The sequence below is a fragment of the Chelonia mydas genome, chromosome 16, assembly GCF_015237465.2.
Source record: "Chelonia mydas isolate rCheMyd1 chromosome 16, rCheMyd1.pri.v2, whole genome shotgun sequence".
NCBI classification, from domain to species: domain Eukaryota; kingdom Metazoa; phylum Chordata; order Testudines; family Cheloniidae; genus Chelonia; species Chelonia mydas.
Window position 1 is genome coordinate 9,963,883 of NC_057857.1, and position 144,179 is coordinate 10,108,061.

Here is a 144,179-nt window from a genome sequence, read left to right on the forward strand (position 1 = left end):
ATAACTCCAGTATCACGGCTCCCTCCCTTGCAATCCAGTTCTGGAGTCTTTTCTGACCTGGAGGGGGATTTTACAAAAGAGTCTTAGGGCCAGATTTTCAAAGTCACGTAGTGCAAAGATGCAGATAGGCACTGGGTGGGCTTTTCCAAAGCACCCAAGCAGGTCGGGCACCACACTCCTATTGAAATCTGGCACCCAATCTTCTAGGGCAGTGGCTTTCAGCCTGTGGTCTGCGGACCCCTGGGGGTCCGCAGACTGTGTCTAAGTGATCCACAAAAGATTATCATTACCATAGAATGGTGGTTTTCAACCTGTGGTCCATGGGTCTATGTCTAAGATTTCCAAAGGGGTCCACACCTACATTTGGAATTTTTTAGGAATCCGCAAATGAAAAAAGGTTAAAAACCTCTATGCTCGGGCACCTTTGTCAATCCCTTCAGGTGCCTGTCTGCACTGTGTAGAGTGCCTAAATACCTCTGTAAATCAGGCCCTACGTGATTTAAGACCGTAAATCTTGTGGCATGTCAATGCGTCACCTACATCACCTGAACTCTTGAAAATTCCTCCCCTTATTGTCAGGTCACTTGTTCCTAACACTCTGGTTAATTTCCCCCTTTGCTCAGTTTCGTCCCATCACTTCTTGTTATTCCCCGTTGAACCACCCTGAACAATTCTGCCCCCTTCCTTAATGTTGACGCCCTCCAACTATTTGCAGGCTGTTATTAAATCACCTCTTTACTCATCCTTTATCGGAGCAGTACATAATTAGTTCCTTTAATCTTTCCTCTTAGGTCAATCCTTCTAAACCCTTAATCATCTTTATCTCCGTTCGCTGGATCCCCTCCAATTTGCTGAGGTTTTTTTTTTTTTTTAAAGCAAGCAGGAATAGAGTGTAGTCTACAGTTCATTCCAGGACTGCCCAACGTTGGCTGGGGCTTTGGCTAACGCAGACCACAATGCCACTGCTACTCAGTATGGAAGTGCTGGAGCCAGAGAGAAGCTCAGAGATTCCACTGCTGTGTGGTGAGACATCAGCAGAGAATCTGGCCCTCAGTCTGTGTCCAGCCAGCTTTGGATTCACTGCGGTGCTGTCCTACTTGTTTACACTCTATGGGAATGCTGAAGACTCCCCACAGCTGTACGCAGCATTCCAAATGCATTTGCATCGTGGCTGTACCCTGCCCAGCTCTCTGACGTGAAAGCATTTGCATACAGAGCCCAGAATAGCAGGAGCTTTCTATTGTGTTTGCGTTGCTTATAACACTGGATATTGCTGCATTTCTCCACTGCTCCCCTCCAAGGATTTGAAAAACTTTTTCAAGCATTGTTGCATTCATCTTCGTAATAGCCTTATCAGATTGGGTAACTATCACCGCCTCCCTTTTACAGATGGGAAAATGGAGGCATGGTGATATCAACCGAATTGCCTAGGAGCATGCAGTTGTTCAGTGGTAAAAGTGGGACTAGAACCCAGGAGTCCTGGCTCCCCTTGCCTGTGTTCTGAAGGTCACGCTCCCTCACTGGCTGAAGTTGCATCAGGATACAGGAGAGCACAGGCCCCGTAACGCTCCCTAATGTCTAATGTGAGAGTGGGTCTGGAACTTTTTCGAAAGGAAGGTGTCTCAGGGTTGGGGTCTGCTGTCCAGGGGTGGTGAGAATACTGGACGAGCTGTGTGTGTCTGGTGAGCGCATGCGCACTATTAAAGAGAGCAGGGACCTGTTGGAGGAGTGGCTTCGTATGAATCCAACGGCAAACCTATTCCAGGGGCTGACCAGTAGGAGGTGCTCCTCATCTGCAGCGAGCAGGTGCTGTTTCCTTCCTCCCATCTAAAATTCTGGCTCTGAATATAGCTCAGTAATGAGCTGAAGCTGGATCCTAACTCCCAGCCAGACTTTGGGGAAGGTCCGATCCAGGGCTCTAGTCTTGACATGCTCCATAGATGCCCTCCCTGACCCTTGTGTCCTGTATGACCTATAAATGGCTGCTGGTGATGAGTGTCTCTTCATGCCTCTCTCCTGTATTTTATGCATGACAGACACCTTAAAGGCCTGTGTCGTAGACACAGGGAAACAGGTCCGTGTGGAAAGACGCTACTCTGGATTCTCTGGTGGGCAAATGCGCTTTGTCTCCTTGAGCCCCGCACACTGCAGCAGCCCAGACCTGAGCTAGGGCTATCCACGAATTGGTGACCATCAGCATCACCTTTTTATGGATGGGGAAACTGAGGCACAGAGACCATAAGGTGACCGTTTTCAAGAGTGGCCACTGGGCAGGGGCGTCTCATTTTTGGAGATCCCAGCTGGAGACACTTTAATTCTTGCTGGTGTGGGCAGCCATGATGAAGGGCAGCTGTCTCAGCACCGAGTTCTGAACAAAGCGCTTTCCTCCCGTGGCACCAGAACTGCAGGACTTCAGTGTATTTCACTCAACAGTTTAACAGCAACAGCAGAGGGGAGCATTCAGGATACCCTGCTAGTGCTGGAGTGAACCAGCCCTCTGCTCTGGAGCCAGCGGGGTCCCTGTGGCTACTCCCTTGGCAGTAAGACAACAGGGGACACGATCCTAGGTGCCTTTCAGCTGGAGATCGAAGTAGAAGGTTGTTATTGTTGATGGCTCTGCAGGATGAAAACCTTTGGGATCTGGTCCATAAAAGGGCTTTCTCTCTTTAGGAAATGGTCTGGGGAGTGAACTGTTGGGAGGGAGGGCTGGATAGGAAGGAATTTAGAAAACCAGCCATTGACTCGGTAAACACTGATCACTCCTGGCAGGTGGTCCCAAGGAGCAGGCCAGGTAGCAGCCGGGGGGTTTCCAGCTGGACGTATTGCTCTTATGTTTTGTGAGTAGGCTGTTGTAGGGGGCTTTGATGTCTTCTTTTAGGTGGTGCTACAGTGGGCTCTTTTTGTCCTGGGAAATTCCCGCTCTGGGAAGCACACTAAACTCTCTGCTAGGCACATAAAACGGGCCTCTTCCTATCTGATTTCTTGTCTATCAGCAAAGGCAAAAAAAACCCCAAACAAACCCCTCCTAACTATCAATCAAACCTCAGTCTGTGGACTGGCTTGATTGCGAAATAAAATAAAGAGCCAGAGCTGGGAGAAGGAATTTTTCGGCATGAACCTGGCTGGTTGGCACTCCTAGAAACAATGAATACCTTTGCCCAGTCCATCACAACACAAAGACCCAAATGAATGCAACTAACAATATTGCTGCTGGCAAGACACTCCTTCTTCTCAAGGTTGCTCTATGTGAAGGGGATTGTTCCAGCTCTCAGGAGAAGGGAATCCTGCCAAGAGTACCTGTGTCTCAACTTTGATTGTTCTCAGTACAGCAGCTTGGATTTGAGTCTCTGTTCCCTGCAGAGATGATGAAATCCACACATTGATCCATTTCTTTTCAAGTCATATGATTTTTTCCCCCCTTCTCCAGCAGCTCCAGTAAATGGTGTGAATTAGCCAGCTGACCACTCCTGGAAATGCTACAAAGAGGACCAGCACTGGGAAATTTGAATAAATCAGCCAGAGATCCTGTGGTGGAAATAACTCAAGTAAACGGGAGAGGAATGTAAAATTGGGACAATTCTTTTGCTTCTTTCCTTCCTTACACAATAAATGGCTAGAGCTGGGCCTGAACCAACACCCTGGAGCTAAACGCTCCTGCACTTTGGGAAAGTTCAGAGGACAATTTGGTGGCTCCGTAGTAGGATATGCCTGTAGGAAACCCAAAAAGAAACTGCAGCCAAAGATAGATCATCACGGGAAAACACAACATGAACCAGTTGGTTGCTGTTTGCGAATAAAAGAGAGGAAAATACCAGTGGCAAATGTAAGCATCCGAACAAGACTCCTCTAGAAGGGAATGGTGCCTAGATGGGGTAAGGAAATAGTGCTCAACAGATGGCCACATCTCTACAATAGACCAAACTAAAAGGCACTTAGGTACTATTGGAGAGTGCAGTGTAAATGCCTAGACAAAGAGAGAGAGATCTGAAGAAGAGGCAGCTCAAAAGCTTGACTCTTTCACCAACAGAAATTGGTCAAATAAAAGACATTAGCTCACCCACCCTGTCTCTCTCCTGGGACCAACACAGCTGCAAATGGCCAGCTAGCTAGATCTGTACCACCCGGCACCTCCAAATTTTGGGAACTCCAGATTTTATCTTTAATCCTAATCCAACTGCTATAAAAGAAGTCCTTGGTAAATAGATCCGTCTTTAATTATCACTGAGCAGTCGGGTGTGTGTGACCTTTGCATGGCATGTCGTGTGTGTGCTCTTGTTCATATTTGGCTGTGTGTAGGTATGTGTATGCCAGAGTATATGCAATTCTGTGTTGGCGTGTGCACTGGTTGTGCTATGTAAGTATACATCCTGCTGGTGTGATTGTGCGTACATTTCTGCTTATGATGTATGAGTATCAGAGGGACTGAGAGAGTGCATAGAGGTGTGGGATTATTTCGGTGTCTATACAGGTAGGTGAGCATGGGCTGGGGTAGTGTTTTGTGTCTGCGTGCGTGTGAGAGAAACCAGGGCCCAGAGCCCAGTGGAGCCATGCTGAGTCACACCTGCTGAGACGCTCGTCCTTTGTGTTTACAAGTGCCCACGCAATTCCATTTGGGATCAGTGGCGTGGAAGGATGCTTGTATGTGTAGCTAACCCTGGAGGTTACGAGGCTGCTGGTGAGGAAGCTCTCCAATCTGAGAGGGACTTCAAAGGCTTGATCAGTGAAGCAGAGGACACCTTGAGCATAAGAAAAAGCTGGCTAGAAGCCACCTGATTTTAGACGGGAGCACGAAAAATACACAAGGTGATTGTCTTGCTACCATTATTCCTTACCAACTGGATGCTTCTGTCCCTGTAGCCACAAGAATTGTTTCAAGTACAGATGAGCCCAAACTGGGAAACTTTTATCTACCCCTCTCCCTTGAACTTCAGTGGCTTGGATAAAATGGAGCCTGAGTCAGAACCTCCCCTGGAAAATCCAAACCAGTCCCATCTCCAGTTACAGCATGGGGGACTGGATTTGGTTGCTGAGGTTGCCCTCTCTCATGGAGAACCCAAGGAGATATGGGTAGGGAAATCAGGCTGGCCAGGTAAGGCACCTCCTCCAGTCCCCCCTAGAATCATAGAATATCAGGGTTGGAAGGGACCTCATGAGGTCATCTAGTCCAACCCCCTGCTCAAAGCAGGACCAATCCCCAATTTTTGGCCCAGATCCCTAAATCCCTAAATGGCCCCCTCAAGGATTGAACTCACAACTCTGGGTTTAGCAGGCCAATGCTCAAACCACTGAGCTATCCCTCCCCCCTATGAGCAGACAGGCAAGTCTTTGGTAAGAGCGGTGGGACCAGAGGGTGGAAGATGGGATGACAGTTCGCTGCCTCTCCAGTGCTCAACTTGTCTCTGACACTTGGGTCTCTCCTTCTCCAACCCAGGAGCTGAGGAGCACAGAACAGCAGGAGGATCATACCCATATGAGATCCCGCCCCCCAAACAGAGTGGGGTAGCATGATTAATTGGTGCAAGTGGTGTCCGGTTCCAGGCTATGCCCCATCCCTTCTCTCCCATTACTGGAGCAATGAGCATGGCGTTTGCTGCACCCTTGAAGAGGCTTTTATTAGGAGCCAGGTGCATTTTTCCTTCTGCTTAGAATTGCCTCTACCACTTCCAGCTCCCTCGCTGTTTCCAGATGGGCCTATTATACTCTGGGAGTGGAGGCATCTGGAAGCATTGCCACAAATGCCACTTGAGCAGCATGGGGTGGGATTGCCAATCCGTCTCCAGAGCTCCTGACCCCTGTGCAACCTTCTTACTCATGAGAGGTGCTATGGTCCCCTGGGGGTACAGGACCAGGGATCTGCACTGAAGTAGCTTTAATATTGTAAGTTGTGCACCCTGTGGCTCATAAATCCATCCAAATAAGCAAATACAAACACTTATGGTGGTCTAGTGCGGTGGTTTTCAGCCAGGGGTCCGGGGTCCCCTGGTGGGTTGGGAGCAGATTTCAGGGGGTCCTCCAAGCAGGGCCAGTGTTGCTGGGGCCCAGGGCAGAAAGCCAAAGCCCCACCACATGGGGCTGAAGCCTGGGACCCTGAGCCCTGCCACCAGGAGCTGAAGCCAAAGCCTGAGCAACTGCACGTCATGGTGGGCGCTGTGGCATGGGGCCCCAGGCAATCGCCCTGCTTGCTGCTCCCTAACGCCGGCCCTGGCTTTTATATGCAAAAAACCGTGCAGGGCCGGGGAGCTTTTACAGCATGTTGAAGGGCCTCAGAAAGAAAAAGATTGAGAACCCCTGGTCTAGTGGCTAGCACCCTAGAGTGGGACTCAGAGGCACAGGAATGGAAAATGACTTGTCCAAGGGCACACAGCAGGTCAGTGGCAGAGCCGGCGCTAGAATTAACAGCTCCTGTTAACCCTGCTGACCACCGGCCATCTCCTCTGTTTAGATTGCAACCTCTTTTGGGGCAGGGGCTGTCTCTGGCTACATGTGCACATGAAGTGCCTAACAAAATGGGGGCCTGATCTCAGTCAGGACTCTGACCAGAATAATAATAATTCTGAGCAGAAAACAGCTTGTGGCAGGAGAAGAACTATAACACTACCCCTGAGTCTTGGGCTTGTCTTTACATGCAGCCCTGGGGAGGAGAAGACGCTAGACTGGATTTCTATGGACCCTGACTACAGTCCTTGGAAGGAGAAGAAATTGAAATGGAATTTTGCACCCACCTGGAGAGGCCTCTGGATACAACCCTAGATTTTAAAGCCAGCAGGTGATTATTTTTATAGTAAATCTATATTACTGCCTAGTGGAGATGATCGCAAAACTAGTCCAACATATTGTCTGCTAAATGCAGTGACAGCTGGCTGCACCTTCCCTGCCAACAATGAAACAATTGCAGTGGTCCCCATTGTTGTCACTTGCACATGTGGGATGAAATCCTGGCCCTGTTGACCTCAATTGCAAAACTCCCAGGGAAGTATGGGCTTCACCCATAATATAGTGTCACCAATGTTCTTTAGAAACGCAGCAGGGATTTCAGAAGCAGATGCCTTTCTCTGCGGCAGTTTCTTCGGAAGCACCCAAACTATGCTGTTGTGTTTCTCTGGCAATGCTCTTCCACAGAGATCTTTCCTCACAGGATGCAGGACATTTTTCCATATGTGAGTCGCACCATAACGTGTTGCTGAGGGATTGCAACATGGAGGTGGTAGGAAATCCAATGAGGAATTCTTCCAGAGTAAGAACCAGTAGCAACCCTAGCCTCCAGAGAAAAGAAATGCTCATCCTTCACGTCTCTGCCAGCCAAAAGGGCTGTGTTTTAAGTCTTACACAGGATGGGCCCTGTTATTGCTGTCAGACATGTCTGGGGATAGACTCTTTGCCTTATAGGAGTACTGGTTAAGGTGCCTTTCTAACTGAAGTGTGCAGCAAGATGGTCTGCCCCCTTAAGGACACCATGCATGTGAAGTCATGCTGGCGGGGACAGGCCAGAGTGATCTTCAGAATGACATCCCCCGTCCAATACCAGACCAAACCATGTGTGATTCTGTGTCAGTACAGGATGGGGGACAAACCCTAGAGAAGCCGCACTGTGTGGCTTAAAACCGGATGAATGGCCTGCCTAGAGAGGGGAATAGAGTGAGAGGCTCTGGGCCCCTGCAGCCTGTGTTGGTCAGGGAAATTGCTTTGTTTTGTGTTAATTTGCAAGTTTTTGTTCAAATCAATAAACTGTGACCTGAAGGAAAGGACCAAGAAGAGATCTGGGCTGGGGAAAGAGGCCAGTAGCTGTAAGGCATGTAAACATTTGCAATGAAAGGGGAAACTACTCAAAATGAGAGGGTTTTCACTTCTTATTTTGTTCCAGGCTGAAACATGGATTTATTTCTCTTACAAAATTGCCAGGTTTGGTACTTTATTTTTTTAAGTGAGCCCATTTTCCAGTGGAAAAAAGAGCTCATTTCTGAGCAAAACTTGGCCAGAAATTAATTCAGAGTGTACAATTTTTGTATGTTTTCACTGTGGAAAGATAGCCATTAATTTTGACCCAAAAAGTACATCTCGAGAGCACAGAACAGGCTGATGGGAACTGACAGAACTTCTGCAGGTGAAAGCATTGATGTGAAGCTTTTTTTTTTTTTTTTTTTTTTTTTTTTGGAGGTATAACTGCCAGATTCACCCTTCTCTATTTCCATAATGCGCCCCCAGCCCTCCTGGACCTACTCACTTGATATGTAATACTGGGAGCTGGCTAATTGAGCAGCATAATCCTTGCACTTCCATGCCACCAAGCTGACCCTAATCCAGGCTGGTAGTGACCAGTCAAGGGCTTGATCAGGAAGAATGCTGAGCATTCTAGCACTAATCCAGCAAAGCACTTGAGCACATGAGCCGTCCCATTGAACACCAGCATGTGCTTAAGTGCTTTGCTGGATCAGGGTCAAGGTGCTCAGCACCTTGCAGGAGCAAGCCCTAAGAAGGCTTCAGGTCTAGTACCGTCGTTGAGGAGATAGAGCTGAGAAATGGTGTATGACTCTCAAAAATTGGGCTGGGAGTTTTGCCATTGACTTCAGTAGAACCACAATGTTATCCCTCCCCCAGTGCCTTCTGAGGGCTTGTCTTCTGAGGGGAAGATCTACCGCTATAGTTAAACCACTATAGTTATACCTGTATAACTTCCAGGGCAGACACTCGAATTCTGGAATCAGAGTGCCTTTTTCCAGCAGTTGCACTGCTTCCCATGTGACATAAACTAAACAAAAATAAAGAAACAAACCAACCAAAAAAAGCCCACTCTGCTCAGAACCAGAGTGCCCATAACCCACATGCTTTATACTGCAGCATTTCACTTTGTTCAGCCCAAAGAAAGGGAGAGAAGCTGTGGGAAGGAGACATGGCTTTTAGTTAGAATATCCTGTGTCTGTGCAGAGTAATGCAACTCAGTCAGGAGGCCCAGAAACATCTAGAAATAGGGTGGGGCAGTTACTAAACAAGCTCATTGGCTGTTTCTGAAGCTGTATAGACAGCTGTCTGTCAGGTCACAGCCAATCACCTTCAGGGAGCTGAGCCAATCAGAGTGTAAGTGGGTGGGGGTAAGAGTTATAAATATAGGGCTTAGACAGCCTTGGGATGCTGACAGATTGAAGTAGGACCAGGAGTAGTGTGTTTTGGGAGGGCTGGATCCCACTTTGGATACAGGTGAGTGCTATTCCAGCTTTACTTACTAAGGAAGCTATCTGTTAGGATAATGTTTCATCCACTGTGGTTTTATGGACCTAGAGGGAGAGATAGGAGAGAAGCAGCTGTCACTCCTAGAGGCTATACAGTCTGGGCAACTTACATGTAGCTATCAATGAACTGCTTAAAACTAGGTTTCTATCTCTGCTAAAGAGAATGGGACTAGTGCTGCATGAGGTGAGGGTTTGTAAATGCTTGTCTGACTTAGCTGGGTTCATAGGGGGAAGATAGTTCCCTAGAGAATAAGAGTCTTATAGAGATCCATGCAATGGATATTTGATATGCTGAGCCCAGCACCTGTAGCACGTTGGAGACCAGCTAAGAATTTCTGCTTCACCAGCGATGAAGGCCTGGTTAACTGTTACCCCAAGCTGGAAGGCTGCTAGCTGCAGAGATTCCCCAGACTGTTTGTTTACTACCAGGGTTCTGAAGTCTTTGGAAAAGAGATGAGATGCTGCAATTCTTCTCACCCTCTGAAGAGTCCAGGTGACATACTCTAGGTATTATGGCCATGCTACAAAACCTGAGAAATCATGTCTGAGAGATCAGAGGGGAATGTGTTTAGGTGTGCTACTGTATAGAAGTGTATTTGTTACACTGAAACCTTCTATCAGAATATATGTAGCAGCAACAAAGTGGAAAAGTCTAGATATGCCTCACCAGTAGGTTCTAACAGCTTTTGTGTAAAAGATATTCATAGTATTCAGAATACTGTGTACAATTGTTTTCTGTAAATGTTTGTTCAAGAAGGAGTTCTATGATAGTCTCTCTTTGATGTTGACTGGGAAGTTTTAACACATACTTATCAAGGTTTTACGTAAAGTTACTCTGAGATTTACCTGTGTAGTAATTGTCTGAAAAGTCAGAACTCTGGTCTGGGCTTTAGCAAAGCGTTAAGTTGATGTGCAGGGAGTGTAATAGTACTAAATAATATTGCCTCGGCATCCACACAGGGAATTATACCAGTATAAAAATAGCCATTTGAATTCTCACCTTCTCTTACACCAGTTTAACTTCTTATGTAGACAAGCCCTTAGTAAGGGGTGCACCTTCCAATCAGAAGTCCTGGCTACCTGGTGGCCATTCAGCAAGCTGTTTCAAATAAATGTGGAGGTTTTTATCCAGTTCCTAGTGGCCAGAAGTCCTTGTTACCAAAGTCACCAGCACCCCCTGGTTGAGTAGCGTTTGATTAGAGGGGTCAAGGTCTCACTGGGCCAAGGGACTCTGAGGAGGCTTCTTCTAGCTCGGGGTTGAGGTATCATAGTATAGACAATACAGTAACAGAAGGGATTTTTTCTCTCTTTAGTAAATCCACCCTCTCAAGAGGCAGCAACTAGGTTGACAGACAAATTCCTCTAGCGACCTAGTGGGGTCTATGCTGGGGCTTAGGCCAGCTGAATGAACTCTTGCAGGGGTGTGCCTTTTTCAGACTCCTGAGTGATGTAGCCTGGTTGACCAACTTGTAGGTGTAGACCAGACCTCAGGCACTTGGGCATGGGCAATGTTACAAAGCTTCCACTCTGTGGTTACTGCTCTGATAAACAGAACGTCTGTATTTTGTGCTGTCGATCTAAGACCTTTCTCCTGCATTAGAAATGTACCTTGAATGAATATAAAAAAACAGCAGAAGCTCTTCAGCCAGGGTTGGTTTTGTGTTGTGGCCTGCACAGTAATGAGCAGTTTGTCAGTGTTTAGCAAACTTATTTATTATTATGGGCGCTGATCAGGGATTTTCTGTTGAAATGATTTCTATAAGATCAAAATTATCCATGGGGGAAATTTGATTTTTGCTGAAATTTTTCTATCACAAACATCTAAAAAAATATTTTTTGTTATGGGTCAGGTGGACCTCAATTGAAACACATCTTGGTTTGAGGAATTGAGTAAAACTGTTTTGTTTAGGATCAACTGACTGCATTTCTCTATGGCCAGTGCTCCTGATTGGACTACATCCCCCATAATGCACTGCAGTCACCTTTCCAGTTGGACTATCATGGAGTAGGGAGTCACAGGACCAAGATGCACCATGGGAAAGGTAGACCTGCCCATTGAGGAGAATGGGGGCAAGAGGCACCCTAATTATGCTCCCATGAGGCACTATGGCAGCTCAAGAGTACATGGAATTAACATTGAACTGAAACAAAATGTTTCAATATTGTTCATAAATCAATATTTTCTGGAATTCTCCATTCTGAGAAAAAAATTATTTCAACTTTTCATCCCACTTTGGGACCAAAACAAATCAGAGAATTGTAGGACTAGAAAGGACCTCAGTAGGTCAGTTAGTCCAGTCCTCTGCCCTCAAGACAGGCCTAAGTATTATCTAGACCAACCCTGACCGGTGTTTGTCTAACCTGCTCTTAAAAACCTCAAATGACAGAGATTCAGCAAATTTCCCTAGGCAATTTGTTCCAGTGCTTAACTACTCTGACAGTTAGAAAGTTTTTCCTAATGTCCAACATAAACCTCCCTTGCTGCAATTTAAGCCCATTGCTTCTTTTCTTAGCCTCAGAGGTTAACAAAGATAATTTTTCTCCTTCCTCCTTTTAACAACCTTGTAACCATTTCTCCCTCCTCCTTGAAAACTGGTATGTCTCCTCTCAGTCTCCTCTTCTCCAGACTGAAAAAACTGGGTTTGTTTAATCTTCCCTCATAGGTCCTGCTTTCTAGACCTTTAATAATTTTTGTTGCTCTTCTCTGGACTCTCTCCAATTTGTCCACATCTTTCCTGAAATATGACACCCAGAACTGGACACAATATTCCAGCTGAGGCAGTGTCAGTGTTGAGACATTGGCCTTTCATGCAGGATAGAAATTCCAGTTATCAACCATCTCTGTTTCTGTTACTTTATGAACTAGTGAATCTTTCATTCATTTGAAAACATCCAAAAGCACTGACCCTGTAAACTCTTGCTTACATGGGTGATCATCAGTACACGTATCATGACTGATGTGAGTCATCCCATTTATTCAGGTGGAATTATACATCTAAACAAGGACTCCTCACATGAATAAGAGTTTTCAGGACCCGCCCTGAAAGTTTGTGTGTACGTGTACACACACAAGCTCTGAGTCATGTTTCACAGAGGCTTTAAAAGCAAAACTTTCTTAAGAGAAAGTTAAAAATATAACAGTCCTCAAAGAGCCGTCTGTAAAAACAATCACTGAGTCCCCTAACTCCCTGCTCCTTTCAGTGAAGGAGCAGCAGAAGACCCCAGGACCTATCAGATCTCCCAGAGCAAAACCAAAAATAGTATAACAACAACAATAATAATAGCTGCATAGTGAAAAGCTCAAAGTCTGGCAGATCTGATAAGCAAGAGTTATTTCCCCCTTCCGGGCATTGATGTGCAAATAGTGTCTTAGATTTACAGGCTGTGCTGAGTTGCGCTGTTTTCACCCAGAATCTCTCGCAATCATAATAAGAAAAGCTGAAGGGAACTCTGTAGGGAGCATAGCATTTACACATCCCATTGTGTAGCTGCCCTGTATTAGAAAATTACATTTGAGACGCGCTTTCAAGCCACTAGTCCCTTTCAAAACAGGACTTTGAAAGCCTGGGCTCCCCTGACTCTTTGGACTGAAGTGAGAGATTTCAGTGCCTTTGAGAAAATGGTTTATAAAATATATTTAAAAAGAGAGAAAATAAAAGGATAAAGACTATTCTATCATCTTTTTTCCTCCCTTTCTTTATTTACTAAAAGAACCTCCAGGGCTAATGGCATTTTTTGTGGTCGCTGGGAGCAGAGAGAGATTGAGGTCTGAAATATGAAAGGTTTCAGAGTAGCAGCCATGTTAGTCTGTATCCGCAAAAAGAACAGGAGTACTTGTGGCACCTTAGAGACTAACCAATTTATTAGAGCATAAGCAGCCGTGGGCTACAGCCCACTTCATCGGATGCATAGAATGGAACATATAGTAAGAAGAAATATATATACATACAGATAAGTTGGAAGTTGCCATACAAACTGTGAGAGGTCAGTTAGTTAAGATGAGCTATAATCAGCAGGAGAAAAAAAACTTTTGTAGTGATAAGCAAGCTGGCCCATTTAGACAGGTGACAAGAAGGCGTGAGGATACTTAACATGGGGAAATAGAAGCAATATCTGTAATGACCCAGCCACTCCCAGTCTCTGTTCAAACCCAAGTTAATGGTATCTAGTTTGCATCTTAATTCAAGCTCAGCAGTTTCTCCTTGGAGTCTGTTTTTGAAGCTTTTCTGTTGCAAAATTGCCACCCTTAAATCTTTTACTGAGTGGCCAGAGAGGCTGAAGTGTTCTCCTACCAGTTTTTGAATGTTATGATTCCTGATGTCAGATTTGTGTCCATTTATTCTTTTGCGTAGAGACTGTCTGGTTTGGCCAATGTACATGGCAGAGGGGCATTGCTGGCACATGATGGTATATATCACACTGGTAGATGTGCAGGTGAACGAGCCCCTGATGGCGTGGCTAATGTGATTAGGTCCTATGATGGTGTTACTTGAATACATATTTGGACTGAGTTGGCATCGGGCTTTGTTGCAAAAATAGGTTCCTGGGTTAGTGTTTTTGTTGTGTGGTGTGTGGTTGCTGGAAAGTATTTGCTTCAGGTTGTGGGGCTGTCTGTAAGCAAGGACTGATCTGTCTCCCAAGGTCTGTGAGAGTAAGGGATCGTCCTTCAGGATAGGTTGTAGGTCCTTGATGCATTGGAGAGGTTTTAGTTGGGGGCTGAAGGTGATGGCTAGTGGCATTCTGTTTTCTTTGTTGTGCCTGTCCTGTAGTAGGTGACTTCTGGCTCTGTCAATCTGTTTCTTCACTTCAGCAGGTAGGTATTGTAGTTGTAAGAATGCTTGATAGAGATCTTGTAGGTGTTTGTCTCTGTCTGAGGGATTGGAGCAAATGCAGTTCTATCTTAGAGCTTGGCTGTAGACAATGGATCATGTGGTATGTCCTGGAAGGAAGCTGGAGGCATGTAGGTAGGAATAGCAGTCAGTAGGTTTCCGGTATAGGGTGGTGGTTATGTGACCATCGCTTATTAGCACAGTAGTGTCCAGGAAATGGACCGCTTGTGTGGACTGGTCTAGGCTGAGGTTGATTGTAGGATGGAAATTGTTGAAATCATGGTGAAATTCCTCAAGGGCTTCTTTTCCATGGGTCCAGATGATGAAGATGTCATCAATGTAGCGCAAGTAGAGTAGGGGCGTTAGGGGACGAGAGCTAAGGAAGCGTTGTTCTAAGTCAGCCATAAAAATGTTGGCATACTGTGGGGCCATGAAGGTTCCCATAGCAGTGCCACTGACTTGAAGGTATACATTGCAAATATAGTTGTGGGTGAGGTCAAAGTCACAAAGTTCAGCCACCAGGTTTGCCGTGACATTATCGGGGATAGTGTTCCTGACGGCTTGTAGTCCATCTTTGTGTGGAATGTTGGTGTAGAGGGCTTCTACATCCACAGTGGCCAGGATGGTGTTTTCTGGAAGATCACCGATGGATTGTAGTTTCCTCAGGAAGTCAGTGGTGTCTCGAAGATAACTAGGAGTGCTGGTAGCGTAGGGCCTGAGGAGAGAGTCCACATAGCCAGACAATCCTGCTGTCAGGGTGCCAATGCCTGACATGATGGGGCATCATGTGCCAGCAATGCCCCTCTGCCATGTACTGCCAAACCGGACAGTCTCTACGCAAAAGAATAAATGGACACAATTCTGACATCAGGAATCATAACATTCAAAAACCGGTAGGAGAACACTTCAGCCTCTCTGGCCACTCAGTAAAAGATTTAAGGGTGGCAATTTTGCAACAGAAAAGCTTCAAAAACAGACTCCAAGGAGAAACTGCTGAGCTTGAATTAATATGCAAACTAGATACCATTAACTTGGGTTTGAATAGAGACTGGAGTGGCTGGGTCATTACACATATAGAATCTATTTCCCTAAAGTTAAGTATCCTCACGCCTTCTTGTCAACTGTCTAAATGGGCCATCTTGCTTATCACTACAAAAGTTTCTCCTGCTGATTATAGCTCATCTTAACTAATTGGCCTCTCACAGTTTGTATGGCAACTTCCAACTTATCTGTATGTATATATATTTCTTCTTACTATATGTTCCATTCTATGCATCCGATGAAGTGGGCTGTAGCCTGTGGCTGCTTATGCTCTAATAAATTTGTCAGTCTCTAAGGTGCCACAAGTACTCCTGTTTTTGAAATATGAAAGGTTTCTCTTGTTTTTTATCAAGTTTGGATCACTCTAGTTAACTCTCCGTTTGAGTTCGAAGCAGAAGAGGAGACAGACCAATAAAATCAAGGTTCCATTAGAGATGGGTGGGAAACATTTTTTCCATCCAGGTAAACTCTTTGAGATTCTGAATTTTCTTCATCCTGAATTTGGCTAAAAAGTCCATCTCAAACTTTCACCAATTGACAATCCACAACAATACCAACAACAACAAAAACCCACCCCAGTTTGAGTCAAATGAAACATTTTGTTTCAATAATTTTGAAACATTTCTTCTTTTAAAAATATAATTTCTTTACTTTTTGAAACTGAGTTGGTTTGAACCCAAAATGGAGTTTTTAAATTAGAAAATGTTAACATGGGTTGTTTAGACAATTTCAAACCATTTTCCCATAAACAGTTTCAGTTTTGACAATTGGCTTTTTCCAGCCAAAAAAGTGTTTAAAAAACCAAAACCAACAATAACAAAAAACCCCAACCAGCTCTTTTCCATATCTCTTCCGAAATGCCAGGAAGGGTTGTGGGGAGTACATGGATAAGAGATTCAGAGGAGCAGGTCTTGGGAGGGAGTTGGGGTTGGGATGGGAACAGTAGTTTGGTGTCTTCAGTCCTGTTTGAGACTCATAAGCAAAAGTTTTGGCTATAGGTAGAACTAAAAAACTATGGACCTGCTCCAAAGCCCTTTGAAGTGACTGGGACTCTTTCTGGTGATTTCAGTGGACTTTGGATCAGGCCTGATCTTAATATCTCCTTTGAAAGGGACAAAGTTAAAATCTCAACTGAGGAGTTAAAACTCAAGAGCTAGGGTTGCCAGCTTTCTAATGGCACAAAACTGAACACCCCTGCCCCACCCCCTTCTCTGACACCCTGCCCCCACTTGCTCCATTTCCTGCCCCCCCCGTTGCTCGCTCTCTCCCACCCTCACTCACTCTCACCAGGCTGGGGCAGTGTGTTGGAGTGGGTGGGGGGGGGAGGGCTCTGGCTGGGGGTGTGGGCTCTGGGGTGGGGCCAGGGATGAGGGGTTTGGGGTGTGTGAGAGGGCTCTGGGGTGAGGGCTCTGGGTGGGGCCAGAAATGAGAGGTGGAGAGGGCAGGGGCAGGGGATTGGGGTGGGAGGTGAAGGCTCTGACTGAGGGTGTAGGCTCTGGGGTGGGCTCAGGGATGAGGGGTTTGGGGTGTAGGAGGGGGCTCAGGGATGGGGCAGGGTGTTCAGGTGTTGGAGGGGGGGGGTGCTGGATCCCAGGGGTGCTTTCTGCAGCTCTCAGGAAGTGGCCACCAGGTCCCTGCAGCCTCTAGGTGCGTGGGCAGCCAGGGAGGCTCCACGCGCTGCCCTCGTGCCCGCAGGCACCATCCCCACAGCTCCCATTGGTCACAGTTCCCAGCCAGAAGGCACTCAGGGTTGGGGCAGTGTGTGGAGCCTCTCCGGCCCTCATGCACCTAGGGGCCGCAGGGACCTGGTGGCCACTTCCTGGGAGCTGCGGTAAGCACTGCTGGGACCCAGCTCCCCCACAACAACCCAAGGGTGCCTAGGGGCCTCAGGACCTGGCAGCTGCTTCTGGGAGCCGTGCGGAGCCAGGGCAGGCAGGGAGCCTGCCTTAGCCCCAGACCCCCATGGTGCTGCCAACCACACTTTTAACAGCCTGAACGGCAGTGTTGACCGGCGCCACCAGGATTCCTTTTTGACCAGGCATCAGGTTGAAAACCGGACATCTGGCAAACCTACCAAGAGCAGTGGCTTTGAGGCCTTCTGTAGTTCTTGAGTTTGTTTTAATAAATTCCTAGAGCTTAGGAGCTATTGAGTTTGCACCCTGGCATTGGAGTTATCACCGAACCAGACTTTTTGATGAAATTTCTCTCAGCTCCAAGTCATGCCAGAAGTTTTCTGGGAACAGCCTTTCCTGTGGTGTTTGGTGCTCCCACTTAAAATACAGAAGTCCAGCAGCAGCATAATGTAAGCAGTTAACAAGGAAGTCAACCAAACTTTTTCCACCCTCAAAATGGCTCTGGGCGTTGGGTTTGGTTTGAGTTTCTGGTGAAGTTCTGTGTGTTCAGTGGCTTTTGCGTAATAGGAGTTGGTTTGTCAGCAGATCAAAGAGGTGCCCATCCCTGGAGAAAAGAAGGAAGAGTCTGTTAGGTCATGGTGCCTCCAAGACAAGTCACTTCACTTTGATGCCCTTTGCCATATGGGAAATTGGGCAATGATGTCTCTACCACAGGTAAGATCCTAGTATGTGCAGCTTTACGGTACCCTTGTGTAACACCAACAGAGCCTAGTTATCAGCGGGTGGGATCGAACCTGGGACCTCTGAAACTCAATGCATGAGCCTCTACTGCATGAGCTAAAAGCCACGTGGCTACTAGTTAAAGCTGTAGCAGACTTATTAATCTCTAAATGGTCTCGGTGCCAGTACATGGGACAGAACCCCACAGCCAGGAGGTGTGTGGGTTGCACATGGAGAGGCAGATAATAGGGAAATAAATATTATCCCCAGTTTCCTTATGGAGAAAGCGAGGCAGAGAGTGACTTGCCTAGAAGCCACTAAGAGGATTAGGTATGTGATGGGGAGAGGACTCAAGGTCAGAAGAACCAGGATTAAAATACTAACTCGTTAGGGCTCCCAGCTCCCCTCTGCAGCAAGCCAAGAACACTATCCCTGTTTTTTACAAGAGATCATGTGCCTGGCCCATGGTCAGAAAACCAAAGAAATATCCATGAAGTTGTCCATTCAGTCCTGTTGGTGGCAAAGGTGGGAGGAGAATGTCCTCTAGATGATGCCGGAATCTTAGGCTAGGTGTCCTCTCGATGAAGCAATATGTGCACTGGCCGGCAGCTTTCCACACGGTTCATCAGAAGCCTGCACTCCACTTCCTGACTGACGTTTTGTTCACTCCTTTCCAAACAGCTACTCTTTTGGGATGGAATTTCTTTAGTGTGATGGATTTTTTTTCATAAACTCAGGACTCTGCAAACTTGATGCCAAAGAGTCTTTTCATGGTGAATATTTCATCCAGATTGTCTTCAGGGGCTCTCATCCACACCAGGGGGCTAGGACGTCCCCTCAGATAGCACCTGAAAGGTATACTTACGTGAGGAAATGTGGGTACATTATTCTCTAGGTGCAGTGGGATGCGTTATGGATCCAGGTCAGGCAGCCCTAACTGGGTTGCGTGGTGGAAGGACAACCATCAAGGAGGAGCCTCTAGAGAGAGGGGAACAGGCTAGATTCAATGGGGAATTAGTCCTCAGTTGCAGACAACTAAATACTGAGAGAATCAGTGTGGGGAGCAGAAAGGAGATTGATCTAGAGGACATCAGCCCTTTGTCAGACCCTCCTCAACAGTGGGCCAGAGGCCTTAAGGAGCAGAATGGGAAGGTCCTCTAGGAAACTACTCCTCGGTCACACCCCAGCCCTGAGGTGGTACAGAAAGGACTGGTTTCACCGACCCTGGGGACAGCAGGTTGAGTGAGCAGGGCGGGCTGGTTCTAGGGGGATTAGCCCTGATAGGCCAGCACCAGAGAAGAGATCCTGGCTCTTTCCCTCCAAGTCTAAGTGTAAAGTTTAACCATTAATTTCCTTATCAGAACTTTTGTGCTAAGAACCCTTATCTGGATTTTACAGGCAGGCTCTGGCACTGGGCCAAGCATAGAGGAAAGCATTTCATTCTTCTCCACTTGCTAAATGAAGGCAATGTTATAAGCCAACAATATTATTCTCATTAATGGGAAGGGAATGTTAATGATGGGAACGTATGTGCTCAGCTTTCAAATGAGACACGCCGTCTATCCCTGCTTCTGACCCGGCGTGGCTTAGCAGGGCTAAATTGCTTTTAAAAACCGATCGGAATGAACCTTAATTGAGGCATTAAAAACACACTCATTTGATCTTACTGGGACCCACAATTCTCTCATTACCAATGTCCTGCTTCTGATTACCCAGGCATGCAGACGGAAAGGGACCACAGATAAACGCACTGCCAGAGGGCTGCTGGGATTTTTCTTCCTCTCTCGCTTTCAAACATAATTGAAAGTTTTAACCGTATTTATTTATCTGTTTGATAGATTTGAAAGTGTAGGCGCTTTGATCGCTGCATTCATTTCCCTGCACTTTAATGTGGACCTGAATCGAATCCTCCTCTTTCAAAGCTGTTTGTTAGTTTCAGTGGAAACCCATGCCCCGCCTCCCGTTCTGGTGGAAATATAGAGTCTTTGACCGAGTGGCCAGTCTCAGATACTGAGCTGGTCCCCAGTGGAGGTGCACCGTGGAGTAGAATCCTAATACCTAGCTCTTTTCATCTGTTGATCTCAAAGCACCTTACAAAGGAGGTCACTGTCATCACCCCCATTTTACAGAAGGGGAAACTGAGGCAAGGTGACCTGATCAAGGGCACCCAGAAGGCTAGTGGCAGAACTGGGAAGTGACTCCAGGTCTGCCAAGTTGCAGTCCACTAACCCACATAGCTTCTTCTGGGAGAGGCATTCTTCTCTTGCCCTTAAACATGGGCTCTCCATGTCTGGGTAGGCCACATCGATGGGACATCAGAGGAGACACTTCTGCTAATGCTACCTGGCCCTTTACCTGCTCATCCATAAATACAGGCAGGCACCTTACAGCCTCACTAAATCCACCGTGTCTTTTTAACTGCACAGGGAATGTTTTCCGGGGAGTCTAGTTGCTTGTCTGCCTTGTCACTGAGATGCGGAGATAAGTGGATGAAAAGCGGGGCTTGGGGCATGCCGAGGAGACTTTTCTGCTGTACAAGCTGTCACCTCGTGCTGTCAGGTCAAGCCTGGTGGGGAGAGCTGTGATAAGGCAGCTGTTTGCCGAGTATCAATAACTCCTGTAGTGCCAAGTCTTTGTGCCCTGGGGGGGATGCAGAGAGCGGACGAAAGGCTTCTCATTGATGAAAATGGCTCCTCTTCCCCCCGCCTTGACTATCTTTTTATCCCTTTATCTTCACCTGGATTTGATAGATTAGTGCGCGTCTCTGCAAGATAAATGCACTCTCACATCTTCAGGAGAGGCAGCCTCTGAAAGCCAGCGCTCAGTACCTCCCTTTGGCTCCTGACAAGGCCGGAGCATGAGACGACCTTCAGTCAGCTCTGTCTCCAAGGTGGTGGCTGAGACGCAAGGCTGGCAGAGTTATTAGCGGTGCTCCCACTAATGCGGTTTGACGCGTCCACTGCCCAGGGCATGCGTTTAATGGTGCTCCCTGGCAGGGCAAACTCCCGGGAATCAGACTAGACTGTTTTCTCGGGCACAGAGAGAGAAAGTGTTAACGAGAGCTGGCCAAATTTTTGGCTTACATCACTTCACTGAAGGCAATAAAGCTACCCCCAGCTGAGAAGTTGGCCTAGGGTGAGTTCTGAAATGGAGGAGAGGGAAAGAGAAAACAGGAACTAGTGAGAGAGGCTCTGAAGGAGAGGGAGCAGGGAGAGTGAGAGGCAATAAGGTGAAGAGAGGAAAGTGTGTGGGGGAAAAACCTATCCATGATGATTTTCTCTTCAAGGCCTGCCACTATGTGCTGAGTTTAGAGAGCCCCAGGAGCCTGGATGTGCCACTGAGCTGGGTTCCCTATTGCCTCTCATATGAACAATCTAACCCTTTTCCACTCCAATTTCTTCCTGAAGGCAGCATGTTGAGCCACATTCTCTATCTTCCCGCCCAGCACAGATTTCTCAGCTTCAGTTGCTTCTGTCTCCCTGGCTCATGACCAACGCCAGGGACCTCTTGCCAGTGCTCTGCTTGAGGTGATTCTTGGTCTAACATTAGAAAAAACCCTTTGGGTATACAGCTGTCTTGAGAAGACTGTGGCTCGGTGGACCAACCTCTGAACTAGGATTCATAAAATCTAGGTTCTATTGCAGCTCTGCTGTTGACCTCCAGCAAATCACTTCTTTAGACTGTAAACTCTTCAGGGCAGGGGTTATCTTGTAGGGCTTGTCTACACACAAATTGTACACTCTTAACCTCACTGCCTTTGTTCAGTGCTTTTGCGCAATGGGACACTGGCTTTAGTTTGTATATCTAGGTGGTACAATCATATAAATTTTAATAGGAGGGCTTTCCTTTCAGCATCTCACCCGCCCTTGCTTCTGGTCCCAACTTGAACCTGAACATGCTGGGGCTGCCACAAACAATGAAAGAGTTATTTGAACTTTTTGGCTACTCCAGAAATGTTCCCTAGGAATCTGGTTTGGGTCTCTTCTCTGGATAAGCTGTTTGGGTTTTGATAGTCTTGGTTTCCAGTAAAATTTCTGATTGGAGCTGGGTCATTAATGGAGAAGAAAATTTGTCAAATAGGGTGAAATTTATGCAATAATTTATTTGCTGAATAGTGTTTGACCCACCCGATATCCAGTCATTGAGAGATTCAAGGGGGGCCCCAAAACTGGCATGGCTCTACAGAAGCTGTGCTCACTTATACTAATGAAGAATCAAGCCCTCTGAGTTGAAAGCACTTGGGTTGAGCTGACTATCTTTAGACAATGATATTTATTTAGAAAGAAATGTATTGGGGTGAGGGAACCCCACTTAGGGGAGCTACCTCCCACTAAATTCTTCCCCAATTCGGAGGCAAGCAGAACATTTGAGATGACCTTGAGGGGTAGAGTTTACATCCCTGATCTCCACTCCAAGGTGTAGGGGTCTTTGGTTTGGTTCAGGCCCAAATCCTGGATCCAAGAAATTATCAATAGAAAAGAACAGTTGGGTCATCTTGTCCATGCTGCATGTGTGCAGAATTGTTCCCTAGTGTGGGCTAGATATCCAGCTGGTAGAAATTGGTGTAGTGAAGTTGAAATCAATGGATTTAGATTCATGTAACCAGCTGTGGACCTGACTTGGAGTGGTTTGTTCAGTCCAGTTCTAAAGGTCCCAAATTATGAGGCTTCCACTACTTTCCTTGCGTGACTATTCCATAGCCTAAGTGGACCTCACGGTTCAGAATTTTCCAAACATGCCTAAGGGATGTGAACATCCAATTTCCATTCAAATTAATGGGAATCAGGTGTCCCTTAGCAATTAGGTGGCTTTGAAAATTCCACCCTCATATCATATTCCTGGGATAGGCTCTCATCTAATGTCTCCTCTAGCAGGCGGGCGTATTAGTTCAGAGTTCTGAGCTGCTGCTATGTATGAGGATGCAGGAGGAGGATGGGAGGGGTGGGAATGGGACAATTACCTGGGGCTCAGGAGAGGTGGAGGCTTCTGTACACAGAGCTTAAGTGATGGCTCTGGGGTGTGAGAAAATGTAATTCTGTTGGAGCAGTTTGTAGACATTTTGCAGCTCGTCCTTGTGAATTAGGGGCCCAGTGAAGTCATTAAACCCTAATCAAAAGCAGCTAATCAGGAATCGGTGGGAGATCTTCCAATTAATCAGGGCTGGTGCTCCATGAAGCTGAAGTGCTGGAGGCTGGGAGAATAAAATTAATGAAATTAACGGGAGCGCGGTGCTTTGTGGAAACCCTCTTTGAAAGCATTGTGCAGGGCTCGCTTGCCTCTGCCACAGATTGCTCAGTGCCTAGCAATCCTTCAGGGCTGGGATGTGGCTCTAGAAACAGTCTGGAGCTCTGGCCAAAGCCGGGGGAACATGGCGGGGCTATTCTGGCACATGCTGCTGCTTGTGAAATGATGGGGAGGGGTGTTCAAGGCATCTAAGCCAGTTCTGGCTTTGCTTTTATCCACAGCCAGCCATACCAGGAGGTCAGGACTGTATTACACTGATAGACTGGCCTAGATATGTCATAATGGCAACACTATGCTCTTCTATAGCGTCTTTCATGGGAGGAGGAGCTCTACGCACTTTACAGACCCAGTCAATAGCATTGCCCTTTTTACAAGTGGGAAAACTGAGGCACAGGGAAGTGCCACGACTTGCTCAAAGTCAAATAGGATTTGTCCTCCCTGGGAATGTAACTTGGATTCAATGGTGAGTTTCCTCCTCAAACATATTCCAAGTGCACAAATTGGCACCACTCAGCCATGCCACAGTCTTGCTGTGTGGTGAGGCAACCCTGTCCTGAGGTAAAGGCCAGACCCTGAGTTAGCTTATCTTGTGTTTTGCTAACTCAAGTGACTGCAGGGAAGATGCCCAACCACAGCCGATCCCAACAAGCAATAGAAGATGGTCTGCTAGAACACTGTCTTGCCATCTACCTGTGCTCTGACCCCTGACTGGAGCTGCTGCTTCCCTCTTCTCCAGGCAAAAAGCCACCTCTGAAATACTTCCCACCCTTTGTAGAAGCTGCCATCAAGAAAGGCACACCATGAAAACCAGCCGTGTCCATCCTGGATGTTGCAATGAGCAGGATCCGTAACTTCAGCCCAGGGAGGTAACAGCTCACCACCACACTAGGTCCTGCTAGGAGATGACTGTCCTGGGCTGTGGCCATTTCTGCCCCAGCAAGTTGTCCTGCAGCACCCTGTGAAAATGAGCATGGGGCAGTACAGTGAATAGTGTCATTAGGAACTAGAGGATATGTACCCAGATATATGTATTGTCCCTTGCGGCCTGTGCCTTGACCCTGTGGGTCTATAATTCTGTGTTGCTATGACACCATGCTGGGGTGGCTGTGTGGTGTGACAGCAGCATGTGGAACCTGACAGTGCGCTCATGCGGCAGCCAGTTAAATTATTGTGAGGTAACTATAAGGATACATCTACACTATAACAGGGACCCTGCTTCCCCCGCTCAGACAGTTAGCATGCCAAAAATAGCAGTGTTGGGGGTAGCACAGACATCAGCTCAGGCTAGCAGCCCAATTACATACCCAAGGGGTCTAGGCAGGTTTGTACTCAGATAGCTAGTCTGGTTTGCCACCCAGGCTATTTTTAGCACGCTAGCTCGAGTAGAGCTAGCGGGTGTCTGTCTGAGCTGGGAAGCATGTTCCTAGCTATAGTATAGGCATACCCAATGTCACTGTTGTCCAAATTGTAATTAGCCTGCAGTGAAGACATAGTCACAGTGAATAATACTGGAATAAATTGCCCAGGGGGGTTGTGGAATCTCCATCATTAGAGGTTTTTAAGAGCAGGTTAGACAAATACCTGTCAGGAATGGTCCAGATCAGAGGTTCTCAAACTAGGGGTTGGGACCCCTCGGGGTCACGAGGTTATTACGTAGGGGGTCACGAGCTGTCAGCCTCCACCCCAAGCCCCGCTTTGCCTCCAGCATTTATAATGGTGTTCAATATATAAAAAAGTGTTTTTTAATTTATAAGGGGGGGGTCACACTCAGAGGTTTGCTATGTGAAAGGGGTTACCAGTGCAAAAGTTTGAGAACCACTGGTCTAGATAATACTTAGTGCTGCCTTGAGTGCAGGGACTGAAGTAGAAGACCTTTCAAGGTCCCTTCCAGTCCTATGATTCTATGTGTCAGTAGGACAACTAGGGAGCAAAACCAAAGACATGTGACTCCAAGTTCATAGCATTACACTCCCTCCTGGAACTAGAGGGAGGAGCAGAACCCAGGAGTCCTGACTCCCAGTCCCTTTTGCATACTGCTGGATCAATCTATTGTGTATGTGTATTGAGATAAGTTAGATCTATTCAAGTCAGCAGGATTTGATGAAATTCATCCTAGGGAATTTAAGAAGCTAGCTGAAGCAATTACCTTCAGGAACCCTGGAGGATGGGTGAGGTTTCAGAGGCCTGGAGAAGGACAAGCATAGTACCTATCTTTAAAAAGGAATAAAGAGGTCTCAGCCAATTATAGATCAATCAGCCTAACTTCAATACCTGGAAAGATACTGGAACAAATTATTAAACCACCTGGAGGATAATAGAGTTAGAAGGAAGAGCTAGCATGTATTTGGCAAGAACAAAGCTTGGCAAACCACCCTAATTTTCTTCTTTGAAAGTGTTACTGGCCTGTTGGTTATGGAGAAAGCAGTAGATGGGGTATGTCTTGATTTTTTTTCAGTAAGGCTTTTGACATATTCCCTAGTTTGCTTATGAGACCATCATGTGGGACCATGGTTTAGATGAAATCATTATCAGATGGGTGCACAACTGGTTCAAAAACTGTACTCGGTCGTTATCAATGGTTCCCTGTCAAACTGGGAGGGCAGATCGAGTATGGTCCTGCAGGGGTTAGTCCTGGGTCCTGTATTATTCAGTATTTTAATTAATGACTTGGACAATGGAATGGAGAATATGCTTATAAAATGTGCAGATTACACCAAACTGGGAGAGGTTACAAGCACTTTGGAGGACAGGATTAGCATTCAAAATGACCTTGACAAATCAGAGAATTGCTCTGAAATGAGCAAGATGAAATTCAATACAGACAAGTGCAAAGTACTTCGCTGAGGAAGGAAAAATCAAACGCACAACTACAAAAAGGGAAATCATTGACTAGAGATAGTAGGGCTGAAAAGGATCTGGGGGTTATAGTGGATCGCAAACTGAATAAGAGTCCACAGTGTGCTGCAGTTGTAAAAAAGGCTAATATTCTGGGGTATATGAACAGGAGAGTAGTATGTAAAGCCTGTCTACACTAGAAGATTAGGTCAACATAACTACCTTGCTCAGGAGTGTGAAAAATCCACATCTGTGCAGCGTTGTTAAGCTGACCTAAGTCACTGGTACAGACAGAGCTCGGTTGACCTTGCTGGTGGATTACCTGGGAGAACCACTCCTGTCGGTGTAGGTAGTGTCTAACGGAAGAGCTGCTCTGCTGAAGAGTTTCAAGTGTGGACAAGCCCTTAGACATGGGAGGTAATTGCCCCCTCTGCTTGGCACTGTGAGGCCTCAGCTGGAGCACTGTGCCCAGTTCTGGGTGCCACATTTCAGGAAAGAGGTGGACAAATTGGAGAGAATCCAGAGGAGAATAAGAAAAATGAGAAAAGGCTTAGAAAACGTGACCTTTGTGGGAAGGTTAAAGAAACTGGGCATGTTTAGTCCTGAGAAAAGATGAGGATGGAGGCTGGGGACCTGATAATAGACCTTCACATATTTGAAGACTGTGGTAAAAAGGATGGCGATCAATTGTTCTGTGTGCTGAAAGTAGGACAAGAAGTAATGGGCTTAATCTGCAGCCAGGGAGATTTAGGTTGGGTATTAGGAAAAACTTTCCAACTCTAAGGGTCATTAGGCTCTGGAATAGGCTTCCAGGGGAGGCGGTGGAATCCCCATCAGGGGAGGTTTTTAATGATCGGTTAGACACACATCTGTCGGGGATGGTTTAGGTTTATTTGATCCTGCCTCAGTGCGGGGTGCTGGACTTTAAGACCTCCGGAGGTTCCTTCTAGCCCTCCATTTCTATGGTTCTGTCTGGTCTCCAGGGATGTTTTCAAGAGGATCAGAGTAGCAGGAAGACAAAATCCAGGGGAGCGGGAAACTGGATGCTTTGAGGAAAGGGTACCCTCTAGGCAGCTAGCAGTGCTATTCGAAGCCTGGACTCTGCTCATCTTCCCCTTCGGGTCAGTTGTAAGCTGCGGCTGTTGCGGATGAGACCAGTTTTGTCTTTATCTCTTCTGTTTAAAAACTTGACAATCCCTTCACACTGCTGCACTCACCAGAGAAAAGAGCCAAGATGTGAGAACAGTCCTCTCTCAAATTCCCTCCCTGCTGACTCCCACTCACCTCCAGCTCTTTCCATAAAGCTTACTGTACTTTTAATTCTCTCCTTCTCTCTCCAGCTTCTGCTCAACTCTCTGTCTCTGACGTTGCTCTGCTACTGTTACTTTCAGGATGCTCTGTTGAAAAAGAATAAAGTCAAGTGCATTGTGGTGTTTTGGGTGCAGCTATAAATTCTCTTCAGGTTGGATCTGGCACAAATTGATTTCGACTGCACCTGGTTCAAAGGGTTCCCTGGTACCATTTAAACTTGCCAAAGAGAGGAAGCAATTTAGGCTAAGTAACCAAAGTGAGAAGGCACATCATGCTGTTACAGTGCTTTCACCTCCAAGGGTGAGGGCTGAATCAGACAGGCATGGTGCTGAACTCTGAACTCCCCATGGTAAAAGGGTGAATCATGCATGCAGCAACATTTACAGAGTGGGTTTTCACCCCCTCCCTTCAAGGTTTGCCACATAGGGCTACATTTCCCAGAGACCTCACCTCTCCATTCATTAGGCAGCAAAATAAGTTCCCTGAACGAGCTCGGTGCAGTGGGTGCATGCTGGCTGCTGAGCTCTGCTGGCAATCTGGCCATCTGTGTTTCAGCAGGAACTGCTGGGGGTTGAAGAGTGGTGCAAACTTGGCCCCTATTTCGGGGCCAAAATAGTTACTGAGCATTCTTGAAAATCAGCCTCTGAATGTGGGAGCTGAGCTCCTGAAAATCTGACCCTTAAGGTATAGAGGCATCACACTGGGGGTCAGGACACCTGGGTTCTGCCATTGATTGGCTGTGTGACCATGGGCCAGTCACTTCTCTGTGCTCTAGGTTCCCTAGCTGTAGCCTGGGGATCATTCAACCCATGTTTGCAAAGTGGACCGAGGTCTATGGTCACTAATAGTGGTCATTTTATTATTACAATGAGAGAGTCTCTTGGTGAAATTCAGAACCTCATTCAAATTCTGGTCTCCTTCCCTCCCTAATGCTGAGGGGTATTCAGATTTGGGAGCAGAGGTTTCCTATTCAGGCCCATCTCCATAACAAGCTTCATTTCCCCACTATCTTCTCTGCTTGTAAATAATTCTGCTGAAATGTTAATTTCTGGCTTGCTCATTTTGTAGAGATTTATTTATTTTTTTTTTTTGGTACCACAGTAGGAAGATGGAGATAAATTGTCTCTACCTTGGATCTTGTGGTGTTTCCTTGAGGTCCCCATTGCTGTCCTCTTGCTGTGATTTCACTGTCAAGCACCATCCTGGCCCTCTCCTCGGCTCCCAGGAGAGCTATTATTTATGGCTGGTGGAAACAAACCAAATGACTCAAGCTTGTTCCCAGCCTCAGAGAGGACATCCATCAGCAGGGGCTTTCAGAGAAAAGCCCTTTGTTTAATTACTGAGTCACTCAAGGTCTTTCCAGTCTGGTTTGATTTGCCACATACTATTGCTGAGTAATCCATGTGGCAGTTCCTCCTCCATAGGAGGGAGGCAGTTTGCATGACCACAAGTGATCTCTAGATATCACCTTCCTGTTCAGCTATTGGTACCAACGTTTCTTTGCTGCTCTGAATATTCCAAAACAGGGGAGAAGGATGCAAGGAAACACTGCTTCATATTCAGAGCAGGTTTGGAAACAATAAATATTGTCCAGGAAAAATGTCAAGACAGAAAACATTAACTTTTTTCCTGATATTTTCCACAAAATTTTTTTAAGGGGGGGGGGAAATCAAAAACCAAACCCTTTTTCATTCTTAGTACAAATGTCTGGTTTTTATCACAGAAGGGGAAAATTTTCCATGACATTTTCCACTAACAAAAGTCCAGTTTTCATTGAAGAAAAGTTGTGACGGAAAATGTTTTCCCAGCTCTATTTAATTGACTGACGTTTGACTGGTGCTCATTAAAGCAAGGAACGATATATCGGTGTCACTTGGAGTAACTCTGACGCAGTAAGGGTGGCCGCTAAGCAAGCTTCATCTTTTCGGCTTTGCCAGCCCTCCTCTGTCTTGCCCTTCGCCACTCCCTGCTGTTCCAGTCCTAGCTTTCTTTTTGGTTGGGTAGAGGGTGACCATATTTTCCCAAAGGGAAAAGGAAACACTGCACAGGGCCAGCCCGAGGCCCCCCACTCCCCTGCTGCATGAGGTCCCTCCCTGCCACCCACCCACAGGACTGGCCCGAGGCCCCCCTGCTGCCCACCCACCAGCCCAAGATCACCCTCTATCCCCTTTACATGGGGCCAACCCAAGACCCCCTGGCCCCTACCCACACAGAGTTGACCTGGCCTGAGCCCTCCCTCCTGTGCAGGGCTGGCATTGCCCCTTGCCCCTTCCTCCTCCACACACATTCCTCCATGCCACACTAGGGGTCACATCCCACTTCTTTGGCAAAACTGGGCATTTGTCCAGTTTGCTCTTGCTAACTGATCACTTGGCAAGAGCAAATGGGACAAATGCCCAGTGTTGCCAAAAAAGCCAGGACAGGGCTTAAAAAAAGGGACCGTCCCAGGCAAAATGGGTCATATGGTCACCCTGGCTAAACTGGGTCACTAAATTGGAGGGGGATTTTGTCATGTGAAATATCCATAAATGCCTTGGATTAGGGGCTCCAAAATGTATCATGCGCTAAGCCAGACCGGCGCTAAGCCAGATTTGAACAGGCTGCTTCAGAGAGAGAAGACCCATTTCTCTCCAGCCCAGTGCAGCACCTTTGTACCAAGTGCTCTGTTTACCATATTTCCTTTGTAGAAAATGTGGCAGGGGTAGTCCAAAATCATAACATCACCCATTGGAAACCTATCTGAAGGCAGACTCCAATTTCTCTTCTGTTCAGTTGTAGCCATGGCATAGGAGATGCTAAGCCCCCACCCCCCATTAAAACGTCTGTTAAAATCATTCACGGTGTAGCTCATCCAGGGGGTTGTTACTACAGAGAATTGAACTCAAGATTTCTAGGGCCATGGCTTGAGATAAATCCACTACCTGTGAGCAGAAGCATGCAGCTGTACTCTGGCTCAGCCCCAGAATGGGGACCAACACCCCCGGCTGATGTGCTGTGATGCAATGAATGGATAAGGACTGTCCAAAGAGAAGCTATCGGTCAACCATCCACAAAGCCGTGAGGGTGATCATTAAGTGCCTGGCTTCTTGCTTTTACTGGCTCGTAAACTTCAGTATTTCCCAACTCCACTGACCATCCTGCTCTTCTGTGGATCTAGAGCCATTTGACTGTCTGGGCTGGAACATAATCAATACTGGAAATGGGCTGTCCTAGCCAGTCTTTGTTTCTGGGGTGTGCAGTAAAGTTAGAAATAGTAACAAACCAAGCAGTTATTGCAGAGAATTCAGAGGTAGGAATAGGAGAGGGGTCATTAGCAGGTGGGAAGGATAGTGTGGTGGGGTGAAAATGGGTAGTGAGCTTGGCCCTAGGTCAGCTATTTATTAAACAGTAGTAGTAATGACAGGAATCAATGTTCCAGGACCAAGCTGTCTAGGGTCCTCTGTCTAGATAGTGCCTGAGCAGTTCCCAAGCATGAAGACATTTCCTCTCACGACGCCTCTGTGGGTAGGGAAATATTATTCTCTGTCTACACATGAGGAACGGAACACAGAGAGATGAAGTGATTTGCCCAAGGCCACATAGGGAGTCTGTGGCAGAACCAGGAACTGAACTCAGAGACTTAAGCACAGAAGCATGCTAATAAACGTGGTGGCTACAACTGAGCGAAGTGCAGAATAGAATCCACTTTAGCCTTGCCTAAACTTACGAGATTTGCCAGTATAGGTTCATCTGCCAAAGCCACTTTGCCACTATAACTGCATCTACACTAAGTGCTTTTGCTAGTATAGTTTGATTTGGTGAGCAAAATACCAGTGAAATGACTTTTTTTTTTTTTGGCCAGTAAAACTGCATATACATTAGGACTTTTGGCAGCATAATTAGGTTGTAAAAAATAATTTAAAAAATCATCCCCCAAACCATCATAGCTATGACAGCAACACTTTCACACATCGACTTGGCTTGTGTCCTGGACTACTTTTTAAATTCAACAATAGAGCATTAGCATGAGGATGTCAGAGAGTAGGGGGCGGGGGGGGGGGGAGAGCTGGTGACACACAGTAGAATTTGCAACCCTCTTGTCTTGCATAAGTATCAGACACACTGAGCAGTTGTCACATCCACCTATGGAGCATGCTGTCACACAAATCAGAAGGGATGGAGCCTGTCAAGCTGTAGAATGTCAATCAAAATGTCTGTTTCCACCCCCATCCCCATTAAATACGGGAGAAGGGTGTTCATTCTCATTTGCATGGGGAGGAGAAATTCATGTGAAGTGCTTTAGTGCTTGGTGCAGTTTCAGCTCAGAGCATGTGCATGATGTGGCTGTTCGGTACCCACAGACTAGACTTGGTAATGGGATTTGAGGGGCTAAATTACTACATGGTATCTGGAAAATCTATCCCTTAAAGACTAATCATATACATCACTGGCTTTCCAAAGGGTGAGTAAGGATGCCTCACCCCCAGCCTGTCACTGGGTGGTTTGGTTCACAGCATGTGGTCAGCAAAGTTATTGCCATAAGAGACTTGTATGGGCAGTGCGGCCAACACTTGTGGTTTATATCACAGGGCTTGTGATTAAACCCCCAGCTGCTGACATCAAGAGATTGCTAAAGTTTTCATTTTAAATGGAAGCAGAGATTCTTATGCAATCATGTTCGGGAGAAAAGTATGAAAAAGTGAGGCAAGGACTCAGAAACCAGAAGGCAAATAGGCTTAAAAATCATGTCTACACAGCTCACTATTTTTAAGCCCATCTCATGATTCTGAGATGCCTCATTTATTATATTTGAACACTCAAGGTTAGCAAGGGCCGAGACTGGTGCCATCGAAAACAGCAGATCAGATTTCCTGCTCTCTGTCTTCGCTGGCTCCCAATTGTGACCGAGGGCAAGTCTACGCTACAAAATTAAGTTGGCCTAAGTTACATTGATGTATTGCCACCTAAGTTCCCTCTAAGCTGTGTGGCCGTGCAGCGGGCTATAAAGAGCCGCACAGGCACGCAACCATAGAGGCCTGGAGAGGAGAGGGGTAGGGAGTGGGCAGAGAGGGGAGCAAGTTTGGGCATGCAGGGCTACTGTGAGGAGAGGCCACCACTGTCACATTTTCCCACCAGTAGTAGTTACCGCCATGTAAGGATGGCCCTTGCTTACCCGGCAGAATTTGGTACCCTAGTGGTCCAGGGGTAGCGACTTCTGAGGGATATGGGTTCTGAAGCTGCTGCTGGCAAGGAGAGGTGCCTCTCCCCTGGCCCCAGCCCTGGGGCTGCTCTGGTGAGAGAGGGCTGAGGGGAGTCCTCTCTCCCTGCTGCAGCCCCAGGGCAGCCTGCACCCCAAACCCCTCATCTCCAGCTGCACCCCAACCCTCTGCCCCCAGCCCTGAGCCCCCTCCTGCAGCCTGAACCCCTCATCCACAGCCCCATCCCAGAGTCCTCCCTGCCCCAGCTAGAGCCCTCACCCCTGCACCCCAATCCTCTGCCCAGCCCTGAGCCCCCTCCCACACTCCAAAACCCTCAGGCCCACCTCTGCCACACATCATCTCCATATTGGTGCACACAACAAAATTCATTCCGCACATGGATGTTTAAAATTAGACGGAACCTTGATCACCTCTGCAGTAATTAAATTGCTTTTGCACGTCCCCGCTGCACTTGTGTCAGCTGTGCACAACCTCACTAGGAGCGCTTGTACCGATTTCATTGTCAGCGTGGGGCATTGTGGGATGGCTTCTGAAAGGCAGCAACAGTCGATTGTAAGTCACGTGGTGTCGACACTGACACTGCATCGACCTAAGCACTACGTCTCTCACGGAGGTGGAGTTATTATGTTGGTGTAGTGGGCGAGTTACCTCGGTGGGAGTGACATTTTTAGTGTAGACGCCTAGGGAGTTAGGTGGACTGCCTTAGGTCGACCTACGTCTGTCGGAGAGCAGGGCTGAATGGGAAGTCAAGTTTTCCTTAGAACTCAGGGATGGATTTCTAAGTGCTCAGAGCCCACAGTCAGGGCTAGATTTTTCCAAAGTGTTCAGCTGTTCTTGCAGTCCGAAATAAAAGGGCCAGATTTTCCGACTGGCTCGGCTCCCACTGTGAACCCCGCAGGCCGAGCACTTTTGAAAATTGGCCATTTATTTAGGTGACTAAGAGGGAGCTGAACACCAGAGCCATTATTCTGCAATTTTGAGTGATCTTGGATTTTTAGAGGCAGAAAACTCCCTTACAGTGTCAATTGGTGCCTGCAGGTGTAGGCTGATCTCACAGCTCAGCTATTCATTACTGGGGGGTCTGTGAAGACCTTCCTGTACCTTTTGGACTCTCCTGAGCTAGGACCACCCATCTACGGAAAAAAAGTTCCCCAATCGTTTCTTGTTGTGGTCCAGTTTCTCCAGCTATATTCTGCCTTGGCTCTGTCTCAGAGACCCAGGGATGCTACAAAGGTTCATAAGCCTTTGTAGCAAGGCCAGGTTAATAGAAATAAATAAATCTGGTCAGAACATGGGATTTCTATTCCACAGGAAATTCTGACATTTCAAAATTTGTTTTCATTCCAAATCCAACTGAAAAGCTGAAATTTTGAAATTTCCCATGGAGTGAAAATTCAAATAAATGAATAACTGGATCAAAAATAATTTTGTACCATTGAAAGGCTTCATTTTGATATCTTCAAATATTTTTTTCTTTTGTTAATGTCAAAATGTATATTTTCTCTCAGATAAAAATGTTTCATTTTGTATCATGTCCAAACAAAATATAAAATGTATTGGATATAATATAAAATTAGTAATTCAATATAATATATAAGCCAAACCAAACTGAATCACAAATGATTCATTTTGGCTTTCTCATCAAAAACTTTATTGAAATCGACATGTTCCCGTAAAGTGGTTTAATTTCTACAAAACTGCATTTTCTGATGGGGAAACCTGTTCTGCCCAAAATAAACTTTCGAGCAGCTCTAGAAAGAAGAAGGCCACGGGGTGCAGAGGTCTCTATCAAGAAGTAGGTGGAAGTGTTCTGAGGTTTACGCATTACCACCTTGAACCTCCCCCCTCCTCCCGCTAGCTGTCTAGTTGGAGCAAATCCCTGCAATTGTTATGTTATCGTAACCCCACTTGAGATCAGGGCCCCTATGGTGCTAGGCGCTGCAATGATACATAGGTAGTCCCTGCCCAAAAGAACGTAGAGCTGGTCCACACTGAAAAGTCACATCGGTATAGTTACTTCTCTTGGGGATGCGAAAAATCCACATGCCCGAGTGACGTAGTTAAGCCGCCATAAGCCTTGGTGTCGACATTGTCAGGTCGATGGAAGAATTCTTTTGATCATGTCGAAACAAAATACAACATATTATCTGTAACATATCAGATATAAGAATGTTTCCCTCGACCTAGCTACCAGGTCTCGGAGGTGGATTACCAGTGCTGACCGGAGAACCCCTCCCATCGCTGTAGTGTCTGCACTGAAGTGTGACAGTGGTGCAGCTGCAGTGTTAAGTGTAGATACAACCTTACACGCGAAGGCCCAGATCCTGCATCAGTAACTTCTGCCAAGATTTTCAATGCAGGATCAGAGCCTAAAAATGCAGTCTGCTTCCTAGCTTAAATCTTTGTGTTTCCATCTCCTACTGGGGTTACGCGAGCAGTCGGCTGAGAGCGATGTCAGGGAGTGAATCCAGCCATTAACAGAAGCACAGTAATCGAGCCAGAACTGTATTATTATTATTATTATTAGTTTTTCATTTTATTCTTTCCCTTGATTCCATGGCAATAAATCCTCCCTGGGCTCGCATCCTGCCAATCTTCCCCCTCCCTTTAAGCTTAATTCAATTTATGTGCCTCCTCTTCCTGGTAGCGCGGTGAAAAATAAACGCTGTCTGTCTCTGTCTCTCTCTTGGTTACTGTTTCGCAATCACAAACACTGTCTCTATTCTGCTGCAGTCCTCAGGGGGAGACCTATAAAATTTGACTCATGAAGGGAAAGAGAAGGGGGCGAGGGCGGGGGGAGGAAAGAAGAAAAGAAAAGCAAATCTGGGAAGGGAAAGTAATAGGGGCAAAAAAATGAAAGATTTAAAGCAGCTATGAATCGGTGGCTGTTCCAGCTTTAAGAGTCTGTTGAAACAACATAATAAAAGGCAATAAAGGTAGGATTTATGACCTACCTAGGGGAAATGGCTTGCTGCATCCATTGTGCAGGGTGAGCCCATCCTATGAGTCCTGGGGGGCTATAGTACCACCCAGCAAAGTTACATCACTGGTACATGCAAATAGCACGGTTAACCACTTTAAAGGGCTATGAGCCAGTCCCTTGCCTCGTTCCCCCGGCCTTACGAGGCCCCATATTTATGGGCTTGGCATTTTGTGTTTTAAAGACTCCATTTTGTTCAGTTTGACTGGTAAAATCGCTTCGCAGCGATCAATGATGCTGTGCTGAAATTTTAAGGGCCAGGTATTTTACCACCGGGGTTGAACCCTCAAGCTAAATCTTGAAGGAAGGGAAGGGGGAAAGCATGCAGATGGCAGAGGGAGGGTGGGCGTCTCATAAACCACCAGTACAGGTTTAAATTGCAGTAAAATCACTGGGGGGGAATAAATCTGCAAAAATAGAACAAAACACGAGAGTGGAGGTTTTTACTGCTGCTGTCAGGGACGGAATGACCCTTTCAAAATGCGGGTGATCATAACAGCCGCCACTTAAGGCAAAGCTTGGCCAATTAGGGGGGTGCGAGCCTTTATGGCGTAGCTTTTGGGCTGGTGTAGTTGGTATTCTACAGACAGAGGGAGGAGCAAGGATGCAGGCTGGAGCCCAGGGGTGCAGTCTGTTTTAGAGCAGGAGCTTGGTAATGAAATCCTGGCTCCACTGAATCTAATGGCAACACTCCCACTGGCTTCAAAAGGGCCAGGACTTTCACCCCTTCTGGGGGGGTCTATTCCTGACTCTGCCACAGGCTTCCTGGGTGACCTGGGGCAAGTCACTTGACCCCAGTTGTGGCTTAGTTTTCCATTCTGTATAATGCAGCTAGCGGTGGTCACACTTCTTTGTAAAGAGCTTTGAGAACTAAGTGTGGAAAGCTCTACATACATGCTGAGTAATAATACTCAGGGTTGATCCTGCAAAGTGCTGATGTAACAGAACCAGCCACTTACATGGAGATGCGGGCTGACAGCAGGGATCAGTCCTGGGGCCTTCCACTTCAAGCATGTGAGCCCCTGGCCTGAATTCGTGGGGCTACTTGGCGAGCCGCGAGCAAGCAACAGGTGGTTATCCTTGATGCGAGTCAGCCACTAGAGGGGCTCAGGATCACATGCACCCAGGCAATGTCCTACACCTAGTGCTCACAAGCCGGCGCTTTCACTTTCAAGGCATTTACTGATTTCAGGTGCTTCAATTTTGGAGGCATCTGGGGCCTGAATCTCAGAAAGGGCTGAGCAAAGTGCAGCTGACGTCGACGGGAGCTGCGTGCGCTTAGCACTTCCTGAGCATCAGATGCCTGGGTGTTGCAAGGTGGTCACCCAAAAGGGGTGGCACCTCATGCCAGAAGGATGGCCTGGTGGCGAAGGCATGAGTCTAGGACTTGGGAATTGAATATAGATCTCCCTGCTCTGCCACGAGACTTCCTGTGTGACCTTGGGCAAGTCACTGGGTCTATCTGTCCCGCACTTTCCCCACCTATAAAATGGGGATAATACCACTGCCCTACTTCTAAGAATAGACTCATTGCAGATTGTGAGGCGCTCAGATACTATGGGGAAAGGGGTCATATCGGTATCATAGACGGAGGCCTCTTTGGAAAATGTTGGCCTTAATTCCCATTGGCTGCCGTGAGAGTTGTGGGTGCTCAGCACCTGCTAGGATTGGGCCCTGCATGCTTTGTCCTGAGGGCCTGGCATGGAGCCTTCTCGCGTCATTTGTCCCCCTGCCTTTCCTCCTAGGAAGGAGTTTTAGCCTTCTCCCTGTCACTCTGCTTTCCGGCCACAAGTTACATGCGTTTGTTTTGAGAAGTACAGTAAATCTTAACTCCGGAATGAAAAGCCCTGCCATATCCGATACCATTTGTTCTTTTAGAGGAAGGGAAGAGGATTGGGGGTGCGGGGGGGGAGTTGGAGGGGAAAAAAAATCAATCTGCTATATAAAGAGAGCTGTCGCATGGCATAGCATCTTAATCCAATGGAGCCGGGGAGAGCGAGCGAGACAGACAGATCTGGGACAGAGGAAGGAGGGGCGGTGGGGATGCAGCAATCTGCAGCCCTCTTAAAACCCCAGCGTGGAACAAAGCCCTCATTAGTGGCAAATAAGGCTGGGGGAGTGGCAGTAAAAGGCTAAATAAACTCCTATAAAATCTGGGATGATAACTGCAGCGAGCCAACACCAGAGCTGTGCCATAAACACGCCAAGATGAGATGGTTCTAATTGTAAAAGCTCAATCAGAGGGTCCAGCGGGCATGAAATGATGGATTAGTTCAGGGACATTAATGCCAGCCTCTCGCAGGGAAGCTGCATGTGCCCCCTACCCTCCTCCTCCCTTGGAAGGGTTTGATTGCTCTTTAATTGGCCACCTTTTGGAAATTTGCACTTCGGGGGGAAGGCAAAGGTCAAGGGCAGAAATCCCCAGCGTCAGACCTGCTGCTTGGCAGCGAAGACATACAGGATCATGGCTTTCCCTTGCATATGGTGTGGCCTCTCTGGGACATGCGCATCCATCCTTGTTAAGGCAGAGGCAGTTCAATCCAAGGGGGAAAGTGGCGCGCCTGTGAATGTTTACGTGCGTACGTGACAGGCACCATCTTAGCTGATGCACTGGGGCTTGAACGGGGGAACCTCCAGAATTAAAACCATGGGGGGTTACCACAGCTTGAGCTAAAGCTCTGTAGCTGGGCATGGTCCCAGACGGTCATCCTTTGTGGACTGGCACAGAGGGAGACCTGCACCAAACACTCATAAGCGGGTCACCTGTGCATCCCTGTATGTGTGTGTGTGTGTGTGTGCGCACACATGCCTTAGTGTAGGAATGTGCGTGTCTGAGCAAGTGACCACAGGCATAATATTATAGTAGCAGTAGCACAGTAGGATCGAGGTGCTCCAGTCGCTGTGCTAGGTGCTGTACAAACACGGAACAGACTAAAAGATGGTCCTTGCACTACGAGCTTAAGGAAGGAATAAGCTACGTAGGCATGGGAGCTGCAGCTCTTCAGGGGTGTGTGGTATGTTCGGTGGGGCGCATGCAGGTGTGTTTCTTTGCACATCTGGGTAGACATGGGCATGTGCATGTGAAGATGTGGGGGTGTCTGTGAGTGTGTGGGGAGATCCTCTGCAATAAGCCAGGGCAAATATGTACATGGATCACGCTTACACAGGCATCACGCAACCTTCCATTCAGCACCTGGTTGTGTTGAGCCTTATTCTGAACACAAAGTACAATGGCTTCTGAGGTGCACAAGCTGCAGAACGCTGTATATGCTGCAGCTGCTTGCCTGGGGAGCTGACCTATCCAGGAGAAGATCCTTCTGGTTTAAAAGAGGGGAAATACACTTATTCCCCACCCAGGAGTAGCAGAGCTATGCAGGGAGAGGGAGTTTATATACATGATGGCCAGGATCTCAGAGCAGTGCCATTCCTGGTTCAGGGTGTGGCCACATTCTGCCTACTACGGCTCTGTAGTCTGTGAGAATTACTAGGTGGGCAAAACCCAGACCAGGTCTGCACTAAGAAGATTTGCTCTGCCAGCAAACCCTCCTGGTAGAAACATGGCTTAGACTTTTACAAAGGAGTTCTTTTGCCAAAATAGTTTAGATCTGTTCCCCAAATTAATTAAGCTAAACTGGTAAAAGGATTTTTTTGCCGGTACAACTGGTGTCCACACTAGGGCATTTTATGATATTTTTATAGCAGCAAAGAATCATACCTCTAACTGACATTATATCTACAAAAGTTTCTCGTGTAGACCTGGGCCAGATGTAGCTTTAGTTTTGTAAAACTTTGGCAGTCGGGCTGGTTCAGAACCAAGTCCCAATTTTTCCAGGTCTGAGGATGGGGGAGTCAGGAAGATGCAGGATTGTTGGATAAATTGGTTCTGGATCTGGCTCATTAGTGCTACCCCACAGTTGTCATAACTCCATCTGCATGGCTCCAGTTGGAGAGAAGCAGATACAGTCTTGTGCTGATCCTTTCTAAAATAAAACAAATTGCATATCCCAGTTCCCCTGTTGTATGGCTCCTTTCCCAATTACTTCACTGCATGGGGTTTGTCAACCAAAAACTTCTCCTAAGGAAGGAGCATTTCTTTAGTACTGTCCTTTGCAGTTTCTAGGTACCCAAGTTAGAAAAACATTGGCATGGATTATTAAAACTAAAATTATTTTAAAATCTCATTTATTTTTCATCCTTTATGCTGTTTGTTTACTTTTGGGAGCTTATTCATTTCTGGACAATGAAAACTGACTTGTCAATTTCACTTTTGCTCCTAATCAATTTCACCCTAGGGCTCTCATGCTCTCTCAGAACACTGTTGCAAACACTCCAGGGAGAAGGTTTTTAGGCCAGTGTCAGCTGCATTTTAAAAAATTAACCAAGTAAAAATGAGATTATTTCCACTGGGCAGAGGGCTGGTTTTGCGAAAGCTTCCTGTGGGACCTGCGCAGGTTAACATTTTTTAAATTTCCAAATTTTGTCAAAAATACCCCCCCCCCTCAAAAATCAGGAAAATAAATTGACAAAAGGCTCACAGATCTTGCCCTGTTCAACCAACTATGGAGCTGGTCAAATTTTGTTGAAAATGTTAAAATCCGCCCCCCCCCCCGCCCCCCACTTTTCAAGCAGTTCTATTTGGAGCATTAGTTGGTCTGTTGTCTCTTTAACAACTAGGAAAAGTCCAGACCAGCAAACAGAACAATAGCAACATACAGCTGAACTTCAGACTTCTCAATACAGTAGAACCTCAGAGTTACGAACACCTGGGGAATGGAGGTTGTTCGTAACTCTGAAATGTTCATAACGCTGAACAAAACGCTGTGGGTGTTCTTTCAAAAGTTTACAGCTGAACGTTGACTTCATAGAGCTTTGACATTTTACTGTGCAGAAGAAAAACGCTGCTTTCCTTTTTTTTCTCCTAGTAGTTTACGTCTAACACAGTTCTGTAATTTTTTTCTTATTTTAATTTTTTTTGTCTCTGCTGCTGCCTGATAGTGCACTTCCGGTTTCAAATGAGGTGTGGGGTTGACCGGTCAGTTCATAACTCTGAGGTTCATAATTCTGAGGTTCTACTGTACAGCAGAAGATAATCTCATTACTTCTTATCAATTTTATAACTTGTCACAACTTACAATACCAATGGTGACCGCTAAGTCTGTACATTTTGATTGTTTATCTCTTTAGGAATGCTCGTGCTTTAGAGCAGTGGCTCTCAGCCTTGCCAGATTATTGTACTCCTTTCAGGAGTCTGATTTGTCTTGCGTACCCCCAAGTTTCACCTCACTTAAAAACTACTTGCTTACAAAATCAGACTTAAAAATACAAAAGTGTCACAGCTCACTATTACTGAAAAATTGCTGACTTTCTCATTTTTACTATGTAATTATAAAATACATCAATTGGAATATAAATATTGTACTTACATTTCAGCGTATAGTATATACAGCCATATAAACAAGTCAGTGTCTGTATGACATTTTAGTTTGTACTGACTTTGCCTAGCTTTACAACAGGCTACATAAAAAGCACTAGCAAATATCTCGATCAGCTGATGCACCCCCTGGAAGATCTCTGTGTACCCCCAGGGGTACATGTACCCTTGGTTGAGAATCACAGCTTTAGAGCCTTACCATCTTGAGGATACAAATTCTGCACCACTTATGACCTTGGAAGACCCTTTTATACTCTGTAAATCCCATCCACACACACGTGAAAGATGGCGTTTCCAGTGGAATGGAAATTCCAAGTTTCAAGCAACTCTTACGTTTCTACATTTGTTTTTGTTCTGAATTGGTACTGAAGCAATTTTTTAAACCTGTCCCAGAAAATGAAATTTTTTAGGGGAAAAATACTCATTTTGGGTCAATCAAAGCGTTGTTCTGATTTCAACTTTTTCCCCTCCCTGATTTTGAATTATAATTTGAGAACAAAAAAATTTTGAAATGAAAAATCGGAATGGTGTGTTCTGAAAAGTCTTCCATGCTCTCTAGTGGGAGTTGTTGCGGATTCTGTTTGGAAGTCGCACAGAATCTAGTCTTCAGCTCTTAGTGTAAGTTGAGTTTTGCATAACTTTGTTCACAAATATTTGTTTGAATTCCAAAAGGCTGCCTGGTCCAGCCATGATTGCTGTGTATATTATTTGCCACTCGTGGATATTTTTGGGTGGATGTTTTTGTTGGCACAACAGATGTTAGGAGGGTGTTTCTGAGCAGTGGGGCACAGTTAGGGTCAATGCTGGAACCTTAATCAAATCTTTCCACGCTTTTCAGCATTTGGGATTTTTGAAAAGCTGGTTGTAAATTCACTGATTGGCCAATTTACATTTTACATCTTGCCTTTCAATATCCTGACTTTCAAATAATATGGCGTTTGCTTGTTTTTTAACATAACTACAGTGTTCTAATTATGTACTTGGAAATTAATTGTCTGTTTACCAGCTAGTTACCACCTTAACCTATTTTAACAAAGATTTTGCTTGGGAATATATTACTAATGGAAAAGCGTTGGCATCTTAATACTCACATGGGTAGATCGTTAAAATAGATTCCAAATGCAATTGAATGACTTTTTTTACCCTCCTCCCCCCCCCCCCCCCCCGCCTGTATTAGCAGATAAATAGGTGCGGCCTTCCTTTTGAATAATTGTTTACAACTTCACAGAAATTCCATTAGCTCCATGCTCCTTGCTGCAAATGTGTCTGCTGCAGATGGTAATAATGGTGGGGGGGACGATTGTGTGAAAAGGACAGGAGCAGCTGATGGAGGGAGTTTGTTTTTTCTGCAGAGGAATGGAGAAAAAAGGGAATTCTCCAGAGGCGGAAGCAGCAGCATGGGGGGCTGCAGGGAGGAATATTGATCTGGGCCAAGAGAGTTTTAAGTGAATTGCTGAAGGCAATTACACTACCGGAGAGAGCAGCATTCTGGGAGTCCTGGGGAAGATGATGTTTCGGGGGCGTTCATTTGCATTGCTCCTTGCTGCTTTGAGTCACAGCCGCATCGGTGACTGCAGGGGCTGTAGGAAAGGCACAGGAGACACCCGGGTTTTTGGAAGTGGTAACAATTGCAATCCTGGCAAGTCAGCGACTTCTGCACTTATAGACACCTGAGCCTGGCTACTTGTACAAGACTCACTGCGGGGCGGGGTGGGGGAGTGGGACACAGATTCTTCCCTCCTCATTCTCCTCCCCTCTGGGTAGAGACCTCAGCATCCCACCAGGAGGCTCATTCACAGGGGCCACGAGTTAAGAAACCAAAAGGCCCTGGAGCACTGACTACCAATGGGGCACTGCACGGAATTCTCAGATTCTAAGGTCACCTGGTCTGATCGAGCCAGTTTATCCAGTGTGACCTTCCATAAAACACAGGACTCTGTACTTGAGACACAAGCACATGTCACAGGGGACATGGCTCAGTGGGTTAAGGATGAAGCTTCAAGGAATAAGGCAGACGCTCAGCCTCTGACTCCACTGAACCATAGAGAGTGAAGGGGAAGGATGGGATGGCTGGTCCGTGGCACAGATGCCTCATGTCCCAGCCCTTTGAGAGAGGCTGATCAAAGTGGCACAAAGCACGGGGGTACGTCCAGAACCCCGTCTTTGCTCCCTCCTTGCGGTAACACCCATTCTCTTGCATTTCCCCCACACTGTACTTCCCAGAGGTGTGTGTCACTATGGGGCTGCCTGGAAATCTGGCAGTGTGTTGGCAGCCTTCAGATCCCAAACCTCTCCTTTGGGGATAGTGCAAAAAGAGATCTGGGAGCAGGGGAGTTTGGAGCAGGCCCCAAGTGCCTGGATTTGAGCTGGAATTTCAGAGTGTTGCCAACTCTTGTGATTTGATGAGTTTCACTATTTTGGGGATTTTTTTTTAAGGCCTCCAACTGCTGGAGTCATGTTATTGCCCAAGAATCTCAGCTCTCATTTACATAAAGTAAATTTCTAGCCCTCATGGCAGCAGGAAAACACGTGAACATTTGCACCCTAAAGTGTCCAACACAAGAAGACCAATCAAATGAACCGTACATTCATTATTTTTTAAAATCTCGTTATTTTTCAACCCGTCATCATTATTTGCACTGTAACTCATGATTTTTGAAAGACTTGCTGTTGGCAATACTGTTTAGGTGTCTGGATCCCTCCCTTTGAGCTGGAAATAACAAGTTGCTTTGGAGGTCTGTACAATTCTGGGCTTTATTGAACCTGACTGCAGCCCTGGGTTGCAAGGGTTCATAATCATGCACGCTGTTCTCCTTGCTCCCTGGCAAGCCATCACTGCTCCCACAGATGCATCTTGCATTTGCTGCAGCCCCCGAGAGAAATGCCAGTTTCCCTGGAGCAGCTTTCAGAACTGGTTAGTAACAACAGCATGGGAATTGAGAGGCAGCTGTCCTCTGCAGGGAGCCCCATTCTCCAGGGCAAATCTCACCCTTCTCTCTTGTTGGAAGTCCATGCCATCTTTCTAAAGTGGTCAGATGAGAAGTGCGCAGAACCTCCAGCAATTTGCCCTGTGGGTTCTGCAACCCAGTGGGCACCTGATGACAAGCTTGTTGCATCCAGTTATCATCTGGTCCTGCCCCGCCCTGCGCGTGGACTGACAGTCTTTCTAACTGATGGCAGGTTAACATGGTGCTGTGCGTGGTGGGGGCACCTGTAATAGTATTGGGCATTATCACCTTCCAAGTGCTTCATGCACATCAACTCATTCCTTCCTTCAGGGCAGGAGGTATTTATCAACCCCTTTTAATGGATAGGGAAACTGAGGCACAGAACTTGTGATTTACTCAAGGCCACAGTGTCAGGTATCAGAACTTGGGAGCTCCCACGCTAGATCCCCCACTGGTGCAAAGCAACGCAACTCTGTTGACACCAGCTGAGGGGCTGTTTCCCGCAGCGCCGTGCTCAGACCATTGGACCATGCCTCTCTTTCATCCACATGAGTCCTGTCTGGAGAATGACCGATAAAAACACCAAATGCTCCTAACCTATGGAGATGTTTGGCTCCAACTGTCGATCCAGACTGTGTGGCTTTATCCCTTCGTTAGCCCAGACACCTTGACAGCTGGACAGTGCCCTGCTGGGCCAGTGACGCAGTTTGACTCTGCAGATGCTAAGGATCTCACTGAGTCTCTGAGCTCTGCTGCAGGGTGGGGAATTTTAATCAAGAAGGAAAGAGAAAAAGGGACACATTGCAAGGAAACTGACCTTATTTCCTGCAAGTGTGTGACTAAATTGTACGGCTAAAAATAGGTGAGTGATTTGCTTTGGTGCAGGAAGGTTTTGCTGATACTACTTGTGTTACATTAAATCTCTATATTTATGTGTGTAATATTTCCCTGGTTGCTTTGCCTGCTATCAAGCTATTGCTGAATTCTCAAGAGTGGCAGCTTGTCTACTGCTTGAAGCTGGCAACAAAAGGATAAGCTCTGCCGGGTTTTATTCCTAGCCTGCTACTGACTTTCTAAGCGGCCCTTGACCAGACACTTTGGCCAAATGTTTCAGAAGTGGCCACTGATTTTTGAGTCCCTTCATTTTCTGGGTGCCCAACCTGAGCACCTCAATACCTGAAGCAACCAAATCAGCGGCCGCTTTGGAAACTTTTGGCCTTAAACCACTCTGTGCCTCAGTTTCCCCGTCTGTAAAGTGGGGATAATACAATGTCCCTGCCTCACAGGGGTGTTGTGGGGCTTGATTAACAGATCTTTCTAGATGGCTGAGCTTCCCGGAGCAAAGGTGTCATGAAAGAGTGAAGTATGAACTTCTGGGGGAGTGCAGGTGGCTGTTTGGGAGAGGATAGACCCAGGACCATGTAACTTTCTCCATCCTCCTGCTGTTGTTAGACTCATCCAGGAAGTGGGAGGCTGAGGATGAGGTTCCCCCATCTCAGCTGGGAAATACTGGTTTATAAAGACATGGGGAGGGCACTGAGGACAGAGTCCTGGAGAAACCCAGCATGTAGAAGGATATGGAGGGGGAAGAGAAGTCATTAAAGGAGCAGCCTGCAAGCACCCTGAGGATGGATCATGACAAGATGTCTTCCATTTAGCTGGGTTTTTAGTAGAGCGGCTGGTTTTATCCCTGTCTGTGATTAAATGGAGGGTGTCTGGGGTTTGAAATATACAATCTGAGAGAATTATTTAGTGCTAAACAATTACTCTGTTGCATAAAGCTCTTACATTTGTTTACTGAGAATCCTGTACTGAATTCAAGCCCTCAGACGTAACTGTCAGGGAGCTGGAGAGCAGAGGCTGGAGTTTATGTAAATTTGACATCTTGTGTTTCACAGGTGACTATCTCTTAGCTTTCGATTGCCTTCTGTGTTTTCTCCTCTCCTTTATTTCAGTAAGGCTCAGTGCTCTTGGCGCCTGGGTGTCAAACTCCCAGCCTGCTTGGTGAGTCCTCAGCCATCCCTTTCAACACTGCCACCTTCCTCTAGATCCCTCGCAGTTCTGCTTCTGACTTCTTCCTTCCACCACTGGACCTCTTCCATGGGAGGATCTCAACCTTGCCATGCCCCTGACAGCTAGGGAAATATTTTTGATTTAGTTGGCGTTGGTCCTGCTTTGAGCAGGGGGTTGGACTAGATGACCTCCTGAGGTCTCTTCCAACCCTAATATTCTATTCTGTTTGTTGTTCCCATGTGACATGGGGAAACTGAGGCACACAAGGGGGACAAGACTAGTCAAAGCTCACACAGTTACTCTGCGCCGGAACAGCAAACAGAGACCTGGCTCCTAGACCAGTGTATGAATCCCTACATCTTGGCATCCATCTCCATTTCTCTAGCTGTAGGGTTGCATTCTCTGCTGCTCCTGGCTGTCTGGAAGAGCTTTGGAGGATGCTGCTGCTATCCCCTCTCTTGCTTCCTTCCCACAATCCAACCAGTCCTTGACAAAGAGGAACGTGTGTGTGAATGAACTGCGCTCCTTGCAGGGATTTGAATCGATGAAGTCAGTCTGCCTGTGGCTGGAACCCTGCTCCAGACAGGCCCTGTTTTGCTGAACCAATTCCTTGCAATGGGCCAAGTTAATTTCCAAGTCAAAGCGTTTACACCAGAGATCTGGATGGCCTGGTAAATCTGCCACAGAGACCCTGGGGTAGAATTCACTTGCAAGTGTCCTTTCACAAGGCGTTCTCTGAGCACTGGCTCAGCCCGGCAGCAGAGCACAAAGCGCTGCTTCTACCGCAGGCAGCCTGCTTGGCTCAGGGGGACTCTTAGCTACCACAAAATGTGCAATTACAAACCCCTCCTACTTCAAACGGTCTCAGCAGACTCCCAAGCTAGGCAAACATTCGAGCTGGGAAGAGACGGTCGCGCTTTCCGTCTGCAGCTGCAGCTTGGCTAACCAACCCAAATCAGCGTTTGCAAATCAGAGCAGCAATCCCCATTAGGTTGCAGCATTCTTCAACCCTGCTGACAAACCAGTTAGCCAGGCCCATGCTAATGGGGTCCCGACCATCTTGTTGCTGACCTTGTGCTAGGAAAATTAATGTACTGCTTCTATCCAGCCTCTTGGTCCAGTTGCTCAAAGTCTTTTATAGACGTGAATTGAGCTAATGTGCCTGCAAGTTGAAGTATGACTTCATTGTACGTAAAGAAAAAGGGGTGTGTGTGTGTGTGTGTGTGTGTGTGTGTTCAATTGGATTAGTTAAATTGGGTTAAAAAAAGAGTGAAGACACAGCAAATGCTTTTAAGTAGTCTTAGCAGCTCAGGGTAAAACTTATTGGAGAGGTTGGACTTTAATGTGAGCTGCTAACCTGACTTACAACCCATGTTGCCTTGTCCTTGCTGCTATTCTAACTCCTGGTAGCTAGCCTGAGTTAAGAACACACTTCCCCCCGCCTCCCCCCCCCCCGGGACAACTTACCCTCAGAGAAGTGTTTATTATCTCCATTTTACAAAGGTCATAAGGTCATATGCAGAGCCAGTTGACATTTTTTGCTCAAAACTACATTTTTAACCCATGAGACTTTTTCATCAAAATGGAAATTTCCATGGGAAGTGTTCTGATTGTGGTGATCTTTTTTCAAGTTTTCCATGAAAACAGCTGAAGAATTTTGAGAATGAAAACTTTCTTTTTCTTTAATCAAAAATGTTCACAGGAACAACCCCCCAACCCCTGTTTTCCAATCAGCTCCAGAGATATGGGGGCACACGTAGAGGTGAGTTCTTTGGAGCAAGGATGAGGAGATATCTACTGGGAGGTGCCTGGTAAAGCTAGCTGGGAATTTTTCATTGTAAAATGCTGATTCGTCAAAACTGAAATTTTGGGCAGAAACATATTGGTTTTGACAACGTTTGTTGGGAAGGTTTCTCAGGTCTGGGTTGGAATTTCTGATCAAACCACAGAAGAGAGAGAATCAGGAAGAGCAGGGATTTGAACCTGGGTCTCCCACATACGAGGTTATTGGCTAGTGTGGGCATACTCTTCCCTGTTCTTTCTGATTTGTTCATGAAACATTTCAAAAGGTCTCATTTTTGTCACAAGGCAGAATGAAAACAAATGTTCACAGCTTGAAATTTTATGTGAAACAGAATTCTTGTTTTCTGGCCAGCCCAAGTGCCCGGTGTGCTTTTCAGTGCCATCCAATGAAGAATAGTATATCAAATATAAGAATGAAGTGACTTTGCAAAGGTCACAGAGTGACTTGGTGACAGAGCCAGGAGTAGGAGGCAGGAGCTCAGGCTCATGGTGTCCTGCTCTGGCCCCAAACGAGGAGGCATGTCTGGTGGTTAGAAGTCCCCAAGAGCTCAGCTCTCCTCAACTCCTACCAAGGTACTGAAGCGAGGACAGATTTTCAAAAGGCCTCAGTGCCCAGCAGCAAAGGAAGCTGCTGTTGCTGAGCTCTGTTGATAATGGCAACTTGAAATGTTAGATGCAAAACAAAGACCAACTACAGTCCCTCCCCCGGGCCTGTCACAGATAGGATCAAATTCTCAAAAGGGCTTAGCACCCAACTTAGGAACTGAAAATCTGTCAAGTGACGCGACTTGCCCAACATCATACGGTGAGACTGGGGCAAAGCTAGGAATTAAACCTGTCCTTGACCACTAGATCAGCCTTCCTCTCTCGGCCACCTGTCCTACCTGAGTTCCCTTTCCCCTCTGTTTCCCAAGGGCACATACTTTGCATCCTGTCTTAGCTGACCCAGTTCTCATTGCATCCGGCACTCGGATTCTCCTGCTGCAGGATTGCTCTGGAACAGCCAGTAGTGACTTTCCAGTGGTGGGATCTACTCCTGCCTGCCCCACCCACATCAGTTTTCTTCTGGTGGGAGCTTGTCTCCAGTCACTGTGCCCAGCGAATGGTGCAGCTGCAGTTTCTCTTCCACCGCAGTGCTGGCGATGCAGAGACCAGCGATTTCACCGCCATATGCTCCACTGGGCTCAGCCAGCCAGCAAGCCGATCCAAAGCATCCCCCAGGGAATCGAGCACTCACTCCTGCCTCCACCTCCCCCACTTCCTTCCGGAGGTGAAGTTAATAATTGCACTTGGAAACTTTGCTGATGTGTTTTTCCTTCTGCGCCCTCTTCAAACGGTAACACTTCTTCTGATCCATCACAGTCAGCATCCTTATCAAAAGGGAACGTCTGCCGTGTGGAAACTCAGATAATCAAGCAGGCTCCCCCACCCCCACATCCCCCTCTGCAAGAGGGAGAGAGAAATCCCACTGTCCTTTCCCTCTGCTGTCAGTGGGACATATGCATACCCCTGCAGTGGGAGGGCTTGGGCCCAGAGTTATCACCCTGACTTGTGATTTCGGGGGCCTCTGACTTTGGATGCCCACCTGGAGACATCACACACCAATGGGGCTCGGTGTATTTAGACCAGCCGAGAATCTGGCCCCTAAGTCTAAATCGGCAAGGCACAACGAGGGAGTGTGGGGCAAACCATTAGAGGGAAGGGAGGGTGAGGATACCGAGAAATGGCAGTCGCGCCGGTTAGCGATGTTCAATTGCATCTGCTCTGTTCAGATGCGCTGGTTTCAAGCTGATCGTGCCCAGGCTGGTTTTGGTCCTGGTGGGATGGACCAGCGTTACCAGTTGTGCTAAGGCTCTGGGCTATGCTGAGCGGGTGGAATGATTTGGTAACATGGTTAACATACGGTTCAAGTCCCCTCCATGATGGCAAGAATTAAATGCCTTGGTTAAACATGTTGGACTCAACTGGGCTGCACATGGGACCAGGAGCACGGCAGACTTTCGGGCTACGTCTGCACTGGGATTAAAAACCGCCAGGTCTCAGAGCCCAGGTCAGTTGATTCGGGCTTGCGGGGCTATAAAATTGCAGTGCAGCTGTTAAGGCTTGGGCTGAAGCTCAGGCTCTGAGTCCCCTCTGTACCGTGTGTATTTATATACACACAGAACAGCTCATCTTAAGTGATCACTCTCCTTACAGTGTGTATGATAAACACCCATTTTTTCATGTTCTGTATGTATATAAATCTCCTCACTGTATTTTCCACTGAACGCATCCGATGAAGTGAGCTGTAGCTCACGAAAGCTTATGCTCAAATAAATTGGTTAGTCTCTAAGGGGCCACAAGTACTCCTTTTCTTTTTGCGAATACAGACTAACACGGCTGCTACTCTGAAACCCATCAGGCTTGAGGATCCACAGAGCAGCTTCTCTCATGCTGTCTTGACACTTCAGGTCACATCCTCCTGCAGCTGCACCAAAGTTAATGGTTAATCAGCTGAGGATCTGGCCCTTCCTGGAGCCCAGAGGTGCAGACGCCCAGCAGCACGAGAGCCAATAATTAGCTGACCAAACTTTTTCAACCCTCAATGAAGATTGAGTTTGCCTTCGGAGTCCAGGTCGAGCTTTGGGGACAGGTGGCCACGTTGCCTTAGAACCGGCGTGACCATTTCCCTGGGTTCTCACTGTCAGCTCTTCTAGTGGATCTCAGAGTGACGGACAGCCAACAGTTTGGAGCTGTGAAGCGCTTCAGAGGTAAAGGGTCTGTAAACGCCTGCTTGCTGTGTGCATTCCTGGCAGCTCCTAGCAGTGGCCTGGAAAGCCGTCCCTGCTAGGATAAGCACTCCCCGCTGAAGGGGTTCTGGGAGGGTTGTTTCCCTCCCCCAGTGGATGACAGTATCGATTCTGTTGTTCCCGTGGATTCAGAGATCCCTGTTTGCAGGGATGCGTGGTGTAAAAAGGCAGGAAAATGTCTCTGATTCAGAGAGCTGCTCACAGCAGGGGGCATCAGAGCTCCACGGCAGAGACCCGGAACAGACTGAATGGAGCTGCGGATGGTCTGGAGCCCAGTGAAAGATCAGCTTTGAGAAAGCAGCCTGGCAGGCCAGGAAGCTCATCCCACTCCTAATCCCCAGCACTGGGAGTTCTTCTTGCTTGTCCGATTCTCCTCCCCACTAGCACTAAAGACACTGGCCCTTTCAATGTTGCCTTCCATTCAGGGATCTCAAAGCATCGTACGACTTCATGGAATGGCGATTCATCACAGCCCCTTGCAGCCGGCGAGTGTTATTCCCACACAAATAATTGGGTGCATTTCACAGAAATCTGGCCAATGCCCACTTAAAAACCTAACGCTTAACTACAGAGGGTGTACAGCTTCCAATGACTATCGAGAAACAAACAGCCAGTTCCCCATGGCAACAAACCCTCATCTCCCCCTCGATTCATGCTGCCCATCTAACCTTAACTCTGCCCCCTCTTCTAATCTGCACCTTCCACAATGGGGTCCTGGTCCATGAGGGGGGCTCCTTGGTGCTCTTGTGATACTAATACAACAAAAAGAAATGAGACACTCATTTCATTCTGCAGTGCTGTTGGATGTGCACCACTGGTTTTATAGCTGGTTTATTAAGGGTGATCATAGGAGCCTGCTGGGGTTAGGGAGCCCACTATGGTATGCTCCCATTTATCCAAATCCGTATCATCTGAATCTCCACATTATCTGCACCCCCCACATGCTGGGGGACAAGGCCGGGATTGGGATAAAGTGGAAGTTGGGATAAGAGACCAGAGATCCCCAACCAGGGCTAGGACGAGGATGTGCCCCCAGCCACAGGGGAGGACACCTTGCTGCTGAATGTCTCGTGTGGCTATGCAGGGAGCCCTCTGCAGCCCCATTGTCATGGGATTGAGTGGGGCTGTAAAAGTCGAGCAGCGGAGGGTTCCCTGCCCCGCCGCAGGGGCAGTGACGCCAGTCCCTGCAGGTGCAAGGAGGGCTGCGGTCCTGGCGGGACAGAGTCCTGGCTGGGGGTCTCTGCTTTGCACCTTGCGCCTGCAGGGATCTGGTGTCACTGGATACGTGGCAGTGCAGAGAGTCCCCTGCAGCCCTGCTATCATCAGGCAGAGCAGAGACCCCCTGGGCAGGGCTGTGAGGAAGAGGAAGACGAGCCCCCAGGCATAAGGGATGCTGATTTATTCAATTATCTGGATAAAATCCCTGTCCCCATTGCTATTTGGATAATGGGGACTGCGCTGTATTTCAATGAGGTATATGCCTTTGAAATGTGTAGCAAAGCTTTGAGAGGGAATGCAGTCTCAATGTGCATTAATGCAGAGTGCTCACAGTACAGGGTGTGGGCAGAGCAGAAGAATATTCCTATAAATAGAACTGGACGGCTGTTCCGTCCGGTGTTCTGACATGTAGATCAGCTGGTGGGTTGGATTTGGGTCAGCACATGGAGAGCTGGCTAGGGGAGCTGAGTGAAAACGTGGAATTGCCCACCCATGAGAGCTTACCAGATTCTGGAATGTTGTTTTCTTCCATATCAGAAGGGAAAAAAAATAGAAATTCAGCATTTCTGGCAAAATAGACTAATGCAAAAAGTTTTGTTTTGAGCTGGGCGAAATGTTTCGCTTCCATCATGCTGATGAAATCGAAAATTTTGTTTTGACTTAATTGTTTTAACTCTTATTTTATAGTCCATTGTAAAAGATGATAAAAGTCCTTACAAAAGAGTCAAAGCAAAATGAAAAAGTTGAAAAGAATAGTGTTGAATTGAAATTTTGTGTTTACAGTGTTTTCATTTACTCAAATCAACATTTTTCTGGTGGAAAACTTTTCCATCAGTTCCACAGTGCCACTTTTACCTTAATTGTATTGGCCTTGTTAGCACAGACCCCCCACTTGGTAAGGCAACTCCCATCTTTTCATGTGCTGTAATATAGATACTGCTTACTGTATCTTTCACTCCATGCATCTGATGAAGTGGGTTTTAGCCCACGAAAGCTTATGCCCAATTAAATTTGTTAGTCTCTAAGGTGCCACAAGGACCCCTTGTTGTTTTTGTACCATCAGAAGATCTTGACTGGCTCTACTTGCTGGCTTGTATTGGTGATAACTAACTAGTGGGCCAGCTGGCATATGTAGTTTTCACATTGTGTGTAACCCAGCAATAAATGTTAGTTTTGTAGGGCTTAGTGCTACAAGATGACGACTGCTCTGGCCTTGATACAGCAAAGCTCAAGTACGTGCTTCACTTTAAGCATGTGAGTAGTCGCATTGAAATCAGCAGGATCTCTTGCAGGATTGAGTCCATAGTATGTTGGAAATGGCTCCCTTGAATAGGAAACAGCATGTTATCATCTCAGACAGCCAGATTCTGCTACCCTTGCTCAGTGTGTGCACGCCCTGGAGCCAATGGCAGTCCTCGGGGAGGAAGGTATGTGCAGTGTGAATAAGGGTAGGCGATGCTGACCTTTTGACATTTGTTGTTTTGAACTTGGCAAATTTCTGTGTGTGCAAATTTTGAGGGCCAAATTTATGGTTGGGACGGTGGTATAGAACTGGGGAAGGAAAGGGGAAGGTAGGGAGGGAGGGTATATGCCAGAGGAGACATTGAGATCCCTTAGGCCTGATCTGCACTAAAAAATTAGGTCGACCCAGCTGTGTCACTCAGGGGTGTGAAAAATCCACACCCCTGAACGACATAGGTAAGCCAACCTAGCCCCTGGTGTAGACAGTACTCGGTGGATGAAAGAATTCTTCCATTGACCTAGCTGCCTCCTCTCAGGGAGGAGGATTACCTACACCAATGGGCGAATCCCTCCCGTCAGCATAGGTAGCATCTACAGCAGGGGTGGGCAAACTTTTTGGCCCGAGGGCCACATTGGGATTGCAAAACTGTATGGATGGCTGGGTAGGGAAGGCGGTGCCTCCCCAAACAGCTTGGTCCCTGCCCCCTATCTGCCCCCTCCCACTTCCCGACCCTGACTGGCCCCCTCAGAACCCCCCACCCATCCAACCCCCCCCGCTCCTTGTCCCCTGACCGCCCCATTCCAGGACCCCCACACCCTGACAGCCCCCCCCCCCCCCCCCCCGGGACTCCCACTGTGACAGGTTGGATCAGACAGCCCTGGGAGCTGCCATCTGATGTGCCAAGACTACTTCTGCTCCTGCTTTCCTGCCCTGGCAGCTTAGGACTCCAGCGCCCTGCCTGGTTTGAGCCAGACCCACTAGCCTGCTGCAAACCCAGACCCAGGTCTGAACCACGTCCCCTAACAGCTGTAGGCTTAACTGAAAGTAGTTTACAGAATTCAGAGTAACAGCCGTGTTAGTCTGTATTCGCAAAAAGAAAAGGAGGACTTGTGGCACCTTAGAGACTAACCAATTTATTTGAGCACGAGCTTTCGTGAGCTACAGCTCACTTCATCGGATGCATACTGTGGAAATTGCAGAAGACATTATTATATACACAGACACCATGAAACAATACCTCCTCCCACCCCACACTCCTGCTGGTAATAGCTTATCTAAAGTGATCATCAAGATGGGCCATTTCCAGCACAAATCCAGGTTTTCTCACCCTCCGCCCCCCCCACAGACAAACTCACTCTCTTGCTGGTAATAGCCCATCCAAAGTGACCACTCTCTTCACAATGTGCATGATAATCAAGGTGGGCCATTTCCTGTAGAAATCCAGGTTCTCTCACCCCCTCACCCCCCTCCAAAAACCACACACACAAACTCACTCTCCTGCTGGTAATAGCCTATCCAAAGTGACCACTCTCCTTACAACGTGCATGAAAATCAAGGTGGGCCATTTCCAGCACAAATACAGGTTTTCTCACCCCCCCCCACCCCCATACACACACAAACTCACTCTCCTGCTGGTAATAGCCTATCCAAAGTGACCACTCTCCTTACAACGTTTACAGAAGTGTGCCTGTCTTTAATACTCAGATGCCCAACTCCCAAAGGGGTCCAAACCCTAAATAAATCTGTTTTACCCTGTATACAGCTTATAGTAGCTATACTTGAACAAAAAAACTTCAAAACCAGACTTCAAAGAGAAACAGCAGAACTAAAATTCATTTGCAAATTTAACACCATCAATTTGGGCTTGAACAGGGACTGGGAGTGGCTGGCTCATTACAGAAGCAGCTTTGCCTCTCCTGGAATGGACACCACATCTATTGTTGGGAGTGGACTACATCTACCCTGATCGAATTGGCCCTGTCCACACTGGTTCTCCACTTGTGAGGTAACTCCCTTCTCTTCACGTGTCAGTATATTTATCTCTGCATCTGTAACTTTCACTCCATGCATCTGAAGAAGTGAGGTTTTTACCCACGAAAGCTTATGTTCAAATAAATCTGTTAGTCTTTAAGGTGCCACCGGACTCCTTGTTGTTTTTATGGTATCTTGAATGTCTCCAGGAGGACTTCTTATGTGGACTGGAGCATTCCAAGATGCATTGTTCCTTAAGTGCTTCTTGATTGGGCACCTAACTTTGCGAATTCCTTTCTCCAGGAACTGACCAAATGCTCAACTAAGGTTATTTAGAAATCAATCCAGTACACGGCCAATATTCATAACTTTGAATACAAAAATGATACATGCATACAAATAAGAGTAATAGATTCTGTAGATCATAACCTTTACATAGATATGTTACATGGCATATGTAGCATAGAACATATTTCAGTTCTGTGTTATATATATTAATAAGCATATTTCCATAAAGCCTTATGGGGAGCACTGTTACACCCACCCCCTATCCAACCCCCCCTGCTCTCTGACTGCCCCAACCCTATCCACACCCCGCCCCCTTGGGACTCCCACACCTTTCCAACCCCCCCATCCCCTGACTGCCCCCCCCAGAACCTCCGTCCCATAGAACCTCCATTCCATCCAACCTCCCCCTGAGAGCCCACCCGGGACTCCCACACCTATCCAGCCGCTCCTTGCCTCCTGACTGCTCACCGGCCCAGGCCCCCTTACCGTGCCGCTCAGAGCAGCATGTCTGGCAGCCACGCCGCCTGGCCGGAGCCAGACATGCTGCTGCGCTGCCCTGCAGGAGCACGCAGCCCCGCTGCCCGCGTAGCGTCGTGGCTGCGGAGGAGGGGGGACAGTGGGGGAAGGGGCTGGGGGCGAGCCTCTCTGGCGGGGAGCTCAAGGGCTGGCCAGGCCGTAGTTTGCCCACCTCTGATCTACACGGATGCAGGTGTGCTGGTGTAGCATTTCAAATGTAGGCAAGTCCTTAATCATGCCCACCTTTTTAGCCTTTGGGCTTTATTTATTTCAATTCAGAACAAATAGATACAGGGGAAAGGGCCAGTCCAGGGCTCCAAGTGCCGTGACTCAAAATGAAATATACAAAGAGGCTGTAGATTTTGTTTCTGTGAAGAAATTATTCCAGTAGTGCCTAAGGGATCCAATCAAAGATCCGTACCCTGATGCGCGAGGTGCTGTCCGCAGCCTTGTTAAAAAGAGAGTGCCTACCCCCAAAGAATTTACAGTCTAGGTTAGTGGATTAGAATAGGTGGATTAAATAGTCTGGTGTTGGAGAGTAAGGGGAGAGGAAAAGGACGAGGTAATAAACACACATCTTAGCACAGAGAGCAGTTGCCATAGCTCATCATGTACCTAACTATTGTCAGCTGGCAACGTAGGCATTGTGTTAGCTGGACTCCAGTTAACTGCCCAGGAATGCCTCTTCTCACAGCCTTAACTGCACGTGGCTCGCAGAGTGCGCGACAATGCAATAGGTAGCACAGAGCAATGCTGTGTCATTCTGCATAGCACTTTTCCTAAAATCTCTATCCCAGATCATCTCATGGGGGGAGAGTGAAACAAATTCCCCCCAGGGGATGAAATGATGGAGGGAGGCTGTTCCAAGCAGTGGGAGCTGCAGAGGAGAAGGCTCTCACACCGATACCGGGGAAAGGAAAGCGAGGCCAGTGCTGGGTGAGCAGAGAGACCATGGAGCAAATCCCAGCTGTGCCTTCTTCCCTCACACACATCTTCATCCCTCTTGTCTCTTCTCATCCCAATCTCTCCCCTTCTCCTGTCTTTGCTTTTCCTGTCCCTCATATTCTCCTCTCTTTTCTACCCTCTTCCCCATCACTGGTGATGGCTCCATGGAGAACTTCCCCAGCTCTGCCTACTGGATCCCTATAACGGTCCTGGACCCCCTCTATGACCAGCTCCCCAGGAGAGTTAGGCTGTGGTGCTATCACGGAAGAGACCCATCTGGTTTCCTCTCCCCCCTCCTCCCTGCCAACACAAATAAATCGAGTGAGGGAGATTCTGATGAGAGCCAGTGAGCCTGGTGTCCATGGTCTAGAGAGAGGCCCTTGAGATGTGGTTGGGCCTGCCTGTGAGAGAGATGAGAACGGACTCCATGTCATGCAGTGGAAAGCATGGTGAGGACTGTCGAACCGCAGGGCCTCATGCTAGTTGGAAAACAGCCGCACTTTGACTGGAAGGGGGTTGGCACTGAGCTGTTAAGCCTTTTGGCTCCTGGGTGCTGATTCAGACCAACCCAGCTCATTACAGACCCAAAGTTGTTACCAGCAATTTGGTGGCTTATGGGAAAAGAATTGGGTCTCTCCCAGATGGAGGGGAACCTGAAAAGGCTTGGAAAGAGGCATTTGATGGCCCACAGTGACCTTGCCAAGGCTCCGTGTTCCAAGGAGGGACGGGAAGTGAGGTAGGGACTGTGTAGGAGGAGAGGGCCATACCGGTGTGGCTCTGTACACAGCATGGGGTCTTAGTGGAGGGTTCATTTCCAGAGGGCTGGAGCAGCAAGGGGGCTTGAGAGTTTCTGAGGCTGGGAAACCCAAGGTCTTCTGCAGTTTCCACGATATGCTATGCATCCGATGAAGTGAGCTGTAGCTCACGAAAGCTCATGCTCAAATAAACTGGTTAGTCTCTAAGGTGCCACAAGTACTCCTTTTCTTTTTACCAAGGCAGGGGAGCATCCCAGGGCCATAAGTGGGCAAAACCCAGTAGAGGTTGATTCTGCAGGTCAGTGTCCACAATAGCATAGCAGATGTGATGTTTGTGGACTCGGGCCCATGGCTGGTTCTCTCCATAGTCCCATTTCACCCAGCGTCCAAAGCCACTGGGTCTGGTTTATCAACCCAAAAGATAGCTATTGGGAAGCGAGGGGTGGGTGGGTGTTACTGCTCTGCACCTACAGTCAAAGGATGGGTGCATGAGGGGGAGTGAAAAGATGCAGGGAAGGGCAGTTGGGATCGGGTACTCTCAAGCAAGGAGCTGGAGAAGCTCAGCTCTGGGAGGTCACCTGGTGGTCATTTGCTTCGTGCGCCATGTGTCTCATGGCAGATACCGAACTGCCATTAGGCAAATAAGCCAGTCTGAGGGAGGCTGATAAGACAGGGGAAAGGCTGCCTGAGCCTTCCCGGAGAGCAGCTCTTTGAAGGAGTTGTGAGGCACTGGAATTGCTTGCAGGAGATATGAAGGACCTTGAAAATTAACCAAGTGAAGGTCTGTTCCCTAATACCCTCAAGCTTAACTTTATCAGGGAGGCTGCTTGTGCCGGCAGAAAGCCATAATCATTCACAGCAGAATGCAAATGCACTGGGAGAAGGCAGCTCGCCAGAGACGGGCTAACTTTCCTATATCGCCACTGTGGCCAACTTTCTAACCGTATGGTCATCTTTCCCTCTGCCTTGCCTTCCCGAGCAAGTGACTGTACCAGAGAACCACACAGCACCGCTGCCATTGTGTCCTTCCTGGGGAAAGTGCCAACATGAAAAGCATTGATGCATCTAAATGCATGATGTGGTAGAATGTATATGTGTAGCGATATGTCTGTGTGGCACGTGTGTGTATATATGCACAGATTTGTATGTGTGCCTTTGTATGGGTTGCTTTTGGGGGGGGGGGGGGCGGAAGTATTTGTCTGTGTGTCTTTCTCTGTTTGTGTGGGGTTGCTCTGTATGTCTCTGTGGGTGAGTTGAGCCTGTGCTCTTGTATGGCTGAATCTGTGTGCCTGGGTAAGTTTGGCACCTATGTGTTAGACACAAACTCGCACTCATATACTATCTGTGATACCTTTGGGTGTGATTGTGCATATGTCTGTTTGGGTGTTCCTGCGGGTGTCCATGTGTTGTGGGGGGAGTTCTTTCTTTTTTGGATAAACATTCTGATTTTTTACCTGGGGATGCAATTTATTTATAACGAGTTCACGGCTGTCAGATGATGCAGATCCCAGCAGGATGCTGAAAGGGACGAGTCATTGCAGTGGCCAAAGTGACAGCCATAGCAGCTGCATGGGATAGCAAACTTCTTTGCTCATTCCCTACTTTCTAGCTATCTCTCATCCATGCTTCTTTCTATGCTTGGGACTGGCATGACCTGACATGTCCCAGTTAAGAGAAGGCCAGGAATTTGGAACACCATTCCAGACCTGAGTTTTCTCACAGTGGTGAAAAACTAATCCAGATGTGATAGAAGCGCCAAGTCTTCCTCTTGGGGGGGAAGTGGGTGAGAAGAGGGAAGGGAGTAGGTGGAAATCCAACTCTGGACTCGCACAGAGACCAGGAGAGGGAGAGAAATCTGTAAGATAGAGAAGAGAGAGTTTTCTCCACTGTAGTGACTACAAAGCTAGTGCTTTATTTAGTTTGCCAGACACAGACTGATGCCTCAGTGTTTCTCCAAAGCTCTCAACTAGCCACACTGGCTAATGCATCTTGTGATGCCTGCTGTTTCTGCATGGGGCCTGAACTAGGGTATGTCTACTCTATGAAATTAGGTCGATATTATAGAAGTCGATTTTTAGAAATCGATTTTATACAGTCGATTGCATATGTCCACACTAAGCGCTTTAAGTCGGGGGAGTGCGTCCTCACTACCGTGGCTAGCATCGACTTACGGAGTGGTGCACTGTGGGTAGCTATCCCACAGTTCCCGCAGTTTCCACCTCCCAGTGGAATTCTGGGTTAAGCTCCCAATGCCTGATAGGGCAAGAACATTGTCACGGGTGGTTTTGGGTACATGTCGTCAGTCGCCCCTCCCTCCATGAAAGCAACGGCAGACAATCATTTCGCACCTTTTTTCCGTGTGGACGCCATTCTGCTTTCAGCAGACGGTTCAGTAGGACTGCTAACCATCGTCATCCATCGCTTCTGCTGCAACTCTGCTCTGCTGCTATTGTCTCAATAGCGAATTTCTCCATGTTGTCTGTCATGGGCTCCCGGGTACATGTGTTCTTCCTCGGGAAATGTGCGCGGTGCTAACCGTCATCCTCCACCGCTTCCGATGCAACTCTGCTCTCATGAATCCACCTCGCAGGTCCTCTCGTCGTTCTCTATAAATATCTATTCTTGTGGCATCCGTCAGCCACCGCTACCGCTGCAACTCTGCTCTCCTGCAGACACCATACCACGGCAAGCATGGAGCCCGCTCAGATCACCGCGGCAGTTATGAGCATTGTAAACACCTCGCGCATTATCCTGCAGTATGTGCAGAACCAGAACCTGCAAAAGCAGGCAAGGAGATGACGGCAGCGGAGTGACGAGAGTGATGAGAACATGGACACAGACTTCTCTCTAAGTATGGGCCCCAGCAATTTGGACATCCTGGTGGCAATGGGGCAGGCTCATGCCATGGAACGCCGATTCTGGGCCCGGGAAACAAGCACAGATTGGTGGGACTGCATAATATTGCAGGTCTGGGATGATTCCCAGTGGCTGCGAAACTTTTGCAGGTGTAAGAGCACTTTCATGGAACTTTATGACTTTCTTTCCCCTGCCCTAAAGCGCAAGAATACCAAGATGAGAGCAGCCGTCACAGTTCACAAGCTAGTGGTGATAGCCCTCTGGAAGCTTGCAATGCCAGACAGCTACCGGTCAGTCGGGAATCAATTTGGAGTGGGAAAATCTACCGTGGGGGCTGCTGTGATCCAAGTGGCCAATGCGATCACTGAGCTGCTGCTACCAAGGGTAGTGACTCTGGGAAATGTGCAGGTCATAGTGGATGGCTTTGCTGCAGTGGGATTCCCTAATTGTGGTGGGGCGATAGACGGAACACATATCCCTGTCTTGAGACTGGACCATCTTGGCAGCCAGAACATAAACCACAAGGGGTACTTTTCAATGGTGCTGCAAACACTGGTGGATCACAAGGGACGTTTCATGGGACATCAACATGGGATGGCTGGAAAAGGTACGTGATGCTCACATCTTCAGGAACTTGGTCTGTTTGAACAGCTGCAGGAAGGGACTTACTTCCCAGATCAGAAAATAACCATTGGGGATGTTGAAATGCTTATAGTTATCCTTGGGGACCCAGCCTATCCCTTAATGCCATGGCTCATGAAGCCATACACAGGCAACCTGGACAGTAGTAAGGAGCAGTTCAACTATAGGCTGAGCAAGTGCAGAATGGTGGTAGAGTGTGCATTTGGACATTTAAAAGCATGCTGGTGCAGTTTACTGACTCGGTTAGAGCTCAGTGAAACCAATATTCCCATTGTTATTGCTGCTTGCTGTGTGCTCCACAATATCTGCAAGAGTAAGGGGGAGATATGTATGGCGGGGTGGGAGGTTGAGGCAAATCGCCTGGCCACTGATTATGCGCAGCCAGACACCAGAGTGATTAGAAGAGCACAGCAGGGTGCGCTGTGCATCAGAGAAGCTTTTAAAACCAGTTTCATGACTGGCCAGGCTACGGTGTGACAGTTCTGTTTGTTTCTTCTTGATGAAAACCCGCCCCCTTGGTTCACTCTACTTGCCTGTAAGCCAGCCACCCTCCCCCCTTCGATCACCGCTTGCACAGGCAATAAAGTCATTGTTGTTTCAAAATCATGCATTCTTTCTTAATTCTTCACACAAATAGGGGGATAACTGCCAAGATAGTCCGGGAGGGGTGGGGGAGGAGGGACACACCAGGTGTGGTGGATAAGGGGAGGAGGGAAGGACAAGGACACACTGCACTTCAAAACTTATTGAATGCCAGCCTTCTGTTGCTTGGGCAGTCCCCTGGGGTGGAGTGGTTGGGTGCCCAGAGCCCCCTGTCCTGCGTTCTTGGGCATCTGGGTGAGGAGGCTATGAAACTTGGGGAGGAGGGCAGGCGGTTACACAGGGGCTGCAGTGGCGGTCTGTGCTCCTGCTGCCTTTCTGGCAGCTCCACCAGGTGCTGGAGCATATCAGTTTGATCCCCCAGTAGCCTCAGCATTGCATCCTGCCTCCTCTCATCACGCTGCTGCCACCTCTCCTCTTGCTCCCGCAACCTCTCATCTTGCTCGTCCCTCCTGTCCTCAAGTTCATTTTCTGCTTTCCTGGACTCTGCCATTGTTTGCCTCCATACATTCTGCTGATCTCTTTCAGCGCAGGAGGACTGCATGAGTTCAGAGAACGTGTTATCGTGAGTGCGTTTTTTTTGCCACCTTATCTGCGCTAGCCTCTGGGACGGAGATGATAGGGGGAGCATTGAAACATTTGCAGCTGCGGGAGGAAAGAAAAGGAGAGTAGTATTTAAAGACACATTTTAGAGAACAATGGGTAGACTCTTTCACGGTGAACCAAGCTGTTAACATTACATAGCACATGTGCTTTCGGTACAAGGTTGCATTTTGCCTCTTATATTGAGGGCCTCCCTGTTTGGTGTGAGAGATCACACACGCAGGGACAGGCAACAGAATTCGCCTTGGAGGCAGCCATGGTAAACCACAGTCTTTTGGCTCCTTCAATCTTCATAACATGTGGGAATGGTTTCAAACAACAGCGCCCTCCTTTCCCATACCAAGCACCCATTGGGCTGGCCATTTAAAAGGAGGGGCTGCGGTTTTCAGATTAACGTGCAGCAACCCCTCCCTCCCCACACCCAATTCTCTGGGATGAGCGCTTCACCTGTCCTCCCGCCATGTGACTAGTATCAGGGGAGATCCCTACCAGCCAAACGTGAACAGCGCAGCATGAATGCCCCCCGTCCCCCACCACTGCATGGCTAAAAGCGGCGATGATTTCTTTTCAGCCACAGACAAACAGCCCAGGAGGAATGGCCACCTCTGAATGTCCCCTTAATAATGTCCCTGGAGGATTTATGCTCCATTCCCAGACATGTTAACAGACTTTTCCAGTAGCTGTACTGGCCGCGAATGCATCCCAAGTCTTCAGGGAAAATTAATCATTAAACATGCTTCCTTTTAAACCGTGTATTATAGTTACAAAGGTACACTCACCAGAGTTGCTCTCTCTGGCTTCATGGTCTGAGAGCCCGCCTTGGGAGGGTTGGGAAGGTGTTGGCTCCAGGGTGATAAACAGTTCCTGATTGTCGGGGAGAACAGTTTCTCCACTTGCCTGTTGTGTGCTCTCCTCCTCCTCCTCCTCATCATCATCTTTCTCATCCCCAAAATCCTCATCCCTCTTGCATGAGACTCCCCCCCTTGCAGGTGTTCATGGACAGGGGTGGGGTAGTGGCAGGGGCACCCCCTAGAACTGCATGCAGCTCATCATAGAAGCGGCATGTCTGGGGCTCTGACCCAGAGCAGCTGTTTGCCTCTTTGGTAGGCTTGCCTGAGCCCCTCAATTTTCACGCAGCACTGCTGTGGGTCCCTGTTATAGCCTCTGTCCATCATGCCCTTGGAGATTTTTTCAAATATTTTGGCATTTCATCTTTTGGAAAGGAGTTCTGATAGCACGGATTTGTCTCCCCATTCAGCGATCAGATCTAATACCTCCCCTTTGGTCCATGCTGGAGCTCTTTTGCAATTCTGGGACTGCATGGTCACCTCTGCTGATGAGCTCTGCATGGTCACCTCTGCTGATGAGCTCACCACGCTGGCCAAACAGGAAATGAAATTCAAAAGTTCCCGGTGCTTTTCCTGTGTAACCTGGCTAGTGCATCTGAGTTGAAAGTGCTGTCCAGAGCGGTCACAATGGATAGTTCCTGGAGACCAATACCGTCCAATTGCGTCCGCACTACCCGAAATTCGACCCAGCGATGCCGATTTCAGCGCTAATCCTCATTGGGGAGGAGTACAGAAATCGATTTTTAAGAGCCCTTTAAGTCTACAGAAATGGCTTCGTTGTGTGGACAAGTGCAGGGTTAAATCGATCTAACACCGCTAAATTCAACCTAAACTCGTAGTGTAGACCAGGGCCTCGGCATTCATTAACAGTCACTGCCTTGAACGGTGCTCGTGTCAGCTCCAGCAGGGTAAGTAGAACAGGGTGGCTTGCCCGATGGGCTGGAGCTAGCCATGCCTGATTACAGAATGGAAAGATTGGGTGTGATTGCGCTATAAAGAGCAGCAGGAGGCTGCAGTGCAGTGGGTGACGCTGAGGGAATAGCTGAGAGGCTACAGAGAGTGGGGAAGGCTCCTGAGACCAAGGGAGCTGAGACAGAGGACTTCCTGTGATCAGGAAGCTACTGACTCAAAGAAGGGTTTGGGCCTGGAAGCCAGAACCAGAGGGCTGAGAGAGGCTGAGCTTCAGCCAGGGACAGCCTGGGAATATGGGCCCAGCTGCTGCTAGAGACTCTGACTGGAGGAGGGTTTGGGGGCCTGGAAACCACGTGGCTGAAGAAGGCTGAGCTCCAGCCAGGTAAAGCCTGAAAGACTTTGAACTGGAACCTCAGGAGGAGAATCTTTTAATTTACCTGTGGACTGTGAGTTCCTAAGGGGCTCTGAAGTGGGAGAAATTGATAGCAGGGCACCAGAGAGAGACCTCTAGTCATGAGTGGGTGCTCATTAAGCAGCCATCCTGCTACTAGAAGCCCTGCAGGGCCTGCGCAGGGCCTGGAAGGCAGGTCTCCAAAGTATCGCAGGTAGCAGTGCTGACTCCATAGACAGATCTTTCTGTGGAGTCTGTGTGGGACCAATGCCCCAAAGTGGGACTAGTAGATGCTGGAATCTCTGATGTCCAATGAGCTCCTAGCCATGTGTGGTCATTAAAGACTTCAGGGTACTTTTTGTAAGAATAAGGGTGTTAACCCCAGGGTCTTGGCCAAATTCCAACTCCACTAGTTAAATTTTGCTGGCCTCCGCTGTGCTCTGCAGTTTCCATTTGATGCAGCATTCTTCCCCTCTTCTCCTGGACTGTTGTGCATTGCTGGTCTGTGGTGCTTAAACATTCTCTGCATTTCAGGGTGGGCAGAAAGGGCCCCAGATGTCCTTGACCTACTTCACAGGGGGGCTTTGTGAAGCTTAATTCATGTTTCAAAAGAGTGTTGAGTTTCTGAGGAGAAAAGTGCTCTAGAAGAGCAAAGCATGATTCATTTATTATTGTTTCTATAAATTCCCACTTGAGATTCCCTTGGATACTGGGACTGACTCGCCTTTCAGGCACACTGGGTTTAAAGCAGCGAAGCTCTGTTAGTTTCAGTTGGGGTTATTCTTGATTTGCTCTGCTGTAAGTGAGAGGAGAATCAAGCCCCACATTATTTCCTGACTGCTCCAATGGGCATTGCTAAATAGCTGCACCCCTGAGGGGGCAGTGTTCCAGAGGTGTGTGTTGTGGGGGGAGAGCCCAGTACTGTATATCCCTTGCCAGTCTCATTTGCAGGGGGTGGGTTGGGAAGCTGAATTCATTCATATTAAATATGTGAGATGTCAAATGAAAATCACTGTAACAGCCTGAGCAAAAGCCCCTTGAAGTCAATGGAAAGAAGCCCACTGAATCCAGTGGGCTGTGGATCAGGTCCTAAAAGAGCAATGTACGATGATGATTATCTGTATTACTGTAGCACCTAGGCGGTCTAGTCATAGATCAGGACCCTGTAGTGCTAGGTGCATCCCCAGAACAAAAAGATGGCCTAACAGAAATCCAGAAAATCTCTCCCTGTCATGCTGCTGTGAGTTCCAATCCAGACCCTCATCCTGATAATCAGACCCCCCCTCCACCCCTATGTTAAAAGGGGCTTTGCTCTTTTATTGTGCTTTCCACTGTACTATCTCAAATCATTTTGCAGTCCCACCGTTCCCCTCACTTGGTGAGTACTAACCCCGCTTCACAGGTAAGGAAACTTAGGGACAGCGAGGCCAAGTGACTCACCCAAGGTCCCACAGCAGGTCAAGTGGCAGAGCTGGGCTAGAGCCTAGGTCTCCTGACTCCCTTTCTGCTGCTTCAAGTATAAGACTGTGTCTTGGATACTGAAGGAGTCCCCCAACCCCCTTCTCTGTGCATGATACGAGTCTGCTTCAAATCACAGTTGCTCTGACGTCTGCTATAAATCAAACACTTCTTGCCTCTAGAATGACGTTGCTTCCATCCCTGGGCATGCCAGGCTCCCTAGTTCTGCTGGGCTGGGGTGCTGAGTCAGCATCATTTGCAAACCTCAGACTGTGTTTTACGCCCCCGCCCAGCTTTGCCTTGCGATTTGTCTTTTAGCATTGCCTGCCCGCATGATGGGAGCACTGGAAATCCACGCCCCGACCTGGTTGCGAGTGTTGGTTTCCAAGTGGGAGAGGAGGATGCTTTACCGGGAGCTCACCCTGTTCATATATCACTGCCTAAACGCTGCCGACAAACAGCGAGACACTGCCAGCCGATCATAAATTTATTTGCTTGTTAATGCGGCTTCCCCAGTTCATGTTTTCCCTAACTAGGAGCATCAAAATGTCAATCTGTCCTCAGGGGTGTATCAACCTCCTGAACTGAACTCGGTAACAAGATTAGAATCTGTGCCATTCAAAAATGCTGGCGCGCTCTCTCTCTCTCCCTCTCTCATTCGTTTTTCCCTTATCTGTTCCCCCCCCCCCTCATATTTTCATTTCTTTTTGTCAGTTCCCAAGGATGAGTAGAGTTGAGGCTCGCAGGACTAAGAAAGTCTCTTTCTTTCTTTCTTTCTTTCTTTCTTTCTTTCTTTCTTTCTTTTTTCTTTCTTTCTTTCTTTCTTCTGACTCCCCCACAGGAAAGAGAGTGAGGCAGGAATCTGGAAAGAGTAGGTATGGGGGTGTTCCTAGACAGCCTACTCTGCCACAAGAAGCCAAGGCTTGCATCCAATTTGCCCTCCCCAGCTGGATGTGAAATAACTCACTGTGGCTTAGAAGGGGTGAGCACGGAACAAACTGCAGTAGAACCGGGGCCGGCGAGAGTAGGCCGGGTGTTGGTTACCATGGGGTGAGGAGAAATGCCATGTCCATGCTGCTGTAGGTCTGAATGTCTTAGAGCTGGAGAGAGGGGATAAAGAGCAAGACACCTCCATTTAGTGTGGGAGAAAGGGGACTCTGGGGGATGGAGGTGTTACAACCATAGAGACAGGCCCCTTCCACTGGAGGGAGAGGGGGCTACATATGTGTAGGTGGGGTTAGAAGTGAAGGGACCTACATTTCTATGATTCCATGTGGACTCATCTCCCCCGCTTCCCCCCAAGTCCTGTTGTGGGATGCAGAGAGCTCCGGGGTGGGGTGGGGTGGAGAGGTTAGTGGCTCAGTGAGGCAGAGTGAAGTCCAGTCATGATGGTCCCTTCTGACCTTAAAGTCTGAGTCTACAGAGCCCCTGCTAATGTGGGATGAGGGGATGTGTCTCACAGCCCAGCCCCAGCCCAATAGCCCAGATCTCTCAACGCAGAGAGAAGAGGGAACATTACCTTTCACCACACTTTATTTTAAAGTTTTATTTCCAGCCCCCTCTTTATTAACACGTAGTCACCTGCCATGGCAGTGAGCAGCATGCGTGATTAATGGCCCCTGAAATATTATCGAGTTTGAAAGGCTGCTTGTTTAAAATTTATACTGAATGTGGTTAGATAGGATTTTTCCAGCCCGGCATTCATTTCACAACATAATTGCGAGGAGTAGATAATAAGGCTCAGGCAAGAGGTGAGCACAATGAGAGCAGTGCTTCTATGCAGCAAGCAATAACTAGGACCAATCAATACCTTGATCAGAGCAATATCCCCCCCTAAGCAGCTTCCTACACAGCGGCAAATACTGCTTGGAACAATATCTCCTACCTTCCACCCCATGCCCATTCATTGCAATGCTCCCTCTCTCCGCACGCTACTGCAAACCCTGCTTGAAATGACTGCTCTGTGTTTGCAGACTCTGCTGCTACAAGAAATTCTGCTCAGAGGAATTGCCTCTATAAAGAGATGGCTCTTATGCTAATGTTAACCCCTTTGGGGGAAAGAGCACCCCTCACTGCTGCGAAAGGGAGAACAGGTGGTTGAAGTGGTCAGTGAGAGATGGCTGACTCTCAGGCACGGGTGGTGAGTCTCAGACCTTCATTTACACTCCCCCACTATGCCTGGAACCGCACCCCAGCAAGCCAGGGCCCCCAGCTTAGAACAAAGCAAAGTCCAGTCGCGCGAACATCCACCTGTAAACTGCTGTTGCTGAGCTGATGTCACTGGCTGGTCTCTTAAACAACCTTAACCTTAACCCTCCCCCCACCGCTCCACAGGCTCGTCCACATTTTGCGCCAATGTGACTTCACCCGGTGTAAGTGCACTGAACTGGTTTAAAACGGGGCTTGCAGCAGCATGGCTTACGTGGGTTTGAATGGGCGTAGCGCTGGTTGAAATGTTTTGGCTGAAAGACATTCTGGACAAGATAGGAGGTTGCGTCAAAATCTAAAGCTTCCTAGGACATGTTTTTTGGAGGAAATAAGAAAACCGAAGCATTTTGTTTGGACTGAAAGTGTGGCACATGCGCACTTTGACATTTCTCAAGCTACACTTTTATGGGCACGGCTCAGTCTGAACATTTTGGTATTTTGACGTCCTGTTTCAGGACAAACACCAATGTTGAAATTAGTTTACTTTGCTATTCATAGTGTGATAGAACCCAAGAGCGGGGACTCATGGACTGGGGGGTCCACAGGCACAGTACAAACAGAAAAATGGTCCCTTCCCCAAAGAAATTACATTCAATGTAGGATGGAAATTCAGTTTGTGAACAGCTCTCATTTTACACTGGCACAGAGTGTCCAGTCAGGGGCTTGCACTGGGATAGCGATGGCATTGCAAAAGTCCCCTGGACACACTCTGAGTGTCCTCTGCATCTCCTAGAGCCTCTTGTGCGGTCCATTGTAAGTTCTTTGGGCATCTTCTCTTTCTGTTTCCTGTATGCGTTGTTGGGGCTTAACACAATCATCATTAATAAAAACACCGGCTGGGTTTCCGCATCACAGAAACCACTGGCACTAAAGGGCCTCTTCACGGGCAGGGAATCCAAGGGCTAACGGGGCTCTGAATTGGTTCCAGACCCAGACACGGTTCCCTTTAGCAGACACTGGCCGATCAGCATGGGCAAGCTGCCCCCCACTGTATATAGCTAGGACCACAGCCCCTCGGTCTACCAAGCCAGCACTAGATTTATTCAAGCTATGAGTGGAGACATGGACTAAGGCCAGCAGGGGAGATATAGTGCGACCTCAGGGACAGATGGTAGGAAGCTTGCCTGTTGCCCCTTCCTTATGCGTGATGAGGAATCTTTCTTTTATTCCTCTCACCAGGATGCCTCATAGGGCTGCCAACCCAGAAGCTGGATTTGGAGCTAATAATCCTGAGACCCTGCGCGGCCTCTGCTGGCTGGAATATTTGTGGGTGTGACTGTAGCCCTTCCTGGTGCAAATGTGTTTTCCTAGCAGAAGCCCAAGTCTTTGACTTGCAAATGGGCCAATCTGTAAAAGGCAAAGTGGCATCTGGAATCTCGTGGAGATGGCTCTCAGAAATCTCCCTGTTGCTGCACAGCGTGACTTGCTGTGCATGTAGCAGGGAGCTAGACCCACTGTGCAAGCCAGCCTGGGTTCAACAGCAGTGAAAGGGGGCCAGTTGCCCAGTGGCCAGTAGCAGGCACTAAACTGGGGAGCAGCCTTAGTTTCATGTGATCAGGCTGGCGCAGTGTGATGGGGTTTGACTCATCACTGCGGTGCCTCCTGCTGGCCATCCTGGGAATTAGCTTGGGAGTTGCCACTACACTCTTCTCAGGTGGTGTCTCGCCCGTCATCTCATCTGTCTCCATCTCCAGGACCCCCATCGCTCCCCGGACCATGTCATCCTCTTCTGGACACAGCCCTCTGGCGGCGTCCCAGTCCGTCCTTTCGCCCCTTCCGGGGGACCAACAGTCCTTAGTCCAACCACTTGCCTCCGTGGTGAACTGCAGTCCCGATTCTAGCCGCTCGTCACAGTGGCAAACTGCAGTCCATGCACTGGTCACTCCCCTCAGTGGCAAGTAGGGGGGAAAGGGGGCAGGACCCAGGCCACTACTCCGGGTCCCAACCCAGGCACCCTATAGCTGGCAGCCACGTACTGCCCCTCCTCCAACTCCGCCGTCGCCTTCCCTGGGCCACTTCCCCGCAGCCCCAGCATCTCCTCTGCCCTTGGATCAGGGCCTCAGTTGGGCAGTCTGGAGCTGTCTCCTACTCTGCTGACCCGACCCAGCACTGCTCTGTCCCTGGTCCTCCTCCCTCAAACCCCAGGGAGTGACTGCCCTCTGCTCTGCAGCCTCTTCTTATATGGGCCAGCCTGGCCCTGATTGGCTCCTCCAATAAACCTTCCCCTAATTGGCTGGCACTGCAAGCCTTTGCCTTATTGGCTGCTTCCCACGCAGCCTCCCCAAAGTTGCTTTAACTCCTTACATACCAGTGAGGGGCAGGCGCCCCATCACGCACAGATACCCGTAGAGATGATTCTCCTTTGCAACCTGTGGCCATGGAGAATCCTCCAGAGCTACAATGGGTCCGGACCGAATGGGGACGGAGTGGAAGAGCAAAGAATCGGTAAGGAAGATAGTACCGTTCCCGAATCCCAACATACCTGCTTTGCCAGAAGGTCTAGAGGCAGTGGCAGATTAGCCACTGGGCCAATGGGGTCGGTGCCCAGGGTCTCAACTAATGGGGGGCCCCAGAAAAATGGTCCCCCCCATGCCCTTACCTGCTCCATCAGGCACTCCTTCTGGGGAGTGGGGTCAGGGTCCGAGGGCTTGCCCTGCTCCACCCAATCAGCCCTCCTGCCGGGGAGTGGGGTTGGGATGTGGGGGTTTCCCTCGCTCCCCTGCAGGAGTGCCAGGCAGGTGGAGTGGAGCAAACCCCTGTGCTCTGACCCCATTTCCCTGGCAGGAGCATGGGGGCAGGGCGACTGAAGGCAGAAGGGGTTGGGAGGGGCCCCCACTTGCTCTGGCCCAGGGCCCCACAAAACCCTGATCTGCCCCTGTCTAGAGGTCAGTGGGGATTTCTCTGTGCTACAGTGAATCATCCTACAGATCAAAGAGCATCCTCTGACAAGGCCCATTAAGAGCACTAGGGATGTAGCCTTGTCCTAGCGTGACCTGGATGCCCCCAGCTGAGTGGGAGCTCTGTTGGGCTTGAGAGTGCAGGTGGGTATGTCACCCATGCAGTAAGAACCCTGTGGTCCCCCTGGGCTGGCCAGGGACAATCTGACTGGTGTGTTTTCCTCTGAGTAAGAGCTGGCACCAATGACCCAGCTCCAGCCTTTCATCCCTGGAGCGCTGAGTTCAAATATTGCTGAGGGTCAAAAGTGGAGATAAGTTTGGGGGGCCTCAGTTCTTAGCGGACTCTTGTTCACACTGCAGAAGCACGACGGGCAGTCGGGAGCGGGGGCTTTCCACTGCTAGAGCTGTAAGCAGGGGCTCAGGGCTAGACTAGGGGGATGCTCTGGATCGTGGATACGGTGCATTGCCAGGGATGGGGAGGCAGGCACAGAGCTGGCCTGCATTATAGAAGAGTTGGGCCAGAGCCACAGTCTTTGGACATGGGACGTGGTTTGGACAAGGTCTGCATTTAGAGCCAGGATTACAGTTGGGAGACATCACTGCAGACCTGGTTGGAGCCATTACTCCCTCGCTTTCGCAAGCGTGAAATTCACCCATGAAATGAAGGAATTAAGGAATGATCTGTCTCAGGGCCTGTACGTGATTTGGAGCAGAATAGTAAGCTGAAGGCACAGGCTGGGCAGCTGCCTTTCTAACTATCTTTTTGGTACAGATGGGCCTGAACCCAGAATCGTTTAGCCAGCACCCCTCCCTTCCAGAGCCCTTCCACACTTGAATTTGAGTTACATGAAAGGGGATCCAGATCCATCTCACCCCTGGTTTTTTTGCAGAACCGAACCAGGACAGTCGTTTTGAGAGACAGCATGGTCCAGTGATTAGGGCATGAGACTAGGAGCCAGTGTAAGCCGGTGTGTGTTGCAGGTCCCTCCTTGGTGCCCTGAGTCTGTTACAGCCCTGCCTAGGGAGCTTTAGCTCCTATTTTTTTCATCTTTGGAGGTCCCTGGTTCAATCCCCGGTGTGTTGGCTGGGTAGGCCGCTGTCACGCCAGGACTCCTGGGTTCTGTTTCAGGCTCTGCCTCTGCTCTGCTGGGTGAGCTGGGGCTACTCTCATTTCTCTATGCCTCTGTTCCCCTCTCATCTCTTGTCTAGTTAGACTGTGAGCTTTTTTGGAGCAGGGACTGTCTCTTCTATAAGCTCGTACAGCACCCAGCGCCAATGTGGCCTTAATCTCTATTCTTTGCCCAGCCAATCCCAGTTCTTCCCACATCACCCCCGCTTCCTAGTCAGAAATAGTCTCCAGTTTCCTTGTCCCACTGATTCCCAGCCCCAGTCTCCTTGTCTAGCCAGTCCCAGTCTCCCCAGTCCTGGCTTCTCATCTGACCTCAGTTTCCCTCCATGCCAAATGATTCCCAGCCCACCCTTGTCATCTCCCTCCCTAGCTTTAGCTGCTACCATAATATAAATGATAATATTTCTAAAAACAACTGTTCCTGGTTCTGTCTACTCTGTAGGACCTCTGAGGTGACTGGTTAGACAGGGATAAACATAGCCAAAAGTTCTTCTAAACCTGACTGAGGTTCTGACTTGCTCTATGACCTGAGGTAAATCACTTGACCTTCTTGCGTCTCAAGCTAGCTAGGAAACTAGCGAAGGGAAGTCAGCTCCACTGTGGGAAAAACAGATGCTGTATCTGAGCTGAGCTTTCCTAGGGTAAATAAATCACAAAATTACTTTAAAATATCTTTTTACTTCCATATAAAAACAAGGAAATGAACGTTCCTTGCATAATTGCTGTAAAGGGCCCAAACCAGCCGTTTCCATTTGCATTTTCATATTTCAATAAACTTTTATTTATTTCCATTTGCAAGTGAATTTTTCTGCTCATGAAAGGACGGGACTCAGAGTGCTGGTGTCTGAAAGGCAGGCAGTACGCTGAGGTTTCCCAGGGCAGAGCTTTGATGATACACCTCTCTCTAGACCTAACCTCACTCCCCACTTGCTTTTGGTAGGGATGTTAGGGTACATTGCTTTGGAAACAATTACTTATGATACCCACCTTCTATGTAGTGCTTTTAATCACTAGATCTCAAAGTGCTTTGCAATCCTTATCCTCACCACAGCCCTGGGAGGTAAGGCAGAGCTGTTAACCCCATTGTACAGATGGGGCATTGAGGCACAGAGAGATAGGAGCCTAAATATCTTTGAGGAGCTGCCTCATAACTCCCATTTGATTCACTTGGATTGGGGATGTGGATCTACATGACTTACTCAAGGTCATACAGAAAGTCTGCGGTGCAGTAGGGAATTGAAACCAGTCTCCTAAATTCTAGGTTAGTGCCCTAACCACTGGATAATCCTTCCTCTTTGCCTTCAAGCTTCCTCTCTTAAACTGAAAGCCAAACAGAACTTTTTTCTGAGTGGAGTTAAAAAATCTTAGGTCTTTCCCTCATTATTGTTCTTTTTTCTCCTTTCATGGAGGCTCAAGAGATTCAGAGACCCATCTCTCCTTTGGAATGCTAAGTTGAACCAAGCCATCCCTACATCCATGATATAACCAAAATAGCAACTGGAGGAGATTGCTCCCGCTTTTTTTCACTTCTGGTTCATAGATTTTAAGGCCCTAAGGAACCCTTATTATGATTGCTACTCTGACCTCACCAAGTAACTTCTGCATCAAGGCCACAACTTCTGCCTGAGCTAGGCTATGGCCACGCTAGAGAGCTTACGGCAACTCTCTGATGTAGCTGCTCTAAGCCAATGGGAGAGAACTCTCCCGTTGGCTTAATTACTCCAGCCCCCGTGAACTGCAGTAACTATGTTGGTTGGAGAAGCTCTCCTGGCAACATAGTGCTGTCCACACTGGCGCTTAAATTGGCATAAATTACGTTGCTCCAGGGCTTAGCTAATTCACATCCCTGAGTGATATAACTTATGTCAACTAAAACTCTCGAGCATCTCATTGATTCTGCAGAGGCATTTGACCTCAGATCTCTGGGAATGATTGCACACGTGTGTCACTCACATGTTCCAAGCAAGACCAAATCTAAGGAGCACTTGGCGTGTGCCATTGGACACGAATCCCCCTGTACTATAATTAGGCAGGCCAAAAAAGAATTAGAAGAGCAACTAGCAAAAGACACACAAAATAATAGCAAATTTTAAAAAAAGTAAATCAGAGGCAGGAAGCCTGCCAAACAATTAGTGGGGCCACTGAACAATTGAGGTGCTAAAGGAGTACTCAGGGAAGACAAAGCCATTGCAGAGAAGCCGAATGAATTCTTTGCATCAGTCTTCACTGCGGACGATGTGAAGGAGAGTCCCACACCTGAGCCATTCTTTCTAGGTAACAACCCTGAGAAGCTGTCCCAGATTGAGGGGTCAGTGGGGAACAACTGAATACATTAAACAGTAATAAGTCACCAGGACCAGATGATACTCACCCAAAAGTTCTGAAGGAATTCAAATATGAAATTTCAGAACTACTAACTTGGTATGTAACCTATCGTTTAAAGCCGTCCATGTACCAGATGACTGGTGGATAGCTAATGTAATGCTGATTTTTAAAAAAAGAGTGCTAGAGGTGAGCCTGACAATTACAGGTTCGTAAACCTAATTTCAGAACCAGGAAAATTGGTTGAAACTTTAGCAAAGAATTATCAGACACATCGATGAACACAATATGTTGGGGAAGAGTCAACACGGCTTTCGTAAAGGGAAATCATGCCTCCCTAATCTAGTAGAATTCTTTGAGGGGGGTCAACAAGCATGTGGACAAGGGTGATCCAGTGCATATAGTGTACCTGAATTTTCAGAAAGCCTTTGCAAATGTCCCTTGCCGAAGGCTCTTAAGCAACTAAGCAGTCATGGGATAAGAGGGAAGGTCCACTCATGGATCAGTAACTGGTTATAAGATAGGAACCAAAGGGTAGGAATAAATGGTCAGTTTTCGGAATGGAGAGAGGTAAATAGTGGTGTCCCCCAGGGGTGTGTCCTGGGAGCAGTCCTGTTCAACATATGCATAAATGATCTGGAAGAAGGGCTAAACAGTGAGGTGGCCAAATTTATAGGTGATACAAAGTTACTCAAGATAGTTAAATCCAAAGCTGACTATGAAGAGTTACAATGGGATCTCACAAAACTGAGTGACTGGGCAACAAAATGGCAGAAGAAATTCAGTGTTGGTTAAGGCAAAGTAATGCACATTGGAAAACTAATCCCAACTATAGATACAAAATGATGGGATCTAAATTAGCTGTTACCACTCAAGAAAGAGATCTTGGAGTCATTGTGGATAGTTCTCTGAAATCATCCACTCAATGTGCTGCAGCAGTCAAAAAAGCTAACAAAATGTTAGAAACCATTAGGTAAGGGACAGATAATAAGACAGAAAATATCATAATGCCACTATATAAATCCATGGTACGCCCACACCTTGAATACTGTGTGCAGTTCCAGTTGTCCCCTCAAAAAAAAGATATATTGGAATTGGAAAAGGGCAACAAAAATGATTAGGGGCATGGAACAGCTTCTGTACCAGGAAAGATTCAAAAGACTGGGATTGTTCTCTTAGAAAAGAGACAACAAAGGGAGGCTATAATAGAAATCTATACAATCATGACTGGTATACAGAAAGGGAATAAGGAAGTGTTATTTACATCTTCATATAACGCAAGTACCAGGGTGATCCAATGAAATTAATAGGCAGCAAGTTAAAAACATACAGACTTCTTCACAGAACGCACAGTCAACCTATAGAACTGGCTGCCAGGAGATGCTGTGAAGGCCAAAAGTATAACTGGGTTCAAAAAGAATGAGAGAAATTCATGGAGGATAGATCCATCAATGGCTATTAGGAAAGATGGTCAGGGACGGACCCTCATGCTCTGGGTGTCCCTAAGCCTTTGACTGCCAGATGCTGGGACTGGATGACAGGGGATGGTTATTGATAATAACTTGATAAAAACTTGATAATTGCCCTCTTTTGTTCATTCCCTCTAAAGCATCAGGCATTGGCCACTGTCAGAGACAGGATACTGGACTAGGTGGACCATTGGTCTGACCAATATGGCTGTTCTTATGTTTTGTTTTTCCTGTTGAAAGGATTTTTTTTTTTTTAGTGCAGTTTGTTCTGGGCTGTCCCTCACAGGCACCTGGATTTCTCCATGCATCCACAGGGCTGGTATAAACTAGGCATTGGCCATGTGAGCTTCCCATAACCTGCCCCTCTCGAGGTGAGAGAGTAACTAGGTCTCTGAGGGCTCTGAGTTGAACCGTCCAGGTGCGGCAAAGTGTTTTCTTATCAGGTGGATACTTGTTCAGTTGGGACCTGGACTGAGGCCAGTTCATTTTACATAGGAGGCTCAGCAGCCATCAGATGGTAACATCTAGCAGCCATCCCCATCTGGGCTGCATGAAGCTTAGAAGTGAGGGGCCCATTTGCAGTCCCATCTGCCATCCATTCTCCCAAGGAGCCGGCGTGTTCTTGCCTGAGGTCGCTTCACATGTGAGCTCTAAGATGCTGCTCCACGCTGGTGTGTGAAGGAGAGGCAAAGGCCCGCTGCCTGGCACAGGAGGATGGGGGGCTGGCAGCGGGGGAGCGAAGGCTGCTGGAGTGAGCTCCGTCCATATGGCCGTGGGCATCCCTGTGACCGGCGCAATATGGAGTACTTCAGCTTTTGATGAATGTTGTCATTAGTGTTTACGGCACTTACAGGCCTCCATTTATCCTGATCGACAGTGATTTATGTCCGGGGCATGTGTCTGGGTGGAAAAGAAAGGGTGGGGGAAAGAGAAGAAAAGACTGCAGAATCTAACTGCAGCGTAAAAGAGCCAGGGGACTGGTTCGACGTGAGGGAGCCATCCCCACCCTGCCGTCCCTCTCCTGCATCACACAGCCCCCAGGACACACTGGCCAGCGCTCCTTCCTCACACAGCCCTCCCTGCTTTCCCTTGAAGTTACATGTTGCTTCCAGAGCTTTGTGCCCATTGCCAGGCTAGCCCATTGCTGGTACTCACCTCTCCCCTGCCAGCAGTCCCACCCTCACTATCACCACAAGCTGCTCTAGCTTTGGGGCACGGCACAACCAAGAATATGCTACCACCCTGGAGAAGTAGCTTTTAAAGGCTTTTCCTTCTCTTCTCTCAACTTGTCTCCCTTTCCTCCTGCCATATCTCTTTCCCCCCCCTTTCTTTCTCACTCCCCTCCTTTTTTCATCCACCTCTCTCTGTCTCCTCCTCACTCCCCAGTCCTGTGCTTCTCAAAATGGACATAACAAGTGGATTCATCGACAAGCTGTCTTTTCATGGTGCTTAATTGCACCATGGTGCCGGGCATCCCCTCAGTGGTGAACACCTGCTGAGAGAAGCTACTGGTCCCAACCAGTGGTTAATATCATCGCCTTAGAATATTTAAACTGGTGTAAATCAGGAGTGATTGTAGCGCAGTCAACGTAGCTACACTGGATCTGATTTTTCCCATTGAGACAGCTAAATAAATGGCCAGATTATGAAAAGGGCTCAGTGCGAAGGGTGCAGATTGGGTGTGGAGCCCTTTTGAAAATTTGACCCTGATGGTGGGAAGTCAGAAAGTGGGATGTCATTTTTACAAACCTTTTTGAAAGAGACAAAAACTTTAAAAAAAAAAATCACGTTTTTTTTCTGTTTTTTTTAATACAAACCGATTTTTAATTTTTTTTTTGTTACATTTTTCACGTTTTGGATTTTGAGAAACATTTTTATTGTTGTTGAGCGGAAAAAATAACATTTTGGAGTGAGTGAAAATTTTAATTTTTGGGGAAAGACCATTTTTCATGGGGAAACATGTTTGGATGGAGAATGTTTGATCACGTCTAATGCTACCCCCTTGACAAGCTATCCCTGAGCTCCTGAGGGAACTGAGCCCACTGGTGTAATACCAGTGTAAGTGAGAGGACAGTCAGGGTCAGAGACTCTAGATGCTTATTTTTTAATCCTAATATTGATTGGATTTGATTCTAACCAGGGGTGCAATATTGGCCTTTCCTAAAGAAATCATGACGGCCTGTTTGGTTGCATTTTATTTTCCATTTCTATGGCATCTTTCGTTCAAGGAGCTCAAAGTACTTTACAAACATTAATGAAGATCCAGAGGACCCCCTTTCACAGATCTGGATTTCAATGGGACCTGGGCACCTAAATGCCTTTAAAAATCTGGCCCTGTGTGATTTATCCAAGGCCGTGCAGGAAGTCAGCAGCTGAGCCGAGGCCAGAGCACAGGAACCCTAAGTCTCATATGCCGACCCAGGCATGGGACCATATTCCATCACGAAATATGGTGCCCACCACAAACTGTATGCTGTGAAAATCCAGCTGTTTACCCGAGGGAGAAATGTTGTCCATATGTCTGCTGTCCCCATGGGCGGATAAACTATGCAGGGCCAGGGCTTTGCATAACTCATGCTGGCAGATGTAAGTTTTTCTCCTCCTCTGGTGGCTGGACCACATAGAGAGTCTCCCTTAACTCACAGACCGTAGCAGTTAATTTTACCTCAAGCAGTAGAGGCTCATGCTTTTAGAGCCAAAGGCCAAGGCTTTGCATCCCACAGACATCTCGACCAAGGGCGTCTAATGACTGCACCGTGCTCCCTTTCTCCAAACACACCATCAGTCTCCTGAGCAGCTCCTGCTGCCATCACTAGAGACCCCTTTTTGAAGGTCCTGCCATGCTATTGGGGGAAGATAGCCTAGAGCTTAGAGGTGGCAGCCCCTGAAAAGGAAATACAGTACAACTATTGGAAGGCAGGGGGAGTGCGCTGCTGTGAAAGGAAAGCAATGCAGGTGTTTGAAGCTTGAAGACACACCCCTTCAGAGGCTGTAATGAACAGGCTCTTCTGGGCATGCATGACTGCCCCTGCTGGCTGGCATGTGTCATACCACTCCCAGCATGCTCTGCAGTCACTTGGGAGCTACCTGAGTAGTGAGTTCTATTCCCCATGCTGCGTGTGTCAGTGGATGGCTTAACATTAGCTATATAAGGCAGTAGCTTGTTAGTAGGTCGGCTGGCATGGAAGGGTTGAACCCTGGTCTTTGGGGTTGTTTTAAGTGAGCGGGGACTGACTGGCTTCTCTGCCGGCAGTGCTGCTAGTTTGCTTTAGCTTGTGAATGAACAGTAACTATCTCATTCATTGGTTCTAGCCTCTTTGGTGTGAGTGTGCGGGAAGGTGGGGGGAGAGGAGGCAGGAGGAGAGGATGAGGTGTGTGTTAAACTGTGCGTTCTTGTTTTGATTCACATTGAATATGAAAGGCAAGCAGAAACCCAATTAGTAACCTCTGAACTAGCCCAATGTTATCTCCTGGAACACATGCCATCTGCCAGCTGCTCCCCCCGCCTCTGCCGTCTCTTTCCCGGTGAATGTAACAGGTGGTGGAGCCACTTCCTGAGCTGGAGATGCCCCAGAGGGGCCATGATTTTGTGAACTATCTGCATCTTCCTCGGCCCCCAACACCCCACCTCCCACTGTCTCCACACCGCCCTCTCCTCCTGCATTCTGGCTCAGAGTAGAAGAAGGGAGTGAAGTGGCTGATCAGTATCTGCAGTGAGGTTTGTTGCTAAACACAGACAAACAAGGGGGCAGCCTGGCTTACGCTGATGGGTGCTGAGATTGTGCTACGCACACAGCCAATGCTTTCCTACCTGGTGTGATTGGGGCAAAGCTGTCCCAGTCAGCACTCTAGATGGCATGAGGAGGGCACTGTTCTGAAGAAGCTTGCACTGCTAATATGGTCTGAGCATTGCTCTGGGGAAATACACTGCTGGCATCCACTCTGGCAAGGCGGAAACACTGCTGCAAAGAAAGAAGAAACTCCTGGCATTCTAGCTGGCATGGATAGGAGGACGATTTCTCCGGTGCAATCCCAGCCCACATGGCTATGGCCCTGCTGATAGGAAGCTCACACTGCTGGCATGGACATCAGAAAGCACAGTCCAGGCTCATTCTGCTGGCATTCTGGATGCCATCAGTGTGGCATTGCCGTGAGGAGATTCACGTGGCTGGGAGTTCTAGTTGACTTGGCACGGCACTGCTGGGAGGAAGTGCACATCCCTGGCTACTCTTCTCTCCAGCAAACATGCCATGAGGGCTGTTGGGGGGCTTTGATCGAAGCTGTAATGCTCGGGGCTCTGCAACTGCCAGTGTGCTGCTCTGTTCCTTCGTGTTTCATTCCAAATTTACGGCAGTGATTCCTGCACTCTCTGAGGCTCCCAGTACGTCACGAGAAGTCAGCGAGGTTAATAGCTCTGATTCCCAGCTGGGAGGAAGGATTCAGAGAGCCCCATTAAAGCAGAACAGGAAAGGAGGGCACAGACTCTTAAGCGCCAGAGCACCTTGCTGGAAAGGAGCGAGATAACATGTAGCCAGGGCTGACCAGCTCCCCGGCTTGCCCGCTAACCTCCAGGGGTCGACTGAGCTTTTTCGGCAGCTCGGTAATTGTGTGTTTACAGTAAAATTGACAGATGGGAGTTTCAGTGCTTCTCAGAGGCAGATGGTCTGAGAGGAGGGTGGGAAAAGTCTGGCAAGCGAATGCCAACCGGATCTCCTTGTGCCAAAGCTGCAGCATGTGTCTGCCTTATGCAAAGCACCCATGTTTCCCCCCAGAAAAGTGATTGCAGCTGTGTTGTGGTTTGACAGTGCTTTTGCCTGGGTCTCATGCTGCACGGTGCAGATGATCAGTGAGGGGGGTGTCCCTTTCCCAGCTGGAGATGGGTCCAGTTCTGACACTCTGCCTTCTCCCACAAGAGGTGAGATTTGGAGTTAGAGCAGAACTGTGCATTGGGCCCTAATCTGTGTCCAGTCAGACTGAGGCTGTGGGTGCCCAATGGGGGAGAGATTACAAGGGGTCTTGCCCACTCTGCCTCGTGGCGCTAGCCCTGCTTGCAGTGCCTTTGCTCTCCTGAGTGCTCCCGGCAGTGCGAGTCACTGCAGAGGGGGATGGGAAGGAGGTCCACCCCCATGTCAGCTGCACAGAGGAGCATGCTCTCCACAGAAGTGTCCAGCAGTGCGAATCTGTCCTCTGCAGCCCTGGAGTAGAGTGACCATATTTCCCAAAGAGAAAATGGGACACCCCCAGCCACTCACCCGAGCCCCCCTCCCCACACGAGGCTGTTGCCTATTGCTGGAACCCTGTGGGGTGGCCATACAGGAATGCTGCCTCCTCCCGACCTCTTTCTCGCCCCCTTCAGGGAGCTGGCATCCCCCCCCCGCCCCATTCCCCGCATGTTCCTCCGCACCGTATCCCACTATTTGACAAAAGTGACCATTTGTCCTGTTTGCCCTTGCTAACTGATCAAGTCAGCAAGAGCAAACGTGACAAATGCCTCCTTTTGAAGAAAAAAAGTCAGGATGGCTGGGACAGGGCTTAAAAAAGGGACTGCCCTGGCCACGTATGCTCCTTATCCTGGTGTTATATAATGCTTCACAGAGGATACCGGTAGCACTTTACTCTCCTCTTACCTCCCAGCACTGCATGAGCCTCCTTACTTTCAGTTCTTCCTTGCACCAAAGGGAACGGTTGAGTCCTAACAAGCTTGGCAAACGTCGCTTTCCTTTTACTGTGTGGACAGAGAGCGAGAGAAGCTCAGGGAGGTAAATCTGGTCCTGCATTTGCTTTGGACTCTCATGCTGCTTCATAACAAGGTTTCTTCCTCCTGCCTAGCTTTGGACCATACCTTCTGCTATGATCCATGAAAACGCCCGGCTCAGGGCGGTGTCATTATTTCCAGTAGGATCCATGCTCTGCTCTCTTCAATGTTCCATCTGCAATGTTCAATTCTTGTGCCAGGGACAGCTTCCCTGAACTCATTCCCCCAGCCCTACCCTGGCCATGCTGAAGTCTGTTTCACAGACCCATGTGCCATGGTGAAGCAAAGCTGACTCAGATACAAAATGCCGACTGTCAGTCCCCTAACTTCCATCTGCTTGTCCGAATGACCTTAGACTGTGAGCTCCCTGGAGCAGAGACTGATCTTTCCTCAGTGTTTGGAAAGGGCTGGTCACATCTTAGGTGTCACCATAAAGAATACTATTCATGGGGGGAAGAGGCAGGCAGAAAGCTACAAACGCTGCTGAAATGAGCACTGGAGCTGTTGGCTTCTTCCGTGAAGAGTAGCTCTCACCCACACAGTGTGTTGCTGTGGCCCTTTCTAACCACATACAGATGTGGATGAGCTCCTAAGGCCTCAGCTAACACAGCTGGTGTAGGTAACTCATGCTTTTCGAGCCAGACATTTTCGGTTCAATTTCTGCTGCTGGCGGACTGGGTGCCATGCTAAATTCAGCGTTGCGTAACTGAAGGACCAATAAGAGGAAAACTATCCTGGGCATTTCTAGAGCTCTTGACCTCCAAGCCACTGATAAACATGGATCACACGTTGTATTAAGGATCCATTCATAGATGGATTATAAAGGGTGAATAGGTGTTAAAAGCCTGCTGCAGCATGTGTTCTAGATGGTTATAAACACATGCGTACAAAGCATTATGAGCGATTAACCATGTATTGTCAGCTATTAATCCTTTACTAACCTGGTCTTACTACAAAGAGCGATCCAAGCATGCATGATAATTAGTACGTCCTCACAGCTTCCCTGTGAGGTAAATACATCAACATTATTCATCCCATTTTACTAATGGGAAAACTGACACACAAATGGCTAAATTAATTGACAACACTGAAGTTACACCCCTGGAATGAAGCCACATCTGGGGTGGAATGGGGCAGCTGTTGAACAGCGTGTGGCAACATTACTTACAGAACAGGGTAGGACAGAAAGTGAAGGATGTTGTACCCATTCAGAACTGTCTGGAGAATTTAGGTAGCTAGGTAGGATAGCTGAGTTGAAATTTAGCCAGGACATTGCATTTAATGCCATATCTTTATAAAAAGCAGCATGGGATAGTTAATGACCACAAATGGTCAGGGCCTGGATTTTATGTCTCCTCTGAAAGCTGTTTTTCCTCCAGCACAACTGTCAGAAGCACAGCTGCTGGAATCCAGTTTTTCAAGATCTTTCCAGGTTTTCAGTATCCTCTTCAGAGCCCCTGCTATTAAGTTGTCCACAAGAAGCCCGTTAAGCAAGGAGGACTTCACATTTATGAGGAGGAATGGTAGATCTGGGAATTATCAGGCCACACAAACAATAGATAAATCACGGGAAGCAGTGGCTATTTTACTATTGGGGGAGACCACACTTGCGAGCAGTAGAGGCTACATACAAGGGAAATGACAGGTGTAATGCAGTTCAGGGGCTGATCACTTAATCCTGCAAGGTGCTGAATGCTCTCAGGTCCCGCTAAATCCAGCTGGGAGCTGAAGGCTCTCTGCACCATGCTAGATCAGGCCCTTAGTTGATGCTTGGGCTGAATCCTTTAACAGGAGTCTGAGAAAACTTTCCTGCTGCGGGGACCTGAGGGACCGTGTGATTGATAGCCACCAAGCAAGAAGATTGCATCCGTGACAGTTCAGGAGACAGAGAAGTCAAACACTGGTGTTCTGTATGGAAACACCGTGTGCCCTGTCACTGTGGATGTCTCGCTGTGACAATGTCGTCAGGTTTATTAACTGGACTTCGGGCAGGAAAGCCTGTAACTGAGTCCCGGCATCCGGCCTCAGTCGCTTGCATCGGAATCAAAGAGAAAACACCAGACCCAAAAGGGGCTATGAATGCCCCTTTGCCTCGCACGGTATAATCAATGGAGGTTAGATGTTATATATCTGGGCCATGGATAATGAAACATGAGAAAACGGCCTGATTTACTCCATGGTGCTTGGCAGACTTGTGGTGGCCAGAGAAGGTTTCACAGGAGGTGAGGCCAGTTCCTTCTTTCTTTCTCATTTTTTGTCTGGCATAATTAACAAAGCAGAGGCACTGGCCCATGGGCAGGAGAGTGGTTTGTTAGGGTTACACATGGGAATTGCAGGCAGAAGAATGAATCCACTTCTGGAGCATTCATTTCTTTCAGCGGACTGGTTGAATGATGTAGAGAGGATTCCTGGTCCTTGAAAGGCCTAGCCAAGACACTGCATATCTGGGCACCTCTCGTACAAGCTGCTAATTTGAGTTATGGAGTGTTAATAAAGCCAGATTTAGGGGTACTGCCTTTTTAAGAACCCCTCTGTGATTCTGATGGGGATTTTGGAGCAATCAAAGTTCAGCCAATTCCTGAAAATCCATCCCACGCTGGGATAGGACTGAGGGAGATTTAGGGCATTTCCCACAGACAGCTATCCTGCTAAGATGCATTGAACGAAGCTGTAACTTCTTTCCATGAACAAAGATTCTTGGCATACGCATTTCAGGCTCTCTGAGACACCGCAATCCGCGGGCATTAGCCACTGACCGTATCCCCACAGCCTCAGCAAATTCCCACAGGATATTCAGACCCCACTAGTCATATTCACAGCTTCCCTCTGCTACTTGTCCTTGCATCTCAGAGCCTTTACCAGGACTCAGTGATGTCTAGCCCAGGACGTGGGATGCTGGGTAGTATCAATGGAGTGGCTTCAACTCGGCACTGGACAGACCAAGGTGATGCAGTGAACATCATGCTCTGGACTTGTAACCTTGAGGAGTGGAGGAAGCATTCAGCGAGAGTCCACGACCCTTTCGAACACCCTCAACTTACAGGGCTAAATGCATCCTTGATGAAACTCCATTGAGTTACATGGGATGAATCCGTCCCCGTCTGGTTTCCCTTTCTGGGTATCTATCTCAAAGCCAGCCAGCTGCAGCACAAGCTATTCATTCCCCCTCAACCCCATGCCTTTAGGAACCATGGCTCTGAGCCCAGGGCAAGGTGATCTGTGGGCCTACTGCACTGGTGAATGTGGAGACAGAGATATCATTCCACTGGCCGCACGGAGGGTAGATGTGATGTTCTCACTGCCATTGGGCCAGGCAGCATCTCGGCCAGCTTGGTTGACTGATCTGCAGATAGCCAGAGCTGTTGTCTGTCCTTTCACCTCTTCCTCATCTGCGGGTTTTTCCCTCCCCTGTATTCTCTTCTTTGTGTCCTTATCTGGCGAGGTCCTATTACCTGCTTTTATCTGCGAAACTGTCTAATCTCTGACAGCACCTGGCATTTGGCTAGATATGGACAGAACACGCCAGCTCTCTCTCTCTGTCTCTGTCTCTTTTTTTGTTTTGATGTGAGACTTTAAACCGTCTCTTAGGTCCCAGGATCAATGCTTTTTTTTAAATTTTATTTTCCTTCTTTTCAGTAACATTTTCTCATCTCCTTTGCTCGCAGGGAGGGGGCTCTGTGTGAAGGATGAGGGGCTGGAATGGAATGTGCATTGGTAACACTTTTTGCTTATTTGTATGAATACGCGTCAGCCTTACGAACCTGCCTTCGCTAACTGAGGGGCTCCAGAGCTGCTTGCTAAGTAGGTGAGACCTAAGCCAAGGTGGCAGCGTGGCCTAGTGGGTAGGGTGCTGGACTAAGACATTGAGCTCAGTGAGAGTTAGGCACCTAAGTAACTTTGTGAATCACGCCCTGGGGTTCTATTCCCAGCTCTGCCAGTGTTTTGCTAGGTGACCTTGGACAAGTCACTTTACCTCTGTGCCTCTGGGTCTGTCTACGCTGCAATCAGGAGGTGAGATTGCAGCATGTTGTGTAGACATACCGGGCTTGCCTCGATCTAGCTAGATCAAAGTAACGATAGCACCAGGACCTTTAATACATACTTCAGCAACTATTGCCTATGTCGCCATTGCTTCCCTGCTCTAAAAGCACACTTCCCAATTGCAGTGTAGACGTGCATCCTTTGCCTTTTCAGATGGACAGCTCTTTGGAGCAATAACTCTCTTCTTAGATGTATTTTCGGCATCTAGCACAGCTGGGCTCTGATCTTGGTGAGGGGCTTGTGGCGCTACTGTAGTCAATAATTATAAAAATAGCACCTTCCTTAAGAGCTGTTCTGACAAGGAGCAAGAGTTGATGTTTCTCTGGGTTCCCACTGTCAAGGTGTTTTTTGTACTGAAAGTTTAATTCTTAAATTTTTTTTTAGCAGGTGTGATGTTGGGGGAAGGTGCCAGACTAAAGCCTGGAAAATGACACTCACTAATTATTCACACAGCAGATACATCTCAAATCCCAGCAGTGCAAACATCCCCCGAAACTGCCCTGGACATGTGTCTGAGCTTTCCTCATCAGTTAGGGGTAGGAGACACTTCCATCTAGCTGCACTGGCTAGCTGTACGATCCAGTGGGCAGGAAACTGGACTGGGAGTCAAGGGAGCTGGTTTCTAATTCCAGATCTGCCACTGACCTTGGGCGAATCACTTCAATGTGTGTGCCTCAGTTTCTTCACCTTTTAAATGGGAGAACAATACCCTCCCTTCAAATCTATGTAATAAGTATCATCTAGTATGCTTCAATCCCCAAGTTATCCAAGTGCAGCCACAATCCCATTCAGTCTTTGACATCGCTGTAACCAACAAGGAGGCAGACAGGATCTTGTATTTTATGGCCCGTTGAGTCACCAAAGAGTCTGACCTGAACCTTATATGAATGCATTATTAATGTCTCTGTTACTAAAGCCAAACCGCAGGAAGGGGGGTAAGTTTTGACTCTGTCCAGCACATGGACTTTGGTTCAGAGCAGGTGGGGGAAGTCTCTACTCATGGGCAAAACCTTTCACCGCTCTGTGCCTCAGTTTCCCCAGGTATCATGATATTATTATTATTATTAAAGTTCCTTTTCAGCTTGTTTCCTCTTAACTCTGCAAAGTAATACTAAATTAATGAATGTATGTGTGTTGCCATAGCACCTAAGCGCCCCAGTCCTGGGCCATTGTGTTAGGTGCTGGTCAAAACAGAAAGACTGTCCCCCCTTGCCTCATGGGAGTGTTGCGAGGCTAAATTCATTGTTGTTTGTGAGGTGCTCAGGTGTTACAGTGATGAGCCCCACAGAGGAGCCAATAAAGAAATAGTGCAGTTTTTGAACGTTCACCAGATACATCCACCTCTTTAAATTTGACCCGGCATCTTCAGAGAGCAACAAAAGCCCCGAATAGCTGCTGTCTCTGTAGCTGGTCCCACTGGAAAGGAATGTGGTGAAAGATGAAATGAATGTGGAGGTTCTTGTTCAACCTGGCAGCTGCGGCAGCTGTAAGGGAGCCAGGGAGGAGTAAATCTGCCACTCTGGGAAGGAAGGGTGTTTTAGAGAAGGGCTCGACTGTTTGTGACTCAACGGGGAGAAGAAGAGAAAAACAGGAAAAAATTTACACTACCTCAATGGTGCTAGAAATTCATCTTTCTTTGGTGGGTTCCTGGGCAAATACAGAGCTTCATTCAGTGTCTCAAAACATCTGAATTCAATATAATATAATACTGGGGATGGCAAAGAGATTTAAGGCATGGGACAAGCTGAAAAGGAGCTTTGATCCACTGGATGATGGAGTCAGCAAACTGATTGAAATGGGGGGCGCACAGCTGGACACACACACTGGATCTGATTGGTTTCCGCCTCCCCCCCCAAGGCAAAATTCTGTTACCATGTGACTTGATCTGAACGATCCAAGTGGTGAGAGCATTAAAGCAGGCTGAACAGTAGGAGGGAGCAGAGGGGTGAAGGAAAACAAGCGAGAGGGAGGGAAGGAGGCGTACACAAACCAACAAGGTGGGCAGAGAGGCCTTGCCATGGTAGATGAAGAGGAAGGTTAAAGTCATATTGATCCATGCAAAGAAAACATATTCTCATGGCTTTTCATCCTCCTTTCAGATGATCCTGCATCAAATAAAAATGGGTCCATTTCCAAGGCAGGCTTTAGAGATCTCTCCAACGATACAGCAGATAAACGGCCGTTTGCTGATAGAGAAAGTGCCAAAGGGATTTTTGATGATACGAGCTGAGCAGAGGGAAAAGAGGATACTGAACATGATAAAATGCAGAGGAAGGTGATGGGAAAAGCAGGAGCCAAGGACACCAGTCAGGCAGCTGAGCTCAAGGTGAGAGGGGGCGAGGATGCAGGTGAGAATCAGAGCAGTAAATTCAATGAATTTCCACTTTGCTGTTACTTCTAAGACTGTGTATACTTGGGAGTGTCACGAGGATTGCTGGGTGTTGGCGTTTCAGTGTATCTGCACCTGAATTCCCCCTCCATAGTCCACCCACTTAGGGATTTCCAGTTCCCAGTAGTCACCGCTCTTGGGCAGAGACCCATGTCTCTCTCCCCCCTGACCAGGCTTTTTAAGGCTGCATAGTTCCTTGCATTACATAGTGATATTCTCAGCAAGCCAGACTGCCTAAACAGGCTTAGCGTCTGCACATTGCTGTCTCTCTGAAAGCTCTGAACAGTGTGTTGCCAGCAGTTACAAGTTACGGCTCTTACTAAGCAAGCACATTTATTCTTAAGGTGAAAACATTACAAAGAAAACATATAAAAACAACAAACATTCCTATACAAACGCTAGAAAGCTTACCAAAGATCAGTCTTATGGGGGGCCTAGTAGGTCAAGCCCTTTCAACTCCTCCGCAAGTATTGCCCACGCCCAACCTTGAGGATCCTATCTGATTGCTGGATCAGAAAGCAGGCCCTGAGTCCATTTAAACTCAGGCAGTTTATCCAAAAGACCTTTCTCTGCCTGTTGGCCTCTGGAGAATCCAGTTCGAACTAGTATACATCAGCGTCTCCAGGTGGTGGTTTCTCCTGGAATGGGGGGTGGTGTTACAACCTGGCTGATTGGCTGTAATCACTCCCCACTGTTTTTAGGTCCTGGAGGAACTGGGGTAGCCCTCCCCAATGGACTAGAACACAGTCACACACAAACTATTCATTTAAACCAAATGACCACAAAGATATTGCAGGAAGTTGCCATGTCTGTCACACTGGGTAGCCAGGAAAACGTACAACACCTAGCACATCACAGCAATGACCTCGGTCTCTAGAGCTGGTTGAATAACTGATCGTTTGGTTTGGTGGCAATTCAGAAAAAATAAAAAAGTTAATTTTTTTTTTAAATGTTGGTGAATTGAAATAGTTAGTTTTTTTTGGATCTGTTTCAGAGCTGGGAGTTGAACCTGGGAGATCTCCCAGAAGCCATGTGACTGCCTTAGCCGCTGGGTTGAAGGTTACAGGGTCGGGGTGGTGTGGGGGGTTTCGAGCAGCAGCAGCTGCCACCTCCTAATGCTGTTTTATGAATGGGCAAAACTATTGATGTCAAATTAGTAAACAGTTTCGGGAGGACCAAAACTGTACTTTTTGGCAAATAAACTATTTGTCCGAAATTTTTTTGTCCAGGTCTCTTGCTCGCTCATTTTAGCAGCAAGGATTATTTAGCTGCGAATTCACCCCAGACAGGACAACGCTCATTCCTTTTTGTTATTCTCCTTTATAAAGAATTTTCACTCATCCAATCAGGGAACAGAATCAATACCATGTGATAAAGGTGGCCAGCTGTACAACACAATTCGTGAACAGCAGAAGCAAATGGTGTGTGAGAGGCCACTGTAGCCCTATGCCTACAGCAGCAGCTGCATGTGCCTCTCCAAGGAGAAGGAACTTCTGGGAGCTCAGTCTCTAGCAGGAACTGGAAATGAAAGATACCACCAGCTAAAGCCAACAAGGCCAGCCCATAGGCTAAGGCGTATAATCAGGTAGATGAAGCCAGTCCAGCTAGTGATACCTGCCATTGCCCTGTCTCTGGTGGTTCTACTGGAGGGTAACAGCCTCAAGCTCTTGCTGCTGAAAACAAGAGCAATCATCAGTAAAGCATCACTATGTGACTTTGGGCAAGACCCCTCCCTCCTCCAGTTTACATCACTGAGGCCTGGTTGACTGTCACCTCTAGCCCAACTGGTCCTCAGAGGCTACTCAGTCCAACACAAACAAAGGAAGACCCCAGGACAAGGCAAAAAGCAGAAAAGAGGAGACAGAGTAACAGAGCCATTCCCTCCAATCTCAGACGCAGATGGCGCCCCACCCCAGGCACACATGCCTTTGAATGTCACTGCATGAGCTACACAGTGAAGAGCAAAAGGAAGCTTTGCTGAGTAGCTTTAGCCCACAAAGAATCAAAGACCCTGTCTGGCACTTTTCTAGAGGAACTAAGGGACCTATTGCCCAGCAGGTTGTTGGAATCCCTTAGTTCATCATCTTTAGTGACCAATTTCCACACAGACAATACCAAGGGCACCCCAGCCTCCAATCTCCTATCCCATATGGAAACCAGGAGTCTCACTCAGCCCGTCTCCAGACTCCCACACGGAGCTGCACACACAGACTGCAGCTGATCTTCAGCCAAGTGTGGGTACTGGGGACATCACAAACTTCTGTCTACTTTCAAGCTGGAGACAGTTGATTCCCTAAGTAATCAGCACCTTTGAGAACGCTCTTCATGCCTTCTACATCAGTTGTACTATGGGAGAAGGACACGGGACCGAGCCTTGTTTTTTTCCCTTCACGCTGAAGGCTAAACCCTGGGTTTCCTTTGAAAGATCATCTGTGCAGTCAGGTAATGGTTAAAAAAAAAAAAAGGATACATATTAATTTAGATGGAATATATAGGCCCAAAGGGTCAAAGGTGATAACAGAACGCAGTCACTGTTATACAGCATTAATGTACATACAGCCAACATTATACAGCATTAAACAAGGTTCTGGGTTTGGTGTACAGAGACCTCAGCCTGCTTAGTACCCTGGCCAACACACCATTAACAATCCTTTTAACCATTTATTAAAGATACAGAAAAGAAGGAAAACCAAGTAAAGCATTAGAAAGGTGAAGTATTCTGTAAGACTTTTGTTTTAACAACATCCCATGTTCCCTTTCCCTTTAGCTGGAGAGAGTTTTTAGAAAGAAGAAAACCCTTGTCTGACAGTCTTTTGAAGGTCCCTTTGAGGAAAAGAGAAGAAGTTAGTTGAGATGGACTGGAGCTGTTGTTATTGCTAAAGTCCAATCTCGTCGCTTAGAAGACAAAACAAGACAAAGACACACAAAAGGGGAGTGAAAAGAGCAGCAAAGGTAGAAAATGAAGCTCTGTCTCTGGTGTTGACTCTCTTGCAACTTCACAGAAAAACACAGGTACAGTCCATGGTCTTATCAGCCACTCAGACATGGCAAACTTATACCAGCATCAGACTGGTTAGGGCATTGCTTTCAGCTGCCTTTTTCTGGTCACAGGCTCACAGCAGTGCTGCAAAATATACAGTCTTGGCCGGCTACGCCAGACTCTTATTAGACAGAAGGGAAAAGGGGAACAATAGGAAAGAGAAGAAATAAGGTAGGGAAGAAAAAGGACACACTGGGGAGATAAAGTCTCACATTCCAGAGGGTGTTTGGGATTTCGCTGGAGCTGGTGAAAGGGACGATGTTATCCGGATCTTTCTCTCCCAGTCTAGTCAGGACACGCCTCTCAAGATCAGGATGACAAAGGCCTGGGGTCCCAAGAGAGGGGGGAAGTGGCAGCCATGATGGTCTTGTGGCACCTTAGAGACTAACAAATTTATTTGAGCATAAGCTTTCGTGAGCTCACACCAATTGCCAGTTTTTCTCCCAAAGTCTTTCTTTATGGACCCAAAAGGGAGTGGTGGGTGGGATAGCCCACTCCCTCATTATTTTCTCCACCAATTAGGCCTAATTCAGACACACCAATTTTGTATCCCTGATTTCCAGTTCCATGCTTTTCTTGTTCACCAAGCATGATCTGAAAGCATACCTTAAGGCCTATTTGTTTGGAGTAATTCAGTCTTTCAGTCTCGTTTTTGCACCTGTTCCCATCCACATTTGTTGTCGTAGGTTATTGTGACATCTTATGGATTTTCACTCACTTTTCCCAGTCGAGCTTACAATTAGGGTAAATTTGTAGGCCCAATTATCACAACAGTCCCTGAGCTGTAGACATGCTAGAGAGTATGTAGAGGGGAGCCAGTCTGGTGGCTGTCTGATAATGGTCACGAGCCGGGCATTGCAGACTCTATTATGGGGAGACACCCACTCAAGAGAGGTGGTAGCTGTGTTGGTCCCAGAATATTAGAGAGACAAGGTGGGTGAGGTAATATCTTTTATTGGGCCAACTTCTGTTCGTGCGAGAGACAAGCTTTTGCGCTTACACAGAAGTTGGTCCAGTAGAGGACATCAGTCACCTTGTCTCTCCCACTGAAGATTGCAGTTTTCTGGGCGCTGGGCTCTGTCATAGGTTCTGCTGTGGTACTATACATTTGGGCAATTCATTTATGTCTTCTCTTGTGCCTCAATCTCCCCGTTTGTAAAGCAGTGATGATAGTGCCCATCTTTATAAAGCACTCTGAAGTACTCACGTAAAAGGCAGTGTTATTATTCCACACCTTTTGGATAGTGCCTTGAGATGTCTTGGAACGATAAGGTGCTGTAAGCTGGAGAAGTTGTGCAGAGATAAATTCCCTGTGAAATGTGTTTTGCTAGAGACATTTATGTAGCATATAATCTTATCAAGGAACTTTGCCCAAGAAACAGATTGAAGCCCCTTTATGCAGGCGACAGAATCAAAGTATCGGCTCACAGTTTTGGGAACAGAAATGCTGGGGAGTTGTTAAGGTTCTCCCGCCAGGAGCTGAGGTGGAATATAATCAGCAATGACATAACTGTCAGCCTAAAAATATAAACTTAAAAAAAAAATCAATCCACCTGAGCCAATGCTGGAATAACAGGGTGGAGGTTGATTTGCAAAGCAGATGGCTGAGAATTTGTAGGTCAGAAACTGTTGGATTGGCTGGACCAAGAAGGGGTCTGGTCACCATATGGATGAAGGGTAAGGAAGACAGCACATCCAGAGTGTGTGATGCAATCCATTAGCCCAGAACAGTACCAGCCACTCAGAAATAATAATTGCTTTCAGGTATAGTTTACATCATCCGGAACCAGAACAATTTACTGTGACCCAGAATAAAACTGGAGCTAATTCAAGGTTAGATTGTGACTTGGACTACAATACTCATCTGAAAGAGGAACTCCCTCTTACACCACTGCCCAGGTTTCCACACCCTCTCATGCCCCTAGCACACCCACTCCCATGCTTGACCTTGCCCCGCAGTGTGCCCTTATGTCAGAGCTTGCAAGGAGGGTACCACGCACCCTACTTCACTGTGTCCCGGGAGCTCTCCTACCAGGCACTTGCAGGCTGTTATGGTCCCTTTACACAACCCAATAGCAGAGATTCACCGCCCATCCCCCGAAGCGGAGATGTGAATCACCCCCTTAGCATAGACTAGTTTCAAGCAGTGCGTTAGGTGCCTGATGGCAAATTTCAGTTTAGGGGTTTGCACTGATAGAGCTCTATCTGCTACCGATGACTGAAATCCCCCAGCCCAGCCAAGGTCTCAGTTCCCAAAGGCCAGGAGCCGGCTGAGTGACTGTAAAACAAGGCAATTGCTGAGCAGGAACCAGTCACCAGCTCAAAGGTTGAGTCCATGCTCCCGAGTTGCTGGAGCTGATCTTTATTTTCCTTAAACTCTACAGACAGCATCTTCAGAATTTAATTTGATTTTGATTGATTTTTGAAACTTGAAACACTTCTAAACTAATTTTCAGTATATTAGTCTTGTCAACGCTTAAAGATTTTGTCAGTAAGAATTTGCTGAACAGACACAGTAATTTTGTTTCTCATTTTGGCAGCTCACCCCTAAAGAGGAAAGTGGGGTGGGAGGGGGGTTATTATAGCAGCAGTTATTAGAATATACATTACAATTATTCTGCTGCTATTTATGGGACGTTTAGAGCAATTTCTCATGGCAACCGCTAGGAGATGGATCGGAGCTAGCACAGAGAGAGAGAGAGGGGAAAGGAAAGGAAAGGAAGCAAGTTCCCTTAATGTCTCATGCTGTGCATCCCCTAGACAAAGCAGAGCTTTACCTCTGGGATGGGCCCACATCAGACCCCTGGGATCTGAGCTCCTCCAAACTTCAGATCCAGGTTTGAATGGCATAGATCTAGCCTACGTTGATCATGGTCTGAATCAGAAGACCCAGGGGTTCTCAATCCAGGGGTTGCAACCTCCAGTAAGGTCATGAAAAGATGTTGTGGAGTCACCACCACCCTGCTTTCCCTAGATCGCTAAATGGGACAGGAATCCCGGCTTGGTCCTGGTTCATGTGTGGGGGCAAGCTCGGGGCACGTATTTATGTTGTGCCTGCAGTGCTAACGACAGGTGAACTGTGCCAAACAGATTGCAAGTTCCTGCCTTGGGCAGCTTACATTCTGTACAGTCCAGCACAATCCAAAACAAATACAGGATGGCCTGTATACTTCATGGAACATGGATATTTAGAAGACAGAAGCAACGAAGCTGATACTTTCTTTTATGCAGCCCTGTCTTGCTGACAGTTTGCCAGTTAATATAGGGTAAGCCTTGATTCCCCTGTCACCCCCTTAGAGAAGTGGGGGCAGATTTCAGGGCCTTGCACGTCAGTTTCCCATTGGAGAAATCAGTGTGGTAGAAACTAGGTATTTTCTTAGTGTATCTTGTTTCATTTATACTATATACGCCAGTCCTGGAACAGAGATGGTCAGGCAGCATGCAGCCCAACCCTTCTTTCAGGAATCTCAGCAAAAATACCAATACCCAAGCTCCAGGGAGCAACTTTGCTCCAAGAATTGACTCTAGTTAGGGAGATTAAGGCAGAGAATAAACCCTCCAGCAGTTTGCAACAGCTCCCCAAGCATTCTGCAGCAAACTTAACAACAATGCAGCATTTCTTCTAAGAGTGAACAGTGCCCACAGGCTAAGGAAAATAACTTGGAAAACTACATGCCATAGTGCCATCTGGTGACTCCCATCGTACACAACGATGCCCTCAACCTTCGGGAGTCATTTAACCAGTGTAAATGGAGCGTACAATGCTACCAAATCATTCATGTTGCACAGGTGAAGTGGTTACACAAAGTTGCAAGACAACTGCAACTAGGGCCCACAAAATCTAGTGTGGGCAAAAACCACAAGAAGACTGGTTACAAGAGAAGTATGGCCAAACTGAGAGAGGTATATTTGGAGGGGAAGGAAGAAATGTATGTGTTACTTTGTGGCAATGCAGCCATCTCTGAGGAGGGACTTGACAACTATTGAACAGCCATTAGGCCAGGAAATAAAGAGTAGCCCAGTTGCTTTGTCTGACGAGATGAATGGGTTCTATTTTTCCCTTTGATTTGCGGATGTTCTTCCTCGTTTGTGTGTTTAATTGCATGACACTGGCTAACATATGAAATCCTATAGATACAATGACCTCCCCGACCTGGCCTGCGTTTGTATTCATGCGCTCCGTTTCGTTGCGGCTACTGGCAGTTCTCAATTCAGAGCCGTGTCTGGCGTTCCGTGGGAGCCGTATCTCTTAGGCTCCTCGGGGACGGCGATATTAAAAGTCCATCATTGAGCAGCAAGAGAGGAATAACATTAGGGTTATAAAACGCGTCTCCCTTGCTGGCTCAGGGATAAAGATGAGCAATGACGAGAAAAGGAGTACGGGGCGAGAACTCTGTGCTGGCACCACAGAGACGGCTGCAGTCCCAGACAGCAGAAGGCCCGTTTCATGAAGAGCTTAATGAAGGCGACCTTTCTGTGATGCTTCTTAGCCTTGGACATTTCAGTACATCCATTGCGTCTACTCCAGCCATCTCCTTGGGCCATTTATCTCTGTCCCCTGGTTTCTCCTGTTGCATTTCTACCTGGGGGAGTTTGCTTTAAACCTTTGCCTCTTGGGTTGCACTTTCCTTGCTATGTTTTGACTAATGCCTGATTTAATACCAGGTCGTCTGGGAGAGAGATTTTTTTTTAAAAAAATGCTACAATCGTTAGATTTGGCTGCTTAGAAGATTTTTATATCTCACCAGAATGCACAGTCCCCCCGTTCACCCCCTCCCTTCTTTTTCTCTTTCAACTTGCTGCACAGTTAAAGACTTTTATACTCAAAGAGAAACATTAAATGCTCTGATTTGCTTGGACTGTTTGCTCAAACTGGCCCTTTTAAACCATAACATGCAGAAAATAAGTTGGCTCTCCCCCCCCGCCAACCCCCCCCCCCCCAAAAAACAGCAAACAAACCAATCGGAAGGGCCACTGGCCCTGTGATCTGCACAGCTCGGGACTTCCCACTAACGGGGCAGAGGATCTGCTTGATATTCACCTCCTGCCTCTTGTATCTATCATGAATTACCATCATCTGAGGGATTGATATTGAAATGAAATGGCCGAGGGATCGATAGGAAGTAGAATAATGGAGGAGCATTCGGTATGAATTATATTTTTGTCATTTCGGCTGGAGGGGGCCAGGGTGTGTGGGGGGAGGAGGATGGAGGGAGGGAGGGCCTTTGGAACTGCACGTTAACAGCAGAACTCATGAAATGTAGAATCACAGCCTTATTTAACCCATTAACTTTCAGGCAATGTGTTGCATTCATATGTGCCTGCAGATGGCGTGTTTTCTACTAACCAATGTAATGGCGAGGAATAGAGTAGCATCTCTGTCTGTGAGCCCTCTGGTGGTGCTCAGGTTGACAGAGACCAGAGGGAGCATCAGGATTTATGCTATTAGGCCTGGTGTGTTTGTGAAGGCACATCTGGGTCCCAGATAACCGTGCTATGTAGTTTCTTCGTATTATTTTTGTAGCAAAAAGAACAAAAGGCACAACAGCTAAGTACACATATCCAGGGATAGCTCTTTTAGAGAGCATGCTTGTAACAGAGTGTGTGAGTGGGAGGGATGGGAAGTTTAGGATAATGGCGCAAGTTGAACTACTGGAATAATTCATTCATATTTATACTGCGGCATAGCACTTAAAGACCAAGCCGAGAGCCCCATTGTGCTAAGCGCTGTACAAACCTACAAGGCCAGATCTGCACATGAGCTCAGCTCTCAGTGAAACACTTAAATGTTTAAGTCTGTAGATTTTCAAAACTGCTTAGCATGCAGCAGCTCCCCCTGCTCTCATTGTGAGCTGGAGGTGAGGCGCAGTTGTGCAAATCCGGCTCAGGGTGAATGATAATCCCTGCCCCGAAGATTTTACAATAGTACTCTCCTTCCAGCTACCTATAATGTAAGGTGGGAATAGCCACGGGGGTGGGGGCGGAGTTGTTTTAAATACAAGATCCAATTCATTCCTGGAACCACTCCCCAGCGTTCAAGCAGGGATGAATTTGGCCCAGAGTGTTTCATTTTTATCCTCACAGTTTCCCTAGGTGTCCTTCATCCTGGCTGTCCCGATGTCCCTCCCTTGTGAGGGACGCTCTAGCATCTGCTGTGTCTGTGTGCCACTTACACAGTGTAATTATTTGAAGCTGTTTCCTCTAGTGCTGATTTTCCCGTCTTCTCTGTCTTCATTTTGTTTTCAAGGGCTCTCTCTCTCTCTCTTTCTCTCTCTCTCTCTTTTCTTCTCTATTTCAGGGAGCTGGAAACATGTGGAGATTTGAGCTCAGTTGAACTCTATCCCAGTTCTATCTCAGTTGGCAGTTGTTTATTCTACTTGCCAACCCCTATATCAGGGATTTGCATTCAACAGTGCCAGCTGACCCACCCGTTGCATGGACTCCCATGCACCAATGCCCTGCCAATACCATCAGTCCCTCTAGGTGTGAGCAATGCCTTGCAGCAATGCCCTACACGTGTGGACTAACGTGCTGAGCAAAGGGAGTGACCGTGCAGCAGAGCAGCGTTGCCATGAGATGTGTCGGCCACAGAAATGGAAAGGGTGAGGACGTTGTCTCAAGGATCCTGAATCTGCTTCAGCCGAACCAAACTTTATGCATCAAAGACCCTGCTAATTGTGGAACTCAGCAGCTCCCATTGCAGGAGGGACGTTTCTGCGACTCAGCAGCCAACCTCCCAAATTAATCAGCCACGTGCCTGAGGTCACGTGGCCGCAATGTACATTGAGTGACGCCGATGCCAGGCAAGGAGCCATAAATAGTGTTAAGATGTCCCAGTCCAAAGGGTCAGCCCGGATCACCGATGATCACTATCTCACTGTGCCAGACACCCCCACCCCAACCATAACCCCATTCAAATACCATCTGCAACCTCCCTTCTTTTGTGAACCCCCCGACACCAGCACCTCTGTAAAAACGCCCTCACGCCCATTGCCCCAGAAGCTGTGCTCTGAGTTAAAACCTTCCCCAGGGTTGCTCAGTGCCTTTACGGTGTGATTTGTGCTGTCCATCCAGTGAGATCAAAAGGTTGGTGAGGGAGGGTCCTTGTTCCCGTTTTGTCTAGTGCCAAACATGTGCTCAGCACTCAAGGATCTGCTAGAAAGCCCACTGAAGTCAGTGGGAGTCTTTCCATCCACTTCAATAGCCTTTAGATAAGTTCCTGCAATCAAGAGCGATTGAGATTGTCCTGGGGTATACACGTACCCCAAGATCACTCAGTATGTGCTTTCACGGTGTGCAGTGCCAGCAGACCCCTGGCATGAATCCCAGCGTATTAATCGTGAATTAACTTGCTCCCTGGGTCCGACTGACACGGGCCTTGTTTGCAGCCATCAGGGTGCTGTCAGTGAATCCCATTCTCAGCCCTTGTGTTAATTCTCTCTGAAATCTGGAGAAGTGTGTGACAGCAGCAAAGCCTTTGAGTGAATCCTAGCCCTGTATTAATTTGCTCCCAGGTCCAGCTCTCTGATCCTCTGTCAGCTGAAAGCGATACTAATGCCAGGTTTCCATATGTGGCCTCCCGCTGCTCCTCCCGCTGCAATCTGAGTCACGGCTGGGAAGGATCAGCGCAGCCTGAGATGCGTGAACCAAGTGCTTTATTTCAAACTGGATTGAATAAATCGGGGCAGGATTGTATTGAGTGGGGGCAGTTCTGCATTCATCTTCGGGTGGGGTGGATGGATAAGAAGACCTAATGGGTCATTTCTAGCTCTAGTCTCCCTGAGTCCGTGGTACATTCTTGGGCTGTATTCCTCCTGGTTGTCCTACCCTCTCCCCTCGTATTCCTTCCTGCATGTTCCGAGTGTCTTGTCCAAACTGAACCTGGCTCTGGGATCTTTGTCACAGGCACTGTCATTCGTTTGTCCTTGTATTGCAGCCTAGATTTTGGGAATAAGGATGACACCATTTGCTGCAGGGCTCAGTGCTTTGTTAACTATAAGTCAGACTCTGTGCGCTACCCCTCACAACATTGCCTGGCTCAGGAATTGCCAGTTATTTGTAAGGCCCAATTGCCATAACAACTGCCTGGCAATACATAGATTGGGCAGGCTGTACAACTCCCCTGTAGGCATCACTGCTGGCCTCTCACCAGGGGACTGGAGAAGGGACTAATGTTGTTCCTAAACATGTAACAGCATCTAACATCCACCCGAGGAGGTGGAGGGAGAGGGCTTTGCTCACCCAGGCCTCCAGGCTGCTTTAATGGTTTGTGGTGTATTGAGGATTGTTGGAATTGCATGCTATCACTTTAAAACCAGGTATGTTTCCTGGCCCTGTTTGCAAGCTAGGGGGCTCTGTAGCAAAGTGTGCAGTGTGAGCAGAGAAAGTTACTCTGTAAAAAGCCAGCTTAAACACGGTGAGGTGAGCTGTGCCTTGCTTCGGGAGCAGCCTGTTTTCTCTCTCTCTGTTTTTGGGTTCTTGTGTATTATCATTCTAAGACATAAAGTAGTGCTACACTGCAACCTTCCAGCAAAACTAATTTTTTAAAATTTTTCTCTCTGTGTATGCTGTAAATATACCATTTTTCACTTGAAGAAAAAAACAAACATAACTTACTGTGGAGAGCACTGCTCATCCAAAAAAGATCCCAAAGCCTGTTAAACCCCCGCAGCCCACAAAGGGGCAACCAAGAGGAACCTCTGTGCCACACAGGAAAGCTTTTGGCCAAGGACCTGAGGAAATATCCCTTCTCTTTGAAAAGCAGACAGAGGTCTTTTAGTGCTAGGCAGAGCAGACAAGGGCTCAGCTTTTATCAGATCCACATGACATATGCCAAGATTTCCTCAAGTGATTCATGATTTTGGGTGCTTTGTTCTATTTGTGACACCTTAAAGGACCTAACTTCCAGCAGGGTGTGTGCTCATCACTTTCTAAAAATCAGGTCTCTTTAAGGTGTCCCAAACTGGGCTCCCAAAAACAGAGGCCTGCCCAAGTTGCTGGTCACCTTTGACAATCTTGGCCGTAGTGCTCAGTTTACCTACCTGGGAAGAATGTAGAGCTGAGATAGGATCAGGGCCTGTGGCCAGAGAGCCGTGAGCATTTCGACCTGAACACTTGGGGCGTGGAGAGCCTCAGTCTGTCACCCTTATTCACACTGAATCGTCCCTTACTCCTGGAGTAGTCCTCCTGGAATCAATAGGGCTACTCAAAGGGTAAGGATCTACTCAGTGTGAGCAAAGGTGGCAGAAGCTTATGACACTGTGGCTGTCCCTCCGGGGCCGAGAAAATGTCTGCCACACTTTTTCATTCCTCCTGGTGCTCTGCTTTGTACATGACAGGAAATCAGCCGCTACCAAATGCTGGCCCTGAATTTATTCGGCTTTAATTTCTCTTTATGACCCCTTTCGCTCATCTCTAATCCACAGATAAAGAAAGGTAACCCAGGCAGCAGGCTGCCATTATCCATGATGTGGAGGATTTTGTGCAGTTCAATTATATCTTTTTTTTTTTCTTTTGCATCTGGAGCAACAGAATCTCTCTCCCTTTACCTTGTTGTCATGTTCCCTCGTGCTCTCCAGATGGAGTTAGGTGCCTTTGCAATGTGTTCTTGGCCAATGTGTGTGTAGAAGTCAAGGCAATTGGCAGTGGAGCTGAATATTCAGTTGTATGCATGTGTTGCTTAATGCATTTCTGGAAGGTGCTACTCCCAAAGGCGTAGTATACACCAGCGTGTAAGACGCAACTCAGGATGACCACTTTTCTTAACACACAGCACTTAGCTATATACACATAGCGAAAACAAGACTAATTATTATTCTCAAAGAACAGAGATTCACGTAACAGAGGGTGAGAATATTGGAAACAAACAGTTACATCTAAAACAAAATTATAACATGCTTTCTAGAGACTAAACTTAACTAACCAGTTATCCTCTTTGAAGAAATGTATCTCTCCCAAATTTCTTCTCAGCATTTTCAGCCAAGCCTGGCTGAGATCCCTTTCCCATTAAGCAAACCCACTGTCAGTTTACTTTCTCAGTGAAGGATGCCAGGGTGTCTCTTTGCACCCCAAATATTCCAGAACAGACCTTCAGTGTTTACATGAAAATAAGGTCCCGTCCAGCCCCCGCTGTTTACTGCTTCCTGTTAATTTCCTTCTAAAGTCCTCACTAGCTCTTCATTAGCATTTGATTTAGTATGCTAATAGACACCTATTGTGTGACATATCCACCACGGAGATAAGTGTCTCCTACCTTCGGCCTGGAGACCTGGAGTCTCAAGGGACACTTCCTTTGAGCAACCTGCTTTTATCTACAGACCACAAGAACAAGAAGTTTATCTACATAATTCCTACATAATGATGACCAGTGTGACACAGGCTTTCAGTAGAGATCTTACGTATCATTCTTTTCCTGAACCCAGGGGATCCCTGTACAGTAGAACGTCAGAGTTACGAACACCTCGGGAATGGAGGTTGTTTGTAACTCTGAAATGTTCATAACTCTGAACAAAACATTATGGCTGGTCTTTCAAAAGTTGACATTGACCTCATACAGCTTTGAAACTTTACTATGCAGAAGAAAATTGCTGCTTTCTCTTTTTTTAGGAGTTTACCTTTAACACAGTACTGTATGCTTTTTGCTCTTGGGGGGGGTGGGGGAGAAGGGTGTCTCTGCTGCTGCCTGATTGCGTACTTCCAGTTCCAAATGAGGTGTGTGGTTGACCCATCAGTTTATAACTCTGGTGTTGGTAACTCTGAGGTTCTACTGTACCTCTATATACCTCTGTGCCCTCTGTCAGTTGACACCCACAGCTTCTTGGGCTGCATGTGGTTTGATCCATCTCTAGTTGGAAGAGGCTCTGGTCCATTTCACCACATTGCGGCAGGGTGGCTTTAGTTATTCCTGAATCACCCCCATAGACAAGCATCAGATTTACAGCCCAAGTCATAGCCATCTTACAGATATAACTGGGGCGTTATATCTGTAAGAAAACAAAACAGTCTATCTAGAACTAAAACTCTTGCATTCTTTGACTACCGCATTCTAGGCGTCTCCCGTGTACGGCAGTAACTTTTACTGCAGCCAGCTCTCCCAAACCCACGTGCCAAGCCTCATCCTCAGGTGCTAAGTCCAATTTCATTGCAGGATTAACTTCTTTGCCACGAGATTGGCCTAGAACATCTAATTCTTCCATGCTTCTGTGAAAATGTCCTCTTTCCCCAGGACCAAAACAAAGAGACTTACTCTGCATCCTGTGTCGGGGGCTGGGGGGTTCATGAGCCTATCTCCATATGTGTTGCAATTGACAAAAAAACGGCACCCTGAATGGCATATTTGTCAGCACTGAGAAAAGGGCGTGACGAGGAAGCAGATTAATCTTGACATCATGAAGACACCTCTGAAACTGAGCCTGATTTCTGCAAGCCTTTCATGTCGGGGACTTTCGTTTAAGTCAGTAATAAGCCCATGCATGGAGGCTCTTAGGGTTAGTCAGTAATAAGCCCATGCATGGAGGCTCTTAGGTACTGTATTCTAGGATCAGTAAATTTTAAATACTATGGGATATTCCTTCCTTCTGTGTCAATGATTCCTCCTATAACCTTACGCTCGTGAGTCGTTCTTTCTGATGCAAAGCATTTTCAATAGAAAAAATGAAGGGGACACTAAATATATGAAGAACACAGATAACAGAGGGACTAAAATGAGTGAGGTCCCTTGAATTGAAGGAAACCTGAAAGTGTGACTATGCCTGAGCTTTATGCTCCCTTTCTTCTGTGCAGGGAGTTGCCCTTTTGGGGTGAAAAGACATGGGTTCTAGCCCTGCAATTACCATGAAGTTCCAAGTTATTATTAATATTCTTTATTGTTACTGCAGTACTGCCTAGAGACCCCAACCAAAAGCAGGGCCTCATTGTGGTGGGCACTGTCCAAACGTAGGGTGAGAGACAATCCTTGCCTTAAAGAACCTGCCAGCTAAATAGACAATGGGTAGGCGGAACAGCCAGAATACACAAGCAGAGTCATGGCTTGCAAATGCTTTGTTAATTCCACATTATTTTAAGCTTTTAAGCTTTTTGTGTTTGTTTAATCATGGTTTGGGGGGCGGGCGGGTGGTTCTTGGCCACAGTTTGCAGCATGGTGACTATTGTGAGGTCCTAAGTGGTCACATATTCTTGACAATAACACATTTATTAGAGCTGGTTGAAAAATTGCAAAATTCAGCTTCAACTACATTTTTGGTCCCACTTTTGTATTTTGGTCCAAGAAGTGGATGAAGTTTTTGCAAAAAATAGTTGCAAAAATTGCAAATTTGATATTCTAAGGATAGCAGTATCCATGAATAAAGATAACCCGCCTGGGATTCAAGTACCTGCTGAAACTGCTCTCAGCTTTCTGTTCATGGACTCTGCACTCCTCAGTCCATCTCTTGGTAGTGCTGCCTTGTTAAATCTAGAGCCAAGCAGCTATTTGCAGTAATGACTCCAGTAACTAAGGGTGGATAGGCTCCTGCTGGAGGCTCTGTATAGTCACTCCCTGCTGGCCTATGAAAAAGCACTGAAGACAGCTTTGTTTTGTAGGTGCTGTGATGCTGGTGTATTCATCTGGACTGCTGGGTTTTTTGTTTCTTTATTTTAACTGATTGCTTAAAGCAGGCCTCACTGGCCAGCCACCCAAGGGACCAGCCAGGATCAGTTGCCTTGTCGAGTTGGCTCTTTAATGAGAGGTCAAACAAATGCTAACAAGACCCCTGGAGATATTTAAAAGTGGACTTTTAGCATAGAATGCTGCCTATCTGAGAATGCTCCTGATGCAGGTTTTGCTGTATATTTTGCTGGGGTTGAGTTTTATCCCACTGCAGGCTGTACATCGGGATACAATGCTATAACCACATTGTCAGCACATGGGTGCATAGCATCCATTAGGCTAGACTGGGCCCTGGGCTATATACCCAAGGAGCAGAGTAAGGGGGGTGGAATAGAACCTCTCATAGAGACCTGCTTGGTTGGGGCTGCCTGGACGAAGCTTAAGTGGGCTTGCCCTGGACCTGGTGGATGAGGGATGTGGGAGAGGGATGGAAAAAGGGACAGAGCCTTGACTCAACTTCTGCCAACCCCCAAGTACAGCCAGCGTGGTTAGCTCCCTTCCATCATGCTGGCACATCTTAATTTACTGGTGATAGAGGCCAACAATCATGCATCAACACTCCCCCACTTTAAAGCAACGGGGGCGCAGGGTGGAAATTGTGTCTCACAGGGGTTTCTCCTAGGTTACGTCTACCTTGCACACCCTTTGAGGCAGAGTGCAGGGCATGTGTAGCGACACGCGCCGTGACAAGCAAGCTGTGTTCGCACTGCATCCACGCATCAGTGAGAAGGTCTGGCAGCGGGGTGGCCGCGGGACACTAAACCGCTAAAAATAGCAGTGTGCGTGTAAGGCATGGCTTAGGTGTGTAGAGAGCTGCATAGAGTACGCACCCACAGTGGTCAGTCATGTCTTTATTCACCTCAGCAGTGCTGTCTACACTGGTATTTATACCCGTGCTGTGGCAGGCAGCATCCAAACTCTCCACACCGCCGTAAGGAGCGTGCAGTGTAGACAAACCCTTAGGCACAGGGCATCCCAGAAGCACGCTCCAGCCCATAATTAGTATTTATTATTAATTATCATTAGTAATAATGCCTAATGATATATACCGAGCAATGCATAGACCCATTTTCTCTCCGTAGGCAGACATTAAAATATTCTAACGGGAAAGTAAAAGAATCATCATATTTCAAGTACACAAAATGATGCCGGGATGTGTGCCACAAGATCCCAATAGTAATCTTTTAATTAATAAACCTGAAAATGGATTCAGGATTTGTACTTAATAAGTATTCATCAAGACAATCTCTTAATGGGCTATTAAGTGACTTAAGGTGGAATTTGCGGCAGCTGACATGTAAATATCTAACACCAAAAAAAACCCCCCAACTCTTTTCCAGATATATAATGGTCTAATAAATATTGGAAGGGACAGTTCTGCTTTCTCTTTTGTGTGTGTCTTTCAGAACAGATAAAGCTTATAAAACAGAAACCTATCCAGCATACTCTGAGAGCTCCCAGAAACCAATTTTTCAAAAACTGTCATTGAGAGTCATTAATTATCTGTGGGCCCCATTCATCCTGAATCAATGGCAGACTTTGTGGACTCTTTGATGGCTTTAATTAATTCATGAATATGAGTTGTAATATACTTCCTCTTTGAACAGTTATTATGCTAGCAGAACCCTTGAATTAAAGGACGGTGAAAAGCATAAAATACAAGTAAATAGGATGCTACAGATGCTCTGTCTAGAATCCACCCATAGAGGAACATGTGTATCAATATAACTATATGAGACTGAGCCCTGATCCTGCAATCAGACTCCAACATCTATTCAGAGCCCAACTGACAATGCACATCCCATTGGAGGACTGGAGCCAATTGAGGAAACACGAGCATCACATGAGGGCAATCAAACATTTTCTGCTGGATGATTCAATGCCTAAGGTCTCATGCAGATGTGTTCTAAATTATTGAGACAAGTAGCTTAATTCAATGAAAGCAGTATTTTTTATCTAAACATTTCCCCAGCATAACTGAAAGCCTAAATGCAAAAGCATTGGGCTAGTGAAACAATGAAGAAGAGAACCTCACTGAGCTGAGTACCAAGTACCAGTTTTACCAAGCTGAGTACAGTGTTTATTTGTCCCTGTTTTACTGGACAGTCCCAGTTTTTCAGATGATGCCACACTGTCCTAGGACCTTCCTTCAGGACACTACACATGTCCCGATTCTTCATGGCACCTTTCAAAATGCGTGGTTTTTTTTTATAACCACAAAACAATTATTCATAATGTTCTGCGTTTAATAGTCACAGACAGTCCTGGGGAAGGAATCACAAACACTGTGATGAACAGCATTGGAGAGAAGAGTTGAACGGGTCTAGACTCAGAGCTGCTCTTTTGCTTAAAATTAATTGTAAGGACACTTGTTCGGTGCTTTACGATAAATGGAAAAAGTCTCCACTGAGGCATGGGCTATGCACTGTCTTTGACCAACATAGTTATGCTGGCACAGAGATGCCATTTTTTTTTCAGATTTGGGTGGACCACATCCCCGATTAAATGAATGGGAGCTTTGCCGTTGATGTCAGTGAGGCCAGAATTTTACCCTTCTTGACAGCAGGATCCTGGATCCTGTTTAATTTTCAGACCTTGTCTTCGCCTGCACGTTTTTCTGAATACACAGGACCCACTGAATGTTCACGAATAAGGGATAACTTGACTGTGACTTGCGGACGCGTCAAAACCTGGAGCTTTTGTTTGTGATTTTTTTTAACGTTATTGTTTTATTTTTACATCCCGCCACCTGTTATTGACCGCATGTGCCTTTGTCACCACCTAGCGGCTGAACTTCATCAGAGGTTTATAAATCTGTAGCCACGACAAGGCTAACAGAGGTTGTTGTTTGGGTCAAACAGTGCAACCCATGCTTTTAAATCCAGCGATCAGTCACAGGTTCACTCCCCATTAGTGACGTTGATTATCATTTATTTTTAACCAACGGAGAAAGTGGGTCAAACTCTTTCTCTCCTGCCTTCATGTACTTTCAGGGGTTTCCCCCTGGCCACGTATGAGGGATCCATAGCTTCCCCTATGGAGCCTGCTACCATTCTGAGCATTATAGCTTTGAACAGAGCAAAATATTTTTTACAAATGCAGCCCTTCCCATCAACAAGCTGCCCAGCTCTCTGTGTTCTTCACAGAGCCAGGCATTGCACATGCCTTGACATGTTACATGCAGCCCATTGCATGTTTCACACTGCCCATACGGACGTAGCTGAGTCCTCTCCCCTTTGCGGCAAGAGCCAGGCACCAGGGGATGTCTGGGTACATGTTGAGTGTCGGTTTTTCTGGTAGGCAGTGTGCAGTATCATGCCAGCCAGCTGTTTCGTGCCAGCAGACAACCTCATTCTCATTCAGAGCTCAAACGGAGGTTATTACCAGCCTGATCCAATCACTGAGGTCTGAGCAATACCTGGCTTGTCCTTTGCAGCCCCTTCTCCGCTGGGTTCGCCTTCTGCATGTGCACCCCCCGCTCTCTTCTCTCTGTCTCTTGCTCCTTCATTTGTTGGCTTTGGGATTTCCAGCAGACCTTTCACCTCCCCCCTCCAAGCACCTCTTGGTTATTAAAATGCAGCTCAGGATGGTTCACTTTGCCTGGTACATTATCATTCCTCGTTAGAGACCCCTCCAGGGCCTGTGATATGCCTGCACCGACTTTATAATTACAAAGTCAATTTCTAAACAGACATTTGCAAATAAGTCAATTTAAATACCGAGATTTGCAAACAATAATTAAGCAGTAGCTTCTTTTTTTAATATCTCTATATATAATTAATGCCTGCGGGCTTTTCATTTTACCTTGCGACTGTGTAGTTTGCAATTGTTTGTTGAGCTAAAGCATTCTCGGAAAGCAAATCAAAGCACTGATGGGTTTGAGACGCTGTTTAAGGAAGTGCTCTGCCTTCCCCACCTCCTCCTGCCACTTTCTATGCAATCTTCTGTCCCCCAAACAGCTCGCAGAAAAGCAGCTGGCCTGGGGCTTTCCCCCTTCAGTCTATGGAGAGATGCCCTGGGAATGGGGGGGCAGGGATGGAGTTCAGTAGCAGTGCTGCAGAGCGACTCCCCAGGCAGATAGGAAACCAGGCCTGAGAGGATGAATGGAGTGAGAACAGTCTGTAGCTCACGAAAGCTCATGCTCAAATAAACTGGTTAGTCTCTAAGGTGCCACAAGTACTCCTTTTCTTTTTACGAATACAGGCTAACACGGCTGTTACTCTGAAGTCTGGCTAGGTTGCAGCTGCTGTGCAAAATTGGTACAGGGTCAGGGAATGGGAGGGGAGGAGGATGTGAGGTAGAGACGCACCTTTGGCCTCTATTCTGCCTTCACAGCAAAACCCCAGTGATTTCAATGGGGTTACGGCTGATTTACAGTAACCCCCAATCTCTGAGCCTTCTTGTGCCTTAATTCTCCTAGCTCCCAATGCTAGCCCATGGGCGGGGGGGGCAAATGATCCCAAGTGTAACTCAACAGACTTTAATAGGCCTACAGCAGGGATGCATTTTGCCCACAGCACCTTGTCCAAATATTGCCACCCCAACAGATACTAGCGACCAGCATATTTGCAAGCAGCCCAGACCCTGATGTCAGCTCATGCGAGATTGTTGATAGCAGACCTGCTGGCACCTTGCAACCAATCGCTATAAATACCAGTGACAATTATATAACCCTCCTTCTCCCTTTTTATGGGTGTGCGAGGCCGATAACTTAAAACGCTGCTGTTCAGCACAAAAACAAATAACAGAACAACTCCGGCTGTGATGCATTTCGACGGCATAACTTGGGTTTGCCACCGTTCTATTAAATTATAAATATCTATCACTTTATGAAGCCAGGGCTGTTCGGAATAGAAAGGAGCGTAAAAAAAATAAATAAAAAGCCCAAACCCTGAACTGCAGTTGCTATAGCAATTAACAATGGGCATCCTTCTTCGGGAGCCAGAGATGCTGATGCAGCTAAAACAAATGTTTGTGTACGGCCGTGGCGGGGATGGAGACGGATTAGGGAGTGCTGGCCTTGAGCCTCGATGTAATCCAATTCTAAATAAATCATAAATCTAAGTGCAGACTGGCAAGCAGGAGAGAATACCAATGCAGGGAGGGTGATGGCAGGGCAGCATCGATTAGGAAGGGAGAGCGGAGGCAGGGAGGGAGCCCAAATGGGCAGGTCAGCGGTTTGGTTCTGCAGGCATAGGATACTGCTCACATACAGTACTCGCTCCTGAGGCTCTGATCCGCTCCTGAGGCAGGGTGGAGATAAGTCCCACTGAAGTCACTGAGAGCTGCCTGTATCTAGCAAGCCCCAGAGCCTAGAACTCCCCGTGTCTTAGGGCCCTTCCATTGAGGTCAATAGGAAAATGTCCATTGACTTCTGTAGGAACAAGATGCATGGGTTTGCAAGCTGCTTCCCTTGCCTTCCAGTAGGGGACCCTGTTAACCAGCTACTCCCACGAGCTGGACAAATGGCCCCCAATCCTACTAACAGCTAAGCGGAGCCCCTAGAGCGGACGCTGCCTCTGTGCTTGGTCTCAAAGCACCTGCTCTTTCCCACGACCATTTAGTGGCTGAAGCTGTGCAGGGCCCAGTTTTCAAGGCTGGTGCTCATGGGCCCCTGGGTTTCCATTTGGAAATGTGGGTCGGTTGGAAGGAGTTTTCCCTCTGCTTCCCCTCCCTACGCTGCTTTCAGGAGCGACTGTCCTCACCTTACACAGCAGCACTCCGGCTTCCCATGCTGCATTCTGCCTTCCCTTCCTGGAGTGCCCCTCCCCATCATAATAACTGAAGCCGGGCATGCTCCAGAGAGGCACCCTGAAAGGGATGGCAGCGGGGAGGGAGAGCGATTGTTGGCCTGAAGTGGGAGAACTTCCTGCATGCAGAACCAGAACCAGAGGGAGCAGAGGAAAGAAGACGGGGCCCTCATGCCTAACCTGGCTTGCAGGTCACAAGAGGGGAAGGCCTAGGAGTCACCTGGGTCCATACACCAGGATTCATATTAGCTCCTCCTGTCATTGCATACACCAGTGGCTGCTTAGCACTCCCAGTGACATGATAAAAGCCTGCCCTGTCTGGGGGAGCACGTGGTTCCGTGTTGGGTTACGGACCAGAGCGGCCGTCCTCCCTGGAGAAACCTAGAGCTCTCCGGCTTCCTTCTAGCCGCACTGACACGTGGATTCAGCCTTGATGTGGAGTGAAAAATTGAAATGAGGACAGTTCAGTCAACAGTATGTCTGTGAAATTAATGAGCCCTTTCGTCTCCAACACCTGATAATTACATCTTTCAATTAAATAAACTCTCTCGCTGTCCAGGATCTTATAAATTAACGCAAAGGGCTGCATCTTTGTGGGCTGCCAAACCTTTCTTACGGCAGAGAGCCTCCAGATCCTCACAGTGAGGGAAAGCGAGAGCCTTAGGGGCCGAGCCCCCGCCCTTGCTCCCAACCCCAGAGGAGCAAAGGGGGAGGAACAGCCACTCTCTTGTTGAATGCAGCATGACAGTGCCAGCAGCGCATTCCACTTGAGTGAAAGGAGATTCATCCACTAGCCTGCCCTGTCTTTCCCCTTGGAGAAGCATGTGGTTCACTGACTCAGACAGCAGACTACGACTTAAACCACTTGAGCGTTATTCCACTCTGGCTCTGCCCCTGGCCTGTTATGTGACCTTGGGCAAGTCATTTCCCCTCTCTGTGGCTCAGTTTCCTCTCCCCAACCTGTCTCTGTCTTGTCTATTGAGACTGTGAGATCTTTGGGGAAGGGACTGTCTCTCACGATGTGCATGTACAGCCCCTAGCACGATAGGGCCCTGATCTCAGTTGGGAGTGCTAATGTATTATAAATGATCCTTACTGTGGCCACTGCTGCTGGGGTTCATGAAACCTGGCCCCTCATGGCCTTTCCTTGGGAACTGCAGAAGTGTCGTAAAAGGTTTAGAAAACCTGGCCCCTGAGGAAAGATTTAAAAAAAACGGGGCATGTTTAGTCCTGAAAAAAGAAGACTGAGGAGGGAGCTGATAACAGTCTTCAGCTATGTGAAGGGCTGTGCTAAAGAGGATGGGGATCAAGTGTTCTCCATGGGCACTGAAGGCAGGACAAGAGGTGATGGGCTTAAGCTGCAGCCAGGGAGATTTAGCTTAGATATTAGGGGAAATACCTAACTGTGAGGGTAGTTAAGCTCGGAAATAGGTTTCCAAGGGAGGTTGTGGAATCCCCATCACTAGGTATTTTTAAGAACAGGTTAGATACATACCTGTCACACACCTTTACTTGGTCCTGCCTGAGTGCAAGGGGCTGCACTAGGTGACCTCTTGAAGTCCTTTCTGTCCCTACCTTTCTGTGATTCTATAACTAAGCCCTGGCTGCTGCTACCATCTGTCACCTTCTTCGTACGCCATTATCGCTTGTTCTTGCTGTGGGGTGGCTACCCGGTGGAGCTCAGCTGGTGGGAGGCCAGCGACTGGTGGGATATCTGTGTCATGAGGAGGAGTGGACTCGTACGAGCTGGAATGATCTTACTCAGTTTGCCTGGCTCCTGCTAATTGGGGGAAGACTCATCACTGAGTCCAATTAAGGAGATGTCTTTTTCTTAGATACAAATGATTCCCCACAGATGAATGTTGCTTTGCAACAGCAAAATAGACACAGGGCCCAGTGCATTTCTAATTCTCTGTGCCCTCAGGTAATGGGAAGGCGACCTGCAGCTATTCACTCCTTCCCAGGTCTAGCTGCCTGGCCTCCCATTCTCTTTTCCTCATGTGGGAGTGTTTGAAGTACAATAGGACTTGCTCTTGACTACTTAAAGACACAGGATCACAGTGGCAGCTGGTGTATATCAGCTTAACTGCATTAGCTTCAACACAGCCACATCAATTTACACCAGCTGTAACCCCAGCTAAATCTCTTATTCATTCATTCGTTCATTTATTTGTATTATCATGGCACCTCGAAGCCCCAGTCATGGTCAGCAGCCCACTGTGCGAGGCACTGTACGAGCACAGAAAACAAAGACAGATAGACAGTCCCTGCCCCAAAGAGCTTACAGTCTATCCATCTATAGTAGTATCTGCAGCTCCTGTCACTGTAATGTCTGATAGCTTCCAACTGGTTAAGGAGAACGGAGTCATTATATCATGTTTAAGCATCTGCCACTGCCCCGCTCAATCCACAATCCACACCCACTGGAGGGGCTGGCGAGGTGATAGACCTGCTGCTTCAGGAAGAATGTTACAAAACAATACAGTCTCTCCGCTTTCTTTCTATTTTTTCCCCTTCCCCTAGGTAGCCAAATGCATCCAATGTGGCCTTTATAAGCTCTCCATAAATCCAGCCACCTTCTCTAAAGCACAGCCGGCGGCTGCTGTGACTGTGTAATTCAGCACCAACAGTCGGATAATGGCTGAAGATGCTGAGGCTGTATTTTCCTCTTCATCACACACACACGCAGGCTATTTCAATTAAGACAATTAGCGGCAGCCTGACCAAGGTCAACTGCAAAGCTCCAATTAAACCAGTGCAAAGTCTAACATCATCCGCGTGTCATGGAGCTGGTTGGAACATGTGACCCTGACAGCCTACATCTGCCAGATTAAAGGGTTTAAACATTGTCTGTTGTCCCTTTCCAGATCTCCCACAATCTCTTCTGATCTAATAAACCCGAGCACTAATCTCCAGGCTTTATAGCGCCTCATTAATTTACCCCATGCCAAGGGACTCAAAGGGAGAGTGGGACTTCTTTGTCTTTTACAGCCATCCAGTCTTTCTGCCCCACTTACCCGTCAGCCTTGGTGCCTGCCCGTCTCATCACCTTGGGGACATGGCAAGATGCTGATTTAGCCTTCGATGACCTTTTCGCTAACTGCACCCAGATCCAGGCTGTGTGTTGTCTCTTCCATTGTCAGCCTGTAATAAAAAAGGGAAAACAAAACTTTAGTAGAGAAGCTAACAAGGTACCCAACACGCCTCTCACACACAGTGGTTTACTGTCAGTGCACCTGAAGTACTTCTGGTGTGGGGGGAAACACTCAGGTACTCCAGCTGGAACATTTCAACCATCCAAACTCTGGAAAGGTTTTATTCTCTCTTACCCCCACACAAGGATGTTTTCAACCCTAGATTAGAAGTGCCTGCAAAGACACAACCAGCACCCATGTCCAACTGTGATCACTCCAGGCGAAAAGTGGCAGCTAATAAAATCTGCTGTGGATTTCTGTGGAACAGACCCACTTGATAACTCTCTTGGGAGAAGAACCTGAGCTGAAGGTGTGTGCCAACTTCAAATGGTCCCTGGGTGCAAACTGCAGAAAAGGAAGAACTTGAACTGGATTTCTGTCCTTACCTCTGAAAGAGTCTGGGTGCAACCCATGGAAGGAGACAGCTCTCAAGCAGCCTAACCACAATTAATCCCCATCCCAGTGGCTTGGTCTGACATTTCCACCTAGGCCAGCTGGCAGGGAGCGCTTGGGCTCCAGGATGCAAGCTAAAACAACGAGGAGTACTTGTGGCACCTTAGAGACTAACAAATTTATTTGAGCATAAGCTTTTGTGGGCTAAAACCCATTTCATCAGATGTATGGAGTGGAAAACGCAGTAGGAAGATATATATGCTGCCACTCATCCAAAGGGGAGGGGCAGGGCTGTGGAATGCGGGACTGCTACTGAAAGGGGAACATGGGGTGCCTCCATGGGCCTGGATAGCACCAGGCATGGCTAATGACCCATGGAACACCTGGTCACTGGTTCAAATCTACCTTACCTAGATAATGATTTTCAGTCTGGCAGCTGTTCAATAGCCTAGCTAAAATAACATGGTGGTCCCAGCTCAGTTGCTCATGGACTGCTATCCATAGAGCAAAAAACCACCAGCACGGGTAACACTAATTGGCACCCTTGTTAGCAGTCGCTGCTGAGAGGCCAAGCGCTGAACTGAATGAACCTGGCGACTGAACTCCCTTCTTTAACGAGTGTTCCCTCCAATTAAGGGTTGAGGGACAGCTGGGGGGGAAGTTCGTCCTGCCCTTGCCAGTGCTGTACCTGCTCTGTGCATATCTAGCAAACTTCAGAATCCAGCGGTGTCACCTGATACCTTTCAACAAATGCTACCCTGAGCTTTAAGAAGGACAATCTGGTTTGCCCATGGGCATGAGAAAAATCTCACTGTGGGCTGGGGCGAAGGCTGATGGGGGTATTTATTACAGGAAAGTTTCCAGACATCTCTATCCTTTTGTGGCACCGGCACCTCGGAGCTACATGCAGCTTGTTTAGTTATTTATTTTTAAGTGGCAGCGTCTAGAATATTCCCCCCCACTCCCCCGCCCGAGAGGCCCCATCTCAATTTTTAGTGAGCCCCAAGCAGCTCCGGTGAGGGGGCTGCCGTGGGCTGCAACAGAGGAGATTAATTTTAAAAGCATCACAATTTGTCACTTTCATAATGAGAAAATGAGCTACCGCCTAACACAGAATTATTACAGCAGGATCTCGGAGCACAAATGGTATGTGCCCACCAGCCCTACCGAAAATCATTGTACTACCTCGTGCTTTTTGTGAGTAGATTTCAGAGCACTTCACAAGCTGCAATCCATTTATCTTCACAAACACCTCACTATTATTATCCTCATTTTTAGAACTGGGCCCAGAGAGGCTAAGTGACTTGCCCAAGCTCACACAGACAGTCTGAGGCAGGGGAGGGACCTGGGGTCAATTCAAAGTCCTAGGCTAGTGCCCTAACCACTGCAGAGCATCCTTCCTCTCTTCCACATGCCATCGTGCCACCAGCTCAGAGGGCTGCTCTAGGCTAGGGCATTTGCAATGGAGTACTTGCTCCAATGCAGCTGACCCCAGCACAAAGCACTAGTGTCGGTGCACTGCAGTGGGGTTGTTGCCTTCCCAGGGTCTGGCTGAGATAGCTGGGAGGTAGCTGAGAGCAAATGAGCAGAAGGTCTGTCCAGAGCAGACAGAGTCTTATGGCCGTCTGCTTTCAGGTGCTCAGACATCAGAGTGCTGGGCACGGTATGAAAAGCTACTTACCTTCAGGGTTGGAGTGTTGTATGCAAGACACAAGAAGTAATTCTTCTTCTCTAGTCCGCGCTGATTAGGCCTCAACTGGAGTACTGTGTCCAGTTCTGGGCACCACATTTTAAGAAAGATGTGGAGAAATTGGAGAGTCCAGAGAAGAGCAACAAAAAGGATTAAAGGTCTAGAAAACATGAGCTATGAGGGAAAATTGAAAAATTGTGTTTGTTTAGTCTGGAAAAGAGAAGACTGAGAGGGGCCATGATAACAATTTTCAAGTACATAAAAGGTTGTTACAAGGAAGAGGGAGAAAAATTGTTTTTCTTAACCTCTGAGGATAGGACAAGCAGCAATGGGCTTAAATTGCAGCAAGGGAGGTTTAGGTTGGACATTAGAAAAAACTTCCTAACTGTCAGGGTGGTTAAGCACTGGAATAAATTGCCTAGGGAGGTTGTGGAATCTCCAACATGGGAGATTTTTAAGAGCAGGTTAGACAAACACCTGTCAGGGATGTGTTAGATAATACTTCAGTCCCCTGCACTCAAGGCAGGCCTGACTAGATGACCTCTCTAGGTCCTTTCCAGTCCTATGATTCTATGATTCTGGGCACATGGCAAAGCCCACCTGTCTTTGCAGGGTTTTGTTTGTACCCTCAGCAGCACTTCAATCAGGGCGATGGTGCTTGGGGAATAATATTAATAAAGAGACCTTCCCTTTAGACAGGGAACCTATTTGACACAGCTGGAAAATAATGACATAAATCCAGCTGTGGGTCCAGCTGTGGCGAGCTAGGCAGATCTAGCTGTGGAAAGTCACACAGACCCAGCTGTGGTTACCGACATCGTCCAACTGCGGCGCGTCACGTAGAACCAACTGTGGTGATTGAGATGGGGCCAGCTATGGTGAGCTAGGCAAATCCAGCTGTGGTTATTGACATGGTCCAGCTGTGGCAAGTCTCAGAGAGCCAGCTGTGGTGAACGATATAGGCCCAGCTGTGGTGAGGCTTGCGGGTCCAACTGGGGCAAACGCACACCCAGGTGTGCACACAGGACGTGTGACTCAGAAGCAGCTCATGAACCCCTTTGTTCTGAAACAATCTGTGGCGCCTATTGCTCTGCAGAGGAAGCTCTGTCTCTAGGGGAAGGTGTGTCTCATACCAAGCTAGGAGCTCCATTCAGAATCGTGTCTGGCAGCCAGAGGACCTCATTAAACTTAACATAACCCTTCTTCCTTTTCAAAACTTGGTGGAATGAGTTAAAGGGCCCCATATCCCATCACAGCCATTCCCTTTATTAGCATATTATCTCTTTCCTTTCCCCTTCCTTTCCTCCTTACACACATCTACTGGCTCCCCCGCAGGAAGCCAGCTAATTATTTCCTGAATGCCCCCAGTGTTATTTTGCCTTGAGAACCTTTCCTGCTGAGACTTCTCACACACTTATGATTCTCTGTGTGACAAAAGGTTTCTCAGTTTGCCTTTGAATGGGTATTTCTTTAATTTCTACATCTAGTCCTTTCGCTTCCTCGTTTGTACTTGGGCTGCGAACAGAAACTTCACTTGACATTATCTAAACCATGATCAATTAAATCCTTTCTTAACTGTAATTTCCCCCCGATTTTTGTGGGGTTTCCCCCCCTCCCCCGTCTCTCTCTCCATTCTCACATACCTTTCACAGGCAGATAAAGCCCTTTGCCCTGCATTAACTTTGTCACAGCACTGTTTAAGCAAAGAAAACAATAAAAAAGAAAGTTTTCCGGCTTGCAGTAGTCACAAATGCAGAACTCACTTAACTTCAAACCTGAGAGTCACCTTGACCTGGCCTGAACCTGGCCAGGCAGCAGTGCCCTGCTATATGAGGTCGTCCAAGTGTATATGAAAGTTGTTCTCATGGCTGGGTGCTAGAAATAGTCTAGTATTATAACAGTAGCACCTAGCAGCTCCAGCTGAGATCAGGGGCCTGTTGCTGAGATCAGGGGCCTGTTGTACCAACACCCACACTTTACAATCTGCTCAGACAAAGAACTGAAGAAAGGCAGCTGCATTATCCACAGTCACAGATGACAACTGAGCATAGACAGATTAAGTGACTTGAACCAGGCTACAGAGAAGTACTGAGCTAGAGCAAGAGTGTGAAACCAGATTTCCTCACTCCCAGCTTGGGTGACCAGACAACCTGATTTTATAGGGACAGTCCCATATTTGGGGCTTTGTTTTATATAGGCGCCTATTTCCCCCCACGCCCGTCCCAATTTTTCACCCTTGCCATCTGATCACCCTAGTCCCAGCCCAGTGCCTTAACCCCAAAACCATTCCTCTTCCTGCCGAGCCCCCAGCTATTGAAGGACCTGACCCACTGATCAACACTAAAAATGATCCACTTTTGGGGGGAAGATTTTCCTTTGATTTTTAGTGGCAAAGGTATTGGAGACAAGCTGTAAGAGACACTTGGCACTTACCTGGTACTTTAAATGGACAAATATTAACTAATGAATCATTCTATTCCACTGCATTTCCCCCAGAAAGTGCTTTGAGCCAGGAGACTTTGAACAGTATGAAGAGACTGGGATATTAGCTATTACACCAGGTGGTAGCCTTAAGGTGGGAAGCCCTTGTAAAGAGCACTGAAACAATTTACTCTGGAGGGGGACAAAGGTTTATATTGCTGTGGTGATGTCTGCACACAATAGAAGAAGCTGCAACATCCTGACCAAGCAGAGATGATGGACACATAATATTGTATGCTGCTATGATTATTAATTTGTACTGCAGTAGCACCTTGGATTCCCAGCCCTGGACCAGGGCCCCGTTGTTCTGGGCATAGTACAAACACAGAGCGAAGAGATGGTTTCTGCAACCATGAACTCAGAATCTAAGAATAAGACTAGAGACAACAGGGGAGACAGGCAGACTGACAAAAGGAAACAGCAAGACAACACTGTTCAGCATGATAGGGGAGTGGGCTCATCAGCTGTCTAACTATTGTTAAGCTTTTTGTCGGCATCACAGCAAAGGAGAGGTTTAAGGTGGGCTTTGAAGGAGGACGGTGAGGTTGCTTTGTGGGTGGTCGTCTCTCATATGTGAGGGCCAGTATGTGTATTAGAACAGACCACAATGCCACATCCTCAAGCAGTAATCCCAGGCTGACTTTGTACCAGTATCCTGTGCTTATCAAAGTGAGGCCCAAAGTTGGCTCCTCTGATTTTCTCGTGCGTACCAATTTCTTTGGTGAAGGTTTCTCCTGACACCATCTCCTCTTGATCGCACGTCCCATTAGGTGGGAAATCAGTCTGGGGAAACTAGACCTGATTCAGATCTTCGACCCAAGCTCAAAGCTGTAACTTAGAATAACCTCTGAGTTCGGGCTGAGTTCATCATATTCCCTTTTCTCAGGTGCCTCTGCCTGCTAATTGTGCATGGAAGGATAAATTCTGAAATACCCATGAAAAAGGCTGGCTTCATGGCGTTGTCACCATAACTAGACATAGAAATGTGGTGTATCCTCCTGTTTGATTGAAAGGAGATTTTGCCATTCTGTTGTCTGTCCTCTGTAGCTTTCAGTGTAGAGGTGTTCCCCCTCTAGGTTGCAGAAGCAGGGACCATGTTGTGTGTCAATTCACATGCAGAATGCTATTGGGTGAGGCACACACTGTTTGTATTCACTCTCTCTCTCTCTCTCTAGTGGAGATTATCATAATTTTTCTTTCTCTTCTCATTCATTTTCTTAATCTGAAATAAAACTCACCGAGAATCAAAGAACTTATTCCGTGTGTGGAAAGCGTCAGAGAAAACGCAACAGAACTTACAACGCAGAAGGTCCTGAGAGCCTCGCCAGCCCCACATACTCCAATTTTGCAGACCCAAGAGAACCAGAAAAGGTGCAGAAAAGCAAACACTGTGCTGGATTCAGTTCTGACCCAAACCTCCAGACCTTTGGAAGTTGGTCCATCGCTGGATTGCAAGAGCAGAGACTTTAATTGGTTGCTGTTTCCCCTCTTTTCCTTTGTCGGATCAGCTGTTAATTCAAGGCCTGCGGCCATGTCATAACCACTTTTATTGAGCTGTTTCAAAACTAGGCCCCAATGAACCTTCTTGTCATTCAAGCAGTGAAGGAGACTGCTTCCCAGCTCAGCAAAGATTGCTGAGCCCAGCCTCAGAGCACCCAAGATCCATCAGCACTAATTAAGGCCAAGTTAAAGGCCCCAAGGCTGCCTTTATTGGTCTGGAATGCAGAGTGGCATGTGAAAGCCCTAAGACTTGGCTCCTGACAGAAGCAAAAGCAAACAACCGGCCCTGCTGTGACCTCCATTTACAAGACTCATTTACTGCAGCGAAAGCATCAACTTCTTGGAAATCAAATGGACAAATTAGTTTTGAACCCCTGCTGTTTAAGATGGACTTCTCACCGGGACAAAGCTGCCACCTGGCTAGCCTAATGTTTCCTTAATCTTTGTGTCTGTGGTGCTTCTTCGCTGCGATTCGACAGACGAGTTAGGAAAACACCTCTGAACGTGGGCAGAACACGTTACTGTTAGCTCTCTAGCTTCCCACTGCTCTCGGAGTTCATGCCTCTGGGTCTCTGGCTGATTTTCTGGAGAAATAGGGGCTGGGGTGGTCTAACTAAATGAATGCCAGGCTCAAATCATCAATGCTTTCTTGTCCACCTTTCAGCAAAAGCAGAGTCCTGAGTCCTATTTGATTCTGTTTAGGTTCTCATGCCACCCTCGTCCCCATAGTATCTGAGTGCCTGCCAGTCATGCAGTAAGCGAGGTGACTAACATCTGTCTCATACAGTTCATTTCATTCTACATAAATCCAATGTTTGTTCCTCTCTTCCCTGGGGCTGGATCCACAGTCTATTCCTGATTGACACAAAAGTCCATCTCAGGGTCCTCTCCTTCCATCAGTTTTACCCTGGGTCCACCCCAGATGATGGTGGTTCTTCCTTTCGGCCAAATACTGGACAAAGGGCGTGAGATAAGAGAGATTCAGTATACAAGTGTTACAGCATTTTCACTGGGAATATTAACATGTTTAATTTTTCCTCTCTGGGGAATATTCAGTCCTTATGGTGGTGATTACCTCTCTCTTCCTCTCAGTCCCAGCACCATCCACTCCTTCCTCTACATGTCTTTCTTAATCTCCCCAGGACCCAAGCGACTCTGTCTCATTATATGATATTTATCTTTTCCATTCTGCTGGCATATGGTTCTCTGATCCCTTCTCAGTTGTTTAAAGGGATAGTTGAATTTAGGGAAAGTTTCTTCCCCCCTCCTCCCCTGTAATTGAATTACATGGTTATGGGCTAGTTTCTGCCACCTTCTCTTAGGACAAGATTCTGCCACCCTGAGTGCTACCTTAATACTTGTGGCATTAAGGGACTGTTTAGCCTATCTCAACCCCAGAAGGCGCATAGCAATGAGGGGTGATGCTGCTGGAGCAGCCTGAAGAAGCTGAGAGAATAATGGAGAGGGAAGCTTCTTTTTCGTGCCAAGGCCATAATTTATCTATTTTAGGTCCTTATGTGCTCCCCTGCCCCATCATCTCAGCACTTCCCTACCTCCCAGGGATGTTCTGAGGAGAAATACATCAATGATTATGATACTATTATCCCAATTACACTCTGTGCCTCAGTTTCCCCTCTGTGTATGACTACATTGCAATTAGACACCAGCAGTGGGCCCGTGGCAGCTGACTCACAGAGCTCTGTGTCGACTTCCCAAGCTCTAGGAACCTCCCACCTCGTAGCGCCACCTTGCAGAACCCAGGCTCCAGCCCAAGCCCGGAAGTCTACACTGCAATGAAACAGCCCCGCAGCTGATCCCCGTGAGCCTCTCTCTGTTGGCACAGGCCAGCTGCAGGTTTTTAACTTTAGTGTAGACATACCCTGAGAGGCTAAGTGGCTTGCCCGGGAAGTCTGTGGTGGGGCAAGGACTCAAACCCAGGTCTCCCAAGTACTCAGCTACGGACCTAAGCACAAGACCATTCATTGCTGCTGAAAGGCTGAGGTGAAAACAATGTGCCATGATATGTGGAGCCTCATTCCCCTCTCACTCAGGCTGGTGTAAATCAGGAGCGACTCCACCACGGACAATAGAGTTGCACTTGTGTGAAGCCGGTGCTCTTGGGGAATCTGCCCCACATCTGACTTGCGCCAGTTTGACATCGGTGACGTTATTCCTGATTTACTCCAGCCTGAGTGAGAGGATTGGCCCCTTCCCACATTCACCCCAAGAACTTCTCAGCTCGTTAAGAGAGCAGAACCCAGTGCAAAATGTTCCAAAAGACCTGAACAGACACATTAAGGCCCCGCTCCCGCCGTGTCCTGGGGAGTCTGAGTTTCTCCACATCTCTCACCAGCCTGGCTGCCCTGCCAAAAGATGCCTCTTTGGCACTTTAAACTGCAAGCGTCAGACTGTCCGCAAAGCGAGGGCAGAGGAAGCAGGATTGATGTCGCCTCTTTATAGCATTCCCGGCTCGAGACGAGTGGTTAGACTTTTAATGGACTTAAAAGCTTGGCCCTGGTAAAGCAGCACTTAAAGCAAATTAACAGGACAGATGGATGAATGTCTGAAAAACAGCCTTTTTAGTTGTCTTTTGATAAACTCACCAAGTTGGGAGCAAGAATGGCAGCCAGCCGAGAGAGAGGAATTAGTCACAATAGGCAATGTCCCTGGGACCTCTGCCTCCCAGCTCAATCCAGGATGATTAAGCCCCCCCTTATATTCCAGAAAGGCATTTATGCTGCTGACAGTGAATATTTATTTGTATTGTGTTAGCAGTTGGGGGCGGCAGTCAAGGATCAGGACCCCATTGTGTGAAGTGCTGTACAAACACTGAACAAAATGGGACTAACTTGAAAAGGAAAGCACATTTAAGAAGCTATTTATTTGGCCAATCATTTTCTGTAACTGTGCTGAAGATATTTTAAATCCATTAGCTCACGGATGTTGGCAGGGAGGAAGGGTTTTGTGAGTGAATTTAATGCCAGAGAAAAGGGGCAACTTTATTATCTGTAATATAGCAAAGCCACCTCCTGACCAGGGTCAGGTGCCGTGCAAGCTCATAGTAAGAGACAGCCCCTGGCCTGAAGATCTTACAGTATAATTAGATAAGGCAAGTATCATCCCCATATTGCAGGTGGGGAACTGAGGCAGAGAGACTGCCCTTCCCCACTGTCACACAGGGAGTCTACAGCAGAGCCAAGAATTGAACCCAACCATCTCGCTTAGTAGACATTTGCCTTAACTCGAGTATCACCCTTCCTCACAGACTGACAGCCCGCGGGAACCATATCCTCTAGCTATGGAAATAGCATGCAAACCAGTGCCAATGCAAGCTCCCTACCTCTGTCCTGCCAGGGAGCTCGACCCTGAACTGTAGGGACAACTTGTGGTGTGGGGGAAGGAATCAGTCTCCACAGTCCATGGCTGCTCTGGTAAAACAAGCAGTAAAGGGGCTAATTAGCAGTGGAGCAATCCCCAAAATGGGCTAGATCCAACCCTGGGTGAGTTGTGAAGAGTAACTTCCCAGAGAATCGCAATTCCTCCTCTTTTGGCCCTGGAGAGGAAGTTACACCTGAGAAAGCTGCAGCTCCCCCTACACTGCAACTGGTCAGATGGGTGGGGAGCCCAGGCCCTGCCCACTGGCTGGCAGAGGGATGTCTTCAGAGATTGGGGCTTGTGCTGGGCACCAGAGCCAGACCTAAGCTCCACCTAGGTCTCACTTGGCTGAGAAGAGGGCTGTGCATGGCCTTGCTTTCTTGCTCTCCTGAGGAAGACGAGGGCATCAAGTTATGCTTATGAGAAGCACACAGGATCTTTTTCAGGGGAAAAGAAAATGCGCCACGTTTATTGAAGATACAACAATTAGCATATACATTCAATCACACACACACATTGTCCCACCAGAGGATGTTATAGTTACCAGTCCAGAGTCCGGATCAATCTAGTGGCCAGCTAGGTTGATCACGGGTAGGGAGGAGCCGGGTTCTGTTGGTCTTGACACAATGCTCCGGGGAAGTCTTGGCAGGACGAACACAAAGTTTCATGGCAAGGCCCCCTGTTTATATAGTGATTTTCCTTCATTGGGACCAATGAGTTTTGCACCATCATGCTGTAATCAATTGTTGTTTGATGAGTGCTTGTTTTCTTAAATTGTCCTTCTCATTCTTTCATCAAGTCTCTCAGGGAGTTACCCCATGCTGGTTTTGATCACAGCTGTCTTGTCCCAATTGATAGGTGCCTGCCTCATCTTCTAGAGTCATCAATCTGCTTTTTTCTGACATTTCAATTGGGGCATGTTGTAATCTTCTGGTGCCCTTGCATCTGTCCTCGGTTCCTCCCTAGAACATCTGGTTTGGTGATGGCCTTCACACTTATCTTCTAACACACACACATTCCTCATTCACACACAACACAGAATTGATTTACACTGAGCATTTGAACAGGAACATCAAATTGCAATGCAAGAGAAAACAATCATTGCATTCTTTTACTTATTTTAAAATACTAAACCTACAACAAAGTGGTGACCCTAAAAGGTCTGTTATGGCCTTGAAACCAGCTCAGATACAGATTCTGGCTGATGCATTAATGGCCCACTAGGCCATTCCTTTCTGCTTTTAGAAAGCAGGGCTGCAGTATCTGGTCAAATCATATACCAATACATTTAATACATGCCACATTATTATTCTTTATCCTTTATTTTAAATTATACAAAATACAAACATAAAATCCTACTACTACAATCACAGGTTTCACTAGCAGCATCCTGATGTCACAGTTTTCAGCCAGGCGCAGGGTGGCGATGTCAATTTCTTCCTGATGTAAGACACGGAACAAGGTTGGAAATTGGAGTGCCAGGGTGAGGGCAGAGCACAAGGTGGCGAGGGTTGGTGGGGAGAGCCAAATATTTCTGATGTGTCTGGCAAGGACAACATAATGGCAGGATCCCTTATAGTCTGTGGTGAAAGGGTTAATGCACATTTGTGAATAAGATGTCTAAAAGTGGTGCCTCTCATAAACCCCTGGCTATGAGGTCAGAGATCCTAGCCCCCAGCCGTCAAGACCAAAGGGAACCTTGGTCCCCTGCCCCCAATCCTTTCCGGTCCTGCTCCCTTGCAAGAGCAGGTTTATTGGGTACGTGCATGTGGTCGGGATTCATAGGACCAAACAGCTTGCTCTGTCATACTCAGAAGATGAATTATGACACAGGCCCCGTGTGCCTCTCACAAGCTGTCCCCTCATATATTGAGACCCGTCCTTAGCCAGGGGGGAGTGTAGAGGAAGCAGATGGCAGGCTGGCAGAGTGACTAAAGCCTTGGATATCTGTTTTAATGAATTGCCCACCCAGCAGATTAAATATTGCAATAGTCAGTCCCGTTCTACATCGTCAGTAATCTCAGACTTATTTACAGCATGTGTGAAAAGCTGTGCATTTTCCTCTGGGGCACGAGGTGTCATCTCAGGCAGAATTATACCGGGGGAAGGAAAAGGAGTCGGTGGATTTTATCTGAAGCCCATCGAAAGGACTCTGCAGGCACTGACACCACAAAAACTACCTTGCAACATGATTCAGGGAGGCAAATAGGCAACAATTGATCCTCAGGTTCATGAGGATTTTGACATGCTCAGGGGACCCTATTCCTATGTCCAGTCGTTACTTTGACATCCACTTGCTCAGGAAATGGTTGCTGAGAAATCCTAGGTTATTTCCTTACATGCAAAATGTGCACCAGACACCAGTGTGCACTAATCAAAAGCCCTCTCTAGCGCTCTGCTACCTTTCTTTGCTACTTATCTTGTATCTTGGCAGCCAGTCCAGTTTTGATTCACACTGTTCACAAGGCTGGGCATTGTGTTGCTCAAGACATGTTAAGTTGTTAGATGAGCTTAGAGATATAGATATATTACCGTTAGCGTTGTGTCAATAACTGATTTTAAGTGTTTGGTTCAGTGGCTGAACTGAACAAGACAAAAAAATGTTTATTTTGGGTCAAACAAAACATTTAGATTGACTTGAAATGTTTTATTCAGTTTTTGAGGGTGGGTTTTTTTTTAATCTTTTTTTTTGGTTCTTTCAAAAATTGGTTCAATTTAATTTGTCAGTTTATTTTTAAAAAATCAAAATGTTTTGTTTCAAAAATGTCAAAACAAATCGTTACATTTTTTTTTCAGAATTTTATTTTCAACCAAAACAATTTTTTCAAATTTGAAACAAATTCAAAAATGTTACAGTCCACCCCAAATCTGCATTTTTCCTTGAAAAACATTTTGGGTGAAAAAATTCACCCACGTCTAGTTAAAGTGCCTATGCCAAACTCTATCCTTACTCACAACTGCATGTGGTGTAGATCACTACGTAACTATTGTGCCTTTGATTTCTGTGCACTACACCTTCACACCTCTAGTCTACACGAGAAATGCTACATTGGAGCAGCTGCATTGGTGCATCTGGTGAAGACGCTGTTTGCTGACAGGAGAGAGATCTCCTCTTGGCATAATAAATCCATCTTCGTGCGAGAAGCTCTCCCACCGACATAGCACTGTCCGCACCGGCACTTAGGTGAGTGTAACTTATGTCGCTCAGGGGGGTGGCTTATACCACTTACAAAGTAAGTGGTAGTGTAGACCTGGCCTAAGGACTGCTCTTGCTGCAGACGCTGATAGCCATTTTGTGTTCATTTCATTGTGGACTGTTAGAGAGGACAAAAACACACCAAACTCTTCATTGGAGACTTTGAATTTGTCCTGTCTAGTTTTGTTGTTCTCTTAGACCCAGATTCAGGAAAGCACTTAAGCACATACTTAACTACCTCCATCTTCAGGAGAGTACTTAGGCACATGCTTAAAGTTAATCGTAGGCTTAAGTACTGCCCTGAATAGGGATGCTTTCCTGAACTGGGACCTTGATGCTAAAAGTATCTGTGTGTTGTCTGCAATTCCACTGAAATCAGTCGAGCTGCATAGGTGTAAATGAGGGCAGAAACTGCTGCTTGCATGTGTCATTATGTTCAGCCTTGGAGACTGGGCTGGTGCTGGGGCTGCCTTTCATTTCCACATTATCAGACCCAAATCTAGACGAGGGTGATACGTTATTATTTATTATTTGTATTACTATAATACCTAGGAGCCCTCGTCACGGACCAGGATTTCATGGTGCTAGGCGCTGTACAAACACAGCACTAACAGATGGTCCTTACACCCAGGAGCTTACAATCTAAATATAAGACGAGATAACAGATGTATGCAGAGGGGCAGGGGAGCACAATGAGTCTGTACTGGTTGGGATGACGGCAGTGGTCTCGGCATACCAGCGGCCTCACTGTTGTCAAGTTTTTTGTAGGCCTCATGACAGTGGAGAGTCTTGAGCAGGGACTGAAAGGGGGATAAAGAGGTCGCTTTGTGGTTGTTTATGGGGATCACATTCTATGCACTATGTAAAGTGGATTATGGGACCTCAATCCAGTGCTCTCAGTCCAGTTCTTAGAGATGATGTGCCCACTAATTAGCAACCACTTTGATTGCCAAGGGGAATGAAGGTGGAACAATACTCTCACCTCTAAACCTTGCCTGATCTGCATTTTCACTCTGAAAAACACGGCACTGTTGCTAATACAGGGAGAGTCCCTGGGGTGACCACGGACAAGCACTATTGCCAACCCAACATGTTCAAAAATCACGAGTAAGGTCACCCAAAATCATGAGATTGGCTTTAAGATCATGAGTTTATGTAAAAATAATAGATGCGGGGTTCTTTTTATTTGCCTTCTGCTTTATGAGCCTGGAGGGTGCCCTGGGGTCACATTCTGAAGCTTTCTCAACAGCCCCAAGGGCTAGAAACATACTTTTTCATTAAGACTGATGGCTGAAATCATCACATCTCCACTTGACTCCAGGAGCTGGGGCTTTAAGGAAAACAATAATTATCACGAGACTCAGGACAAAATCATGGGAGTTGACAACACTGTCACTTAGCTGGATGCCTGAATACATTTGCAGGTCTGAGCCAGAGAAGTTGTCATTGAAATCAACCTGATTCAAAGCAGGGACTTGAAACTGGGTTTCTTACCTCCTAATCACCAAGGTGTTCTGGGGCTGGTCTCACGCTCTTTCTGCATGACCAGAAATTCCATCCTAGACCTGAGACCTTTCCAACAAAATGGTCACCCTAGAAATAAGTTTCTGTGAAGCATTTTGGTTTTCATGGAAAAAAAAGTTTTGTTAATTTTTTTTTTTACCAGCTCCACATTTTACATCCACTTGTCACGACTGTAAATGATGACACTAGTTGCAGGATAACAGAGACTCTAGACCATGGTCTCCGTTAATTACAATTCAGAAGTGTGTCTGAGGAATGCTTCTGTAAATTTCCAGGCAGTGGCTATTTATATTTTGCCACCCCCGGGTTCCAAACTTTTGTACGTTTTGGTAATAATATTGCATTACTAAACTGTAATTTATGTGTGCATCATTTGCATTATTGAACAGCTGTTATCCTCTCTAAAATGCTTGCCTGCCATATTGCATAGATAATAATATCTAATCCATATTAATTATAAAACCATAAATCGCCTCCTAAATAAGGCAAAGTTTGTGAACAGCACAAACGAATAGGTGCCAGGACATGTTAACATTAAGCCTGACACCTCAGCCTCTCACTGTCACGCCATGAATAAAGCAGAGCAAACAGCACAAGTTAAGAATGGCATCTGAGCTTTAATAGCCTGCAGCCACTGCCATAACCCCTCAGGCTATGATTTCATCATATCTCACAAGCTAAACAGGGTTGAATCAATAAGAAACCTCTATGGGAAACTGCTGCAGGAAGCGCGACTGAAATTATTCACTAAGTGGTGGGTTTTTTTACTGCATCTGTGGGTACTTCTGCGCTGGAGCAGCTTGAGTAGACATACCTGTGCTAGCTTGATCAAGCTAGCGTTCTACAAATAGCAATGCAACTATGGGGGCACAGCGGGCGAGACAGGCCAGCTGCCTGAGCACGTACTTAGGGTCTTGGATGGGCTTGTACTGGTTGTACCTGGTGCTGGACTAATGCCTCCTTGTGGTGCTAGGTAAAAGGTAAATCTAATGTCTGACCACTTGTGGTCATTAGCAGTCCCCTGGCACTTTATACAAGAGTGGGAAGCCCTGCGTGCTGATTATATTCCAATTTGGGTAGTTACATTCTACCTCCGTAGATTCCCCTAGCAATTATGGCTGGATATAGGACTCTTCTTCCATAGCGTCTGAAAATGCCGTGTAATATGGAACTCACGCAGCAAAATGAAAGACAAAACCACCATATCACCCATGCGCAAACACTTTTCACAAAATAATCACTCCGTACCTTACCTTCTTGTCCTCAAAGGAAACCTGCACAATACCTTCAAAAGGTGAGCCTGGGAACTTAAATTCATAACTTTGCTAGACACTAAAAATCATGATCTTAATAAAGACACTAGATTTTTGGCTTATGACAACAATCCGTAACCCACTAACACTGCTTTTTAGTCTTATGACTGGAGAGGTGTGAACAGGTCACGTCACCTTGAAGGGGCCCTAAGAATATATGTTAACTACTTATGATAAACAATCTGTTCCACCTTGTATTTAGCCATGACATGTACCTTTCCCAGATCTGAAGAACAGCTCTGTGTAGCTCAAAAGCTTGTCTCTTCAACCAGCAGAAATTGGTCCAATACAAGATATTACCTCACCCACCTTGTCTCTGTAATAGCCTGCTATCACTGTGTAACATTGTGTAACATTGTGGCCCCGAATAGCTATTTTGTTCCTCTTCAAAGGCAGCTGGACTGTTGTGGTGAATGAAAAGTTTGTCAAGTGTTTTCTGTTCATTCAGTGGTGAATTTCCTAATTTTGGTCAGCAGATCAGTCATAAGCTCATCATAAGCTCATTATAAAGCTAAAAGAAGGAAACTAAACCCTTCTCCCTCAGTTTTTACCTGCATTTAGAGATAAATGCCAATCAGATCTTTTCTGAGTGTAACTGAACCTGTTTGAAAAGCACCTTGCCCAAATAAGCAAAAACAGCTAGGAGTCCTTGTGGCACCTTAGAGACTAACAAATTTATTTGGGCATAAGCTTTCGTGGGCTATAACCCACTTCATCAGATGCATGGAGTGGAAAATACAGTAGGCAGGTATAAATATACAGCACATGAAAAGATGGGAGTTGCCTTACCAAGTGGGGAGTCAGTGCTAACGAGGCCAATTCAATTAGGGTGGCTGTGGCCCATTCCTCACAGTTGACAAGAAGTATCAACAGAGTATCAACAGAGGGAAAATGATTTTTGGTAGTGACCCATCCACTCCCAGTCTTTATTCAGGCCTAATTTGATGGTGTCAAGTTTACAGATTAATTCCAATTGTGCAGTTTCTCGTAGAAGTCCATTTTTAACGTTTTTCTGTTGAAGACTGGCCCTTTTAAGTCTGTTATTGAGTGTCCAGGGAGATTGAAGTGTTCGCCTACTGGTTTTTGACTGTTACAATTTTTGATGTCTGATTTGTGTCCATTTATTCTTTTGCGTAGAGACTGTCCGGTTTGGCCAATGTACATGTCAGAGGGGCATTGCTGGCACATGATGGCATATATCACATTGGTAGAGGTACAGGTGAATGAGCCCCTGATGGTGTGGCTGATGTGATTAGGTCCTATGATGGTGTCCCTTGAATAGATATGCGGACAGAGTTGGCAACACGGTTTGTTGCAGGGATTGGTTCCTGGGTTAGTGTTTTTGTTGTGTGGTGTGTAATTGCTGGTGAGTATTTGCTTCAGGTTGGGGGACTGTCTGTAAGCGAGGACTGGCCTGTCTCCCAAGGTCTGTGAGAGTGAGGGATCATCCTTCAGGATAGGTTGTAGCCCAAATCAGGCTTGGATGGGAGCCCCAGGGCACCATAACATATTATCATCATCATCTAGCCAGAGCTATCAGTTCCTCACTTCCATGAGGGCTAAAACTTACCAAGTTCAACATCTCCCCACAAAATGTAATGTATTTTTTCCAAAAATTGTGTTAATTTCCTTTAAAATTGCCACCAAAAAGAACAGCAATTTCAAATTAAAATAAATGACACCAAAAGACCCTACTAGTTTACAGTAAAGATGATTACAAGACCCAGGAAACAGTCACACTCTGTCATATTTACAGACTTAGAGAGGCAGATTATTAAGCAGTGAGAAAAGGTGAGGGTACTTGGCTGAATGGCTAAAACCCATGCCATTCAGCCAATACCAGGCCCAAAGGACCCAGGCAACATGGCTGATCTGTAGAAGCAAATATCAACAATTTAACACTACCTTGGCTTCTTCAGCAAAAAGTCACAGACAATGTAATGGTTGCAAATGTGTGTGTGTTTATATACAAAGTCCAAAACAGTCCTGGAAACTGATAAAGTGGCAGAGTTTTGGGTATTTTGATGGGAAATGGTTTGCACTTGTGTATTTTAAAAAGCAATTTAAAAAAGGCAAATAATTGCTCTTCAGCTGAAATCCTATGGAGGTAGGTTTGATTTAAAAACCTAGGTCCTGATCCTGCAATATGATCCATTCATACAGACCCTCACACTCCACAGAGTCCCGTCAATGCCTTCAGAACAGCTCCATGTGGACAGAAGTGTCCACCGATGTGGCTCCATACTCAGGATAGGGGCTTTGGATTGGAACAGAATAGAATAGCAACACGGCATGCTGAGTTTCAGCAGTTATTATGGTGAAGTTGGGGTGTAAATTAGGGTTTAGTTAGAATGGAAACACTAAAAGGGAATCCCATTGTCTGAGACATTTAAAATCAGACCAAACCGAGCACTAAGAAATATACAGTAGATAACAATCCTGTGCTGGTAGAGGGATGGACTAGCTGACCTCGGTTTACTTTGTCTCTGGTTCCAGTGCACAATAATAGAACCTTAATGAACACAGGACATATTGTTCTTTCACCTTCCCTCAAACTCTCTTCAAATTGCCCCTGATTTTCTCCTGTGTGTGTGCGACTGCAAAGAGAGTGTCAAAAAGATTCAGTGGTGTCTGTGTCCTTGGTTGTTTTTTTTTTCTCTTGCTCAGAAACAAGTTTAACTAGGGGAACTTTTTTGGTTCTTGCCAGTAGAGGGAGACAATCCTCTGAGTTTACTGTGCGAGTGGTGCTGTTTTTTCCCCCTTTCCAACAAGTTCTGGGTTGTTATTTTTTTATTGTTATTACTGTGTTTGAAATACTGTTTTTTATGAAAAATATCTATAAATGACCATCACCTCACAGTTCCAGAGAAGATTAGATTAAAAACGCTGCAGGGAGAGTGAATACATGGAAACAATCTACTTGTGGTGAGGAAGAAAGGAGCGAATTGGACGGGGTAGGGGATCTCCATAAAGTGTATGTATGTGTAGAGAGAGAGCGATAGTGGCGAATAATGTATCACAGTTTACATTGTGTGTGTCTGTGAGTATTTTTTACTGTGATGAGTGTGAGCCTGGGAAGTGTAGGGGAGCACATACGTTCATTTGCATGGGAATTGTCCATCAGGGGCAGGCGTTTTACAGATCTAGTGGAGTGTGTTCACATGTGAGCTGTACTTCTGGGTGTGGACGTCAGTGGCTCGCTGTGCCAATCTGTCCCAGGCCATGTGGCAGGAGGCAGTGAGGAGAAGAACCGCGTCTATGGGAGGTGCTCAGAATAGAGCTGTGTGAGTCAGGCATGGGAAGGGGTGGTTTTGAGTGCATGCGTGATACAGAGGTGGGGAAAGTGGTTTTTAATTGTGGGCTTGTGTGCGTAGGAGGGCATGTGTGGGTGGCTGTGTGCGAGTATAGGGAGGCAGGGAGGGGTGTGCATGTGCCTACAGGAAATGCTTATGGGCGTGCAGTCTGGCTGAGATTGTGATTGCCCAGCCCACCTGTGGAATTTGGAAGTCTGAATTTCATTAATTTTAATGGGAATTGGGCATGTAAATCCCACAGGCAGTTTGGACAATCTGCGTGGGTGAGGTTCATTTTGGAGTGTCCGTAGGAGTGTGCGTGGGTGGCTCTCTGAGTAAGCATTGCGTGCATTTAAGTGTGAGCATACAGAGATGGTGTGTGTGTGTGTGTACACAGGAGATGCTTGTAAGTGCACAGTATGTGCATAAGATTAAATTGTGAATGTCAGTGGGAGTGTAATGGCAGCTGAGTGCATATTTGTGAGGGCTCTGTGTGTGTGTGTGTGTGTGTGCGTGTGAGCAAGCATATGGAGATGGAAAGGGTGTCTGTGCAGTTCGTTTCTGAGTGTCAGTGGGAGTATACATGGGTAGCTCTGTGTAAGAGCTGCTTGTGTATGAGTGAGGCTATCAAGGCTTTGGAAGGTATGTGTGTTATACAGGAGAATATTTGAGTATATGCGTTTGGCAGTGATAGCGTCCATGGGATGTTATGTGTGTAAGGTGCCTTTGAGAGCGCACACGTGTGTGTGTGTGTGTGTGTGTGTGTGTAAGTGGCAGCTCTCAAAGGATGTATCACAAGTGGATTTTTCCTGGGCTGGCTCCAAGTCCTTGCAGAAATTCGAGCTGATAAGGCTGGGTAGCAGTTGGAGTCCAACACAACCAGGGACAACAAAGGATGAAAGGAACCAACCAAATGAAACAAGTTTTTTGAAGCCCCTACAGAAATAGCCCTTCGCTATATTTAGTGAATCCCATGGCTCCCGCAGAACAAAGCTGTCGTCATTGGAAAGAAAACAGAAGTTGCCCTGAAAGAGGATAACACACACTGGAGTGGCAGAAGGAAACATGGGATAGAAGGCTGGCCATTTAAAAAGGCTGCTTGTTCTAGGCCCAATCCGATGCCCATTGAAGGCTTCCTACCGTCTTCAGTGGGCTTTGGATCAGGTCCTCGTTTGGCACATTGTCAGAGCCTTTGGCTCTGTCTATTCTCCAAATGTTAGGCGCTGTGGTTATGTTTGCTCCCCAGCCTGGATCAGAACATGGTTCAGCAGAGTGCAGATCAGACCTTAACCGTGCTCCTTGGGGCCCGATTCGCCTCTTGCTCACAATGCTCCCACGCTCCTGTAACTCTAGTGACCTCTGAGGAGTTGAGCGAGGGGAGACCCAGACCCAGATCCTAAGCAGGCTCCCTGAAGTATGTGTAGTGTAGGCAGGGGGGCCAGATCCTAGCCATGCTTTGAACCACCCCGGCAGGACAAAGCAACCCCGCTTACTTGGCTGTTTAGCGCTCCCCCATGGTATAGCAGTGATCTCATCAGGGCACAGAGCACAGGAGTGCCTAGGTCACTCCCATCACCACCCAGTGTGTCGGGAGCATGGTCAGGGAAAGGGAGGCCTGGCTGAGAGCCACTATATCTGGCTAGTCTTGACTGCTGCATGATAGCTCCTTGGGAGAGGCTGGGTAGGTGGGTGGAGCTGTGTAACAGCTCAGGGCTGCTTCTTTTACCTTGACTAAGACTACGATTTTTTCATGGCTGTCACAGAAGTCATGAAATGTGTGACTTCCAGCGAGCTCCGTGACTTCAGCCTGCAGTAGCTGGGAGCTGCAGGGTACCCCCGCCCCCTGCAGGGGCTACCCTGGAGGTCCCGGCCACCGTGGGCAGTGGGGGAACCCTGGAGCTCTGGGCCGCTGTGGATCGTGGGGGGCTCTGGAGCTCCAAGCGGGCCCCGCAGCTGCATGGCCGCTGCAGGCAGTGTGGGGACCCTTGCTGAGTTCCCTATTTTGTCATGGATATTTTTAGTAAAAGTCAGGGACAGGTCATGGGCAATAAAGAAAAATCCATGGAAACCCGTGACCTGTCCCTGACTTTTACTAAAAATATCCATCGCAAAATCTTAGCCTTAGTCATGACTCTTATGCCAGAAGTGGGGGAGAGTGGGCCACCCCTAGAATAGGGACATTTAAAGGTGGTTTAAAGTCACTTGTATCCCCACACTAGCTTCAAAGAGCAACAAGGCCAGGGCCAAGGTCCATCCCCACTCTGGTTAGTGAAAGTCTCCATTAACTAGGAAAGCGCGTCATGAGATATGAAGAACTTGAGAGTGCTAAGGATTCCTCAGGGGAGATAAAGCCCCGTGCCATATATTGGCAGAGCGGGCCAAATCCATCCCTGATGTAAGCAGCGATTTGACTGCCATTGCACCGGAGTCCTCCAGCGGATGGAATCAGACCTGTCTGTGGTTGGAGGTTTACAACACAGAGTTCTAGCGCCACCCCGGCTGACAGAGAGGTTCCTTCAGGTGTTTTTGGAGTGGATATTTTGATCTTGCTTCTACATGTAAAATCTGAGGTTAGTGGGGACGTCGCTGCCATCTGTATGTGGTCATAGAATCACTGATCCTGATTCCAGATTCCCAAGATGGTGGGTTTGAATCTGGAGTGGGGGAGTAGGTACTGTCGGACAGTGGAGGCCCCTACTATGAATAAGAAAAGGAACCCACATGAACTTCAACAGCACTGAGAGGTGGCTTGGCCTGCCGGATAGGACATTAGCCAAAGACTTGGGTTCTATTCCCATCTCAATCACTGGCCTACTGGGTGACCTTAGGCAAGTCACATTGCCTCTCTGTGCCTCAGGTTCCCCACCTGTGAAACTGGGATAATGCTGTTTCCCTGTTTTGATGAGAAGTGCTATATTGGAGCTAGGTTTGATTCAATTCCCAGGTACAGATACCAATCCTGAAAACCATTGAGCATCTTTATACAGTTTTAAACCTTTTCCTTTCTGGGCCACACAGGACATGCCCAAGGCATCATTGCTAGAAAAACAAGACTACTGGTAGTTTCGTTGCCTGGGCACAGAGCCTGAATGTAATTTTCTCTCAGAACATACATGCAGAGTAACTGCATGTGCACCGCTAGTGACAAAGGATGTGGTCAGATCCTCACCTGGCTCATTTAATCATGTCTGTGCCAGGGCTCTCGCCAAAGGTGTAGGGAACTGTGATCTCCAGGCTCAGTCAAGAAGTGTCTCGTCCCTTATACAATATATCACGTCCAGTGTAGACACAAGAATATAGGGTCTATATATAAGTATCACAGGTCTGCTGGAGTACACAAGCTTAATATTTGCTTCCTCTGAACATTTGTGCCAGGAAAAAAAAAATCACTCCAATGTGTGCAGAAAGTTAACACAAAGGGGCATGAACACTGTCAAAGGAAACTCATTTCAAAATAGATAATAATAATAGTAATAAGACCTGGCACTTCTAATTTAATATTTATAAGCTTTTCTGTAGCTCTTATCACTGTAGTATCTGGCTACATCCCAAACATAAATGAATTATCTTCACAACACCCCTGTGAGACAGGGAAGTCTTAGTTTCCCCATCTGTCCAAGAGGGATGCTAATGTACAGAGGGGGGTAAGTGGCTTACCCAAGGTCGCAGCAATGGGGGACCCAGGAGTGGAACCCAAGACTCTCAATTCAGTGATCTAAGCCAGCCTTTTTCAACCTTTTCAGGGTGGCAACCCTTTATCTGAAGTCAGTAATTTTCACCATCACTTTACATTTCCCATGCAAAGAAGAATAAGACATGTATTAACCCTAAGTCTATAACATTTGTTTGTGGGTGTGTCAAGATGTTGACAGAGAATACTTGACCTTGAAAGGGAAGGGTGTGTGGGAAGTGAGATTTTCTTTGCTTTATTTAGCTGATAATATTTTCAGTGCCGTGTGCCTCCCACACCAATTGCCCTCCTTCCTTGGGGTCATGACCCACCGGTTCAGAAACACTACCTAACCAATAGTCCACACCCCCTGCACCAGTTCCTGTGCTAAACAACCTCTGGTGACCACATTCCAGTTTGCTGGCAATGAGGAGCTAGGCATCACTTTTGGAGCATAACTCCAGAGACTTGAGGCTACAACAGAGAATAAGCCAGTGAAGTAGCAAGTGTATGATCCAAAGTATAAGCCATCACTGCAGAGCGGAGATCTTGGGAGGCAGTTTGTATCTGCCACGCTGCTGTTCTCTTGGGCACTTTTGATGCATCCCAGGAAAGACAAATAGACCTCTGAAAATATCTGTTCAGGAAGAGGTTTTCCACAGCACCTATAAAACATTCATAACCCCTCCATTGTGCTGTAAATCCTTAGCAGGAGTTGATAACAGTGCATGAATTTTTAATGTAACATTTATAAATGGTTATTAAAACTATCCTTAAAGTAAAGTGTCAGTTTATTTTTAATTAACTGTTGGCTATTTAAGCTCCTGGATGGCCCCGGGGCATGCTAACAGTCCAACAAATTAATATTCGAGATTAACCTTTTGTTTGCTGCCACATCACAGGGATAAGTCAATAGCTCCACATACAAAAGCCACCTGCATGGGGTCACTTATGTTTATCGATCACTCATTGGGTGGGAATGTAAGTCATCCAAGGGCTGGAGTTTCTTAGTATTCCACATTGCAGCCTAGAATTCTTCTGAGGACTAATGCGAGTTATTTCCTCAGTGTTTAGGAGATCCACTAGGTGAGCTGTATTACTGCACAAATTCTAGCTGGACACAGATTTGTTGAATGTTATTGGGCACAAATTTCCATTGTGGTCAATGGGCTTTGATCAGATCCTTAATGACATAGCTTGAGGAACCTAAAGCAAAAGACGCACATTTCAAATTACACATTTGATTGTGACACTCGTAATTTATAATTTGCACTGATTGATTGCATAAGTCACCCAATCAGGAAATAGAAACAACATCACATGACTATGTGATTTGAAATTTGTTTTTTTCTAAATGTTTTACTGTTTATTGTACAAAATGTGCTCATCAGGAAGATTCATCCTAGCAAGGCCTAAGCACGAACACATGCGGAAAGTGAACTTGAAGTAGCTGTGAATTATTATTATCATTATTATTTGTATTGAAGTAGTGCCTAGGAGTCCGAATAATGAACCAGGACCCTGTTGTGCTAGGGGCTGTACAAACAAAGAACTGACATACAATTGAATTCAAATTTGCTCTCACATTTGAATGAATAATCATGGGAATTGTTTTTTGGCTATTTGTTCAGATGCAGTGTGCAATATAGTCACAACCATACAGTCCCTATATGACCACAGATTTGTCGTAAATGATACCCACAAATTATGGTAATTGGTTGTTTGTTTGTGTCACTTTCCTTAAGATTGTTTGGTATTATTTTGGAGGGATGTTTTCAGATGAAACAAACAAGCCCGACTCTCATATAGTCCACCTAGATAGTTACTTGAGATGGTCAAAAATTGAAATTCTGTAATTTTTTTGTGTAACATTTTGTCTTGTCAAAAAGAAAAAAATTGAAATTCAATATTTTGAAAAACAATACAATAGGCAAAAATCAATTCCCACGATTATTCATTCAAATGTGAGAGCAATTTTTTTTTTACTATAAGAGGTCAAAAAAAGAAAAAAAATTTCATGAAAACATAGAGGTTTGTTTTTCTTGAAGTTTGAAATGTAGAGAAAATATTTCATTTGTCATATCAAATTTTAAAAATTTTCAACCAGCTCTTATAATTACGTTCTTTACTGAACACTGAAAATATTGGCCTGACAACTGTATTTTGAAACAAGAGCTAGCCAGAATATTCAAAACAACCCAGATTTCCAGCAATGTATTTGCTATCTGTTAGCATTCATCGAAGAATTTTGGCAAGGCAGTCTCAGCCTGTACAATTTGTATACTGTGTTCTTCTGCCGTTTGGTATCCTTGTTGTGAGATTGGTCCCGTAAGTGACATGCATGGTTTTTGCTGCCTGATTTGATGACTGAAACTTTTTAAACAGGAGAACATGTTTCAAATGTTTATTACATGACTGGAACAATTGTGCTAAAATGTGTGGACATTTTGGGACATCCATTATTTGTAAGTGTTTGGATACTAGGGGGTAATTGTGAAAATATGCATAACATCAATATGGCCAACCTCAAATGTTCAAAAAATCGTGAATTAGGCCCAAAAAATCATGAGGCTAAAGAGAAACAAACCTTTATTATCTGCCTTTTGGGTTCTGAGCTTTTCAAGCTATTTTCTGCATCCATGAGAGCTAGAAACATACATTTTTTTTTAATAAAAGCAAAAATTCTCACATAATCGCTACATGAGAACATGAAAATGGCCATGCTGAGTCAGATCAATGGTCCATCTAGCCCAGTAACCTGTCTCTGACCGTGGCCAGTATCCAATCTTCAGGAGAAATATACAGAATGGGGCAAGGGATCCATCCATCTTCCACTCCTGGCTTCTGGCAAGTAGAGTTTTAGCATTGTCCCAAGATGGGGTTATACCCCTGATGATCTTGGCTAATAGCCATTGATAGACCTATCCTTCATGAATTTATCTAGTTCTTTTTTTAACCCACATAATTTGGCCATCCCAAGATCCCATGGCAATAAAAGTTCCACAGGGTAAGTGTGCATTGTGTGAAAAAGTATTTCCTCTTGTTTGGATTAAATCTGCTGCCTCTTAATTTCATTGAGTGACCCCTGGTTTTTGTATTGTGGGAATGGGTAAATAATACTTCTCTATTTTTTTTTCACACCATTCATGATTTTATAGACCTCTGTCATATCACCTTTTAATTGTTTCTTTGAACAGCCTTAATCTTTTTAGCCTCTCCTCATATGGAAGCCATTTCATATGATCCTTGATCATCTTTATTGCCCTTCTCTGAACCTTTTCCAGTTCCACAATATGCTTTTTGAGATGGGTTGATCAGAACTGGATGCAGTATTTAAGGTGTGGGTTTATACAGTGCCATTATGATATCTTCTGTTGCAGGCTACACCCCCCACCATGCCTGTTACACTCCCTATCTCTAGGCCTCTAGGGGCTTTAAGAAAACTCATGCTAATATCACTGGAGTTGTGTGACCCCACCAATCACAGTGAACCGAACTCAATGCTTTTATTTGTGAATCAGGCTTCCTATTCTTCTACCAGCTGGGGCTGCATGAAACTTCACAGCATCAGCGTGTGCATTAATGATGTCTCTGAAATGTCCATTCCAGTGACTGTGGCTGGGAGCTTGGAATCTGCACTTCCTGATCTCTGGAGCCACTGTAGGAAGTTTTATGACCAGCTCTGCTGAGGATCTTGCAGGAAAGGACCCCACAGAAACAAAAACTCTGAGTGATGGAGGAAGGATGGTCTTGTCATCAAAGCAAAGGGCTGCAGCATGGGAGATCTGGGTTCAGTTCTCTCGGCACGACCTGTACAGTTGTTCAGATCTTCTAAGCACAGACTTCTTGTGCAACCTTCAGCACATCACAGGGGCCAGATTGGCTAGTCCTCAGCACCCCCAGGGAGGGTCCACTTTTCAAAGGAGCTCAGCACCTGTCATGCACTCAGGACCAGAGCTGCAAAGGAACTCAGCATTCTGAGTATAGCTGCTCAGTTCCATTGCATATTTGCCCTTTATTTCTGTGCTTCAGTTCCCCACCCGGAAAATGGGATTAATACTACTTCCGTCTTCACGCCCTTTGTCTGTCTCGTCTAGTGAGAGTGTCAACACTTAGTGCGAGACAGACTCTCTGCCAATGTGTTTGCACAGCTCCTAGCGCAATGGGATCCTGACCTCATTTGGGCCTCTAGGCTCTCTGGTAGTGCAAATTCTAATTAGTCTTATTGCCAGGGCAGCACTGGGGGCTCAGTAACTGTGAGCTAATCTCCTCGGTGCACCCTGCTGGGTTGCCTGTTGATTGAAGGCTAACTTTCCATGGGCAGACAGTTTATTTCAAAATTTTTTTTTTTTTTTACTCCAGAAGCTCAGCTGGGGCATCGGGGAAGCGTGAACTTCAATCTTCAGAGCATGCAAGCAACAGGGCATCAGCTGTCAAAGTGACACAAGCAAGATTTCCTTTGGTAAACGTTGTTCCACGCACCGCGGTTTCCTAGCGATTAAAGGAGTCTTGGAAATGTCATTGCCCCGACCAAATGAGATAATTTGTGTCCATTGTCACTGGGAATTGAGCCTCTTTTTTAAAATTTTTAATTAACTTGTGAATATGAGGGTGGGGGTGAAAGTTGAATGGGTGCACTGGCTGCGATATGGAAATGAGGGCAGGGTAATTGTGCTCGCTAAATAAACTTGACTCTATGGTTGGTGTCAGGTTTGGCTAAGTGCCCTGGGCCAACGCAGACTAATTAGGAATGCATTAAATATTAAAGCGCTCTGACACCAGGGCATTGATGGTGACAGAAGAAAAGAAATTCCGTAGCCTAATCTGTACCCAACTGGAGTAATTTATGTTCCCTTCTTTTAATGAAGGAAAATCCAATTATATGGCCTGCTGGAAAATATATGTAAAGGAAAAGTTAATTTAAAAAAAATACATATCTAAAATAACACAGATGCTGCCAACGCAATCTGTTAGTGTCAGGCTCCCTCTGTTCTGGCTCTGTTTGATTGTTCCCATTTACATACCTGGGCTGGAAAAGTAAATGTGTTTTTGGCAATTAAAATATTGTCAGCTGGGTTCATCCCTGAGCTGGCATCAGTGCCACAGGGGAGAGGGACCATGCAAGAGCTGTGGGGGCCCGGAGTGGCCCAGCCATGGTTAGAGCAGCTGCAAAGGCTGCCCTAAGCTGCACCCTTACTGTAATGCCATTGTGGGCTATTGCAGGCATGTAGCATCACCAGGTGAGTCCTCTCTGGCCACCCCATACCCACGCTCTTCTGACTCCAGGCCACTCCTACTCCATTCTCAGCCCGCTCTGGTGCACCCCCATGCCCAGGGCTCCCTGAGTGGGAGCAATCTCTGTGAGGGGCGGGTTTATGCCTGTCTTGCACCCTCTGAGAGCCAGCCTTAGTATTAAATGGGGCCCTGTGTGTGTGTGTATATATGATGGGGCGTGTGAGGAGCATGGGTTTAGGCTGTGGTGTGTTTGTCTGAGCTGGTGTGGCGGGGGTGTAGGCTGTGGTGTTTGTTTGCCTGTGTGGTGGGGGTTTATGGTGTGCTAGGGTGAATGCTGCAGTGTGTATGTGTAGTGAGGGTGTGTTTATACAAAGCACTTTTTCTGTGAGGCTCCCAAATTGCTTTTCAAACTTCCATCCACTAAACCTCACCCCCTTGTCTGCCTCAGTGAAACCTGCCCTAATGCCTCCACCAGTCTATGTTGCCACTACACTGTATCCACAGCTCTCCAGTGCAATTTTTTTTGACCTTTAGTTAAATACCCTGCTCTACCAGTCGACTCACTTTTCATGGTCTGTCTATTTATCCAATCTAATCAAATCGAAAATAGACTATATTGGCCTGATCTTGCAGCCCCAGCTCACGTGGGTGTCTGTCTCACAGTCTGCGTTCCTGTCTATGTCTAGCTAATCTAATCTAATCTGTTGGTTTGACCCTCTAATTATTAGCTGTGGGCGTCTTCCTGTCTTAGTGCATATGTATTTGCAAGAGGATTATTTCTAGTAGGATATACTAGTATACTCTATGTGTTTGTGTGCGTCTGACAGTTATCCCCCATGTACCTGCCTGTACCCCTCACACTCCCTTCAGCCTTTTTTCCTTCTCTTTTTCTTTCTCTCCCCCTGCTCCAGAAAAACTACATTTATGAAATTACAGGAAGCCCATTTTCCTAAGGGAAGTTGGTTGCCACGGGTTACCAGATGCTTATCTGTCCCCAGCGTTATTTTGCTAACTGCAGCCATTACAGGGAGAGGCTAAAGAGGCAAGGCTGAAATCTGCAGTGGACATCAAAGCGTTGACTCTCCAGCTAACCCTCACCTGTGCAGAGAGAAGGAGTACTTGTGGCACCTTAGAGACTAACCAATTTATTTGAGCATAAGCTTTCGTGAGCTATACAGACTAACACGGCTGTTACTCTGAAACCTGTGCAGAGAGAGCGAGCGAGAGAGCTGCAGTGAGCGACAGGGAGTGCTTTCCCCAGCGGGGCTGGGAACCAACTGTCTCAGGGCTGCTGAGTTCATGCAGTCTGAGTAAATACATGTAATGTGTGCTTGGAGTCTATTAGCAGTTTCTCTCCGCAGTAGTGGCTTACTCAGGCCTGGCACTGAATATAAAATTGACTTGAAGTTTGTTGAATAAAATAAAATAAAAATAGGGGGAGAATATCTTACGTATCCAGAGAAAGAATTTTAGCATTTTATTTTGACAGCAGGATTGCTCTGAAAAGGTCAGGGCATGTGGAAAAAGAAAAATTACAGAATTAAGCTATTTTGCGAGCATGCTGCCCTCTGCTTTCCTGGCATATTGCTCCTCACAGAAGCTGATCACAAATTCCCTTTCTCCGATGCTTCTGAGCAGTGTTGGAGAATGTGGGAAAGGATTGTGGAAGGGGTGCCTCCAGGGATGAAACAGCTGGGAAGAGCAGAAATCTTTCTCCCTGTCAGAAAAGATAGGCTCCCTTTGTTTTATTTAAGAAACCCATCTTTGCAGGCACTCAGAGATAAGAAAGGTTGGCCAACACCCAGGAGTCGATTTGGGGTCTTGCTATAGTTCTGAATAATTGCAGCGAGCAGGCAAAGCAAGAGCTAATTACACTCTGCCTTAAATGCCTGGCTGCACTGACATCAATCTTGCACGATAGGATTTTGACCCTAAGATCCAGTGTCTCCATGTTGTGATGGCCACTGAGCTCGAAGATCCCTATATCATGATGAAACTATGTCCTTATATTGAGCCCCATCTCCTGATGGGTCCCTGTCCATATAATCCCAATTTCCCACACTGTCCTTGGTCCTGATGCCTTCATGTCCCATGAATTGCCTCTTTCTCCATGCTGAGCCACTTGTCCGGATGCTTCCCATGTTGGTCACTATTTTAGATCTCCTGATTGTCCCCAATTCCTGCAGTTCCTGTTTCCCATGTTAATTCTTGTTCCCCACGGCCCTCAATTTTTCATGTCCTTATGGTTCTCCATGTTACATCCTGGTCCCCATATCCTGATGGTTCTGTCCCCGATGTTCAAAAAATCTCTGGTTCCATGGCCATCCCTGCCTTGTACCTTTTCCACCTCTTCCTTCAGTGCACAGAGAGAACACTTTGAAATGTAAAGTATTGTTTTTTGCTTCTTTTTCTTTTGTTATTGTAATAGCAAATACCTCCTGACATTTCCTTTGTCTTCTCCTAATGGAATGACAAGTGACTTATCTCAAAAGGGAAGACAGTCTCCTAGAGTGGTCTACACAGTGTAAATAAATAAATAAACAAACAAACAAATAATTTGTAAATTCTCTGATTAGCTTTGTCACTGTGAGACTCTTCCATCGTTTTCCTTCCCCCACCCCAAACTCTTTTTATGTGCTATTTCCCCAAGTGCTTTTCATAGTTGAATGTCTTATGCCAGACAAAAGCTCCTTCTTCTCATATGACAGGGGAAAAACCTCCAAATAACTCCCCAACTCCCCCCCAGAAAACAACAAAAGCAGACCAGAATGAATTAAAATGCTGGTATTTCTCCCTTTTTCCAGTCCCTGCATCTAGATCATATAGGGTGTGAATTTTAAAAATAACTAGATTTGTACAACTTGTTAAAAATTATGTAAAAAAGAACCTTAATGAGAAAGACAGAGAGAGAACGACAGAGAGGGAGAGAGAGAGAGAGAGACCTTGACAGCAGGGTTCAGTGTAAGACTAACTAAAATATTTGCTAATGAGAGGGAGAAAGGAAAGTAATATAAAAGATTTTAAATAGTTGGGGCTTTTCATTCATGCCACCTTCCCTTTTCATTACATATTTCAATATTTGCCTACCTTTCCCACGAAAGATTTACTTCAAGTGCGTACAAATTACCTGGCATTTGGCTAAGGACAATATGTCTAATTATGGTTCTAAAGACCTGAAATACTTCTGAGTTTAAGCTAAAAGTCAAGCGCACAAAAATATTAATAATCCTCTTTAAATTAATTTCCATGTCTGTTTTGGTGTAAGAGAACACCTAGAAGAGGAAAATTAAAACAAGGAGGGGAGAGGGATGGAATTTACTGCGAAAGGGGCTGAACCAAACTGTACTGAAGATGATGGAAAGACACCTGTTTACTTGACTGGGCTCTGGATCAGGATCTTAGTGCTCGCCCTTATGGTCTGTGACAGGAACAGCAATGAGGGGGTGGGATGGGAGGCCAGGCTAGAGGGTGTGAAAGGGCTTTGTGGCAGGAGTTGCTATGACTTGGCTGGAGTGGGGCTCAGGTTGCAGGCACCAGCACTGGGGAGACCCTGAGGGCCCCAGGACTTCCCAGACAGCCCTTGAGCCTAGAGGCTATATGGAGAGGATGGGGAACGCCATTCCCCTCACACAAAGTAAAGCTGCCAGTGCTGGGACTAGTGGGTCATTTAGCCATGGGGTTCCACATGTTGCTGTTCTAGCCACCTGGTGAGGCACTGGCCACTTCCATAAAGCTGGGCAAACCCTGCTCCCAGACAAGCTAGGTGTAAATCTGGAGTAATTCCTTTCCTAACTAATGGCTTTATGGACAGCCTGTTACTGAGCTATCTAAACCTTGATCAAGAAGTTACTCTGGATTTATACCTGGCTGGCTGCAAAATTTGGCCCATTGACTTCAACAAGCGTTAAGGGTTCCAGGGCACTGACCCAGAAAAACACTTCAGCAAATGCTGAACGTTGCCTCCATAAGTACATAACAATGGCCATACAAGGGCCAACCAATGGTTCATCTAGCCCAGTATCCTGTCTCTTTACAGCCTCTTATGTGAGATGCTTTAGAGGGCGTGAACAGAACAGGGGCATTGATTGAGTGATCCTTCCCCTGTTCTCTGGTCCCAGCTTCTGGCAGTCAGAGGTTTAGTGACACCCCGAGCATGGGGGTTGCATCCCTGACCTATCTTACCTAATAGCCACTGATGGACCTA

General features: G+C 47.0%; 1 long non-coding RNA gene across 3 annotated transcripts; it reads left to right on the forward strand.

Moving 5' to 3' along the window:
• Window positions 1-6,652: 6,652 nt before the first annotated feature.
• Window positions 6,653-87,597, forward strand: LOC122463139. 3 transcript variants are annotated; one of them, XR_006286189.1, is made up of 3 exons: window positions 6,653-9,192; window positions 17,533-17,661; window positions 87,386-87,597. It is a non-coding gene; the product is annotated as an uncharacterized LOC122463139 (long non-coding RNA). The 3 variants fall into 3 exon arrangements; XR_006286188.1 differs by lacking the exon at window positions 87,386-87,597 and adding an exon at window positions 27,087-27,418; XR_006286190.1 differs by lacking the exon at window positions 87,386-87,597 and adding an exon at window positions 23,519-23,673.
• Window positions 87,598-144,179: the final 56,582 nt, after the last annotated feature.